Genomic DNA, 144,179 nt, shown 5'->3' with positions numbered 1-144,179 from the left:
ACCCTGAACACACCGTAAATTATATAACCCCATACAGGGTCAAGCCCCTTGGCCATATTTACATGAGGATGAGAACCACTGGAATGCTCCCTATATTATAGAACCTCAGTGGAAACGAAGGTTAAACCAGAAGATTAAGTTTTGACATCAAGATACCAGGCTATTGGATGAATTTGAGAAAAATCTTTTTAAGAGAAAACAGAAATGAACAACCCTGAAGATGAAATATCAGATGAATGAAATAGATGTGAGAGTCGTGAAGGAACAATGTAAGCAGAAGCAGATCTCACTGAGTCATAGGCTTGAAAAGATATTCAGCACAAAGCTGTCAGTATTAAGAGAACAGATTTGTCAGGAGAGACCCAAAGACAGGGGTGGGCAAATGTTTTGGCCCGAGGGCCACATCTGGGTGGGGAAATTGCATGCAGGGTCATGAATGTAGGGCTGGGGCAGGGGGTTGGGGTGCAGAAGGGAGTGCGGAGTGTGGGAGGGGGTTCTGGGCAGAGGGTTTGGATGCAGGAGGGGTGCAGGCTGCAGGAGGGGGCTCATAGCAGGGGGTTGGGGTGCAGGAGGGGTGTGGGGTACAGCAGGGGGCTCGGGGCAGGAGGTTGGGGTGCAGGGTGCAGGAGGGGTTTGGGGTGCAGGAGGGATTTGTCCCTGTGGCCCCTGGGGGAGGGGAGAGCAGAAGGCTCCATGCGCTGCCCTCACCTGCGGGTACCTCCCCCAAAGCTCCGATTGGCCGCAGTTCCCCATTCCCGGCCAATGGGAGCTGTGGGGGGTGGTGCCTGCAGGCAAGGGCAGTGCACGGATCCATCTGTCATCACCCCCACGACCAGAGGCTGCTGGGATGTGGTGCCGGCTGCTTCTGGGAGCAGAGTGGGGCCAGGGCAGAGCAGTAACTGTTTGAAGAATTGCTGTCCAAGGTGGATGGTGACAGGGAGAACCATCCTCAGACAAAAAAAGAAAGAAGGCTGCAATGATCCTAGGAATTATAGACCGATCACGTGTTTACCAAGTATGTGGAAACTTCTAACAGTAATTCTGGCAAAGAAGATCTGGATAGTGCTAGCTCACAATGGAATGCTGCCTCCTGAGTATAAATGTTGCACAGTAAATATGAAAGAGACAAAAGACCATCTCAGGCTGAATAGGAAGATCACAGGAGGTGAAAAACAAAGAAAGAAAAACTTAGAGGTGATGTGGATAAACTACCAAAAAGCATATGATAGAGTCCTACATTTGTGGATAATTGAGACACTGAAAATGCACAGGGTTCATCCAGAGATAATTTCCTTTCCGTAGCAATTTATGGTTAACTGGAACACTCAACTCTCTCTAGAAGGGACTCTCATGGATGAGGTCCAAATTAAAAGAGGAATTTTTTTGCTGTTCATGGTAGTGATGCTGCTGCTGCCCTGGATACTCCTTGAGATAAACTGTGGTTATCATATCAGCAAAGAGCAACAACCAGTCAACCATTTGTTATGTATGGATGATCTGAAACTATATGGATGATCATAAAAATCAGAGATTGATGATATATAGAAAAGTTTGGTGAAGATATAAAGCTATGGGTTGGGTTGGCTAAATGTGCATTGGATGTCTGTAAAGAAGGGCACATTGGTACACTCAGATCGCATACAAGTTAACGAAGGTACTATCTAAGGCATCTCTCAGGTTGGCCCTACATGTACCTTGGATTTAGGGAACTGTTGGAGTTACAACTTAAGGTAAATCAAAGACTGAGTGAAGAAAGAATATTACAGCTGAATAAGAACTACTCTAAGGATAAACCTCAGAAAATTTGATCCAAGCCATTAATACATGGGCAATACCAGCAATATGGGTACACTACCAGAGAGATCAAGTGGAATCAAGAGGCAAAGAAAAAAATCAACACCCAAACAAGAAGGCTCTAAGCAATGATAGAAGAATGAATATCAATCAAGACATGGACAGGCCATACATCTGATGGTATGATGGAGGAAAAGGTCTGCTATCTGTGGACAGCGCTATTGACAATGAAGACTATAATATCAATATATATAAGAAGTAAGCCAGAGTAAAAGATCATCTGGTCACGATAACTAGTGATGGATGAAATGCATCCCAGCCCAAGAAAGCATAAAAGAAAGGAAAAAGCAAATTGCCAAAGAAAGATTTGAAAGATTTACACAGATGTCAATGCACAGACAGTGGTGGGGAGAGATCAAACCTATTAGTGATCAAAGATTAACAATCCTCATGCCTGGAGGATATCTCAAAAGAGAGACAGAGAGCCTCATCATGAGTGCACAAGAACAGTCCTTAAGGCTTAATTACGTTTAAAACAAAACTGACCAATGGGACTGCTCCCCAAATGCAGAATGTTTTCAGAAAAGGAAGAGACTGTGGAACATGTGTTGAGCTCCAGCAGGAGTCTGGCTGGGAGAGAATATGTGAACAGACAAAATGTGTGTCTGCATTGGAGCCTCTGTGGCAAGTGTGGTATTATGACCACCAAATTAAGAGCTCTGTAGAAAATGAAAAGGCTAAGATTATATGGAATCTGGAAACTGTCACAGACTGAATGGTGCATACAAACTGGCTGGACATTGTGGTTGTAGAAAAAAAGACAGACAAGACCATGTTAATTGATATTGCCATATTAACAGACAGAAACAAAACAAAAAAAGAAGAGAAGATAGCAATGTATGAAGACCTCTACCACGAGATGGAACAATTATGGAAAACTAGAACAAAGATGATCCCAATGATTATTAAATTACATACTTCGAATGATCTTAAGGGTCTGAATGAGCAGCTGAAGAATATGTTAGGAGTGCAAGGCATCATGATTAGTGACCTCCAGAAGATACCATCCTAGGCATTGTGAGAATTTTAAGGAAATTCAAAGGAGAATGAATGCACTTGAGCACCTAAAATGCAAGAATTCTGCAGAGGGTTTAACAAAACCCCTGACTACCCAAAACTAAGGCGTTGACTTGTGGTCAGGATTTATTGGTGACTCATGCGGATAAACTTTAGACAGTAGCTTCCCCCTTTTTATGCTTAAAGACCTTGTATGCTGTTAACGCTGTTTAAAAAAATTCCCCTGATGTAATACTGAGGGATAATAATAATGTAATATATATTGCATATTTGGAAAATCTTACTCACTAAATGCAACCAGGAAGCTTCCCAGGCAAATGTGACCAATTCCTTAATATTCTGCAGAATCTAGGCTTAAAAATAAAAGCTTCTAGCCAGTATTGAAAAGAAATCTTTAAAAATGTGAACACATACTGCAGCCACTGGCTGGTCTGAAAGTAGATGCCATTATTACCCTTTTAGGTTGTAGGGGGAGCTCTGGAGGGGCAGCTACAATATCCCTATTGAATCCTCTCTGGATTCTCTGTACTTTGGGCCACACTGCCTAATTTCTTGCTTTTGGTTGGAGACTCTGGTTTACCTGGTCTGATACCTGACCTCCTTAGAATATGTCTCCAACTTCTGGCCAGTTGCCACGGAAGGTGGGGCCAGTATATGATACTCCATCATCTCTGTGGTATTGGGAACTGTACCTTTAAGTGACTTAGCTTTGGAAACAAGGAATCTGAGGAGGGGTGCTGCAGAAGCCCACGTTCTGTCATGCAGAGGCAGTTGGAACTGGTCAGGGAATAACCAGTATCTCTTTCAAACACCTTGGGCCTAGACCGATTCCCGAATATCATAACCCCCTTTTTCTGCTAACCAATTAGTGCCTTCCTTGTTCTCAGTGCAATGTGGAATATGTACTAGAAAATAGATTGCTAGAACTATATAGTAGACTGTACTACATTGACGACTATGTACTGCAGAAGAAGGATTGTTCATATTTTTTGGTTTTCTGTTACTATTGTCTCACTCAAAGCCAGAGAGATGTCTAAGTGGGAAGAGGGTAGAACAGTGTTTCCCAAACTTGTTCCGCCGCTTGTGCAGGGAAAGCCCCTGGCGGGCCAGATCGGTTTGTTTACCTGCTGTGTCCGCAGGTTCGGCAATCGCGGCTCCCAGTGGCCGTGGTTTGCTGCTCCAGGCCAATGGTAGGGTTACCATTCGTCCGGATTTACCCGGACATGTCCTCCTTTTGTGTGCTAAAAATAGCGTCCGGGGGGAATTTGTAAAGCACTCACAATGTCCGGGATCTCCCCCTCCCCCGGCAGAGCGAGCGGCTGGGAGGGCTGCAGGAAAGTCCCGGGCTGGACTCCGGAGCAGCTTCCTCCTCCCCCCCCCCCCTGCATTCTGAGCCGGCCGGCAGCTCCTCCTCCTGCAGCCCGCTCCGGCAGCCCTGTGCAGGGCCAGGGACCGGGTTTTGTGTTGTGCTGGGGAGCTCAGCCATGTGTCCGGCTGGCACAGAGCCCAACACCCTGTTCTGAGCAGCAGGGTAAGGGGGGGCAGGAGAAGGGACAGGGAGGTTCTGGATGGGGCAGTCAAGAAACGGGTGGGGGCTTTTGGAGGGGAGTGGAGAAAGTTTTGGGCAGTCAGGGTACAGGTAGGGGGTAGGGTCCTGGGGGGCAGTTGGGGGGGGTCTTAGGAGGGGGCAGTTAGGGGACAAGGAACAGGGAGTCTTAGGTAGGGGGTGGGGTTCTGGAGGGCAGTTAGGAGCAGGGGTCCCAGGAGGGGGCAGTCAGGGGACAAGGAGCGGGGGGTAGGGGGCTGGGAGTTCTGGGGGGGAGCTGTCAGGGGGCAGGAGTGGGGAGAGGGATCGGAGCAGTCAGGGGACAGGGAGCAGAGGGGTTTAGATGGGTTGGGCGTTCTGGGGGGGGCTGTCAGGGGGCAGGGGTGGGGAGAGGGATCGGAGCAGTCAGGGGACAGGGAGCAGAGGGGTTTAGATGGGTTGGGAGTTCTGGGGGGGCTGTCAGGGGGCAGGAGTGTGGAGAGGGATCGGAGCAGTCAGGGGACAGGGAGCAGAGGGGTTTAGATGGGTTGGGCGTTCTGGGGGGGGCTGTCAGGGGGCAGGGGTGGGGAGAGGGATCGGAGCAGTCAGGGGACAGGGAGCAGAGGGGTTTAGATGGGTTGGGAGTTCTGAGGGGGGCTGTCAGGGGGTGGGGAGTGGTTGGATGGGGCGTGGGAGTCCCAGGGGTCTGTCTGGGGGTGGGGGTGTGGATAAGGGTTGGGGCAGTCAGGGGACAAGAGGCAAGGAGGCTTAGATAGGGAGTGGAGTCCCGGGGGGCAGTTAGGGGCAGGGGTCCCAGGAGGGGGCAGTCAGGGGACAAGGAACGGGGGGAGGGATGGGGGTTCTGGGGGGGCGGGAAGTGGGAGGGGCAGGGGCGGGGCTAGGGCGGGGCTCCTCCCGTCCTCTTTTTTGCTTGTTGAAATATGGTAACCCTAGCCAATGGGAGCTGCTGGAAGTGGCGCGGGCCGAGGGACGTACTGGCCGCCGCTTCCAGCAGCTCCCATTGGCCTGGAGCAGCGAACCGCGGCCAGTGAGAGCCACAATCGGCCAAACCTGCGGACGCGGCAGGTAAACAAAGTGGCCCGGCCCACCAGGGGCTTTCCCTGCACAAGCGGCGGAACAAGTTTGGGAACCACTGGGGTAGAAAGTAAGAAACACTCTGGGTCACCTTTTGGGAAGTGGGACAGGAAGTTCCAAGAGGTAGTTGAGGAAATTAAAACAGTTGAGGCCTGCCCTGGGTGTGGAGTGATTGTGGCTATTGTCTTATGTCTCCAGTAGAGCCTGAGTTCTGTTCAAATGGATTTGACTGAGACTCACAGTTCTGTGGTTGATCCTACACAAGGAATGGAGAAGGGCAGAACCCATGAACTCCTCTTGAGGTATTGAAGAATTGGTGCTGTAAATGGAGCAGTGAAGTGAAGTAATGAGGTGCCTGCTGATAGAAGAGGATTTAAGGCCTCATTGGGGAGAAGAGTCTGTGATGGCTGCTGCATCTGAGAGGAAGACAGATCCTGGGAGAGGGCCTGAGACAGCTGTAGCAGGTTTGAAAATCCACTGTTCAGAATTAATAGATTTGGTGGGGCAGGGGAGAAAATGATTTGCAAAACAAGCAAGAAGTATGCATAGGAGAGATATTTAGATTGTAAGGTCTGTGGAAAGCAGGGACTGTTTTTTTGTTCTGCCTAGCACAGTGGGTTCCTGGTCTACTATTGGAGCTCCTAGATGCCATCACAATACAAATAATAAATAAATAACAATTCCAAGGATGTGTGAGTGTCCATGTGTGGGTGGGTGAATAGAAGGTCTGGCTGTGTGAGAAGGTGTTCAGGGATGACACAGAGAAAGTGTGTGAAGGAATACTGTGGAATGGGCAGTAGTGGATTTGTGCATATTGGTGTATAAACCATATGTATGGTATACAGTAATAGTTGTCTAGTAGATATTTATAGGAAATTTTGCAAGAGTGATGGAGTCATGCTCTCATGTCTGACTTTTTGTGATTATCTATATGGCCATTCAAATATTTTTGCCTGGCTATCTGACACGGCTAAGCATTAGGTGTGAAGTACAAATGCTTATGTCCCTGTGTAATGGTTTGAATGCATAGGTTACCATTTCATCGAGCCTCTGAGCCGGATGAGTTGAGTTCATGCAGTTTACTGTGAGGGGGTAAGGGAAGGACATGATGGTGGAATCTTTGAGGCAATATCTTAAAAAAGAAAGTCCAGTCTTCTCTGCATATTAAATTCCCCATAGTACTTTTTATAAGTTGGGGTTTGTTCACTGTCCTTGGTCACACATTTCTCTATTCTTAATGTTTTGCAGTGTATTTTGTGCCACTTTACTGCTCCTCTTCATCCCAGAAGCAGTTGCATTTCCATGCTGATGCATAAGTATTGTTTTTAAAGCACTTCAGCTGCCTTTCTGATAAAAGAGTTCATATAAATATAAAATATTAATGAATATTAACAAATATATTATCTTTAGGTAAGTTTAAAATTAATATTTACACATGATGATCATCCTTTAACAGGACCATCCAATATTTCAGTATTGTACTATTCCAGTTCAGTGCATTGCAGAGGATCTCTACTGCATATGTATTGACTGGCTTCCCTCTGTCATATTGTTTAGCAACAGCAAACAGCTTTTTGCCAGAGTGATGATACTGCATATAACTTGATCATTTTACCACTTGTCCAGTGTCATAAACTCTGTACCAGTAAAGGATACTTATGGGATATTCTTTATGGAAGTTGGCTTCTCTAGCACTGTGGCTTGTTTGTACTAAATTATCAGAAGTTTGGCAGGCCAAAAAAAGGTGGTAGTGTGATTCTCCTTCTTACATTATGATGGATATTCTGACTGTTGCAGGCAGAGGCACTCTGGTGGTGAATGGGTATACAAAGGGCTAGGAGCCAAGAGCTGGTGGCTGGATATATTTTGCTTAAGTAGTATTTAAGGAGAGCATGTTGATAAGGTATGGAACTACAAGAGAAATCATGAAACCCCTGGGGACAAGTAATGTTAAAGGTTTTCAGACCATGGGATAACAGAACATCCTACCTGTCATTGGGGCACTGTCTATTTATGTGTACTATGTTTTTATTTTATTTTATGATTTACATTTTCGTTATTTAGAGTGATTAAATTTATTTGACAGTCTAAATTTTCAAAGGTTGCATAGGGATGTAGTCATCCACCTTCAATTAAATGGTCTGATCCTACAATCCCTGCCCAGGGAACACTCACTCCCATTGTAAGGAATGGAAGTTTACCCTGGACAGTGACTGCAGGATGAAGCCACAAATCAATGTGACTCTTAAGTCCCTGTGCAATCTTTTGAATGTATACCCACCATTTCTGGCTAAGCCATATGCCATTCCATTTATAGTAATAAAAACATCCTCTGAAATAAGCCAAACACTTTTTTTTCCTAAAGGAAGAATTATTGCTTATTATTTTATAGAGAATGGGTAAAGGGAGACACCAAACATACAGACAGAAGAATAAGACAGAAGAATAAGTCAGAAGGAAGGAATGGTCCTACTTTCCTGCAGGAAACCAGGTAAAGTGCCAGGCTCTGTCATAGAATCATAGAAGATTAGAGTTGGAAGAGACCTCAGGAAATCATCTAGTCCAACCCCCTGCACAAAGCAGGACCAACCCCAACTAAATCATTCCAGCCAGGGCTTTGTCAAGCCAAGCCTTAAAAACCTCTAAGGATGGAGATTCCACCCCCTCCCTAGGTAACCAATTTCAGTGCTTCACCTCACTCCTAGTGAAATAAGTTTTCCTAATATCCAACCGAGACCTCCCCCACTGCAACTTGAGACCATTGCTCCTTGTTCTGTCATCTGCCACCACTGAGAACAGCCTAGTTCCATCCTCTTTGGAACCCCCCTTCAGGTAGTTGAAGGCTGCTATCAAATCCCCCCCACACTCTTCTCTTCTGCAGACTAAATAAGCCCAGTTCCCTCAGCCTCTCCTCATAAGTCATGTGCTCCAGCCCCCTAATAATGTTTATTGCCCTTCGCTGGACTCTCTCCAAATTGTCCACATCCTTTCTGTAGTGGGGGGCCCAAAACTGGACACAATACTACAGATGTGGCCTCACTAGTGCTGAATAAAGGGGAGTAATCTCTTTTCTCGATCTGCTGGCAATACTCATACTAATGCAGCCCATTATGCCGTTAGCCTTCTTGGCAACAAGGGCACACTGTTGACTCATCGCCAGCTTCTCATCCACTGTAATCCCCAGGTCCTATTCTGCAGAACTGCCGCTTAGTCAGTCGGTCCCCAGCCTGTAGCAGTGCATGGGATTCTTCCATCCTAAGTGCAGGACTCTGCACTTGTCCTTGTTGAACCTCCTCAGATTTCTTTTGGCCCAATCCTCCAATTTGTCTAGGTCACTCTGGACCCTATCCCTACCCTCCAACGTATCTACCTCTCCCCCCAGCTTAGTGTCATCTGCAAACTTGCTGAGGGTGTAATCCATCCCGTCATCCAGATCATTAATGAAGATGTTGAACAAAACCAGCCCCAGGATAGACCCCTGGGGCACTCCGCTTGTTACTGGCTGCCAACTAGACATCGAGCCATTGATCACTACCCGTTGAGCACAACGATCTAGCCAGCTTTCTATCCACCTTATAGTCCATTCATCCAATTCATACTTTTTTAACTTCGTGGCAAAAATACTGTGGGAAACCGTTGTGACGGGTTGGATCACAGAAACCCCCTTGGGAGCTGCCACCAGATGTGCAAAGACTACCCCTGCTTCTGCTTTCCCTGCCAGCTCAGGACTCCAGCACCCTGTCTTGCTGAGCCAGCCACTCCTGTCTGGCTCCAGACACAGATCCAGGGTCTGAATCACCTGTCCCAAAGCTGCAAGTTTACTTGAAAACAGCTCACAGTAGTGCGCTTGTCTTTAGCGCTCAGATGCCCAACTCCCAATGGGGTCTAAACCCAGATAAGTCCGTTTTACCCTGCATAAAGCTTATGCAGGGCAAACTCATAAATTGTTCGCCCTCTATAACACTGATAGAGAGATATGCACAGTTGTTTGCTCCCCCAGGTATTAATACATACTCTGAGTGAATTACTAAATAAAAAGTGATTTTATTAAATACAGACAGTAGGATTTAAGTGGTTCAAAGTAGTAACAGACAGAACAAAGTAAGTCACCAAGCAAAATAAAATAAAATGCGCAGATCTATGCCTAATCAAACTGAATACAGATAATTTCCTCACCAGTTCCAGAATGCTCCCTTTTACAGGCTAACCTCCTTTTAGCCTGGGTCCAGCAATCACTCACACCCCCTGTAGTTACTGTCCTTTGTTTCAGTCTCCTTCAAGTATCCTGGGGGGGGGGGGGGTGGAGAGGCTCCTTCTTTAGCCAGCTGAAGACAAAATGGAGGGGTCTCCCACAGGTTTAAGTAGACTCTCTCTTGTGGGTGGAGACCTCCCTCCTATGCAAAGCCCAGCTCCAAGATGGAGTTTTGGAGTCACCCGGGCAAGTCACATGCCCCTGCATGACTCAGTCTTTGCAGGCCGACGCCATTGTCCACATGGCATCTTGCATGTCTCCAGGAAGACTTCTCATGTGGATTGGAGCATTCCAAGATGCATTGTTCCCTAAGTGTCTCCTGATCAGGTACTTAACCTGGCAAATTCCTTCCTAAAGAAGCTGACCAAATGCCTCACAAAGCTTACTTAGAAATCAGGCAAGCATACAGCCCATATTCTTAACCTAGAGTAGAAAATGATATATATGTACAAATAGGATGAATAGATATAGTAGATCATAACCCTTACGGAGATATGTTACATGGCACAGGCAGCACAAAACATATTCCAGTTATGTCATACATACATTTATAAGCACCCCCTCCCCATAAAGCCTTATGGGGTACACTGTCACACCCTCCCCCTGAACTTACTGCCAGAGACTTGGACACTGTCCATGGCGGAGGCAGTACCTGTAAAATTTCTGTTTGTTTCTGGTCACACTTCCTTTCAGTACCTTGAAACCATATGATGTCACTCCTGGGGGTTCTAGCCCGTTTTGGGGTTCCTGGTCCCCAGATGCTTGCAAACAGGTAGGGATGTAGTATTGCTAACAGAATGCAGGCAGCAATACTCGTTAACGTGGAGGTATCTTGGCATTTAGCCACCAATGCCATGAGGCGGTGTGCCTCAGTTTCCCCTTCTACACAGCAGTATAGGCCTGTTATGCTTTTGCTGCTTTTTACAGGTATGGGCTGTAAAGTAACATGCTGGTGGGGCCGTCCTGTCACCATCCCAAGCATGTATAACAGCTTATTCCACAAATCAGATATGTTCCACATCTTTAAAGGGTTTACCACTAGTGTGAATTCTTTTGTTTTAACCCATAGGTGAATTAGCAAAAGACACAAGGTTAACAGCAAATCTACAGTGGACAGGCTTCGTTCACTCAATTTGACGTGTTTAGCATCTATTGCATTTTCCCAGTTCTCTGTGCCCTCTGGTAGACCCTCTGATGCAGATTCCTCTGCCTCTTTGGGGAAGACTTCTAGTTCGGGCATGTGCTTGGGTCTTTGGCCAGGACTGGGTGTACTACAACCATATTTGTCCTCGGCCCCTCCCCCTGGAGTTTCTCTGGGCTGGGCCCCCCTCCCTTGTGAAGTTCCTCCCATGAAGAGATTTCCCCCTCCCTGTCTTGGAGAGAGAGTTTTCTCTCTTGCAAGTGTAGCACGAACAGCAGCTTTCCCTGGGGTGCTCTGGACCCCTTTGGGCACCCCACTTTCTGTTTCCAATGGGTCAGCTGGATAGATCCCCTCATCCTGGAGACCTGACCCCCAGGTTTCCCTTAAAACCTGATCCACAGGAGAGGGGGCTGGCATTTCGAATGCAGACTTTTCACCCTCCTCCTGGGAAAGCCCCTCCCCACAAAAGGTGGGTGGACTCTCTGGCCCCCCCTGACCTTCCATTTGGGCTCCCCTCTTTGGGCTCCCCTCTGGGTCCGACACTCTTGCGTCCCCTGAAAGGGAAGGTGATCCTGCCCCAGCTGTGGACTCACAGCTACCAGCTACCACAGACCTCTCACTGGCCAGCAAAATCCCTCCCCTTCCACTCAGGTTGGGCTGGCACTCAGCTATAGAGTCCTTGGGGCCTGTTTTTACCACAGCGGTCCCCAGGACCCCAAGTTCCACCTTTGGGACACACGCCTCTGTGCACCCCAGGGCAGGCCCAGCCCCCTGCTGACCTGCAACTTCCTGGCAGTCAGCAGCTGTGGTGGCCTCCTTGCTACAAGGTGGTACATCCCCCTCCCCCGGGGAGATGATTACGGGACAGGAGCTGGCTTCATCCAGTTCCTCCCTCTGGAACTTCCCTTGAGCCCCGGGGCTACAGGAACTGTCTACAACCAGCCCTGCCCCCGAAGCTGCATCCTTTACTGCTGCAGAGGAATCTAAGAGACACTCTCCTATTCCCCCAGCAGTCCGTGTGACTTCGCCCCCCCCCCCGGGGCTTTTAGCACAATATTCCTTCTCACTGCTAACCAACCCTGGGACAGATTCTGCCACACTAAAGAAATCATTCCCCAGTAGAAACGGTGCAAAATTGTGTGCCACCGTTGCAACAGTCAGCTCAGCCTGCAAATCCCGAGTTTGCATGTGTACTTTAGCTAAAGGTGCAAGGACTTTGTAACCCCCGACCAGCTCTAATTCTGCCATTTTACCTGGCAACAGATCCTTCTCCTGGATTAGGTCCCTCCTGACCACAGAAATCTCAGCACCCGTGTCCCTTAATCCAAGAAGCATTTGACCATTCAATTTAACAGCATGCATATGCTCATTGCTTGGTTGTGTGGAAGCAAGCTTTACAAATCCTGTGTGGAAAGAGGCCACAGCCTGGCTCTGAGAAGCCGCAGCTTCACTCAGTAAGGGACACTTATTCCTCAGGTGCTCAGTGGACTTACAATGATAGCACCTCTTGGGCTCCTCTGCTTGCACAGGAAATTTGGGACGCGTACCAGGGGAATGGGGGGGTGACCGCCCAGCCTCTTTTTTCCCAGACCCAGGGGTAAAACGGTTATTCTGCTTTCCCCCAACCTTATACCCTTCTGCCAGTGGTTTGTGTTTGATTGCAGCTTGTGCTTGCTCATAAGAGTCTGCATACCCAGCTAATTCACCCACTGCATTTACCTTTTCGTCCCACAAATACTGTTTTACCTCATCACTGCACATATTCAGGAAATGTTCCTGAGTAACTAGATCACACATCCCTTCAAAGCTGGTAATGCCTCTCCCCCGCACCCATTCATCTACCAAATCTCTCATTTCATTGGCATAAGCCACATTACTTAATCCAGCTCCCCTCTTAAGGCTCCTGAATTTAACCCTGTAGGTTTCAGGTGTAACCTGAAACTGTTTCAAAACCAGTTCCTTAAATTTACCATAGTTTGAGGCATCATCAATAGGCATCTTATTGAATATGTCCAGAGCTCTGCCAGTCAATTTTGCTATCAATGTGGTCATCTTCTGATCTTCAGGGATGGCATGGAGGGTGCACAGTCTCTCAAAGGTGATGAAATATTCGGCGATATCGCTGGACTCATCATACTGTGGACATAGTCGCTCCCATTTGTGGATTTTTGGGGAAGTGGAGCCAGCAGGGGAAGGGTTTCGTCTCTTCGACTCCATAACAGCCAGTTCATGTTTCCGGGCCTCCCTCTGGGCCTCCATAGCCCTCTCGTGGGCAGCTGCCTCTGCCTCCGCCCTCGCTGCCGCTGCTCGCTCCCTCGCTGCCTCGACCTCCATAGCTCTCTTGTGGGCAGCCTCTTCCCTTGCATGTTCTGCCTCCATGGCACTAATTTCTAATTGTCTTAGTTCCAGCCGTCTCTTATGTTCATTTTCTCTCTCTTTTGCTTCCAGTCTGGCCAGCTTTAGTTTATTAGCAGCGTCACTAGTACTCATTGTCCTGCTTTCTTGTGCTGGGCTACAACCCCTCTGCAGTTCACTGGAACTGAGATCACTAGTACTCATTTTCCTGCCTTCTTGTGCTGGGCCACAACCCCTCTGCAGTTCACTGAAACTGAGATGCCCTCAGCTGAGGGGATTCTTAGTTAACAGAGAGCTTCCTTTTCTGTCCCTACTTCCCTTGCCCGAAATAAGCAAACAGAAAATAACAAACCAGTAACTACTTTGTCTGTTCTCCCGCCACCACACTTAAAACTCACTTAAAATCACTACCAGTATCTCAAAGCAATCAGCTGTGCACAGATCCTGCTCGACTACGCCACTGTGACGGGTTGGATCACAGAAACCCCCTTGGGAGCTGCCACCAGATGTGCAAAGACTACCCCTGCTTCTGCTTTCCCTGCCAGCTCAGGACTCCAGCACCCTGTCTTGCTGAGCCAGCCACTCCTGTCTGGCTCCAGACACAGATCCAGGGTCTGAATCACCTGTCCCAAAGCTGCAAGTTTACCTGAAAACAGCTCACAGTAGTGCGCTTGTCTTTAGCACTCAGATGCCCAACTCCCAATGGGGTCTAAACCCAAATAAATCCGTTTTACCCTGCATAAAGCTTATGCAGGGCAAACTCATAAATTGTTCGCCCTCTATAACACTGATAGAGAGATATGCACAGCTGTTTGCTCCCCCAGGTATTAATACATACTCTGAGTAAATTACTAAATAGAAAGTGATTTTATTAAATACAGACAGTAGGATTTAAGTGGTTCAAAGTAGTAACAGACAGAACAAAGTAAGTCACAAGCAAAATAAAATAAAATGCGCAAATCTATGCCTAATCAAACTGAATACAGATAATCTCACCCTCAGAGATGCTTCAGTAAGTTTTTCTCAGACTGGACACCTTCCAGGCCTGGGCACAATTCTTTCCCCTGGTGCAGCTCTTGTTGCAGCTCAGGTGATAGCTAGGGGATTCTTCATGATGGCTTCTCCTGTCTCTCTTCTCTTCCCCCCTTTATATATCTTTTGCATAAGGCGGGAACTCTTTGTCTCTCTGGGTTTCCACCCCCCCTCACTGGAAAAGCACCAGGTTAAAGATGGATTCCAGTTCAGGTGACATGATCACATGTCACTGCAAGACTTCATTACTCACTTGCCAGCACACACATATACAGGAAGACTCACAGGTAAATACAGCCATCTGCAGACAATGGGAGTCATCAAGATTCCAAACCATCATTAATGGTCCACACTTTACACAATTACAATAGGCCCTCAGAGTTACATTTTATATTTCTAGTTTTAGATACAAGAGTGGTACATTTATACAAATCAGATGATCATACTCAGTAGATTATAAGCTTTGTAATGATACCTTACAAGAGACCTTTTGCATGAAGCATATCCCAGTTACGTTACATTCACTTATTACCGTATTTTCTCTAAAACCAGCTCAGTTACATTATATTGACTTATTATCAAGTTTTTATCAAGTGATAATCACTTCAAAAGTTTTTTTTTTTTTTTCTCTTAATTAATTGGCCTCTCAGAGTTGGTAAGACAACTCCCACCTGTTTATGCTCTCTGTATGTGTGTATATATATCTCCTAATTATATGTTCCATTCTATATGCATCCGAAGAAGTGGGCTGTAGTCCACGAAAGCTTATGCTCTAATAAATTTGTTAGTCTCTAAGGTGCCACAAGTACTCCTATTGTCCACATGGCATCTTGCATGTCTCCAGGAAGACTTCTCATGTGGATTGGAGCATTCCAAGATGCATTGTTCCCTAAGTGTCTCCTGATCAGGTACTTAACCTGGCAAATTCCTTCCTAAAGAAGCTGACCAAATGCCTCACAAAGCTTACTTAGAAATCAGGCAAGCATACAGCCCATATTCTTAACCTAGAGTAGAAAATGATATATACGTACAAATAGGATGAATAGATATAGTAGATCATAACCCTTACGGAGATATGTTACATGGCACAGGCAGCACAAAACATATTCCAGTTATGTCATACATACATTTATAAGCACCCCCTCCCCATAAAGCCTTATGGGGTACACTGTCACAACCGTATCAAAAGCTTTGCTAAAGTCAAGGTATATCACATCCACAGCTTTCCCCATATCCCCAGAACCAGTTATCTCATGATAGAAGGCAATCAGGTTGGTTAGGCATGACTTGCCCTTGGTGAATCCATGTTGACTGTTCCTGTTCACCTTCCTCTCCTCCAAGTGCTTCAAAATGGATTCCTTGAGGACCTGCTCCATGATTCTTCCAGAGACTGATGTCCCTTTACATCAGTCCGTTGGATGGGAATTGTATCCACTTCTAGATACAATTAGAAGTGGATACAATAGTAGATCCTAGCTCCCATTAACTTTAAGGGGAGTTATGGCTGCTCAGCACTTTTAAAAATCAGGCCCAGTCCTGAAGTCTTCATTCAGCAAAACTCCCATGGAAAATTAATGGGAGTTGTATCAGAAAGAATACTGGAGGATTGAATCCATCTACTTTTCATTCTGTGCCTGATTTTGCTCCCTCTAAAGTCAACAGCAGAATTCCCATGAACTTCTATGGGAGAATTCCCATGAACTTCTATGGGAGCAGCCCCAAGCCCTCCATCTTTATGTATACAGTATAAATAAATATGGTTTGTTGACATGACTATGTTTGTAGATCTGAGATTTATATACCTTTCCATGAGATCTTCAGCCTAACAGGCCTATCCAGGGTATGGGCTTCTGAATGAAGGATTTTAGTGTTAATTTGTCCACTATTTCTGATTTTTATCTTTAAACATGTACACAAATTTCACACATGCACAGTGAACCTGACTGTTCAAGGCCAGCACTGCCATGTAGCTTGAAAATTCCAGTATTCTTCATGTATGCAATCACTCACTTACAGATCTCTTAAGATTCAGAATAGTGTGCATTAGTGTAACTGAATTGAGTCCTTTGTCTTTATTACGTTTCCACCATAAAAATATCTGCTACAGGTCATCTAACTGGCAAGTGTCTAATGCAGTACTGAATGAAGTTTTAGTATAATTGAAAATTTAATGGATAGCATCCAGGGCAGTAAATAAATCACAGGAATCGTTAATTCAAATAACTGAACGATAATTTATTGAATGCTCTAACAGCCTATATAAAATAATATTAGAACTGGGGTAGGAAGGGAAAGATTAATATTTTTTCTATTTATTTTCAGCTGCTTAGGGAAAAATGTTTTGCATTCCCATGACATATGCTTTAATGTGTTTGTTTTACTAATTTGTTTATTAAGCCACTGATTTTTTTATGTTTATAAAGTAAGAAAAATATTAAACATGCAACCTTGAGAAATAAGTAGTATAAAAGGGCTATTTAGACAAAATGAAAGTCTTCAATAAGCAATAATATATTACTTTTATACAGTGCCTTTCAAAATGTTTAAGAAATTATATACATAATAATTCATCTACCCTGGAATGCAGCTACTTCTGGGGTGAAACATGGTAACTGTTTAATCTCATAGCTGGATAGGGGACAATAATCTAGGATGGTAAATGTGTACATAATACAGTATATAACCACATTGTCCAAGGAGAATAACTGGAATTTGGTTATTACATGGGCTATCACCCTACTCTTAACAAATACTAAAAATACTGAGGATGCTTTCATGACCACAACTAGTCAGAAACTGGTTTGTCTCAGGCAAAAAGATTACGAAATGTAGTTGCTTCAGTTATATTCAAATCTATGGATAATCTCTTTAAATGATGGATTTAAAGCTATTAATCTTTTCATCAAACTATGTGCAGTTCTGATTTATCAAAATAGTCTTTTGGGGAAGTAAAAGCACAGTACTGCTCCTTTCTCTAGGAAGATGTCTTCTGGGGTTGTTTTTGCCAATAATTTGAAAATAGAAGATTCACATGTGCTGTGATAGTAGCTGAAAGGCTTCATGGAACAAGTGCCTTTGGGGAAAACCTTGCAGGCAAAGTCCATAAAAGACATTGAAAAGTACAAGGTAAGACTTTGCCTGCAAGGTTTTCCCCAAAGGCACTTGTTCCATGAAGCCTTTCAGCAACTATCACGGCGCTTGGTGTTTGCATACATGATTCTTGTTTGCATGAATGGAGAGAACAGCTAGGAAAAGTAGGCTGAGAGGTGAGCCATCAGAGAAGAGATTTGACTACCAGTCCAGAGCAGCAGCCACTGAGCACTGCTTCACCTCTTCCCCATAATGATTAAGGGCCTTGGGGAAAGGAGAAGGGGATATAGAGAAGCCTGGAAGAAAGGGAGTGACAAGAGGAGCTTTGGAAGGGAATAGGAGGAGCTTTGGTTGAAAGGGAAACACACTGGGTGGGGAGGCATGGGGAGCTGTGAGCGCTCCTGGACAACAGGCAGAGTTGGTAGAAGGAAGAACTCCAAGAGGAAAGGGTATGCTGGGACATAGAAGAAACTGAGGAATTTCACAGTGAGAGAAGCCTGAAAAGAGACAGGGGGAAATGTAGAGGGAGAGTGGAAACTTGGCATGTCTGAAGAATATTTCTAAGGGCTGGTGTACACACAGATTTTGTGCTAAATAATTATATCAATTAGGGGCTATGATTTTTTATGGAAATATTTAGACTATTACAACCCCTAGTGTGGACATAGTAATAACATTATAAAGGTGCCTTATATTGGTCAATCTTATTCCCCTTCCCATGCTGGAATAAGCTATATCAATATAAGCATTTTTTGCAGGTATAACTGCAATCACACTAGGATGATTGAACTTTGGGGTGTCGACAAGGCATCAGAAGGAGAACAGGATGGAAGCCTGCTGAACTTCCCCGAAGGAGAAGTGGCTGGGAGTAATGTTATTGGAGAGATGGAGAGAAGAAAAGAGAGAGGAACTTGTGTTATTGTGGGTTTTGCAGATCTCATGCAAGGGAGTGTATATAAATACACCCAACTATCCCCCCAGCTATGTGGGTAAAATTACTCCATTGAAGAAATGGAGTAATTTTATTCTCCCTGATACAGCTCCCAACTGTTGTGATTTTGTAGATTCTTACAATACATACATATCAGTAGGGAGTCACATGATTATCTGATTTCTGGCTTCTAAACTGTTAAATATTGCCTTTAATAAAAATGGTTGCCATCTTCCATTATTGTCAGACAGATGTAATGTTAACAAGTTCATTCCACAGAAATTTTAAGTAAGAGGCTACATAGCTTATTTGATTAACAAGAGGCAGACAGAAATACATTCACTCTATACATAGGTGTCATGAGGGATTTGATGACTTGCTAAAAATGAAACCATAACGAAAAGCTTACCTCCCTATGAAGCTGAAGGTGAAAGCAGTGCTAATATATATTACTCCTGAGTCTCTGAAATCTCAAAGGTTTGTATATCAACAGTTCCTGGGGGCAGATATAACTAAAGGGGAAATTAAAAATCCTACTCAGGCTCTTCCCGTAGTAGTTGGGAGGAGTGCTGAACCTGATGGGCTTTCTGAGAAAATTGATTTTGTCTTTTCAAACACCCTCTTATTAATGTAGGCCAAACCTGACATAAGTAACTTGACATAAGTAAGACCTCGTTTCTCAGGGGGCATGACTGAGAAGGGAATGGAAGATTAAGCTGTAAATAAGGGCGTAACAAGCATTAGGCTGGAGTCAGGCTAGCTAAGATAAGCAGGAACACCTTGTTACTAGGGACAATGGACAAGATAAATCTGGAATGCAGCGATCATGAACTGCACAAGGACAGAGCATACAGTACAGAGATTGGTTCCTGAACAGTAATCAAGTGAACCATGAATCCCATGGGAATGCAGATGTTAGTAAAGATGTATATATGGAAAAGTTTTGCTGTGTAACTTTGGATTTGCGCTGCACCCTGCATCATCCATGTGTTTGAGTCTGGCCAGCCTGGGTGCAGTGTTGCTGTATGCCAAATAAAGGTACCTAAGTGACAAATTCCAGAATCAAATTGAGAAACTGAGTTTTTGGGAACCGAGTGGAAGAGGGTCTTGAGGGATCCCAACAATTAAATTATCTAATAAATATGTATAACTTTCCTCTTAAGAAAGAGATATTCACTCTCTCTGTTTGTACAACTCTACTTACAGAACTAATGAAACCTAAAAAAGGCCCCACTAATTGGGAGTCTTATGGGATCACGTCATTACTGAATGTAGATGCTCAAATCCAAAAGAAAATTATTAGGATAGAATTGAAGTAATAATGCTTAGTATCATCCTTATAAATCAGTCAGGCTTTATTAAAATTAGCTGCTCCACTTCACTAAAGTTTCAGATTTTTTTTCAATATTAGGTATCAGACATCAAGAGATGCTTTTGTCAGTGGCTTTACTAAAGGCTGAGAAAAAGGTTGACTCGGTAGAGTAAAATATCTGTTCTGTAATATTTTACATTTATTCGGCATTTTTTGTTCCAGAGAGCTTAATAAACAATATTCATACAACTTTACTGAAATCTGTTTTGTAGGAAAATCGCAGCTATAGAAATACATGTTCTCTTGGGCTAAATGCATCCAATGGGTATTGCTCCATTGAAGTCAACAGAATTGCACCAGGGATGCATATCGTTCATGGCTAAGTTATGGTTTTAAAAAGCAGCTCGAGGAATGTCCAGAAAGGCTGTGGGAGCAACCAGAAAATCAAGAAAAAAATTATTTTACTCTAAAACTGATGTTCCAGGAATCAGAAATAGGAACTATTTGTGCAAATAAACACAAAGAATGATCTTGCATCAGTCTTCACCCAAGTTTAACTCCCACTTATGTTAAAGAAAGTTTGCCTGCACAAAGACAGAGTTAATGTTAAAAGGTCTTCCATCTTTTTATATTCCCCTCAGCTTTCTCCATTCTATTTATAGTAAAAACTTATAGCACTTAAGTATATCATCATTCCTATTGTGTAGGCTTTAGTATGCCTGAAATACCCCTATGCCCTGAATAATGGTTAATTTCCAGGGGGCACTACAGAAACCAGTATCCAGAATTTTTCTAAATTAATTACTTGGGTCATTTAACTCACTTTTAATGGCAACATTTTGTCCTCCTGTATTTTCTTTGATGTGACTGTTGGCTACTACCCTCAATTGAAAGATAATCTGAATAAGTGAAATTTAAACTCAGTAACCCGAAGGGCCTGCCCTGAAATGCATCTACATTGTCCCTCATTTAAGCCTTCCATTAACTTCAATGGGATTTGGATCAAGTTCTTAAGAGGAGATTGGGAGATAACTTTTGGGGGGTTCATTTTAAGTCCGTGTGTATAAAAGCTTTTCCTTCATTGAGGAAAAATGGATCCTAGTAATTTATATATAGTTTGACTTCTCTTTAGAATATAAATAAAATAATACCTTAAAAACAACAGAAGATCAGATAATACTCTTCAAATATAATTCTTTGTTATTATATAAATAAATACAAGTTACTCTAGATGCATTGGTAATTTGCCTATCGGTCTAGAACTCTTTTCTCCTATTTTGTTTATCCTATTTTAACAGATATGTATTGCATTTTCTGTATAATTGCTTTGGATTGGTTTCCCCATGTTTTGTTTTTGTTTTACTTTGAATTTTTGTACAGTATCAATACAAATTAACAACAAGATATCTAAGCCTCAATACCTGAGTATAAGTTATTTCTTAAACATAACACAAAAGAAATCTTCTACACCTTGCTGGGTGTGTGACATATTTACCTCCATCTGTATTATCCCGATTCTCTGTTAGGAGTCTGATTCTTGTGGTTTGTCTTGTTTTAACATTTTTGGGGGGTTGTTTTTATATATTTTTTCCCTTTAGAGTATTGTTGGAATTATTCACGCAGGGTGCCTATGTTCAAAGAAGGGGTTGAATACCAAGAATGTAATCAGGTGGCACGTAAGTGCATGAGGAGTTTAGGCCTTAATCTGCAAACACTTTATACACGTGCCTAACTTTAAGCATGTGAGCAATCCCATTGAATTCAATGGGAACATGTGCAGGATTGGATTTAGGTATAGAATGACCAGATGTCCCAATATTAAATGCTTGTCTTATATAGGCAACCTATTACCACCCCACATCAGTCCCCTCCTCTTCCCTCTCGATTTTTCACACTTGCTATCTGGTCATCCTATCTTGGTAACACCAAATAAATTGAGATGCAAGGAGAGGGTGTCCTTGCATAACTCATTGACTGAGACTCAGATCCAAAGAGAGACAGAGGTATGTTTGCAGTATAGTATTTTAAAATAATTTAAAAATATCTGATATTGCAAAAAATCCCTTTTTCAAAAACATTTGTCATTTGGATTCAGTGTGAGCTAAATTATAAAATGTACATTTTGATTTGTGCTGTTAAGATCTCTGTGCTGCTGGAATGTGTTTTTCATGGGACCAATTAAAAGAGCCATTGGGATCAGTTAGATTTGTAAGGATCTCAAGTAGTTATTTGGAAAAGATGAATTAGGCTTGACTAGAGGTATTTCCCCTCTATGAATGAGAGACCTAGGGCAGGACAGATCTGAATGGGCAGTCTTTTCCTCTCCCAATGAAACACTTGATGGCAGGTATGGATGAGAAAGCCCTACCCTCTTCCAAGGAGTAAAACACCATAAAAGAGGGTCAGACATAAATGGGGATGCCTTTCACTCAAACAGTGAGTTTGCCGGTCTCTCTCCCAATGAATGAGGAGACCTGTAGTGGATCATAACTAAATGGTTGGAAGTTGAAGCTAGACAAATTCAGACTGGAAATAAGATGTACCATTTTTAACAGTGAGAGTAATTACCCACTGGTTTATTTACCAAGGGGTAATGGATGGATTCTCCATCCCTGACAATTTTTAAATCAAGACTGGATGATTTTCTGAAAGATCTGCTCTAGGAATTATTTTGGGAAAGGTCTATGGCCTGTGTTATACAGGTCAGAGTAGATGATCACAATGGTCCCTTCTGGGCTTGGAATCTGTGAATGAGCAAGTCTTCTCCGTCCACTCCACAGAGAGGTGGTGGTGAAAGAGCTGAAGAAGAAAAAGAGTCATCTTCTCCTGCCCCACCAAATAAGTGAAAAGAAAACTGGAATGGGATGTCAGATCTCATCAGAACTGAATATTCTCCCTCTATCCCGTAAATAAGAGGCGATTGGGAGGGGGAACCACAGGTTGCATAGGGTTTGCTCTAGGGTTGCCAACTTTCTAGTTGTACAAAACCGAACACCCAAGCTCCGCCCCCTTCCCCAAGTCCTGCCCCAAGGCCCTGTCGCCTTCTCACTACATTCCCCCTCCCTTGGTGGCTCGCTCTCCCCCACCCTCACTCTCTTTCACTGGGCTGGGGCAGAGGGTTGAAGTGTGGGATGTGGTGAGGGCTTCAGCTGGGGGTGCGGGCTCTGGGGTGGAGCTGGGGATGAAGAGTTTGGGGTACAGGAGGGGGCTCTGGGTTTGGGGGGCTCAGGGCTGGGGCAGAGGGTTGGGTCCTAGGCAGGGGGGCCAGGAGGCTCCACACGCTGCTCTCGCCCACAGGCACCACCCCACCCCAGCTCCCATTGGCCAGTATGGAGCCGGTGCTCAGGGCAGCATATGGAGCCCCGTTGCCCCCCTAACTAGGAGCTTGACCTGCTGGCCATTTCCAGGGCACAGCTTGGTGCCAGCCAGGACAGGTAGGGACTAGCCTGCCTTAGCCCCGTAGACCAGACTTCTAATGGCCCGGTCAGCGGTGCTGACCGGAGACACCAGGGTCCCTTTTTGACTGGGTGTTCTGGTCAAAAACTGGACACCTGGTCACCCTAGTTTGCTCCCCCTCTGCACCTATGAGCCAGAGAAGAACTGTAGGAGAGGTGTCCCTTTCTGCTCAGGAAGGATGGGAAGCCTGTGTGTGGACACAGGCGCCAACTTTCCTTAGTGCTTGCGCCCCCCCCCCACTGACTCCGCCCCTTCCCTACCCCTATTGGACCCCTCCCCAAATCCCCGCCCTGGCCTCTTCCCTGAGAACGCCAAATTCCTCCTCCTCACCCCTCCCTCCCAGCGCTTGCCACACAAAACAGTTGTTTCGTGGTGCAAGCACTGGGAGGGAGGGGGGAGAAGCAGAATGCGGTGGCGCGCTCAGGGGAGGAGGTAGAGGCGAGCTGGGGTGGGGAGCTGCCAGTGGGTGCAGAGCACCCACTAATTTTTCCTAGGGTTACCATATTTTGTGCCTCCAAATGGAGGACACTCAATGGGGCCCCGCCCCCAGCCCTGCCCACGCCCCCTCCCCAACTCCGCCCCCTCCCCAAAGTCTCCGCCCCCTTCCCTGCTTCCCGCGAACATTTGATTCGCGGGAAGCCTGAAGCAGGTAAGGGGGAGGTGGGGGGAGGAGGAGCGGCCCAGGCTGGCCCCCCGGCGGCTCCAGCCTGGGTCGGCTCGGGCCCTGGGGTGCCGGCCCTGGCCCCCGGCCGACCACTCCCGGCCCGCCCAGCACTGCCGGCCCCCGGCGCACCCCCCGGCTCCCGGCCCCGCGACCCCGGCCTGGCTCCCGGCCCCCCGGCTCCGCGACCCCGGCCCGGCTCGGCCCCCTGGCTCCGCGACCGGCTCCTGGCTCCCCGGCCCCCTGGCCCTGCGACCCCGGCCCGGCTCCCGGCCCCGCGACCCCGGCTCCCCGCCCGGCCCCACGCCCAGCCCGGCCCGGCACTGCGACCCCAGCTCCTGGCCCGGCCTGGCCCCCGGCCCGGCACTGCGCCCCTGGACTCCGGCCCGGCTCCATGCCCGCGACCCCGGCCTAGCCCCGCACCGCCGACCCCGGCCGAGCCCTCCCTCCCTCCCGATTTTCCCAGACATGCCTGGCTTTTGGGGATTTCCCCCCGGACGGGGATTTGAGCCCCCAAAAGCCGGACATGTCCAGGAAAATCCGGACGTATGGTAACCCTATTTTTCCCCTTGGGTGCTCCAGCCCTGGAGTCAGCGCCTATGCGTGTGGAGGCTGCACATTCACATATCAAAACAGAGCTTTTCACCCATGGAAATCAAGGCACTTAAGTGGCTTTCCTAAGCAGCAGCACACCCCGGTGTGTGGAGGGGAGTCAGGGCTGCAGAGGGGAGCGTATCTCTCCAACACTGAGAGAGCCCCAAAGGGTGTCAGGCCTAAACTGTTGGGCAAAATCCGCCCTCTCCCATGAGTGAGAGAACTGGCGCGGGAAGCGATTGGATGATCGCGAGGAGGCTGCCGGGGCGTCTTCCTTTTGCTCCCTCCACGAGCGGGAGCATCCGCATGTCCAGACAGCCTTGGAGCTGTACAGCTGCCCAGTGACTTCCCCCCGACGCCATTTTGGGAGCAGGGGCAGGCAGGACTACATTTCCCAGCATGCTGGGGCAGCGAGCGGCGCCATCTTGCCTCGTTGGGTGGCCGGGGTCTCCTTGGGAAGCAAGAGGGGAGGAAGCTGTGGTTCAGCCCATGGCTCTTTTCCCGGCCTTTGCCGGCGCCGTTGAGCCCGGGGAGACGCCAGCGAGCGGTAGCGAGGGCTCCAGGAGAGGTAACATCCTCCTAGGGGGGTCGTCATCAGCGGCCTAGTGCTCTGTAGTGAGCCTGCCCCGGTCCCTCTGCTCACGCCCCCAGACCCCTGCTGGGTCTCCTGCTCCCCATAGAGACCCCTCCCCGCCCGGCGCTCCCCTCTCAGCAACCCCCCGGGGCCCGCCCTGCACACACGCTCCCTCCCAGGGGTGGCTCCGCTTCTGCTGCTCCGTGCGTGGAGGTGAGGGCCGGGGAAAGCGGCGGCATCACGTACACGAAAGTGCCTGCTGCCCACACGTGGGGGTGTTAGTTATGCCCGGCTGTCAAGGTGGCCCCCACTTTATGCCCTGCAGTTGGTACCCGGGAGCGCACTTACTGAGTTGTCATAATTAGGGTTACCATACGTCCGGATTTTCCCGGACATGTCCGGCTTTTGGGGGTTCAAATCCCCGTCCGGGGGGAAATCCCCAAAAGCCGGGCATGTCCGGGAAAATCGGGAGGGAGGGATGGAGGGCTCGGGCGGGGCCTCTTTGGCCGGGCCGGTGCGGGGCCGGGCCGGGGTCGCGGGGCCGGGGGCATGGTGCCGGGCCAGGCGCGGGGCCGGGCGGGGAGCCGGTCCGGGGTAGCGGGGGGGTGCGCCTGGCCGCGGGGCCGGGCGGGGAGCCGGTCCGGGGTAGCGGGGGGGTGCGCCGGGCCGCGGGGCTGGGCGGGGAGCCGGGGGTGCGCGGGGCCGCGGGCCGGTCCGGGGTCGCGGGGCCGGGCCGCCAGGGGGTGCGCTGGGCCGCGGGGCCGGGAGCCGGTCCGGGATAGCGGGGGGGGTGCGCTGGGCCGCCGGGGGCCGGCAGTGCTGGGCGGGCTGGGGGTGGTCGGCCGGGGCTGGCACCCCAGGGCCCGAGCCGACCCAGGCTGGCGCCGCCGGGGGGCCAGCCTGGGCCGCGCCTGCTCCCCCCACACCCCCCCTTACCAGCTTCAGGCTTCCCGCGAATTTAATATTCACGGGAAGCAGGGGAGGGGGCGGAGTTGGGGAGGGGGCGTGGGCGGGGCTGGGGGCGGGGCCGGGGCCCCGTGGAGTGTCCTCCATTTGGAGGCACAAAATATGGTAACCCTATCATACATGGGTTCAGTGAGGCTACTGCTGGGAAGTCAGTGGCGTGTGGGAAGGCTATCAATCCTCTGGCACACCTCCCCCTAACTTGTGACTGCGCTGGGGGTATGGCGATCTAAAAACACCATGAACTTTGCTGATTTTCAGGCCCTCCCCTCGGGGTACACATCTTTTCCCATGTATTCTTTGTCCAGGTTGGGCTAACTTTGGACAAAGTTGGTTTTTATTCCTTTTACCCAGGTCCACAGCACAAATATGGTTTCTGTAAATAAAACGATCATTTTTGTGTGAGACAGTAAGACGATTGCAGAGAAAACCTAAAATAGTGACACCTACAATTTTTTCCACGAGAGCCCACCCTCCTGTGTTATACAGCAGCGGTTCTCAACCTTTTTCTTTCTGGAGCCCACCCAACATGCTATAAAAACTCCATGTCCCTCTTGTGTCACAACAACTGTTTTTCTGCATATCCAGAAGATTAAAAGCCAAGCTGGCCTTGGGGTAGCAAGCAGGGTAATTGTCCGGGCACCATGGCGCAGGGGGCTTCGCGAAGCTAAGTTGCTCAGGCTTCACCCTGGGCGGTGGGGCTCTGCTTTCTGCCCTGGGGCTCCAGCAACTCTAACCCTGGCTCTGCGCTTTGGTTTTTTTGGTCTGACCCCCTGAAATGTGCTCGCTGCCCCCCAGGGGGCCTTGGACCTCTGGCTGAGAACTGCTGTTATACACCATGCTGTGCATCCGCTATATGGCTCTGTAACCTTTGGTATTGCCCTCACAATGAGGGGACCTTTTAGCCACTTTAGGGGACCCTGTTGGGTAGTGAAAACTGGACAGGATAGATGGTACTAGTTCAAGTCCCAATCCTGCAAATTACATTGAATGGGAAGACCTCTGTGCCTATATGGAGATCCAGTAGGTTTTTTTCATGGATGCAGGGCTCTGACCACACATTGTAACTTGCAGGATTGTGACCTTAGCTTAACCTTACTGTGTATGGACCTCATGTCCCCACAACAATCTTTCATCTTATAGACTTGAAGGCATATAGAACAAGAGCTTGAGACTGAAGTTCAGTTTTGGGTTCTGGTTTTTAGCACTATTTCTAGACCACATTTTGTCCACAAGTAATTTTTTAAAGAAATCATTCATTTTAGGAATATTGACACTTTAAGAGGGGCTCATTCAATTACATTGCACTTTCTGCTGTATTTTGTTCTGGTTTTTAACCTCCTAATTCTGAAACTGAGTACAAATATTTTAGATATATTTCAACCTCAGAGGCTCAGTGCTAGTTCACTTTTTGTGCCTGAGATTGGAGAGGTAGTGATAGAAAGTGATTAGCAAACTAACACATAATTACTTTTCCAGAATTTGTGGAAATATCTTCTATAAATGATCAACTTCCACTAATTAACAGATTAAGCATATTTTAGTAATGTTATAAAAATTAAATATTAAACAAAAATAACTCTTATACTACCATAAACTGTGATCCCATCAAATTTCACAAATTAAATAGAATAAAATGAATACTTGGCTGAGAACTAGGTACTGTAGAATGTGGTGTTGATGAAAGATGGCACTCTTTCCTTGGTGCCCTACCTGGGAGTAGGGGTCATTGTGTTGCTGAATGTGTCATCTTTTTTTTAGATGATACATAAAACTGAGGTGCTCTTTGGTGATCATTTAAGATTTCTGTGCATTTTTTTTGTAAGAGCTGGGGTATTAACTCTGATGCCCTGGCCAGATTTCATTTTGGGTAATTGCATTCTGCCTACCAATGCTTTCCCCTCCGTTTTATTTTATTTTATAGTTTGACTTCTTGTCTGAAACTTTTGCTCTGCCATTTTGTACTCTAGACATCACTGCAATTTAGTGGTGAGTGAAGTGAAGGGATGTTATGAAGTTTAATTAGGACCCAATTCTGCAGAAGGCTACTACTAAACATAGTACTTACTAATGTGAGCAGCCCCTTGATGGTAGTCTGTAGTACTTATAAGATTGGGCCTGTATTTTATAATGTGCCTTAAGATCCTCCAGTGAAAGGTGCTTTAAAAATGAAAAGTATCACTAGGTCCCACAATTTGTGCTAGAACCAGACTTTTAGAAGTTTGCAAAGCAAAAAAGCTTGTTTTGAGATTCTTGACACTGACTCTGCTGTCAGGTACTGTGAGTTTTTTTTTCAGGTGGGAAGGGCAGAAAGAGTCCCATGCATTATCTTTCTGGTGTTATGCCTATGACCATGGAAAATAATAGGAAAAATTAAATTTTAACACAAATTATATAGACCAACAATATGCCAGGTGTTTTTAAAAGTTGTATTAAAGTGAAGTTTCTTCCTTGAAAACTGTACAATTTTAGGTAAATGATGATGAGATATGAGGAATTAAAAGCAATTCAAATATTTCTTCCCAGCTTAGTATTTCACTGGAGATTATTTACAAGTAGGCTTTAACTAGGTACATGTTATGTAATGGAATAGTTGTTTAATTCTCCCCAAAGTATTAGGTTGGCATGGTTTGCCATTTTGTACAGAGTAGCAAGAGCATTTTTAACATCTGGCTGGTATAAATCATTTAGGGGGAATCTATGCAAGTACATTGATTGTACTGGGGGTGGAGTTGGAGTTTCTACCATGATTCTACAAGTTTAAAACACAATTCAGTCTTGTCTACGCAGGCAAAATTGGGCTATGGACATAGTCAAGGAATTAATGCGTTTATATAAATCATTTCTCAATGTCAAATTGCCTTTGTTTTACGGTTTTAAGACTCAGATTTTCAGTGGTACAGCGCACCTACAACTCCCAGTAAAGTCACAAGGAGCAGTGGTTCCTAAAAATTAGGCCCCATATAACAGAATGGAGGGATGGTGTCTGTAGCCTCCGTTTGCCAGAAGCTGGGAATGGGTGATAGGGGATGGATCACTTGATGATTACCTGTTGTGTTCATTTCCTCTGGGGCACTTGGCATTGGCCACTGTTGGAAGACAGGATACTGGGCTAGATGGACCTTTGGTCTGATCCTGTATAGCCGTTCTTATGTTCTAATAATAAGATTGGTAATGCAAAAATATTTTCCCCCTTATTGGGGTACTTTTACCATTTTATATCTCAAATGGTTTTATTGTCAATTAAAACTTAGCACCTATCCACGTTAATTGTTTAAGGGCCTGATTCTGTGCCTATTCTAGTCAGTGACACAGATTTCCTTCACTTAAGTGGTGCAAGATGCCTTATTTGTTTAGGAAGAATTTCTGAGGCACTGTTATCTAACAGATTGGGAATTGGAACTCCTGGTTTCAGAACATTGTACCAACAGTCTCTGTGACTTTGGACAAATCACTTAGCTTCACTATGCCATCTGTAAAATGAAGCTAGTTCTTTATATAATGCAAATAGTGAGAATACTTTCTACTAAGTACAAAGTATTATTGTCAATATTTAAAATTAAAATCAAAAATGAAATGTAAAAGTATTTACTGTGCAGTAATTACTTTTTATACAAACTTATGAAAAGTATTTCAGCCAAAATAAATAATTACTCAATAGTGAGTTATTACATATTTTATTATGTAGGTAAGCAATAATTTATTAATAAGGGAAGCTGTGTGGTTATACAGAATACCTGGAGTTCTCAAGTATATTGTTAGGCATATGGCCAAAAATATAAATGTGTTCAATATATCTTCTGGGATAGGTGTAATGATTTTAAGGAGGGCTAACTGACTTATTTCCAGTCCTGTGCTGTTATGCCACATATCTGCACAACTTGAATCTTTGCCAGTCAGTCAGTTTTGTCTTTCATTATGTTCATCTGGGTGATATTGCACAAGCTAAAATAGACACTTTACAACTTCTGCTGTGTTGTGTAAACAAATACATAATAAAAATGTCATATACACAAAGGACCAAATGCTGATCTAATTAAAATTCTGTAAATCTAGAATAATACCATTGAAGTCAGTGCAGTTATTCTGGATTACACAAGTATAAATTAGATCAGAGTATGACCAAGGGATCAAACAACTTTTTGTCTGGGTAGTTTTTGGTAGGGTAGTTCCTATCTCCCTCCCCACACTTGCCCAGAAAAAAAAGCACCCGGAAAGAACATTGATGTTATGGCAGAAGTTGATAAGAGCAATTCCTATTTATGAATATGTATTTCAGTGATAAAAATTAGGAAATAAGGCTGTCTTTTTTTCCAACACACTGTGTGGCATTGACTTAATTACTACTTTAGGTCCTCATTATGCAATTGTGATGAGTGTAAGTTGAAGTTCCATGGATCTTGAATGTAGAAAGACTGCAGGACTAGCCCAGAATCCACCACTCTTGATGTTTCCTGGAAAACATAGGGACTGCAGCCAGAGCCTGAACATGTAGACTGTAGTTTTGTAGCCCTGCAGTTCGAGCCCTGTGAGTCTGAGTCAGTTGACCAGGGCCAGCTGTGGCCGCGCTGCGTGTCTATTATCACAGCGTAGACATGCCCTAAGAAGCATTCTCTTTAGAATTAGTTCTTCCTATATATCAGTTCTGAAGTACTTCAGTTACAGGGACTGTGTAAGACAATACTTTAGCCTGTGAAATTCCTTGTTTCCTACCTGGCTTGAATAACATTGTTGATGGCTGAGTCAAATATCTTTAAAGGTCACTTACATGGAAATTTTCAGACATAAGTCCCACCAGAGTAGGTTGACTTAAATCAACTTTTGATTTAGAAAAAACTGAAATACAAAGAGAGATTCTTTCTTATTGGTTGATATAACCATTAAAACGTTGATTTTAACTAAATAGATCCTTTACGCTAGGTTTGGTGTATTTTTTGCTGCCTAGGAGGGTATGCTATAACTATGTGCATTTATTTAAGCAATTATATAGTGTAGTGTTATGATTGAGCTTTGGGGGCACTCCCAAATAATTAACTTTTATGGATAATATGGATATGGTATTTGTATTTGTAGTGTATATGGGCCTATAGGGTGTGTGTGTGTGTGTGTGTATATATATACACACACCCCCTATATATATGTATATATATATATATATGTATATATATATATATATGTATATATATATATATATGTATATATATATATATATGTATATATATAGTATGTATGTGTACATATGACACCACCTCATAACCAAGCATAACAATCCTTTTCCAACCTGGTGGTGTAGTCTGATCCTTTTAGTTTGGTACTGCAGATAGCAACACATTCCTATTCGGGCAGTTACAATTACCACCTATATCCTCAGTAGTAGTAGGCTGAGTGATTTGAAATACTGGGATAGTTATTATTACAGTGTGTCGCACAGTGCTATGTATATAAAAAGTAAAACAGAAATTTGGAGTAGTGACATTACAAATGAGGCCATTATACATAATTTCTTGTAATTAGCTACAGTACTGTCCATCCATGTTATAGGTTACCCTTACTGCTGGTTGTCACCCTCTAGGATAAGCTTCGCTGGGCAGGAAACCGGAGCGGCTAGCTTCTCTGTTCCATTGGTTGCATTCCTATGTGATTTACCAGTAGCTGACATAGGTCCAGTTGTTTCTTATAGCTGCTGTCTTCCAGATAACCTACTCAATGGACAGTAACCAATTTATCCAATATTGCTGTGTCAGGATTTAGTATTGGTACTCAAGACAGTGAACAAGATTGTTTTGAATAACATTTGCCTCAGTTAGGACCCAGATTATGACTGGTACTAACTGGGAATTTGTTTACACAATTTATAGTTTCTATATAACTTAATGATTATTTTATCAATTTGTTTTTTCCTTGCCTTCATGTTGTTTGCTGCCATTCATTTGTTAATTTTTACCAGTGTGTTGGTTAAACAGCTTTGCAAAGTTATGCACATTGTAAATGTACAGCAGTAATACAGCAATAATACAGTTGCTTTTACACAATAGCCAAATTCAAATTAAATGACAGTTTAACCTGGTCTATCTAGCTAGTGGTTTCTAGCTGATTGCCAACTTGATTGTTCATATATGGTAGACTGAGGTGTAGTTGACCAGTCTCTTATTTATAAAGCACTTCATTTTTCTTTTCTTGGTGCTTGGGGCTTCCTTCACTGTATACTGATATCTTCTGGTGTTTTTGTGGTGTGATATTTTCTGGTGTCTGTGGTCTGTGGGATGCAACCTTAAACAGCTAGTTAGTTAACATAATAAAAGTTTTTTGTTTGTTTTACATTTCTTCTTGTTTTCAGTAACCCAAATTTATTCATAGAATATCAGGGTTGGAAGGGACCTCAAGAGATCATCTAGTCCAACCCCCTGCTCAAAGCAGGACCAATTCCCAACTAAATCATCCCAGCCAGGGCTTTGTCAAGCCGGGCCTTAAAAACCTCCAAGGAAGGAGACTCCACCACCTCCCTAGGTAACGCATTCCAGTGTTTCACCACCCTCCTAGTGAAATAGTTTTTCCTAATATCCAACCTGGACCTCCCCCACTGCAACTTGAGACCATTGCTCCTTGTTCTGTCATCTGCCACCACTGAGAACAGCCGAGCTCCATCCTCTTTGGAACCCCCCTTCAGGTAGTTGAAGGCTGCTATCAAATCCCCCCTCATTCTTCTCTTCTGGAGACTAAAGAATCCCAGTTCCCTCAGCCTCTCCTCATAAGTCATGTGCTCCAGACCCCTAATCATTTTTGTTGCCCTCCGTTGGACTCTTTCCAATTTTTCCACATCCTTCTTGTAGTGTGGGGCCCAAAACTGGACACAGTATTCCAGATGAGGCCTCACCAATGTCGAATAAAGGGGAACGATCACGTTCCTCGATCTGCTGGCAATACCCCTACTTATACAGCCCAAAATGCCGTTAGCCTTCTTGGCAACAAGAGCACACTGTTGACTCATATCCAGCTTCTCGTCCACTGTGACCCCTAGGTCCTTTTCTGCAGAACTGCTACCTAGCCATTCGGTCCATAGTCTGTAGCAGTGCATGGGATTCTTCTGTCCTAAGTGCAGGACTCTGCACTTGTCCTTGTTGAACCTCATCAGTTGTTTTTTGGCTTAATCCTCTAATTTGTCTAGGTCCCTCTGTATCCGATCCCTACCCTCTAGTGTATCTACCACGCCTCCTAAGTTAGTGTCATCTGCAAACTTGCTGAGAGTGCAGTCCACACCATCTTCCAGATCATTAATAAAGATATTAAACAAAACCGGCCCCAGGACCGACCCTTGGGGCACTCCGCTTGAAACCGGCTGCCAACTAGACATGGAGCCATTGATCACTACCCGTTGAGCCCGACGATCTAGCCAGCTTTCTATCCACCTTACAGTCCATTCATCCAGCCCAAACTTCTTTAACTTGGCGGCAAGAATACTGTGGGAGACCATATCAAAAGCTTTGCTAAAGTCAAGGAATAACACATCCACTGCTTTCCCCTCATCCACAGAGCCAGTTATCTCATCATAGAAGGCAATTAGGTTAGTCAGGCACAATTTCCCCTTCGTGAATCCATGCTGACTGTTCCTGATCACTTTCCTCTCCTCTGAATGTTTCATAATTGATTCCTTGAGGACCTGCTCCATGATTTTTCCAGGGACTGAGGTGAGACTGACTGACCTGTAGTTCCCCGGATCCTCCGCCTTCCCTTTTTTAAAGATGGGCACTACATTAGCCTTTTTCCAGTCATCTGGGACCTCCCCCGATCGCCATGAGTTTTCAAAAATAATGGCTAATGGCTCTGCAGTCTCACCCGCCAACTCCTTTAGCACCCTTGGATGCAGCGCATCCGGTCCCATGGACTTGTGCACGTCCAGTTTTTCTAAATAGTCCCGAACCACTTCTTTCTCCACAGAGGGCTGGTCACCTTCTCCCCATGCTGTACTGCCCAGTGCAGCAGTCTGGGAGCTGACCTTGTTCGTGAAGACAGAGGCAAAAAAATCATTGAGTACATTAGCTTTTTCCACATCCTTGGTCACTAGGTTGCCTCCCTCATTCAGTAAGGGGCCCACACTTTCCTTGATTTTCTTCTTGTTGCTAACATACCTGAAGAAACCCTTCTTGTTACTCTTAACATCTCTTGCTAACTGCAACTCCAAGTGTGATTTGGCCTTCCTGATTTCACTCCTGCATGCCTGAGCAATATTTTTATACTCCTCCCTGGTCATTTGTCCAATCTTCCACTTCTTAATACTTATTAACTTAGTGTGTTTACAATGTAATAGATACCAAGTCTTTTATAACACAAACTATACTTCTGCAGTTGTTATATAGACATTCATTTTTCACTTGAGGTGCATTACTAATATTTTATACTAAATTTAATATTTAACTGCTAAAATAGATGCTCACAATTTCCCTGCTGAGCATTCCGTTTTACAAAAGGGTTAGTAACATAATTTTTACCAAACTTTTTAGAGTTAATTTGCTTGTGATACCAATTCCACTTTTAACTATTTAGAATCACAAACTTTAACAACCACTACATAACATAAAAGAAAAGTGTATAACACTTAAACTAAAATACGTTTTAAATGCAAGTTCATGCAAACACTTTGAGGGTATTAAATTTTTATGATACTTTATTGCAGGGGAGGGCAAACTTTTTGGCCCGAGGGCCACACCTGGGAATAGAAATTGTATGGCGGACCATGAATGCTCACAAAATTGGGGTTGGGGTGTGGGAGGGGGTGAGGGCTCTGGTTGGGGTGTGGGCTCCGGGGTGCGGCCAGAAATGAGTTCAGGGTGTAGGAGGGGGCTCGGGGTTGGGTGCAGGGGGGGTGAGGGCTCCGTCTGGGGGTGCGGGCTCTGGGGTGGGGCTGGAGATAGGAGTTTGGCGTGTAGGAGGGTGCTCTGGGCTGGGACCGAGGGGTTCGGAGGGTGGGAGGGAGATCAGGGCTGGGGCAAGGGGTGGGGGGTTGAGGGTTCCGGACAAGGGTGTGGGCTCTGTAGTGGGGCTGAGGATGAGTGGTTTGGGGTGCAGGCGGGTGCGCCGCGCTGGGATTGAGAGGTTTGGAGGGCGAGGTGAGCTCAGGTGCAGGCTCTGGGTGCAGCAGTATGTCCCTTCTCTAGCTCCTACGCGGAGGTGCGACCAGGCGGCTCTGCCCTGTCTGCAGTCACCACCCCTGCAGCTCCAATTGGCTGCGGTTCCCGGCAAATGGGAGCTGCGGGGGCGGCGCCTGGGGCAGGGGCAGCGTGCAGAGCGGAGCCCTCTGGCTGCCCCTTCACGTGGGAGCCGGAGGGGGGACATGCTGCTGCTTCCGGGAGCTGTGTGGAGAAGCCCCGACCCTACGCCCCGGCTGGAGTGCCAGAGGAGGGACATGACGCTGCTTCCGGGAGTCGCGTGGAGTGCCCCGCCCCCCCCCCCCCCGACCCTACTCTCTGGCTGGAGAGGGGAAGCCCCAGATCCCGCTCCCCAGCCAGAGCTTGAGGGCCGGATTTACCCACCCCTGCTTTATTGTGTTTGGGAGCCAAAGGTGGAAACCTGTTGTAATTGTTTGGTTAGCTTTATGCACAAATTGTTATTTTAAAACATTTTTGCTATGACATTCTTTTAACTGTATTTAAAAGTGCAAACAAGTTTATAAAAACCCAAACAAGAAATTAACATTTTGTTAATATTACCTTAATCTTAATGTTGAGGTTTCCCCTTACATTTTTTCTTTGAATAAAAACTAAAAACAAAACAAAACTGTGGTTAATAAAAGAGAATTCTTTTTGTTTGCAATTGCATTATTTGTTGAGACATATATTTATAACTGAGGCCTTTTTGAACTTTGGAAAAAATGGTAATATTAAAATAGTGTGGTACCACTTATATTTTTCAAAAAAAGGTTATAAAATTGACTTGTTGCAGCAAAATAAAAATAATTTAAAAAGTAGTCACATGACACACAACATACAACACAGGACAACATGCATGACATACAGGACAACCTTACAATTAAAAATAAATGGCGCCAGAATTCTATTTAAGGCATTAAGGCATTAATAAGGCATTAAGAATTTAGTTATTAAAACAATGCATTTAAAACAAAACCAAGCAGATAAAAGGGTTAAACATTTAAATAAGCAAGTTATAACCTTTTTATTTAAAACTTTTAATAAAAATTGATAATTCATATTATTTGCCAAATTTCTGTTGTTAATTTAGTAATTTAAGGCATTTTTCATTACTTTATATTAACTTTATTTTAGAACTCTATTTGGAAATAAGGAATGCCCATGTTTCAAATATTAGTCAGTGGTTAGGATTAGAAACAGAGTCTGCTTCTCTGTTGCTTTGCAACCGTATCTTCAAGAAAGGTAGGAGTAATTCCAGCTGTTGCATTCCTGAAGGGTTAAAATAATTAATTTACTAGATTAATTTAAAGTAAGGTTTTTACCTTGTTTTCTCTTCGTTTTGTTCTGGTTTCAGCTGCTTTATCTTTTGGAGGTTTCTTTAAAAACTTTAATTTTAAAATAAAGAGAGAAAGTAATAATGTGGAGAGGCGGAGGAAAAGGTTGGGAGCAACCTAGGAAAGTAGGGAGACCTGAGCCAAGAGAGATTAACTCTCTCAAGATATATTAAGGTACAGACAGCAGCAGCGAGTTTAGCAAACTGAGAAAGGATATAAAGGAAAACTTAACCAGTATGTAAAAATATTTGAGAAAGAAGGTTCATATTTTTAGATTTGAGCGGGGAGTGTGGTTCCGTAGGTTAAAGCAGTTGAGAACCTGCACCCCTGGTTTTTATCCTAGCTCTGAGGAGAGCGGGGGTCATTACTTGCTCTGGCAAAACCTTAATTTGTTCCTCCAATGTCTGTTGTTTTTGTTTGCATGCCAAATGGATTGCAGGAGTGCCCTTTTTGCTGCAATTCACTGTTTTTTGGGCAGCCCCGTGTGTTAATGCATCAAATCTAAGTGTTAACCCGCTTAATCTTGGTTTTCCTTTTGAAATTCTTTTTTATTCGCTCTCCTACAGGGTGGATATAAATAAATGATTTTTAAAAAATAAAAAAATCCGATTTTTTTATTTAAATCAATTTTTTTTTAGTTAAATCGTTTTTTTTGGATAAAATGCTTTTTGAGGGAAAAACCTGTCTAAAGATCGTTTTAATTAAGATGCATTATAGCTCAAAGATATCTCATCATAGAATAGGGATTATAAATTCTAATTCTATAGTATGAGACAATATATTCATGTAATGTTTAAGAAAAGTTGTGTAAATTAATGATCTAGAGGATGGTGTGGACTGCACCCTCAGCAAGTTTGCAGATGACACTAAACTGGGAGGAATGGTAGATACGCTGGAGGGTAGGGATCGGATACAGAGGGACCTAGACAAATTAGAGGATTGGGTCAAAAGAAATCTGATGAGGTTCAACAAGGACAAGTGCAGAGTCCTGCACTCGGGACAGAAGAGTCCCATGGACTGCTACAGACTAGGGACCGAATGGCTAGGCAGCAGTTCTGCAGAAAAGGACCTAGGGGTTACAGTGGGTAAGAGGCTGCATATGAGTTGACAGTGTGCCCTTGTTGCCAAGAAGGCTAATGGCATTTTGGGCTGTATAAGTAGGGGTATTGCCAGCAGATCGAGGGTCGTGCTCATTCCTTTCTATTTGACATTGGTGAGGCCTCATCTGGAGTACTGTATCCAGTTTGGGGCCCCACACTACAAGAAGGATGTGTCAAAATTGGAAAGAGTCCAGCGGAGGGCAACAAAAATGATTAGGGGGCTGGAGCACACGACTTACGAGGAGAGGCTGAGGGAACTGGGATTGTTTCTTCTGCAGAAGAGAAGACTGAGGGGGGATTTGATAGCCGCTTTCAACTACCTGAAAAGGGGTTCCAAAGAGGATGGATCTAGACTGTTCTCAGTGGTAACAGATGACAGAACAAGGAGTAATGGTCTCAAGTTGCAGTGGGGGAGGTTTAGGTTGGATATTAGAAAAAAACTTTTTCACTAGGAGGGTGGTGAAGCATCGGAATGGGTTACCTAGGGAGGTGGTGGAAAATTCTTCCTTAGAGGTTTTTAAGGTCAGGCTTGATGAAGCCCTGGCTGGGATGATTTAGTTGGGGAGTAGTCCTGCTTTGAGCAGGTGGTTGGACTAGATGACCTCTTGAGGTCCCTTCCAACTCTGATGTTCTATGATTCTATGAAATGAGTTCCAATAGGTCATGGATTAGGGACCCAATCTTATGGAGTACCAGAGGCTTCTGTATAGATTATTTAGGTTAATTTTTCTATCTACCCAATGGGACTCAGTTCTCAGTCTAGAAGATACCATCAGAGATGCTTAGTTTTTCGTTCTCAAACTGTTGAATTTGTGTCTCCAGAGAGAACATGCTTGTTAACAGCAAAAATGTTTTAAATAAATAATATATAGAGGTGAGAAATAACAGACCTCATCTCTATTGTCCCCATGCAAAGTTGTGTACACAGAGTCAATCCCTTACCTCTCTCTAAAAGTGCAAAGTTTCAAAAAGTTCAATGAATAGAAAATTTTGGGGGCCGAATAGATCTGGATAAGGAGAAGAAGTCTGGAGATAAATGTGAGAAGGGAGGGACAGGCAGTAGAAATAAAAGTGAAACTGTTTGAGCAGCGTATTCCAGAAGTCTTGAAGTCTTTCTGAGTGTAGCCTTCATTGATTTGAGACCTACCATACCATTCTCTCACTAGAAGGGAAAACCTATAATGGCAGCGGGCTGTAAAAGAGACCAAGTTTGGGAATAAGAACCATTCAAGAAATATATGTTTGCTGATGATGTTTTAAAGAAAGTCACACTGGTGAACTGGTGGAAGTCACTTCAGTACTTGGATTCAGAAACTGTTGAAGTGATAATCTCACTTTTAACAGCAGTAGCTTCTTCTGCTGGTTTAGAAAGACTATTTTCTTCCTTTGGACTAATTCATTCCAAATTGAGAAATCATTTGGGACCTGAGAAAGCAGGAAAGCTTGTTTTTCTTTTCCAGATTATGAACAAACAGGAAAATGAAGGTGAAGATAACTGAATTAAATTTCATGTGATTATTTTAGTTAAAAACAACCTGATTTTATGAAACTTGAATGTTTAACTAAATTCAAAAATTCATATGCTTGTTTTGTTAAAATATTATATGTTTGCTGTTGAAGAAAAAAATCCAGAATACATAACATTGTTGTTTTAGTTAAATAAAACAATTTAAATGTCTGTCTGGTGACGTTCTCCTCCTAATACAGCAAGTGTGGCCAACCTGTGTCTCCGGAGCTGCATGCGGCTTTTCATAGTTTAATATGCGGCTCCTTGCACAGGTGCTGACTCTGGGGCTGGAGCTACAGATGCTAACTTTCCAATGTGCTGAGGGGTGCTCAGTGCTCAATCCCCTGTTCTGCCCCAGGCCCTACCCCCACTCCACCCCTTCCCCCGAGCCAGCCATGCCCTCACTCTTCCCCCCCCACCGCCCACCAGAGCTTCCTGTGCACCGTGAAACAGCTGATCGCAGCAGGCGGGAGGTGTGGGGAGGGTGGGGGAGTCACTGATTGCCGGCACATCTTTTTTTTGTAGGTTTTTTACAGCTGTTTCCAATGTTATATTCTGTTCCTGTGCTTTCTATCTCTTGACTGTTTGCCACCCTGTTAGGAGAGTGGGAGAATTCCAGGACTCTGTGGCTTCTCCTGCTTTTTTTTAATTCTTTCTTTGTTTCTGTTACTTGTCCCGCCAATCTTGTGGCATGTTGTCTTAACCATTTAACAGCCATGACCATAGTTTGCAATATTTTATTTTTATTTTTTAAGGCTATACTGTAGTCTCTGCACTAGCCTTACAGATTCCATTACATGTTTTTTCCCCACCATATTTTTTAAATTCACATGGACCTCCTTTGCTGGCAACCCAGTGTGTCCATAACTTATCAAACTTTGTGGGGCTTTTTAGGGAGGGGCTAAGGGTTTAGCATGTAGCTTTCTGCCATGTTAGATTACGATTCTTACAGAGGACAGCTCACTTACTTACCAGATCAACAGTCGGGGTCACCAATGTTGTCAGATGTTTGACTCTGTGTGTGTGTGTGTGTGTGTGTGTGTGTGTGTGTGTGTGTGTGTGTGTGTTCGTTGTGTGCTGTCCCAGCTCTGCGCAGATAGTTGGCACAGCAGACCTTAATCAAACTACCCAATGACCACAACATCATTAAGGTACGAAGGCGCCCAACCAGGTTTATTGTCGACGAAGCATGGTAATAGCTAGACTATATGAGGATACCGAGATGTGTATGCCTGTGACAATGAACCACCTCAGTCAATGGTGGGACTTTCCACTGTCCCGTAGGCCAGCCGAAGGCTTAAAGCAAGTTATCCCAACATTTATAGACTGAGACAAACAATCTGGGATAAACAACTTGCATATCACCTTATGCGTTGCATGACATGTTTGTTACCTCTCCTTGTACTTTCCGCCTGATGTTTCAGACAAAACATTCCTATTCACCACCTGTCTTTGCACCTTTACTCCTGATGTTTCAGACAAAATATCTCTATTCATCACTTTTGTCAAACCATTTTATCATGTACTAGGTTAGGATGTTCTTGTGCTGGCCTGCTGGAATGTATTTACATATTCAGTGTTTTTTAAGCAATGCTAGCAATACTGGTGCCGAGTTTGAGTACTGGTCACTGATTTGCAGGCAAGCATCTGCTTTTGATATGGCCTGACTGTTGCTCATAGCATAACTCTTGCTGATTTTTGGTTCAGGCCTCAGGCCTTACACCAGACCCATGCTTCATGGCTCTCTCTTTCTACTACAAATAACTTAGTATATCAGGTTCTTGTTGATTGTACATTTTTAGTATGTTGGAAAATGGTGAATGATATATTGCTTATGGACTAGATAATTCACGTTTTTCTTATGATTAAGGATAAGATTGTCACAGAGGTCATGGAAGTCCTGGATTTCATGGCTTTCCGAGACCTCCCTGTTGTTTTCTGCTTCAGCCGCGGGCAGTGGGGGAACCCAGAGCTCCAAGCCGTTGTGGGGGGATCCGGAGCTCCTCCCCCTCCTGCAGTGGGACTTAGGCTCTCTTCTCCCCCCTCCCCTCCCCCGCAGGACTTGGGCTTTGGTCGGTCCCGGTCAGCCCCTCCCTCCATTATTTTTAGTAAAAGTCACAGACAGGTCATGGGCTTCTGTGAATTTTTGTTTATTGCCTGCAACTTGTCCATGACTTTTACTAAAAATAACCCTGACAAAAACTTAATCTTACTCATGATTTGTGTCAAAGTTTTAGGATTGTAACTGGAATTTAATTACACACACCCAACAGAATATAAAATGAATTATTAAACAAAATATCTTTAAATGTTTTGATAAGAGAAGTTTATGTATCTAAAACTTGTTTCACATTTATAACTAAATGATTTATTAACAGAGGGATTAACTGTAGTCAGTAAATTAGGCTGATTATTTCAGGTCACCATGGGAAAATTTTCAAATATGCCTGTGTGAAAGTGACTGGAATTTAAGTTCCTAATCTTGCCTAAGGCTGTTGAAAATGAGACAGTTTACTAAATTACTTAGGCTGACCTGTTGTGCCATATTTGTAAAGCTTGATCTCAAAAGTTAGATGTTTTCCTCCTAATTTTTTCTTTACATAGAAAAGTAGCTTTTAACTCAGTTTTTGATAAAGGCTCATGGATTCAGCATATCTGTTTTTTATTAAAATGTTTGAATAGATTATAATAAATTTAGGCTTTAACACATTTTGTAATAAAATCAAATTTCATTTTAAACAAGTTTATCCTAAAGAAAGAATTATTGTTATCAAAATCAAAGAAATCTGATTGTAATTAAAAATCAGATTTTTTTTTCTTTTTAAATCATTGAGTTTTATCCACCTTGAGTCCCACACATTGAGGGCTTCTGAGGAACTGTGTATGGTAGGCTTGCAGATTCAGGCCAACAAGGAAACCTTCACTTACAATCAAACCTTATTCGCTTCTGGCAAGTCTTACTTGAATGAGTGAACCTTGTTCATGTAAGGCCCTAAGATGGACAAGGTACAGGATAACAGTTCAGGGAAGTGAGACAGAAGAGAAGGTTTTGATGTGGAGTTGTAAGGAAGTACTCCTGGAATAATTGCATTTTGAAGGAGGAGAGAGTGGAGGAGGGAAGGAATCGGAAGTTTTTTTTTTTTTCGTTACTACCACCACCACCACAAGCATCATGGCAACAGATTTTATGCCTCCACTAGCTATTTTTCATGATTCTGAAACGCTGGAATAAATATTTTTTGTATTCTTCCTCATCTCTTTTACTATTCTGAATGTTTATGAAAATGGGTCTTTGTTTCTGAATAGTTCATTCCTTCTCTTTATTCTCCAAAAGAAGTCAATATCCACTCTCTTTTACCATTCTGTTGTTGTGGAGATAATTTTGATGGCACAAGTAAAAATTATGGCAATGATTAAGTAGCCTGAACAGATGAATTTTTAAACACAAAGAGATGGTATTCATGGAGAGATCTCCAGCAGTAAAATGCCTGGGAAGTGAACCCACTTCCATATCCTACCACCATCCAGGAAATGTGACATAAGCAAAATTTTGGAGAAGTAATCACTTAAAATTCATATTAGTATATCAGAATTAAATGTGAGTGTCTTTGCTTTCATTTAATAAAGGGGTAATGGTATGTTAGTGGTTAGAGGAGGGCGAGTCTAGGATTTGGGGTTCTAATTCTGGCTCTGCTATGTGAACTTGTATAACTTAAACTTGCTGAGTGTCCATATCTGTAAAATGAGTTTAAATTACTTTTCACACAGATAGTATTATGAGGCATAATTAGTTAGTATACATGAAGTGCTTTGATATACTTGAAGGAAATAAATACAAAGTGTTATTTATTTATTTATGTGTAGCACAATCTTACTGTTTTTCAGAATATTTTAAGATAAAATAATTTCTGTATAGGAATGGTGGTTGAGAATTTTGTATTGAAATATTGTCTCGGGAAAGCTCTATCTGAATAATACAGGTATTTATGCATTATAATAAACATTGTTCACATTGAGAGCAATACATTCCTTTTGAAGTCCTTTGGTATTTTTATTTTTTTATTTTAGTAATTACATGTCTTTTGTTTGGGGCATTAAAACCCACAGTCACTCTGGTTTTGACATTCACCATATAGGGAGTTCTAGAGTACGTGAAACTCTTTGCTTTTCAGTTTACACTTTTAAATATTGTTTTGTAGCATTTTACTTAAAATTTAGATTGATGTCATGGGAGGATTCCGGGTCCTAAAAATGTTTTACAATGTGCTAAAACTCAGTGCTCTGCTAAGTGAAAATTTCATGGATTGCTTTCAACTGTCCTTGCCTCTTATAAATTACTTTAGTGATGTTTGCTGTGAATTAATTAGGTTGTCTGCTGACTAGATGAATCTGCAACTTTAAAGAGCACAGCAGGCAAATTTTTGTAGATCTCACATTTTTCTCTACCTGCAGAATTGGACTGGCTTAGCAATCCAAGCTTCTGCACAGAAGATGCACTGAATCTGCACCAGCGCACTGCAAAGGCTGCAGATCTTACTCCTGAGAGATCACAACTTATAAGGTAGCAGGTTCTTTGCAACTTTTTAAATAGCCTTTTTCTAATGTCCTACTTCTATTTTGTTGTAAGTGTGGCCAAACTCAGGAGCTCACAGTGTAGCTTTTCGTTGCACGGTTTACTGTTTATATCACCAACAGAAGTTGTTCCAGTGAAAGATATTACCTCACCCACCTTGTCGCTCAGTTCACTGGTTAGAAAGCCAGAATGGTGTCATTTGTAAAACTTTGAATAATTATTGCATTTCCCTTCATTTAAAGCAGGGGTGTGCAAACTATAGCCTGCGGGCCACATGCAGCCCACGGGACCCTCCTGCCCGGCTCCATAGCTCCTGGCCCAGGAGGCTTGCCCCGGCCCCTCTCCTGCTGCTCCCTCTTCCCCGCAGCCTCAGCGCGCTGTGCCGGCGGCGCAATGCTCTGGGCGGCCGGGCAGCATGGTGCTCTGGGCGGCATGGCTATAGTGTCGCCAGCCACTGGTGCTTCAGGCAGCCCGGTAAGAGGGCAGGGGAGTTTGGAGTGGTGGTCGGGGGCAGTCAGGAAGGAGAGGGGGTTTGGATGGGGTGGCGGGGGGCAGTCAGGGGCAGGAGGTCTGGGAGTGGATAGGGGGCAGGGGGTGGTGGATGGGACAGGAGTCCTGAGGGGTTGTCGGGGACAGGGAACGGGGGGGGGGGAATGGTGTAGGGAGTCCCAGGGGGACTGTCGGGGCAAGATGCAGGGGGGGTTGGATAGGGGTCGGGGGTCGGGCCACGTCTGGCTGCTTGGGGAGGCACAGCCTCCCCTAACTGGCCCGCCATTCAATTTTGGAAACTCGATGTGGCCCTCAGGCCAAAAAGTGTGCCCGCCCCTGATTTAAAGTAATGATAAATTAGCCTTTTAAAATTACTTTTCCTTTAGCTTTTTCTCACTGATGCATTCAAATCACTGCTAATTTTGGTGATAGGAGGGAGCTGAGTGATCGTGATTAAGGCTATGTTTTAGTCACTGGTATTTTTAGTAAAAGTCATGGACAGATCACGGGCAAAATTCACAGCCTGTGACCTGTTCATGACTTGTACTACATACTAAATCTTGGGGTGGCGGCCAGAGGGTGCTGGGGGTGCTCGGGGTAATGGTGGTGGCCGGGGGGTGCCGCAGGTGCTGGGGGGTGAGGGTTGGTGGGGCTGGCAGGCTCCCTATCTGACTCCGCGCCTCCCCGGAAGCGGCAACATCCCACTCCCTGAGCTCCTAGGCGGAGGCACAGCCAGGCAGCTCTGCACGCTGCCTCTGCCCTGAGCGCTGGCTCCATAGCTCCCATTGGCCGCGACTCCCGGCCAATGGGAGCTGCGGAGGCTGTGCGCAGAGCCCCCAGGCTGTACTTCTGCCTAGGAGCTGAGGTATGTCGCCGCTTCCGGGGAGCCCCCCAAGGTAAGCGCTGCCCAGAGCCCTCACCCCCTCCTGCGCCCCATTGCCCAGTCCCCTTCCACACCCAAACTCCTGCTGCTGCGGGAGGGGTGCACAGCGGCCCGAGACTGCCCCAGCAGCAGCCGGGGTGGCTGGCCCAGGGGCTGCCTGAGCTGCTCAGGTGGTCCCTGGGTCAGCCGCCCCGGCCACTGCAGAAGTCACGGAAAGCCACAGAATCCGTGACCTCCATGACAAACTCACAGCCTTAATCATGATTTTTCATTAGCTTTTAAATATTCTAAGTAATCCTAGAAGGAATGCTAAGGCTTAGGTACCATCCTTGTGTTTTTTTCCCCCCCTTCTTTATGAAAACCAGTTCAAATAGCCACTTTCCCTACCATAGTTGAATATAGAAGATTGTCAGTTATAAACTGTGCAGAGATGTGAATTAATGAAATACTGTCCCATGTAAAGTTGTGGAGTTGCAATTCAATCTTATAGATCACTTAAATGGCTGATTAAAGCGCATTTCGATTAAAAAAAAAATGGATCCAGTTCTATAGAATACAGGGTTGTATTTTAAACACTTTGCCCAAGAGGGTGCAATACTAGACATATTGATTTAAGTCTTGGATGCATTCTGCAGTAGTTAATGGAGTGGGTGGGTGAGGTTCTGTGGCCGGCAATGTGCAGGAGGTCAGACTAGATGATCATGATGGTCCTTTCTTACCTTAAAGTCTGAGTCAAGTTGAAGCAGGAAAGTTCCGAACTTCGGTGATGTTTAATTTTGGACAAAGTCCTCTGTTTGATGCGTTGGCTGCTCTTTGTACTGACAGAAAATGTGTTCATTACAAAAATCAAAGTTGAATCCATCTCTATTCACCAATTTATGTTTGACTTGGGTTATCGCAATATAACTTCTACAGCTAAACTTGCCAAAACTTTGTGTATTTGTCATTTTTCTTCAAGTCTTTACAGGCTTATAATGTGATAAAGCAAAAGGAATTCTGAAAATTACCTTGCAGATGACATTATGTAAACAGCCAATATTTTAAATAAAAATATAATTTGAATTAAACTATCGAGAGAAAATATACAGAGGAATTATTTTATAAATTTGACTACTTAACTTCTGGTATATTTCTAGGGATTTTCCCCAAGGATTGGCAGTAGCCCCTTCCTGGATATTTTTAACACCTATTTGTTTTCCTGAAAGGTAATCTGTAAATAATTTTTAAAAGGCTGTGTTTGTGACTTTTTTTTTTTTTTTTTTTTGGCATCTTTATGAAGAAGGGTGCCAAGTGCTTTTTGTAGATTCCATGGCCAGAAGGGACCATTATGATGATCTAGTTTGACCTCCTGTATAACACAGGCCAGAGAACTTCCCCAAAATGATTCCTAGAGTGTATCTTTTAGAAAAAACATCCAATCTAATTTTAAAAAATTGTCTGTGATGGAGAATCCATCATGATTCCTAGAACGTAAGATTGGCCATATTGGGTTAGACCAAAGGTCCATCTAGCCCAATCCCGTCTTCTGACAGTGGCCAATGCCAGGTGCTTCAGAGGGAATGAACAGAACAGGTAATCATCTACGAATTCATCCCCTGTCGCCCATTCCCAGCTTCTGGGAAACAGATGCTAGGGACATATTGGTCCTGGTTAGTTACTCTCACCTTATTTCTCATCTGAATTTGTCTAGCTTCAACTTCTAGCCATTGGATCATGTTTTACCTTTCTCTACTAGATTGAAGAGCCCATTATTAAATATTTGTTCCCCATGTAGATACTTAGAAATTGTAATCAAGTCACCCCTTAATCTTCTTTTTGTTAGACTCAAAGAGCTCAATCTATACAGTTTATCACTATAAGGCATATTTTCTAAGCCTTTAATTCTTCTCATGGCTCTTCTCTGAACCCTCTCCAATTTATCAACATCATTGAATTGTGGGCACAGAACTGGACACAGTATTCTAGCAGTAGTCACACCAGTGCCAAATATTGAGGTAAAATAACTTCTCTACCCCTTCTCAAGATTCCCCTGCTTATGCATCCTAGAATCGCATTAGCTCTTTTGACCATAGCATCACACTGGAAGCTCGACCCCTAAGTCTTTTTCAGAGTCACTGCTTCCCAGAATAGACTCCCATTCTATAAATATCACCTACATTCTTCGTTTCTAGATGTGTATATATTTATATTTAGTCATGTTAAAATTAATGCTGTTTGGTTGAGTGCAGTTTACCAAGCTTCTTTTTTTGCCCCTGAAAGAGTGCTTTTTCTGATGGTTTTTGATCTTTGAAATATCAAGGTTAAGTCTGGTCTCTTTTGCTTTTTACTGAAAGATGTCTTGAAAGTATCAGATGTTTATTGTCAGCTTGTATCTTAGCTGAGAGGGTTCTGATTTCTTAACAAAGACATCCCTTCTTCCAACTGTTCATTAAGTACTGAAATTAACAGTGAGTATCCTCTCAATTGCTTTCTTTATACTCTTAATTACTCAGCTTTCAGTTGCTTGTACTGTAAAATTTTACTAATTTTCTAGTGATCATAGATTCTTCCAAGATCAGCAAGAAATGTATTTATAATATAAAAAGCATATAATATATATTTTACATTACAACACATCTTTCAGGTATTTCTTATGCATCAATAAAAAGCAAAAAAGAGCACTAGCCATCTCCTCCCCCTCCCCCCTTAAAGGCCCCTCCAATCATTTTAACTTGATTTAACGTGAAAGTGGCCTTGCAAAATTGTCTTGAAAATTTATCAGTCCAGGTACAAAAGCAACTCATTTGCTTTTACTCTGGGGGTGATAATAGAAAGGACTACTGATATTTATTCACTTATCAAAGTGTACTTACCATGGGCAAGTACAACTTTGTAAGATCTGTCTCAAGTAGTAATTAAAAAAAAAAATTCAGTAATTTTAAATGGTTGTGGCAACCATTGACGCAATTCACTGTCTAAGAGCTATCCTTTCCTATAATTTGGGGGATGAGGAGAAAACTGGTTGTGAACTTTCTCACTGATGAGATTTCTTTAAAATTGTTCTATGTAAGGAATTATTTGTTTCTTAGGAGTCCTTCAAGATCAGAGCACTCAGGAGGAAGTGATACCAATGAAGATCTAAAAAAATCAACTAAGAAAAGGAAAGGGAAAAAGAAAAAGCATCATCACCACAAGAAAAGAAAGAAGAAAACCAGAGAGGAATCAAGTAACAGTGAGTCAGACTCGGACAGTGAGTGTATGAAGGATAAACCTAGAGAAAGTGACACAAACCATGAAAGAGAAGCAGCAACATTGAAGTATGTGCATTTTACTAATATGCTTGGATATAAATGTAATCCTATTCTAGTTTGTGTTGCTTGAACTGGTTAGATGAGAATACTCACCAGTGGGTCAGTTCTAACTCTTATTCTCAAGTTTAAACTTCCATTGTAACTATCTTAGAACAGCACAAGAAACACTAAAACATTTTTTTTAATTCATTGTTGCACCTGAAAATTTATGACGAGGAATATTTTGAAGTATTTTTCTCCAGAGCTGAACAGAATAGCAGAGCAATGAAAATGTGATGCTTTTTTAATCTTAATGCTCCCTGTGAATTATTGTAAATCTTTGTTTCCTTATATTAATCCTTGAGTAACCTATTGTGCTTTGAGAGGAATTGTATTAAACGATGTTCTTAGATACTGCAGAAAATTGAAGTTGTTGAATAATGAAGCAAAATTTTTTTTTCCCCTAAGGGGAAGTGTTTCATTATACTATGCATTCATAATTTCCCCTCTCAACAGTGGGCAGTCATTATAAGATGTATATTGATGTTTGTATTAATTTAGTATTTTTAGTTTCATTTCTGGCCTTTAGCCATTCATTAGTATGCAGGATGCTTCATACACTTTATTTTTTGTATATGTGAATCAAGATTTGAAGGAGTGATGTTCTGTTATATCAGTGGTTCTCAACCAGGGGTACACATACTCCTGGGGGTACGCAGAGGTCTTCCAGGGAGTACATTCACTCATCTGGATGTTTGCCTAGTTTTACAACAGGCTACATAAAAAGCATTAGCAAAGTCAGTACAAACTACATTTTCATACAGACAATGATTTGTTTATACTGCTCTGTATATTGTACACTGAAATATAAATATATTATTTATATTCCAGTTGATTTATTTAGAATTATATGGTAAAAATGAGAAAGTAAGCAATTTTCCAGTAATAGTGTGCTGTGACACTTTTGTATTTTACGTCTAATTTTGTAAGCAAGTAGTTTTAAGTGAGGTGAATCTTGTGGTATGCAAGACAAATCAGACTCCTGAAAGGGGTACAGTAGTCTGGTAAGGTTGAGAGCCACTATATTATCTCACCTGTTGTCTTCCTGCTGCTTTGAGACACTAAAATAACTAGTAACTAGTCTGTATGTAACAAGAAAAATGTTTTAAAGTGACCAATATGATGATTTAAATAGGAAAAAGAGCTTGCATGGGCGCATTGGGTTCCCAGGCTCAAAAAGTGGGCCTTCCATTTTGCACTGACTACTCTCATTGGTCTTTGATCTCTTAAATGTAATTCAGGTGCCCAAACAAAAGGATTGATATTCTTGTACGTACCTGTACTGTGCATATGGATTGTTTATATAGTTTTTTTTTCCCTGAGAAAACTTAAAACACTCTTTAAATATAAAGTCTGTGTTAAATTTTATGTTTAAAACTCTCACTGATGTTAAAATGGGACTTATGCGCAGAATTATTCCTGTTCGCATTTCCATCTGAAACCCTCTTGAGCGCCTTGTCATAGGTGAATGTTGGAAACCTTTTCAGAGCACTGAAGCTCCTTTTTTCTGTAATACAAATGTGAAATCAGAATTCACCATATCTTGCAGTTCTTAGCTGCATCTTTAAAAAAAAAATCACTTATGTAACTAATTCATAAAATCTTTACGTTTTACTGAATTGCATTGGTATTGTTACAGAAAATCAGCACAATATACTAATAGATTGTTCCCTTTTTTATTTACTTTTTCTTATAGAGGAAGTTACAGTAAATAGCAATATTTTTTCTTGCAGGCTTTAGACTTAGTAAGAAACCCATTAAATCCTGTTAAGCACTTTCCATGCTCTTGGAAGTCCATTTTGGAAATGCGGTGAATGATTTTCTTTTGAAAGTTCACTGTATTGGTGGCTCCAGTGGTAAATTTCCACTTCCGTTTTCCCATCTCTTTCACCAGCGTGTGACTTATTTGTTAAATGGTACATGTATCATGGCCTTTTGAATGTGTATAATTTATTATGGGATCTAGAAATGTTAAATTTCCTGGTTTTGTAAATGTTTAACTCAGATGTTCAGAAAATGCTTCTTCCTCCCCTTCTTCAGTCTAGAAGACATAACATCAAATGGTGCCACCAGTCGCTTTGTTTGGCTTGAGGATATTCAGGCTTTGACAGCAGAAACCTTCAGAACAGACAAGAATCCAGACCCTGCAAACTGGGAATACAAGTCACTGTATCGAGGGGACATAGCAAGGTACAATGGGCTTTTTTGTTTTGATCTTAAAATGTCTCAAGACATGTTAATGGTGAGATTATATTAAAAGTTTGACACTAAAAATATTTATTTATAAAACATAAAACCATGCTCAGTAATGTCCCCAGCTTCTGTTTGCCAGGGAATGGATGATGGGATGGATCACTTGATGATTAACTATTCTGTTCATTCCCTCTGAAGCACCTGGCATTGGCCACTATCAGACTCAATATGGCCGTTCCTATGACCTGCGAGAGCCACGGTTGATGTATGTGAAGCTGTGGTTGTCTTTTTACTGTCCCCTTGTCTGGACTGGTAGGGGTAGGGATGCGGCCCCTGATGCCACGTGGAATGTTGGGATAGAGGGTGTATAAAGGCACTATGCTGCAGTACACCATGGACTGCAAAGGGAGGCGAGTCTGTGATTGTTGAACCTATAGGTCCACAAGAATCTGCAGCATCTGTGTTTGCTTTTGGAGACGACCCGTTATGTCCTGGTGCATCTCCTTCTTTTCCTGGTAGGCCCCCTGGGCCTTTTTCTTATCCGTTCTTTCCATCTCCACATAGTCTGTGATATTCATCCTCCAAGACATCTGTTCACAGACTGATGCAGCACTGGCTTGCAGGATCTCACAGAATATGTCCATCGTGAGTCATCTTTTTTTCTCCTCTTTATCTGGCTCAGGTGTTCTGTATGTGTGGAGGGGAAACTCTTCAAAGCTGCTATAGCGCAACTACAGATAAAACACAGAGGTGCCATAGACAGTATAGTCACAAAGGAAATCAGAAGTTAAGATTCAGAATTCCCTTCCCTTGCTCCCCTAAAGTTTTAAACAAGACTTGCTTATTGACACTTCTGCTTTGCAGTGATTGTGCAGAGTCCCACTCACAGCACCAACCATGGTGAGTATGGTCTGCTGTGATGAGGGAAATGAGGAGGGAATTGCTTGATTGCATGAAACTCTGTGGGAGTATAGGGCAATGACATTGAATACTGCCACCATTTTCCACAGGCAGTGGTGATTTTAGCTGGAATCTGACTCCTGAAGGTAATAAAGGCACAGAGAATATAGCTGTGCTGGTGTCCCAAAGCTGTTCAGGCCCATATGCTGCTAGCCTTTTTACTGCAATGGTGCCTGCCAAAGTTATTACTGACTGGCATGGGAAAGTGTCCTACTGTGGAGGAAGAAATAAGGCTGCCATCCCTAGAAACCTTCAGGAGAGGATTGCAGTGTATCTCCATGAAAATTTCATTGAGGATTCAAGGGACATCCCTGTGTACATAATCAAACTGCTTTGCATGGCCCCCTGCCTAACTCTAGAGGGAGAATGAAAAGTTGGTAATATTTCTACCTTTGTTGTACCTCTTCTGGTACAAGTAAATTAATGAAAAGTCAATAGCTGTGTCCTGAGAAGTTGAGGGCATCTTTACTGTACTGACAAATGTACACAAAAAGATTCCTTCCCCTGCATCAGGCTTGCCCATGGTTGACTGCTGGGACTGACTGTACTGTGGTGGAGTCTCAAACAGGTCCTGGTTCACAGCATAGCAGCCTCCCTCTCCCCTGGACTCATATTCCCAATTCTCCTCTTCCTCCTCCCTCACCTCCTTGTGCTCTGTGTTCACAGCAGGGGCCTGTGACTCAGCCTGCTTGGGGATATCCATGTGTGGAGGTGGTGGTGGGGTCTCTGCTAAGTATGGCATGCAGCTCTTTGTAAAAGTAGCAGATCTGTGACTTGGCACAGGATTGATTGTTGGCCTCCCTGGTCTTCTGAAATGCCTGCCACAGTTCCTTCGTTTTCACATGGCACTGCTGCTGATCCCTATCACACCCCTTTTTCTATGAGCAGATTGCACAGGGGATGCAGATGTCCACGTTTCTATGGCTGGTAGCTGTGTGTGCATAGCCTCTTCTCCACACAGGCCCGGGAGATCCATTATCTCCTGTTTACTCCTGGCCAGAGCACATCTGGAGCGTATAGCTGGCATGGTCAGCTGGGCAGTTGTACACAACAATGGTGAGCTGCTAGAGGTGTGCTCACCAAAATGCACAATCAGGAAAAGGCATTTCAAAAATTCACAAGGTTTTAAATGGGGGTATGTGACATTAAGCAGGGTACAAGCTGGATTGATGAGCAGCTGCATCCGTTGAATTCTCCAGTCCGGGGCGCCTTTTACACTGCTTCGCTATGAGAGCTACCACTCCGGGTCCGCTCACAGATAGCCTACAGCATGTAACTTACTCCCAGTTATACAATGAATGCTATAGCCAGCCACTCTTGAATTACACTGCAGAGCAACACCAGCAAATTCCCTTTCTCCCAGAAATGTACATCTTGTACTGCCCAGCTCTCTCCTGCACAATACAAGCTCATATAAAGTCCCTCATTTTATTAGAAAATGATATGCACAAATCCAGTTATCTCAAATGGTGTTTCCCAGACACTTCAGGCCAAACACATTGATTTAGATAAAACAGGTAAAACAGGTTTGTTAACTACAGAAAGATAGATTTGAAGTGACTACAAGTAATGAGGCATAAGTCAGAATTGGTTACAAGAAAATAAAAGTAAAACTCAGCTAAAGCCTAACTTAACAAGCTAAGTGAATTCAAAGCAAAGGTCTCTCACCACAGTCTTACTGGCTGAAACTCTTTCAGTCAGGATCTTTCCCCCAGTCCAATGCTTCTTCCTTTGTTCTTCAGGTGTTGTCAGTGCTATGAGTAGAGATGAAAGGAGAGAGAACTTGGGACCTCTCTCTTCTTTTCTTATAGTTCCTTCTCCTCTTTGTGGAGCTCCAGCTAAGGTTCACGAGACAAAGTCTGTGGGGAAACTGAGGTACAGAAAAGGTAACACAGCAAGTCAGTGGCAGAAATAAAACTCAATGCCTGACTCCTAGTCCAATGTATGGCACCCTAGAAACACTCCTTCATGATGTTATAAATCTAACGCTGGTACTTCATATGCTGAGCTAGAGCAATATGTATATAATTTGTTACACAATTCTGCTGCCAAAAATATTTAAAGCTCAGCACATTTGTATACCCTTTCCCTTGCATGTATCTTGTATACTTTGTATTTAAATTTCTATACGTATTTGTCATGTTTTCATGTAGCTCTGATTCCTGTGGTCTTGTCCATGTAGATTTGGTCTATTCCTTTTTGTGAAATTAATTAATAATACAAAAAGGAACAGAGACCTAGAGATGCAGAGAACTAGCACAGGACTAGGCTACTTATACTCTGTTTTTCCTATATAAAAATAATCCAATTTATATTAGGAGTCTTAAGTATGTAGCGATATCTTGATTGGCCCCCAGTTTGTCCACATGAGAAGAGTGGTTCATGCTACTAGAAGGAAGAGAAAAGTTGATCTTTCATGGAGTACTACAGATCTTGCTTAGGAAGTATTAATTAAGTGGCAGTTTAATGCTTGCTTCAGTTCTAACGCATATAGTAGAAGTTCTGACGGGAAAGAAAAGTTGAACTGGAATAAGAGGGAAAAAATAATAATAAGCACTTTGTATCTTTTTAAAGCTCTGTACAAATGTCTAATTCAATTAGGAAATACTGAAAAGTGAACTTCTGTCTTATAAAAGATAAAAATACATACTTGACTAATGTATATTTTAATGGTCACATTGTATTTTTTCTTTAAGATACAAGCGGAAAGGTGACTCATGCCTTGGTATTGACCTAAAGAAACAATGTATAACTTGGGAAAGTTCCATGGTAGAAAAAAAACAGTCCCACAAGCGACCTGAACGCTACTTCACGAAGAATAGTGTGCAGTTATTGAGCACAGATGGAATTCCTGTTTGCAGTAAAAGCCAAACTACTTCATCTGGTCTAAGCACTTTTATACCGCTTTCACAACTGGACAGTGATGCTCCTCCTACAACAACGTATGTGAACCCTCTTGGGATTTATGATCCATTGACCACACTCTGGTTGCAAGGAAAAGGTCCCTCAGAGCATGAGACTTTAAAGCAGCAGGCATCCCAAGAGACCAGTGAGAATGTTAACTCTGTTCTAATTGCAAAAGTGGAAGAATATAATAGGACGGTCAGAGAAAATCCAAGAGATGTTCACACTTGGATGGAATTTGTTTCTTTTCAGGTACACATTCTTGTACTTCTCGTTGCAATGCTTTGTGATATATTTATTTTATTTGTATCTGAGTAATAATTTTCTGCTTAACATCTTGTTTCTGAGTTAAATTATATATGTGTGTTTATGCTATTGTACATGAAATATTTTTGTATGATTTGTTTTTTTTAAAAAAAAGCTTGCACTAATAGAAAGAGATGCAGTCATTCGCTGTCACTTATGTCAACCTTCTCCTTAGTGCTTCTACAAAGCCTGAGACACTTCTGTATTTATAACTTTGAGTTGGTTTCCTTTTCTTTTAAGGATGAAATAATGAGAGGACCCAGCCCTTATGCCATCAAAGAGGGAGAGCAGGAAATAAGGAGAAAATCATTCAAGCTAATCCTAGAAAAGAAACTGGCCATTTTAGAGAGAGCTATTGAAAGCAACCCAAATGATGTTGATCTGAAACTTGCCAAGCTGAAGCTTTGTACAGAATTCTGGGAACCATCAACTTTGATCAAAGAATGGCAGAAACTGGTTTTTTTGCATCCCAATAATCCGGTCTTGTGGCAGAAATATCTCTTATTTTGTCAAAGTCAGTTCAGCACCTTTTCAGTTTCAAAAGTCCATAGTTTATATGGAAAATGTTTGAGCACTTTGGCAGCTGTACAGGATGGCAGCATGGTGTCACATCCTGTACTGCCTGGCACAGAGGAATCTATGTTAGGTAAGAAGATTATCTTTTTATATCTCATTTTATGGCCATTAAGATTTTCACACCGGCTGAATATATTTTAGGAAGAGATTCTCCTCTGTATTGTGCTAATTTTTTGTTTTGCAAAGAGCCTGCTGAAAATGTCTGGCATCTTGCCTCTTTAGGTGATAGTAAAAGTAAATATTCAAGCCCAATATGGATACAACAGATGCTTCCCTTCCCCAAGAGAGCTTGTAATATCACATCCAGTAATGCTCTGAAGAGTTTAAAGTACGAATTTCAAGGCAAGGGATTCGTAGCCAACATCAAATAAATGTGTTGTTTACCTTCACAAAATAAATTCCTTTGGTTTACGCAGCAAATAGCAGTTATATCATTTGTTACAGATGAAACTTTTGAAGTACTCTTAATTAGGGCTGTCAATCACAGTTCACTCACACGATTAACTCAAAAATTAATCGTGATTAAAAAAATTAATCGCGATTAATCACACTGCTAAACAATAGAATAGCAATTTAAATTTAATATTTTTGGATGTTTTTCTACATTTTCAAATATATCAATTTCAGTTACATCACAGAATACAAAGTGTACAGTGCTCACTTTATATTTTTATTACAAATATTTGCACTGTAAAAATGAAAAACAAAATAAATAGTATTTTTCAATTCACCTCATACAGGTACTGTCGTGCAATCTCTTTATCATGAAAGTGTAACTTACAAATGTAGATTTTTTTTTTTGTTACATAACTGCACTCAAAAACAAAACAACGCAAAACTTTAGAGCCTACAAGTCCACTCAGTCCTACTTCTTGTTCAGACAATGGCTAAGAGAAACAAGTTTGTTTACATTTTCGGGAGGTAATGCTGCTCGCTTCTTGTTTACGTCACCTGAAAGTGAGAACAGGCATTCACATGACACTGTTATAGCTGGCGTCGCAAGATATTTACGTGCCAGATGTGCTAAAGATTCATATGCCTCTTCATGCTTTGGCCATTGTTCCAGAGGACATACTTCCATGCTGATGACGCTTGTTAAAAAAAAAAATGCGTTAATTAAATTTGACTGAATCCTTGGGAGAGTATTGTATGTCTCCTGCTCTGTTTTACCCTTCTTCTGCCATATATTTCATATTCTAGCAGTCTTGGATGATGACCCAGCACATGTTGTTCGTTTTAAGAACACTTTCACTGCAAATTTGACAATATGCAGAGAAGATACCAACGTGAAATTTCTAAAGACAGCTACAGCACTCGACCCAAGATTTAAGAATCTGAAGTGCCTTTCAAAATCAGAGAGGGATGAGGTGTGGAGCATGCTTTCAGAAGTCTTAAAAGAGCAACACTCCAATCTGGAAACTACAGAACCCTAACCACCAAAAAAGAAAATCAACCGTCTGCAGGTGACATTTGATTCAGATTATGAAAATGAACATGTCGGTCTGCACTGCTTTGGATAGTTATTGAGCAGAATCCATCATCAGCATGGATGCATGTCCTCTGGAATGGTGGTTGAAACACCAAAGATCATAATCTTTAGCGCATCTGGCATGTAAATATCTTGTGGTGCCGTCTTCAACAGTGCCATGCGAATGCCTGTTCTCACTGTCAGGTGACAATGTAAACAAGAAGCAGGCAGCATTATCTTCTGCAAATGTAAACAAACCTGTTTGAGTGATTGGCTGAATAAGAAGTAGGGCTGATTGGACTTGTAGGCTCTAAAGTTTGATACTGTAGACAATGTAGATAACACCCCAAAATATTTAAATAAATAGTATTCTATTGTTTAACAGCACGATTAATTGCAAATAATTTTTGTAATCGGTTGATAGCCCTACTCTTAATGATTGGGGAAAGGATAATGGGAAGTCTGTATTTTTTTGTCCTGAGAATCCCCTCTAGAGAATTTGAATTCAAAACACTGACAGTATATGAATAAAATAATGTATACTGGGAGGAAGGGTGGTCATGTGGCTGAGAGACTGAACTGGTGGCAGGAGAGTTGGGTTCAGTTCCCAGCTCTGACACAGGTTTCCTTTGTGGCTGTATCCCAAGTCATGTAACTCTCATTCTTTCAGCTTCCCCATCTGTAAAATTGAGGTTGTAATACTTCCCTACCTCACAGGTTTATTGTGGTGACAAATTCATAAACACTTGAGAAACAGCATGTAGATAAAATATGGATCCTTTTGTATCACAACCAACACCATTTTTCTTTTTGATTCATAGACTTTTAAGGCCCGAAGAGACCATTTATGATCCTCTTGTCTGACCAGCATAACAGGCCACAAATTCTCACCTAATAATTTCTGCATCTAGCCCCTCACTTCTGGTTGAGCTATAGTATAGCTTCTAGAAAGATATCCAGTCTTGATTTAAAGACTTAAAGTGCTGGATTACCAATTGGTTTAGAGTGCTTCTACATTGCTTGTTCATTTAAACTGGGCTGGACACAGCACTGGGAAATATACTATAGGAACAAATCCTGCATTGGCAGATAGATGTTGGACCACATGATAGCTTCTTACATCTCCAATTTCTGACATTTTAACCACATCCTACAGCCATCACAGTAAGGGATGTTTCTCTGAGTATGTATATCCTTATTGATCCTCATTTCTTAATCTGTAAATTCTTTTTCTTACCAAACACCTTTAAATTATTCTCCATGTTTGCCACTTCCTTTGAGGAAAAAAGTTTGCAAATACCTTGTGTTAAATGGACAATGATCAGGGTTTTTTTTTTTTTTTTTTCCGAAGAAACAAACTTTTTCTTTGTTTATTTTTATCTCTCTGGTTGAAATGAAAATAGACTCTGTTTCACTTTTGTTTCTGGTCATTTTCTGGTTCCCATGCATTAGCATGATGCTGTTATAGTTGGGTTGCAAACACTTTAGGAGAATGGTTTTGAAGTCATAATTAAAATAATACTAATGGAAACATTTTTGAGAGTTTCAGGTTTTGTGAATGCTTCTTTTAACCAAACTTAAATCTTGGGTTAAATTTGACCTGACTGTGTCCCTTTACTTATTAGGAAAATTACCAAATTGTCAGTCATGATAAATGCACCAGGTTTTTTACAGGTGGCATATTCCTGTTCTGAAAATAGTGGGTACTACAGATGTATGCCAGTCTCCTATCTTCAGCCTTTAAAAAGTACTGATACATGAACGGATTAAAAAAACTGGTGAATTATGCCATCTAGTGTTTAATTGAATGTATTGCTAGCTGCATGAAAATAAACAAAAACAATGAGGAGTCTGGTGGCACCTTAAAGACTAACAGATTTATTTGGGCATGAGCTTTCCTGGGTAAAAACTATTTCTTCAGATGCATGGAATGAAAATTACAGATATAGGCATAAATATATAATTGGCACATGAAGAGAAGGGAGTTACCTTACAAGTGGAGAACCAATGTTGAAGGCCCATTTAGTCAGGGTGGATATGGTCCACTCCCAATAATTGATGAGGAAGTGTCAATGCCCCTCGGCCATGTACATTGGCCAAACCTGACAGTCTCTACGTAAGAGGATAAATGGACACAAATCAGACATCAGGAATGGTAACATATAAAAGCCAGTAGGAGAACATTTCAGTCTCCCTGGACGTTCAGTAACACATTTAAAAGTAGCCATTCTTCAACAAAAAAAACTTCAGAAACAGACTTCAAAGAGAAACAGCAGAGCTACAATTCATTTGCAAACTTAACACCATCAGTTTGGGTTTGAATAGGGACTGGGAGTGGCTGGCTCACTACAAAAGCAATTTTCCCTCTCTTGATATTGACACCTCCTCATCAGTTATTGGGAGTGGACCACATCCACCTGGACTAAATTGGTGAGGACTCCCCACAGCGTGCTCTCCCCGCAGCAGCACCTGGGATGAGGGGGAGAGGCGCCTCTCCCTGCCGCGGCAGCTCTGGGGCTGGGGGCCGTAGGCGCCATTCTCCCAGCCCCTGCAGGTCCGGCCAGGGCTAGGTTCAGGGAGGAGCACCCCGGTCGTGACAGGTCCAGGCCGGGGCTGGGTTCGGAGAGGGGTGCCCCCTGACAGGGCCAGGCCGCAGATCCGGGCTACTGCATAGCTGGGGCCGCCCTGGCCATGGTAGGTTGGGGGGGGGGGAAAGGGGTGCCCCTCCCCTGGCTGCGGCAGGTCCCTGGGCAGGTTCCCTGCGCGCTTGCGCAGTGCTAAATAGGCTGCTGTGCAGCCGCGCAGCTTACAGGGAACTTAGGTCTTGACATAAATCTTGGACATGCCAGTAACAATTTTAATTATTTTTTGGAAGGTCGTTTTATTGTTCCAACATAATGAGTCTCCACAGCACTGGGTAGTGGAGGAGATATGTCTCTTTATCTTTGTGTTGCAATCCAATATTTGGGAACTAAGTATTACTTTAAAGTATTATGATTTTGTCCCCTTTGCTTTCCAGCTGTCTTTCTTCAGCAGTGCCATTTTCTTAGACAGGCGGGCCATTCTGAGAAAGCTGTGTCTTTGTTCCAAGCCCTGGTTGATTTCACCTTCTTTAAACCTGACAGCGTAAAAGATCTGCCAACAAGAGGACAGGTAGCATTGTCTATTTAGAACTGTTTTTCACTCTGTCTCATTGCATGATCTGTTTACGTTGGAACTTCGCACTGACAGAAAAATATTAGCTGATTTAAAGATGTTAGTTAAAATTAAAAATTGATTCACTATTTGGCACTTCTTCAGGGTGGTCCGTGCATTCTCCCCTGGTTGGGAAAGGCAGCCATAGTGCTGTGAGCTTCTGGAACCTTCTGAAACGCATACCTAACAGGGAATGTGCACTCTTATGGCAATGAATATTGGTACTGTGGGTTATATAAAGAAGGTGCAGCCCCCTCCCCTGTCACCTCTTCTCTTCCTTTTGCCCAATTGCAAGTGGAAGAACTTTAACTGAGTGCCCAATGTCTGGTTTGCCCAACTTATAGTGAACGCTTTCCTTATCCCTTTTCTATCTTTTGTGTAAATAGGATTGTGTAGTGTAAATATTATTATGTACTTTTATTATTATAGGGAGACCGGGTAGTGACCCTATTATTTAGATTACTTAACAATTTCCATTCTAAAAGATTCTTGAAAGCTTTTCTTTGAGATGCTCTCACATTTCCATTGTTTGCAGCAGGCCTTTGACATTCAGGAGGAGGAATGTCCTCAGGCCATAGAATCCACACCTTTGAGTGACAGTTATATAGGCCTAACTGCCAGTGGAGACAGCGCTATGTCCATGGGAGGGCTTCTCCCGTCAACATAGATACTGCCTCTCAGGCAGGTGGACTACCTTCGCTGATGGGAGAAGCCCTCCTGTCAGCGTAGGTAGCATCTTCACTGAAGCACTATAGCGGTGCATCTGCATTTGTGTAGTAGCACCACTGCAGCCTTTTAAGGCCATGTCTACACTAGCAAGCTTACGGCGGCACAGCTATACCACTGCATCTGTGCCACTGTAAGATCGCTTGTGTAGCTGCTCTATGCCAACAGGAGAGAGCTCTCCTGTCGATATAATAAAACCACCTCCACAAGTGGTGGTAGCTGTGTCAGCAGGAGCAGCTGTCCTGCCAACATGGTGGTGTGCACACTACTATTTATGCCGGTGAAACTTATGACGCTCAAGGAATTTGGAAATGCTGAAAACGTGCATGACATGATCGCCGAGTCTGACAGTTGGGGTCACAGGGAGCGTAAAACCACCTCTTGGAGTCATTTTCCACCCACTTCTAATGGATTTTGGGTGCTCCACGACCCTTATTTCTCTTTCTCCTAAATTAACACAGTCTTAGCCTATAAAATTAGCTCTCTCCATCCTTTACGACTTCTGTGGTAAGTATCAGTGATGATCTTGCTGTGTCAGGAGGCGGTGGTGTGAAGGTAGAAGAATCTTCATCAGATATACAGATTGCTGTGTTAGCATCCATGGCACAAATGACCATATTGACTCTTCTGCTTTATTTCCACCAAAGATTACAAACTGTTCTGAGAGTTCCTAGAAACTATATTACAGTTGAACTTATCATAGTGCAGGAAAATAATCAGTGTGACTTCCTAACCAGTGTGAGTTTTTTGATTTATGAAGACCGTTGTAAGAGGAATGTCACTTCCTCTGTATCTATCCAAATGGATAAAATCATTTTTGCAAGTTCATCTAGGCCATAGAGCTCATTCCACCAGAGCAAAAACTAAATCCATGGTTTGTCTCAAATGTTTCTTTACTTGAGCTCTATAGAGCAGCTATGTGGTGTTCCATTCACAAAATACTACTCTTTTGATTTATGTATTGCACAGCTTGTTAATTTCCCAAGACTATGTAGAGGCAACCTGAAAGAAGGAAAAGAGTTTACTTTCTAGTTTTTATAGTTCTTTGAGTGTTACATCTGAATATTTACATTCCCTTTTCGCCTTCCCAGTGGAATTCTCTGTATGTCTTTGAAAGCTGATGTTCAGGTGAAGGAAAGGAAGGGGTCGGGGACTGCACCTCCTTATATAATCTCAGGCATCAAATGTTTGGTGCAATGAAAGGGCGCTTGTGCATTTCTCCATGGGCATAGCTTTGCTTTTTCTCAAGAATATGGATATGCAAAGATAGTTTTCCAAGACCTACATTTACTAATAAGTAACCTCTGTTTTCTTCCCACATCACTGTGTTACACTTCCTGATTGTTACTAGTAAATCTAGTTTCTGAATGTGGGTTTGGTGTATTTTAATTTCAAGTATATGTCAGGGTGGAACTCACTGGAAGTGTGTGCATGTGCCTCATGTAGACTAGATTGCCACTCAAATTGTTCAATGTCCACTGGGGTCATGCATGTGCTCTATGCCAACCACGAGTGATGACTACAGAACTCTATCATAGACACCATATTTCACGAATGGGGGGACCCTGAAATAGTCTTGTTTGCCACAGAGGGACATAATCAAATGCTAGAAATTCTACTCCAGAGGAGATGTAAGCTCAGGTTTGTTGCCTGAAGCCTTTCTTCTTCAGTGGTCTTGAAGACTTCATTCTGTCTTCCTGATTTCTCTTGATACTCAGGGTAGTGTCCAAGATCGGGAGGGAAAAGGCTAAGGTTATTCTGATAGCCTCTTGCTGGACAAGAGGGTTTTGGCTATTGGACCTGCTGTAAATGTTTCATGTGATCTCCCATTCATGCAAACATCATATCTCAGAACCAGCGTCAGATCTTGTACCCAGACTTGCAGATGTTTCACCTGACAGATTGGATGTTGGTTGGTTGAGCACTGCTGACAGAGATTGTTCCCTTCAGGTTAAACAAACTCTTATACAAAGTAGGAAGTCCTCCACCAGAAAATGGAAAAATTATCCTAAAAGTGGAAAAGATTTTGTATATGGGCAGCCAAAAAATTTGGGCCCAGTAAAGGCACCAGTACCAAAGATCTTAGATTATATACTACTCCTGGAATAGGTGGGTCCACGTACCAGCAATATCTGCATGTTGCACACCACTACAGTCACATTCAATCTTGTCACACCAAATGATATTGAAGTTTCTCAAGAACTTCCTTCACACTTATCCTCCAGTTAGAGACCTGAAACCCTTGTGGGACTTCAGTGTCATCCTCGTTAAGCTCATGGAGCCCCCTTTTGTACTACTGTCAAAATGTTCCACAACTTACCATCAAGACCCTTTCCTTCTGGTGGCCATCACCTGAGCTCAGAGAGCTCTGAACTCTTATGGATGGATCGCCTTACACTTCCTTTATTAAAGACAAGGTGGTGGTGAGACCAAACCTCAAGTTCATCCCTAAGATTTTCTCAGACTTCCACCTGAACCAGTAAATTACCAATTTTTTCCCTAAAGCTGCTCCCGATGCCAGGAGAGAAGAAACTGTATACCTTGGATGTATCCAGAGTTTTACTGTAGTTCCTTAATAGGATCAAGCCATTTTAGCTGTCTTCCTGCTTCTTTGTGGCTATTTGTGGCTCATCCAAAGGCCAAGCCATCTCATCACAAGTGCATTGTGTAATGCATTTTTCACCTGCTATCAGCTGGCTGGTGAGGGTTCCCCTTTGAACATTAAGGCACACTAAACCAGAGCCCAGACTATATCTATCACCTGCTTCAGAAACATTCTGAGATTTGTGAGACTACAACCTGGAGTAACCCACTAATTTTCATGAATCACTGTGCCCTTGACATGGGAGAGCAGTACTCCAGTCACAGTTTGATTCAGCCACTAGTCCACGCTCTCGCCATCCACGGAGGTTGCTGCTTGTCAGTTATTTACAGTGTGGGCCACACTGCCATTTGCTTGAAGAAGGAGGAGGAGAATGGTTACTTATCCTGCAGTAAATCTGTGCTGCTTTGAGATGATGTTGTTAGTGTGGGTCCTACAACCCACTCTGCATCCCTGCTTTTTGGAGTCCCCAGCTACCATGGGCTTCAACTTCTGAGGGAACTTAGAGTGAGTTGTTGCCATCTCACCCTTCATGGCCTCATATGAGAGCATGAGGAAGCATAGGGCACATGCGCAGCCACGATGGACATGGCTACTGAAATTTCTAGTCTCATGCACATAAGGCATACATACACCTACAGTGAGATCTACATTGACTACATCATCTCTAAGAACCACAGTTACTGTAGGGTAAGTAATGATTTTTGACAGAGGCAAAGATCTCAAGGGATACAAATGTGCATATATGTTAAGTGGAGGACGAGGAAAAAGATAAGCACAAAAATCAAATAAAACTTAGGGCAAGGATGTTCTTTTTATGCACATTAGGACTGATTTATTCCTTATAGTTGGAATTTTTATAGGGCTAAATTTAAAATATATTGGTAGTGACTGAATTTTTCTTCAAGTATGGCAATGAAACAGAGGCTTAAAAAGGAAATGTCACAAGGATACATATTTTTTGCTGTTCTTGTGTCTACCATTCCCTTGTTGCCTTTTTCACTAAAGGCTAGATTCTAATTGGATATTCAGCACGTATTGCCACATAACTTAAAACAAAAATCTATGATTGAGCTCCTATATCTGTGCAGCGGCAGAATCTTTGAAAGAGTCCCAGGTGTGACTTTACATTGATATTAGAATCTGGCCATAAACGTAATGGGGTGCACTCACCTCTTGCAAGTGCCCCCTGTCTCAGTGCATGTGCCTAGACACACACTCTCAGTTTATGGTGGGTCTTTGGTGACTCAGCCCTCCGGCCAAGTCACAGTCTGTATGTGAGATAAAAATCAAACCCCTTCAGGGATACAAGTCCAATGGGGGCTTATTGCAGCGCCCTCTGTAAGGTCCCTTTATCTGCAGCCCTATCTCCTATTGCAGCATCCTGGTTTGAAATGTGACTCATCCCCTTCTGGGCTCCTTTGAATTGTCCCTGCTCTTCAAGCAGTCCTGGCCCTGATGTGGGGCCACATCCCCCAGGGCTCCCTTCCTGGAGAGTCTTTGCCTCTCTAGGCCTTTCTGGCCCCAGCTCTTAGCTGGCCCACTAAGAGAGTTCTGTTCCCTTTCTGGGATGTATCAAAGTCCAGACCACTTTCCCAGTGGCTGGTAAAGGGCACCCGGGCCTGCCCTCAACTCCGCGTCCCAGCCCAGGGACCCTAAAGATAACAACCATCTGCCAGCTACAGTTCCCTGGGCCACTTCCCTGTGGCTCCAGCACATTCTTCACCTTTACCTCAGGGCCTTGTCCTGGTTGAGTGCTAGCAGCCCAGAACTCCTTGTGTTCCCCCTGGCCTCTGCCAGCACTGCTCTGTCTGGGTCCTGTAGCTCCCTCAGCCAGCCAGGCACACTATCCACACTCCACCAGCTCCACCAAGGAACTGATCTCACTCTGGCCCTGCAGCTCCTCTTAGACTAGCCTACTGGGTCCTCATTGGCTGCTTCCCACACAGCCACTCTAGGCTGCTTGGAGGACCCCTCTATTGCCCTTTTCTTGGGCAGGGTGTAGTGGGCTGCAAGGCCTCCAGCAGGGGGCCTCTGGACCTAGTCCACCCTGTCACAGTAAAACTTTCTCATCTCTGCTCACTTTTTCTTGTTTAACAAATGTATTGGCAGGTTGTATCAAGAACGTGCACAAACTATTACAAATTGTATATCTATTTTAAGAAGAAGCACTCTCTCACAAAGTTAGTATATGCACTGTTAGGAGCTGTATAGAAATAGATTCACTGCCACCAAAAGGAAATCATGTTTTTGGGAGGTTCACAAAAAAGAAATCACTTTTGGTTCTATTTTAATAATTAATTAATTAATAATTTTAAAAAAAACCTAAGCAAGAGGCAGTTTTCCCAGGTGAAAAATTTTATTGCTCTTTTGCAATTTTCACATTGAAAAGCTATTTGGTTTGGGTGATGAAATTTCACTCCAGAGTTTCCTCCATCTCTATTACCTAAATCATTTATGGCTTTCTGTGCCATGTAGTAAAGAAAAGCAACATCTATTGAGTTGTGAAATCATAAACTTAATTATTTTAAATTTATAAAATGCAGGCAGTTACACATCTCTGTATATAATACAAAAATACACAATGAAGACCTAAAACAAAACAAACTAACAACTTGCATACAACACTGTATATTCACATCCTGCTGTCAGACAAAAATCTGGGAAAGGATAGACTGCCTCATTTCTAAAGTTGTGTTGGTACCGGGCATCTTTTTTTTTTTTTTTTTTTTTTTAAGTTCCCACCTTTGCTAACACCAATTTAGCTCATATGGTGTTAGCACCTTAGGAGCCCTGGTTTAGGCAGACTGCCACTCATGTTTTAAGCACTGTCCTTTAATCCTGTCAGCTGACATGGTTTATTAAAACACCAACAGCTCATCTGTACTTGGATTTGCATCTTTACAGTAGTCTGTTCGCAGTGGTGGGAATTTCTTGTAAAATTTTTCCTAGTGTACATTAAGGTCTGACTGTCAATTCTAATACCTTGTTCAATTTCTTCTTCATCTTACCACGTCATATATTGTAGAACATAATCAGGCTTGTGATCTGCTATTTATATTTTTATATATTTATATATAATGTATAAATATGTATATTTTTATATATTTCTGCTTTAAGTATAGCTACATGGTGTTCTGGTGCCCATAACTATTTCTGTACTTATTGATTTGGTACCACAATAAGAACGTTGAGTTGTGATGCAGAATTATATAAAATTAGATGCACTATTTCTGATCAGTTTTCAGCATCCCATTCAACAATGTACTGAAATAGCTCAGTGATCCATTTAGTATTTATTTCTAGAGTAGTTATCCCCACACAAACGTCTCACAGGTGCTTGTATGGCCAGAGGTGGATGATGAGTAGCTACTGTCCTGCTTCCACTATTGACGTTTTTTCTGGGAGCCTCATTGCCTATGCTGTATGCAGCAGCGAGCCTGCTCATCCGTGTAAAAAGTATATCTTTAAAACTTTTTTTAAAACTTACCTATATGTCTGTGTTACTTTCTTTCTACTGTGTGCTAATTTAGTTATTCCTTTTTTTATTAGTGATAGCTTGACAGGATGGGACTGCTAAGTCATTTTTAAATGTGGCTACAATGTTGAAAATGATATGTAGTATGTTTCTTGCCACAACAATAGGTGGAGTTCTTTGAACCGTTTTGGGATAGTGGAGAGCCTCGGTTTGGAGAAAAAGGAGCAAAAGGCTGGAAATCATGGATGCATCAACAAGAAAAGGGAGGCTGGATTATCATCAATAAACCTGGTAAAACTGTACCCTTTCATACATTTTGTTTTTGACAAGCTTTTTCTTTGCTTTCTCCTATTTATTAACTCATAAAGGCTTCTGGTTTTACTCATAGCCTGAGAACACTGAGAGTTACCATAAAGATCTATATGTCAAAAATAAATTAAGCCACATGGGCTGAGGGAAATATACTGTAGTTTTCTTCATGTGCCTTTGCATGTTACAGGCTATTCCCAGACAAAAATCTTCACCAAGATAGAGGTAAAGTTGAAAATATATTGCCCTTTAAAAAAAAAAAATAGAGATTTATTTTAAATTAGAACAACCTAAAACTAGAAACTCCAGTTTATATTCCATTTCCAACCTCCACGTCATTCCTGCATCCTAATACACTTTCCATGATCTACCTATAAGTTGGAGAGCCTTACCAGTTACTGCACTCAAATTAAGTCTACTTTGGTGCACATATGAACTCCAACAATTTGCTCTTCAGTCTTATACTATGTGTAAGGTTAAGATTTTGTCAGTTTTTTTTAGTAAAAGTCAGACAGGTTGCAGACAATAAACAAAAATTCACGGGAGCTGTGACCTGTGCAAGACTCTTACTAAAAATAATGGGGTGGAGCGAGGGCTGCAGTGGGAAGGGGAAGGAATGACAGCTGGAGCCCTGGCCGAAGCCATGGGGCAGAAGCATACAGAAACAGCTCCAGCCCCAGCCCCGACAGAGCTGGGACTGAGGGTCAGCGGTACACAGCCCTGGCTCCCGCGCTGATGGGAAGCTGTGGGGCGCACAGCCCCAGCCGCAGCTGCGTGGGTGGGGGCACAGCCAAGGCTCCTGTTGTAGCTGCAAGACGCGTGTGCAGCCCTGACTCTGGCTGAAGCCACGGGTCTGGGGGGTGCACAACCCCAGCTTCTGCTGCAGTTGTGAGGGTGGAGCACCGCCCCAGCTCTAGCAAAGCTGTGGGTCAGGGTTGTACGTCCCCGGCTCCAGACGGAGTTGCCCGTCGGGGGTGCACAGACCCAGCTCCATCCCCGCTGCTGCCAGCTGAAGCAAAGCCATTGAGGTCCAGTAAAATCACAGAATCCATGACTTCCCTAACCTCTGTGACTAAATCATATCCTTAAATATGTGTAACATAACCTGCATTGCCCATCCCAGTCAGTATCGGGTATAGGGGTCTCATTCAGATATGGAGACAGTGGCAAGGTTTATCCTTAGAATTTGAGCATGTGGATTTGGTGCCTGGTAGTGTTTGATGTTTGAAAAATGGTTCTTTGGTGTTCATTTTAACTATGTTGTAAATCCCACTATTTCTTGACCATTTTTTATATGTTTGTTTGATATGGCAGGCCTAGCCCTGAAGAGGCAAGGAAGTCAGACATGCAATGTCCCTCCTGCCTTGAATTAGAAACCATCTCCTTGTCTTGGGCTGTGATGATTCATTGCTGCAGTAGCTGCCACCTCCATTTCATAGAATCATAAAAGATCAGGGTTGGAAGGGACCTCAGGAGGTCATCTAGTCCAACCCCTGCTCAAAGCAGGACCAATCCCCAGCTAAATCATCCCAGCCAGGGCTTTGTCAAGCCTGACCTTAAAAACCTCTAAGGAAGGAGATTCCACCACCTCCTTAGGTAACCCATTCTAGTACTTCACCATTCTCCTGGTGAAAAAGTTTTTCCTAATATCCAACCTAAACCTCCCCCACTGCAACTTGAGACCATTACTCCTTGTTTTGTCTTCTGGTACCACTGAGAACAGTCTAGATATATCCTCTTTGGAACCCCCTTTCAGGTAGTTGAAAGCAGCTATCAAATCCCCCCTCAGTCTTCTCTTCTGCAGAAGAAACAATCCCAGTTCCCTCAGCCTCTCCTCGTAAGTCGTGTGCTCCAGCCCCCTAATCATTTTTGTTGCCCTCCACTGGACTCTCCAATTTTTCCACGTCCTTCTTGTAGTGTGGGGCCCAAAACTGGATACAGTACTCCAGATGAGGCCTCGCCAATGTCGAATAGAGGGGAATGATCACGTTCCTCGATCTGCTGGCAATGCCCCAATTTATACAGCCCAAAATGCCGTTGGCTTTCTTGGCAACAAGGGCACGCTGTTGACTCATATCCAGCTTCTTGTCCACTGTAACCTGTAGGTCCTTTTCTGCAGAACTGCTGCCTAGCCATTCGGTCCCTAGGCTGTAGCAGTGCATGGGATTCTTCTGTCCTAAGTGCAGGACTCTGCACTTGTTCTTGTTGAACCTCATCAGATTTCTTTTGACCCAGTCCTCTAATTTGTCTGGGTCCCTTTGTATCCTATCCCTACCCTCCAGCATATCTACCACTCCTCCCAGTTTAGTGTTATCTACAAACTTGCTGAGGGTGCAGTCCACTCCATCCTCCAGATCATTAATGATGGTATTGAGCAAAACCAGCCCCAGGATCGACCCCTTGGGGCACTCCACATGATACCGGCTGCCAACTAGACATGGAGCTGTGATCACTACCCGTTGAGCCCGATGATCTAGCCAGCTTTCTGTCTACCTTATAGTCCATTCATCCAGCCCATACGTCTTTAACTTGCTGGCAAGAATACTGTAGGAGACCGTATCAAAAGCTTTGCTAAAGTCAAGGAATATCACATCCACTTCTTTCCCCTCGTCCACAGAGCCAGTTATTTTGTCATAGAAGGCAATTAGGTTAGTCAGGCATGACTTGCCCTTGGTGAATCCATGCTGACTGTTCCTGATCACTTTCCTCTCCTATAAGTGCTTCAGAATTGATTCCTTGAGGACCTGCTCCATGATTTTTCCAGGGACTGAGGTGAGGCTGACTGGCCTGTAGTTCCCCGGATCCTCCTCCTTCCCTTTTTTAAAGATGGGCACTACATTAGCCTTTTTCCAGTCATCTGGGACCTCCCCCGATCGCCATGATTTTTCAAAGATTATGGCCAATGGCTCTGCAATCACATCCGCCATCTCCTTTAGCACCCTCGGATGCAGTGCATCTGGCCCCATGGACTTGTGCATGTCCAGCTTTTCTAAATAGTCCTGAACCACCTCTTTCTCCACAGAGGACTGGTCACCTCCTCCCCATGCTGTGCTGCCCAGTGCAGTAGTCTGGGAGCTGACCTTGTTCGTGAAGACAGAGGCAAAAAAAGCAATGAGTACATAGCTTTTTCCACATCCTCTCACTAGGTTGCCTCCCTCATTCAGTAAGGGGCCCACACTTTCCTTGACTTTCTTCTTGTTGCTAACATACCTGAAGAAACCCTTCTTGTTACTCTTAACATCCCTTGCTAGCTGCAACTCCAAGTGTGATTTGGCCTTCCTGATTTCACTCCTGCATGCCTGAGCAATATTTTTATACTCCTCCCTGGTCATTTGTCCAGTCTTCCACTTCTTGTAAACTTCTTTTCTGTGTTTAAGATCAGCAAGTATTTCACTGTTAAGCCAAGCTGGTCGCCTGCCATATTTACTATTCTTTCTACACATTGGGATGGTTTGTTCCTGCAACCTCAATAAGGATTCTTTAAAATAGAGCCAGCTCTCCTGGATTCCTTTCCCCCTCATGACTAACAGAAGTATTGGGAGCATAAGCTTTCTTGGGTAAGAACCTCAATTCTTCAGATGCAAGTAATGGAAATTTCCAGAGGCAGGTATAAATCAGTATGGAGATAACGAGGTTAGTTCAATCAGGGAGGGTGAGGTGCTCTGCTAGCAGTTGAGGTGTGAACACCAAGGGAGGAGAAACTGCTTCTGTAGTTGGATAGCCATTCACAGTCTTTGTTTAATCCTGATCTGATGGTGTCAAATTTGCAAATGAACTGGAGCTCAGCAGTTTCTCTTTGGAGTCTGGTCCTGAAGTTTTTTTGCTGTAAGATGGCTACTTTTACATCTGCTAGTGTGTGGCCAGGGAGGTTGAAGTGTTCTCCTACAGGTTTTTGTATATTGTCATTCCTGATATCTGACTTGTGTCCATTTATCCTCTTGCGTAGTGACTGTCCAGTTTGGCCAATGTACATAGCAGAGGGGCATTGCTGGCACATGATGGCATATATAACATTGGTGGACGTGCCGTTGTCATCTTGTCCTGCTACAAGACAGGCCCAAAAAAGAAACCAACAGAACTCCACTGGCCATCACCTACAGTCCTCAGCTTAAACCTCTCCAACGCATCATCAGTGATCTACAACCCATCCTGGACAATGATCCCTTACTTTCACAGACCTTGGGAGGCAGGCCAGTCCTCGCCCACAGACAACCCCCCCAACCTTAAGCATATTCTCACCAGCAACCACGCACCGCACCATAACAACTCTAACTCAGGAACCAACCCATGCAACAAACCTCGATGCCAACTCTGCCCAGATATCTACACCAGCAACACCATCACAGGACCTAACCAGATCAGCTACAACATCACCAGCTCATTCACCTGCATGTCCACCAATGTTATATATGCCATCATGTGCCAGCAATGCCTCTCTATGTATATTGGCCAAACTGGACAGTCACTACGCAAGAGGATAAATGGACACAAGTCAGATATCAGGAATGGCAATATACAAAAACCTGTAGGAGAACACTTCATCCTCCCTGTCCCCTACACTTTACAAAAACTTCCTGGATTGTCTGTGCACCACTGTATTGCTCTCCCAGCAGATATCAGGGTGATTGAAGTCTCCCATGAGAACCAGGGCCTGTGATCTAGTAACTTCTGTTAGTTGCTGGAAGAAAGCCTCGTCCACCTCAGCTCCCTGGTCTGGTGGTCTATAGCAGACTCCCACCACGACATCAGCCTTGATGCTCGCACTTCTAAACTTAATCCAGAGACTCTGAGGTTTTTTTGCAGTTTCATACTGGAGCTCTGAATCAGTCATACTGCTTTCTTACATACAATGCAACTCCCCCACCTTTCTGTCCTGCCTGTCCTTCCTGAACAGTTTATATCCATCCATGACAGTACTCCAGTCATGTGAGTTATCCCACCAAGTCTCTGTTATTCCAATCTCATTATAATTTCCTTGACTGTGCCAGGACTTCCAGTTCTTCCTGCTTGTTTTCCAGGCTTCTTGCATTTGTGTATAGGCACTAAAGATAACTCGCTGATAGTCCTGCTTTCTCAGTATGAGGCAGGAGCCCTCCCCTGTTGTGCTCTCCTGCTTATGCTTCTTCCCGGTATCCCACTTCCCCACTTACCTCAGGGCTTTGGTGTCCTTCCTCCTTCATTTAGTTAAGTGCTGTAGGGATTTTAAATCCCAAAGCACTTGTCTCGTGTGTTTTTGTTATGTTGCTCATGGAAAAATGGATTCCATGATTGTCCATCTTTCCTTGAAAACGGCCCCTCCCCCATTTTTCCAGCCCATCGTTCAAGGGAGAGGGATGTGAATATTCAGCTGACACCCACCTGTATCTGCATGGGTTAAAGATACTATCCTTATGAGCCCCTTTGAATATATGTGAGCGAAATTTTCTTCTGGAGCAGAATCATAGTAGCACTGATCCTGGTAGTACTTTCCAGCTTAAATGTTACGATTCTGTTGGCTTCCCCTTGCCTCACTAGGGGTTATTGTCTGTGATGCTACTTCTGGAAGGAGGCATTGCCTCCACAGTCAAACATCTCTCACACAGCAGTATAGTAGAGCCTTGCCTCCCTCTTCATGTGGGGCAGAGAGATTGAAGCATTTTGCCCTGGGACGACCCCACCCCCTTTGTTCAGCAGTCCCTGCTGGAGACCTTTCACCTTGCTGTTGTCCAAGGTATGAAACAATGGTGACTAAGGCCTTGGCTACACTTGCAGCTGTACAGCGCTGTGAGTTAAACCTATCTTCGTACAGCTGAGTAGGGAAAGCGCTGCAGTCTGTCCACACTGCCAGCTGCCAGTGCACTGTCGTGGCCACATTTGCAGCATTTGCAGCGTTCAAGTGGCTGCTATGTGCTTTTCAAAAGGAGGGGGTGGGGTGGAGTGTGACAGGGAGCGTGTGTGGGGGGGAGAGTGGATTTTTGGAGTGCCGACACTGTCAGCACCCTGCCTTGCAAGTTCCGAACTCCCTTCCTCCTCCACCCCTCTCTCACTCACTGAAAGCAAACAGCAGCTGTTCATTTTTTTTTCTCACAGACCAGATAAGCAGCCGCTCGCGGAAACGGACCTCCCCCCTCCCCCCGCACCGCCTCTCTCTTCAAGCAAACGTTAGCTGTGGGTGTTCCAAAGGGAGCCCCCCTGCCTGCCTCTACTCATTCACCGCAAACAGTAGCTGTGTTTGTTTTTTCGATAAGCAGCTCCCGGAGCCACGGGAGTTCACAACAAAACAAAGAGAGGCATCACAACAAAACAAGGAGAGGAACCTTCACTTAAAAGGATTATGGGGAGTTTCCGGAGGTCAATCACTGCGTAATAAGGTTACTCCCCATTTACACTGGAGCACCAGCGTCTCAGCCACTCCACACCAGCTGTTAATCCTCTCGGGGAGATGGAGTACCTGCAGCGCTGTAGCCACGGAGATACAGCGCTGTAAGTGCCTTGCCAGTGTGGATGGGGAGAGAGTTACAGTGCTGTAGGCGGCTTTAGTGCGCTGTAACTCTCAAGTGTAGCCAAGGCCTAAGGGAGTGCTGCTGTTTCTCATGAAAGAGCTGGTTGAAGTGGAGAGTATAGGTTCAAGGAGAGAGTACAGGGACTGAAGGTCTCATCATTACCTGTTTTATCTGAAGTGTGGGGGAGAGAGTTGAGTTTCAGTCAATGCTAGATGACAGGAACAAGAGCTTAGAGTTGGTGCTACAGTAGTTTTGTGAGGTTGGGCTGGAGGAATGGCAATTTTCCTCTAAAAACTGCAGCTAACCCCATGGTTTTGAAAAATCTCCCCTGCAATCCTAGTGTTAGGTTACCAAACAGAATTGAAATCACAGGTTAAAAAAAAAAAAAAAAAAAAAGCTTTTAACCATCTAAAATCCTGCTGTACTTTATAAAACTAGTCTGATTCTAATACTTGGATTTTAGATTCAGTGAATATTTTTAATCTGAGAAGTATTTAATTGCATTGGCAAGATCTAATGCATGTAAAATTAAACAGTCATTGAACATATCAGTCAGTTTAAAACAATGATTCCAATTTTAATTTGTAATGTTTAATTCCATAGTAATACTTTGCATACAGCTAGTGCTTTTCATTTTTAAAACACTTTCTGTACATATGAAGTAAGTAAGCATGATACTCATTTTACATTGGGGTGACTAAGACAGAGCAAATTATTATTTTCTTTAGGCCACACATGGAGTTGGTGTCAGAACCAGAATGAGAACTCAGAATTTTTCAGTTTTCAGTCTTGTGCCCAGTCCACTAAGACTGCTTGTGTTTATATTTTAATGTATTTTCCATATATGAAGTTTAAGTTTTTGGATGAGTGACAAAATTTTAGTGTCTGGGTTTTTTGTTTGTTTATTTTGTAGATGAGGATGAGGAAGATGTAGATGAAGATCAAGAAATAAAGGATAAAACTGTACCTAAATGGCAAATTTGGCTGGACATTGAATGTTCCCGTGAAACAAGGCATTGGCTGCCTTGGCGACCTGACAAAACTAAAAAGCAGACTGAAGAAGATTGTGAAGACCCAGAGAGACAGGTCATTGTGATATATAAGAGAGTGTGTGTGTGTGTGTGTGTGTGTGTGTGTGTGTGCGCGCATGTGTGTGAGATTTCTTTACATTTAAGTTAATCTGTCAAGGACTCCATGCATAATTGTTTTAAACAACAAATAATTTTGGAAGGTCTTGGATATCTCTAGGGCAGTGGTTCTGAAAATTTTTTTTTTTTTTACTTGGGTGGGACTGAAAATTCACCAGTGGTTTATTGCTGGGAGCCATGAAGTCCCTCCCAAAACCGACTGATGGGCTTGAGGTAAGATTGTTCCAGGGAGTGAGGAGGTACTGGTTGGTGAGGGTAGGCTGATGGGGCTCATGGAGATCAGATATTATGTTGCGGGGAGAGAAGTTCCCGGAAGGAAGTGGAAGACTAGTGGAACTAGGAAACGGCATGGGGGTTGAGGTGATGCTTCTCCCTGTTATTGTTTAGCTCCAGAACTATGCTACTTCACAAAGCTGGAGCTATCTTGTTGGCACCAAAGCCTATTGGACATACTGCTTCACCTTCCCTGGAGCTGAGCATAGTGCAGGCATCGAGAAGGGAGGAGCTGCTGTGGGTTGGGGTGGGGGTGGAATGTGCTGCTCCTTCTCTCCTCAGACTGTCTCTGGGTCCTAGCTACTGCAAGGTTTGGCTGGATTTTTTTTTTTTTTTGATTGTGCCCTACAGTTTGAAAAACTCTGTCCTAGGGATTGGTAGTGGGAGCCTTTGACCTGTAGGTCATTGGTTTATATCCAACCTATGTCAGTGGTGAGTGATAGCTCTGTGGTGGCATTTCAGAAGTGTGGTGGTGTTCCCAGTCCAATCCTTTTGCAGACAAGTTCTTGTTCATAAAATCACGACCATGCCTGAACTGTCCCTACAGTTTTATAAGTTAGGCTTGAAAAATTTACCAGACCTCAAACCATAATCTGTATAATCAAGGTGTTGCCCTGGATTTGAGGGTTGTGTGTACCCCAGAATGTGATCAAGCTAATTGCTACCATATTATGTGCATTCAGCCACCATGAATTAATGAAATAGAACACCACATAGTTAAGGGTTAGTTTGTAGACTGGCTTTCAGAAGTAAGGTCAAAACTACTGGCAGTTTTGCTAATCCGAATGCGAGGAGGGGAGAGGAAAATAAACAACCGAGACTGAAAACCTTGGTGGAAGGAAGACCTTGAGTCTGGATGCCTCTGATATTAGAAAGTTTGTTGAAAGTTAGGAAAAGAAATGATCTAATACGGGTCATTATGACTTATGTGTTTTATAGAAGTTAGTTATAAAAGATAATAGAGTGTACTTTGGAGCAGTCCTCTGAAGCCATCTTGAGAGACGTTTTTCCGGACACCTTTTCTCCCCATTGGGTGAGCAACTGGCAACTGCGAACCTGCTGTTAATTACTCAATACTGTTCCAGATATTAAGTAAATATCTGGGATGTGCTAAACCTATTGCTTATGTCTGTGTGTGCTTAAATCTAATAAACTGCAGTTTTAGATAGCGCACGCTTACTTGCATTAATCTTATCAGATCAAATTCCTGTTGATCTATTCCTGACACCGCCTGGGGTGAAATAGTTAAGGTGCCCCTGCTGTGGGTTCTGAAAACTTCCTAACCAAGGAAGTTGCAAAAGACAAGGATGGGGGGGGGGGGGGGGACGCGCTTCTCAGCAAGATCTAGAGGCCATACTCTGCTTATGAGCCCAGTACCCTTGTCATTTCATGTGCTTGAAAGGAAGAAGGTGCTGAGACTTCTACTCCTGCTTGAAGGCTTCCACCTTTGTAGTAACCTCTCATTAGTAGGTGTCATACAAATTTTAAACTTCTACTGCTGTAGCTGCTCTAAGGGAAAAGGAATTTCTTCAAATTATCCTCACTATTGTTTCTTCATGTCAGGAGATTTTTGTCAGCAGTGTCTGTGGTTCCATGCCTGCTCCCTACATATCCTCTTGCTCTGATATGAGAGTATATAGGAAGGGGCGGATGCTCTGCCACTGCAGTTCCTTCTCAACCACCTGTGGCTTGAGATGGAGCGTCATTGTGTCTGCTAGCCTGCTGACCTCTTTTTTTCTTTATTTCATCATTTTCTTGTTTTAATTTAGCACAGCTTTGTGCTTTTTTGGGAGCGTGGGGGGTGTCTTTGTCTCTCAGTATTCTTTTGCCTGTTCCACTCAGCTCCTCTCCTTCCATGGCCTTTCTTCATGGATTATGCCAAAGATCCTTGGCTTCAAACCTTGCCAGACCTGCCACAGGCCCTTCCCTGTCAGCAAGGGGCATTCCAGCTGCCTTGAAGAGGCGCATGTCCTCTCCAAGTGTAGCATCTGATCAGCAGCATATCCAGAAAGCTGAAGGCGAATTGATTGAAACAACTTCTTATAGAATATTACCTGAGACTTGCAGGGTCTGAGTCCCTCCTATTGTTCAACTGCCTCAACTGCTCAGAATGCTCCAGTGGCTGCCCAAGCCTCTGCTCGATAACCAAAGACCTGGGAGGGGAGCCTTCAGAGTCTTCAAGAACATCTGAAAAGAAGAGACCCCATTTCCCTGAGAAAGATACCAAGATAAGGGAGAAAGTCACCCTCTAACTAGGGAACAAGGAGACTTCATGTCCCAGTATAGGTACCATTAAGGCTTTTCCCTCCTTTTCCCTCCTCCTCTGAAATCCCAGTACAGTTTCATAATGCGTACTGAGAACCTTGTGCAGTACCAGTGTTGGTACCAGAATAGGAGGCTTCTAAACAAAAGGATTCCTCGAAGACTCAGGATGATGACTGAGTCCTGAGTCTTGGTGTCAGTGTGCTCAGGCCACGAGAGAGAGCACATGGACCGTACTTCGCTCCCATTCCAGGTATCTCTCTCGACATGATGACTCCCGAAACACAGTACCCAGATTCTCTGGTACCATCCAGGATCCTCTTTCATGAAGACCTTTGAATCCTGGAAGAACCCAAATCACCTCTGCTGAGGGCTACTAAGAGGATTTTCCCACGCGTATTGACATTACCATCTGGTACTATACCACCGCACCCTTCTATGAAGGCTCGGCTGTCATTACTGATGCGGTTGCCTGTCCTTCCTTGACTCAAAGTACTGACACCTGTTGCTCATACACTTGGACTGAGATTGAGATGAAAATAGGAGACAGACTTGTTGAAAGTTTCTGGGTAAAGATAAAAGGAGTAAAAACAAGTGTCATGTCATGGTAGGGATCTACTACAGACCACTTAACCAGGAAGAGAAGGTGAATGAGGCTTAGTTTATTTAAAAAAAAAAAAAAAAAATCATCCAAAGCACAGGACTTGGTGGTGATGGCGGACTTCAGCTACCCAAACATCTGTTGGGAAAATAACACAGCAAAGAACAGATTTCCAACAAGTTCTTGGAATGTATTTGTCATAACTATAAAGGGAAGGGTAACAGCCCTCCTGTGTACAATACTATAAAATCCCTCCTGGCCAGAGACACCAAAATCCTTTTACCTGTAAAGGGTTAAGAAGCTCAGGTAACCTGTCTGACACCTGACCCAAAGGACCAATAAGGGGACAAGATACTTTAAAATCTTGGTGGGGGGAAGGCTTTTGTTTGTGCTCTGTGTTTTGGGGGTTGTTCACTCTAGGAACTAAGAGGGACTGGACATTAATCCATGCTCTCCAAATCTTTCTGAACAAGTCTCTCATATTTCAAACTTGTAAGTAAAAGCCAGGCAAGGCGTGTTAGGTTTATCTTTGTTTTCTCAACTTGTAAATGTTCCTTTTTGCTAGAGGGTTTACCTCTGTTTGCTGTAACTTTGAACCTAAGGTTAGAGGGGGTTCCTCTGGGCTCTTTAAATCTAATTACCCTGTAAAGTTATTTTCCTTCCTGATTTTACAAAGATGATTTTTTACCTTTCTTCCCTTAATTAAAAGCCTTCTTTTTAAGAACCTGATTGATTTTTCCTTGTTTTAAGATCCAAGGGTTTGGATCGGTGTTCACCAGGAAATTGGTGGAGAAGTCTCTCAAGGCTACCCAGGGAAGGGAGTTAGTACTTGGGAGTGGTGGCAGCAAAACTAGATCTAAGCTGGTAATTCAGTTTGGAGGTTCACATGCAGGTCCCCATATCTGTACTCTAAAGTTCAGAGTGGGGAAGGAACCTTGACAGTATTGGAGACCATTTTTTATTCTGGAAGGTGGAGAAAGCCACTAGGGGAGAGGCTCTTCTAGATTTGATTTTGACAAATAGGGAAGAGCTGGTTGAGAATTTGGAAGTGGAAGGCAGCGTGGATGAAAGTGATCATGAAATGATACAGTTCATGATTCTAAGGAATGGTAGGAGGGAAGACAGCACAATAAAGACCATGTTCCTGTGTTAGTGTAGGGAGTGTCCTGAGTAGATGGTGCAGTTTCTTAGTGTATTCCTCAGTGGGATCTGAGGAAAGTGGCCTGTAGAATTTGGTATTGGAGAGTTGTCTGGCAGCCTCCTTCTAGTAGTCAGACCTGTCCATGATGACAACAGCACCTCCTTTATCAGACTCTTTGATGATAATGTCAGGGTGGTTTCTGAGGCTGTGGATGGCATTGCGTTCTGCACGACTTAGGTTATGAGGCAAGCGATGTTGTCTTTCCACAATTTCTGCCTGTGCATGTCGGCGGAAGCATTCTGTGTATAGGTCCAGACTGTCATTTCGACCCTCAGGAGGAGTCCATGTGGAGTTCTTCTTCCTGTGTTGTTGGTGGGAGGGTATCTGTGTATCAGTGCACTGTTCAGTGTTATCCTGAAAGTATTCTTTGAGTCGGAGGCGGCGAAAGTAGGCTTCCAGATCACTGCAGAACTGTATCATGTTCGTGGGGGTGCTGGGGCAAAAAGAGAGTCCCGGTTTACAGATTCAGACTAACACGGCTACCCCTCTGATACTTAATAAAGACCATGTATTTCAAGAAGGCAGACTTTAGCAAATTCAGGGAGTTGGTAGGTAAGTTCCCTTGGGAAGCAAGTCTAAAGGAAAAACAGTTAGAGAAAGTTGTCTCTTTGAAAAACTGCCATTACTATCCCACTACATAGGAAAGATAGGAAGTATGGGTGCTCCACTACCCACTCTCCTTCCCCTCTGCTTTGGACTTTATGGTTGAAAAGGAACTGGAGTGGTGGTGGGTCCACCCCTTCTTGTGCCCTTATATAAGAGCATGAGAATGTGTAGGGTGCAAGCGTGGCCCCATGGACTGATGACAAAAATCTCTGATCAAGAGTGCATAGGCACATGCAAATCCTCACATGTAGCACCCATAGGGATGAAACACCTTGAAGAACTCCAGTTACTGTATAGGTAAGTAATCTTTCTGTCTCTCCTCTCCTTTCCAGACCTCTCTAACTGCTGTAAGAAATGGGGAGGGTGTCCGTTACTCTGCCTCTCCCACAGCCTCTTTACCATTCTTCCAGTTGTGTTCTCATTCCTTGTGAATAGCTGAGTACCTGCCTCTGTCATGCATTGCTTTTTCAAGCAGCATGAAACTGATGTGATTTTGGCAATTTTACTGTTGCCCAAAGGGTTCTAAATAGTGAACTTGGCCATTGCCTTGTTAATACCATTCTTCTGCTCCTTGGGGTGCAGGTATGCAGAAACAAAGCACTAAGCAATAGTGGCTGGGAGGCCCTTTGCCTGCCTAGGGAAGAAGGCATAATAGCTCCATGAGTGCTGGAAGGAGTTTGCTCACTAGTAGCAATCATAATACCATACATTTTTCTTTAAAGGGTGTAGCACTCACCTCCCTTGGTACTTGCCTCCTGGTACTAGCGACACTCCATGTCCCCAGTCCCCTTGGTCATGTGCATATGTTGAGGAGCGTAGAGCTGCTATCATTGCTAGTCAGCCCCTGTTCTCAAAGAGAGCTGCATGGAGCTTTGTGGCTGCTTTTGGAGTTGTACCAGGTGAGGGAAGGAGCTCAAGCTGTTTGTGCTCTCTGTTTCTCCCCTCCCACATCCCACTCCCACTTCCACATACATCCCACCTCATTGCTTGCCATTGCATTTCTACAGAGGAACAGACACATAGACAGTAACTCAATCACTTATGTTTCAGTAAAGTTCAAGTGTCGGACTGGTTCTGTGTTGTATTTGCATATCTGTCCTGTGGGCTCTTTTGTCTGACTTTGGGCAAGTCATTTGACCTCTCTGTTCCTTTTTTTTTTGCTCATCTGTAAAATGGAAGTCTTGTGAGATTTAATCTTTATAAACGTTCTGAGATGCACTGTACAGTGGTTAATAAAATCTGCATTTAGAAAAAAAGACTTCCTTATTAAATGAGCAAACTGAAAGACCATTTTGCTGCCTGAAAGTTGACCACTTATAAAATAAGCATCTGACTTGAGAACATGGGGAAAAAACAAACTAACAAAAAGTAAATAATCACCCAGAGTAGTTAGTTATTTTATATAAGATACTATATTCTTACACTTAGATTGCAAGCTCTTTGGGGCAGTGACAGTCTGTTATATGTTTGTTCAATGACTAACACAATGGGGTCTTGGGCTCTACGCACTACTGGGATACATGTAATCAATTATAATTTTATTATAGAACCAGGAGAAATAAGTAAAACTGAAACCCATGCAAATAGAGAGAGGAAAGTTAGATTTTTAGACAAAGAAAATATAGTTAGAATAAGTGATCAGACATCAGCATCAAGGTAAAGACAAGTAAAACAATATAAGGAATAATTTAAAAATTATTCCTTTTGGACCCCTGTATATAAGTTTCTTGAAGAGGTCATTGGAGATCCTGCAATCCTTTCAGTAATCCAGAACTGTAGAAGTCTATTATCTGCAGATTGGGCCCGCAGCCTTCTCTGGAAGGGGGCTATTACTCGTCTAATTTGCCTTGTTTTTCTTAATTCGAATCAAGTTCCATCACCATTTCATATTCATTTTTGAAAATATTTAACTCAGAAAGCTGCTTGATAAATTATAGACTTATTTGGTTGAATTATAATTAAATTAACTATTTTATTCCTTTTTCTAGGTATTGTTTGATGATCTTGGGCCATCTTTAATCAGACTTTCTAGTCCAGATCTTCAGTTTCAGCTGCTATACTCATTTCTGCAATTTGTGGGAGTCCCATGTGGGTGTAGTCTCTTTCCTTCAAATCTCTATATCGCTATGGATGAGAACAATATTTTTGACACTGGGCAGTCTGAAAAGCCACTGACTTCTTTTGACTCACTGCTTTCTGGAGTCAATAGTATTGGCCATATGGACACAATGACCAGAGGGAGACAGCGCATGGGACACTGTAAGGAAGGAGAGGAGTTCATACAGAATGTCTTTCATTTAATATTGCCGTTGTTTTCAGGAAAGGAAAAGTCACACCTTTCTGTCTGTTGGCTACAATATGAAATCTCAAAGGTAATTAAGTATTTGTGCACTGTCTCTCAGTGTGGCTTATAGTTTTATTGTGTACATTTTTTATACCATTAAAATAAGCAACATTAAGATAAAGTGGAGGTTGAGCACTCAAACGTCAGGAAAAGCTATAGTTAAGGTGGTGTACTCAGCTTTAACTCTGTTCACTTATGCATATATATCACAATAGTCTATAATTACACAATAACATGTTATTCTTTGAAAAATAGTATATTTTTTCTACATTCTTAGATACATTACATTGTCTATTACTGTGTAATACTTTGTGTATGCTAGAGAGAGTCCATAAGCGGTGGTTATACAAGATGCATAGTTAGTGAGGCAAGAGCTCCTATGAAATCTAATCTACCAAGGCATTTTGTATAATACTTAGCTGGGTGCCTGAATGATATGGTACCCGAGTACTTAACAAGGAAACTCGCTACTCACATTACATTGTTGAAAAAATAGTATAGTATCATTTGGAAAGTAGAATCTGATCATGTAATTCAGTTTTAATTCTACTAGCCCATGATTGTGTCTGATTGTATAGAGCAATGTTTTCTCAACCATTTCAGGTTGGTGACCCCTTATTCAAAGTAAAAAAAAAAAAAAAAAAAAATTTTTTTTTTACAATCCCCTTTAAATTTATTATAAGAATAAAAAATGTATCAATAAGAATGATGAACCTGTATATAATTGAAGTGGGCATTCACCCACGAAAATTATGCTCCAATACATCTGTTAGTCTTTAAGGTGCCACAGGACTCTTTGTTGCTTTATATAAATCGGGTATATTTTTGGGTGGTTGACAAATACTGGGACAGAGGAAAGAGTTTCTTTGCTTTAAATGGTAATAACATTTTCAGCACTTTGCAAAGTCTTCCCAAATTGCCTGTCATGAAATACTAATGTGGGTGGAATGCATGTGAAGGCAGCTTGATAGGGAGTGGTATTCACCTGCAGTAAACAGATCTGACACTTGGCAAAGGATTCAGTCTTTTTTAGGCCTACAAAGGGGTTTTTAGCCTCTGGTGTAGCTTCACCAGTGAAGGAACTACTGCAGATCCCTAGTTGTAGGTAGGATGCATTGGTATATCTTATCGCAGTTTTAAACCATAGTAAAGCACATTGGTAAGTAATGGGTTTACACTCTCACTCTGAGTCTACGATAGAGGCTTGCAGCAGTGTAGCTGCACTGGTGGCTAAAAATCCTGGTGTGGAGAAGGCCTCAGTTTGTTTTTGCTGATTCTCTGTTCCATACAACCACTCCCTGCAGTATAAGTGACATGTGACATGAGCTGGCTGGTGGCCCAGCACGGGGAGGGAAACGGATTAATTTTTTTGTCATGAGAGCGAAGCTAAGGTGGTGAGGGTATTTTTTTCCTCTCGTCCTCCCAGTGGTTGTGCCTATGGGGAATGCTGTTGATGCAGTAATCTTTAATGGGCTAGTGATGCTGAAGAATACAGAAATAGAACAATGAACCCAAATACAACTGTGGGTTGGGTGGTTTTTTTTTTTTTTTTCCCCCTCCAAATTTTATTCTGTCAATTTTACATGCAGGTTGTTCAGTGTCTCCAAGCAAAAAACAAGAAGAAACTGAAGTCACAGGGAAAGAAAAGCAAAAAACTAGCCAAGAATCTCCTTAAGGCATCTGAAAACCGAAACAACCTTTCCCTCTGGAAACTGTATGCTTACTTGGAATGGTTACTTGGCAACACTGAAGATGCTAGAAAAGTGTTTGATACAGCTCTTTGCTTGGCAGGCACTGAAGGAATGAGAAATACCCAACTCTGTAATCTAAGCCTGCTTTATGCTTCACTGGAAGTGGAGCTACTAGAGAGTTTGGAGGAAACCGTTATGTCACGTGCTTTACATATATTGACCAAACTGGCTGAAAGTGGGCCATATGTACCTTATACTGGGCAAGTGCTATCTGTGAATATCTTGAAAGCTCGGAAGGCATATGAGCATGCGTTGCAAGATTATTTAAATGAAAGTCCAGTCTCTAACTGGGATCAGGCCAGCAGTTCTAGCCAGCTGGTTAGTTTAGTTGGTTGTTATGCACTTTTCCAGTATTTGACTGTTGGGATTGATGCTGCTGTATTAATATGTAGACGTATTTCTGAAAAGCTTAAAGGTTCTACTTCACAGAAGTTTGAAAGCATTGGAGAAAATCTTGGCATTCATAATTTCCCCACTGCTCTTGAAGCTGTCACACTCATGCACACAAATTTACTCAGGTACCATATGAAAGTTAGCATTTACCCTTTAAATCCACTGCGAGAGGCACTAACGGAGGCTTTGAAGCTGTATCCTAGCAACCAGTCTCTTTGGAGGTCATATATCCAGATCCAAAGCAAGTCTCACAATGCTAGCAAAGCACGAAGATTTTTTGATAGTGTCACAAGGTCTACTAAGTCCCTAGAGCCGTGGCTGTTTGCAATCCAAGCAGAGGAGATGAGAAAGAAGCTTGTCGAGAATGTTCAGAGGTAATAGAACTCCGGACAGTAATACTGTCCACTTCACTCTTCATCTGTAGCTATCAAATCACTTTACTAAGGAGAGTGGGTACTGTCATTATCTTCAAACCTCAGTTTCCTCATCTGTAAAAGTGGAGAGGGTATTTGTTCAAGATCTCACAGTGAATCAGTGGCAGAATCATGAATAAAATGTAAATCTCCTGACTCTTGTCCCATATTCTTTCTGCTGGATCACACTGCCCTCAAACATTTCTCAAACCACACAAGTGACAGTCTTGTTCTTGAGCTCTCAGTATAGTGAAGTCATAAATTGTAATAGTTTGTGATAAAATGTAAAGGAAGACAGCATGTTGCAATTTAGAACTTGCTGTTGGTTGCAGTCTGGATACTGTATGTTGACTATTGTAACGAGAAGTCTCTTTAAATCAGCAGATGACTAATTATCATAAATATCAGATTAATCTTTGCTCATTGGTGGAAATTTGAGAATAGCCCATGCCTTCTTCCTTCAGACATTAAAAGAGGACAGGGGCAATTCTCAGGTCTTTGATAGTGAGCAAAGAATTGCCTAGTATGCTAGCTGGACTGTTTTAATAAATGAAAAGCCCACAATGCTCATTTTACAGCATCTGAACGCATTAAGTGATTTAATTGGTATCACTGCAGCGCAGAGAGAGATCAAGGAGACCTGGTGCTGTAATGGAGAAGAGATCAAAATATTACAAGCTTTTAAAAAATGGATGATTGCAGCTCTGTGCTGTTGGTGTTTGCCTTTGGTCAGATTACTTTCCCTGCAGTATTTCATTCTTTCCTGGATTAAGTCATCTTTAACCCAGACACCTTTGTGCAGATTGTATTATCCATTTGTATAAATTCCTATTACAGGACAAAGATACAAATGATTAATTATGCATAAAATATGTTGAATGCCCCCACTAATGAGGAATAAGAGGAATTCAATAAATAAAATCTCTGCTCTTTTTAAAGATTCTTTTTAGCCTCTACAAACTCTATTTGCACTTTCAGGTTTGCTAAAGATGTATTTTGGGAAATTTCTAGAGAATAGAAGGAGCTAGCAAAATTGAAGGTCATTAACTTTTTTTTATAGGCTAGTTATAGTTTGTTTATGTGCTAAATGCACCCCCCAGCCTAGTTAGTTGAATGCAAACTTATTCTTAATTTACGTTTTTGTTTTGGCTTTTTAATTCAACCCCCCCCCCCCCCCCCAGACTCCTTTGTGATTCGTTATGGAAACTTGCACCTACAAGTGATTGAGCCTGACTACAGTATTCTTAAATGGTGTCAAAAATATTTAATCTCCGATCATTGATGTTTTTGTGCTGTTTTCAGCATTCTGTGTTAATTACACTATTTTTATTAGTTATTTAAACTATTGTTATTCATACTTCAGTATGTTTCTGAATGCAGAACAGAATGTGCAGAACACATTAGACAATTTAAATATGTTGCGTAATCTTGAGAGCATATGTTGATTTTTTTTTTTTTAAGTGTTACAGTTGTTGATGTTGCTAAAAGCTTTGTTTTATTTACTTCTAACATATAGGCTAAAATGTCTGAAGAATAGTAATGTGTCATGCTGGGTAAAAACTAGAATCCATAGGTGCCCTCAGGTTACATTGAATTAGGATATTATAACCTAGAAAAAATGATAATTTTTCTCAACTCTGAGTTTAGAGTGATAATTATTTTGATATGCCGGACGTCCTTTCCACAAAGAAAAATAAATACCTCATTTTTTTTGTTGGTTTATATATTAAAATGCCAGTTGGACCAGCATATATTCCAATTCAGTTTAATATGAGAGCACTAAATGTTAACAGAGAAAGCAGCATGAGGTTCCTAATACATTTGTGCAATTTTCTGTGGAATGGAAGCAGTAAAATTACTCTCGCCTTCTTGTATAAGGATACAGTTGTTTACCTCATGTATATATTGTTTGCTTTTCTGTTTCAGAGTAGATGTTGGAGAAATACATTCAACAATTCCTGAAACTGGGTTAACAAATCGGATCAAAGCTCTATTTGAACATGCAATTCAGAGTGAAAATGGTGCCCATTGTCCATTGCTGTGGAGAATGTATTTGAACTTTCTGGTGAGATTAGAACAGTGTTTGGGCTTAATTTTATTATATTTACCATATTTGGAATTTCTGGTTAACAGTGGGCACTATATGGTATGGGTGGGTTGAAAGATGCTTACATTTATCATTTTGAAGTTTGGTGCACATGTTAGTCATATCAGTTCCTACAGAAGGGAATATTTGAGGAAATGCAGGGATTCTCAACCTTTTTCTTACTGAAGCTCACCCCAACATGCTATAAAAACTCCACTGCCCACCTGTGTCACAACTGTTTTTCTGCATGTAAAAGCTGGGGCCTGTAGCAAGCAGGGCAATTGTCCAGACCCCTGCAAAGCTCAGTTGCTCAGGCTTTTATATGCAGAAAAACAGTTGTTTTCTGCAGCTTTGGTGTTTTTCAACTTCAGCCCCAGGCAGTGGGAAAGTGGGGCTCCGTGCTTCAGCTCCAGGCAGCGGGGCTCGGGACTCTGGCCCCTGTGGGGCAGTGGGTCTTGGCAGACCCCCTAAGACCTGTTTGCAGCCCCCCCAGTTGAGAACTGCTGATTTAAACTGTGTTGGTTTAGTGAAGAGTTGTAATGTCCTTGCAACATAGTTTTAGCAAGTAAGAGATACTAAGTAGTATTACTGTTTGCTTATGGCAGTGGCCACAATGTGGTAGGCATTTTTCAGACATTCAGGAATGGACTGTCCCTGTTATGGAGCTTGCAGTTTAAAGATAGGTTGACAGAAGTTAAGGAAAGAGGAAGAACAAATAGGAAAATTATAGAAGTCAACTCCGTTTATTTTAGATAGCACAGCGGATAAGGATCTTTAAGGTCTTGAAGATTAAGCTGTAGCTGCTTTACTAGCTATATGCGATAATTATGGTTATGTCTCCATTAGATTTTGTTTTTGTTGGTAAAGTCAAAATGGAAATGTCTGCTGAGGTGGCCATTGTGGGCTGGGCACTTCTTTATAAAAAGTTTCATCCCGTTTTCTATTTTGAAAGTGATCAGATCTCTGAGCCCCTCTTGTATCATTTCTCTAAATCAGGGTATCTCAAACTGGGTTCCACGAGGGTATTCCAAGGGGTCTGCGAGTCATGTCCAGGGCCACCGGCTACGCTGGTCAATTCCTCCCCCTCCCTCCCAGTGCCTCCTGCATGCCAGAGAACAGCTGTTCAGCGGTGTGCAGGAGATGCTGGGAGGGAGGGGGAGGAGCGGAGATGGGGCGCGCTCATGGGAGGTGGCAGGAAGAGGGGCAGGGGTGGAACAGGGACTGGAAGAGGTGGGGCAGGGATTGGGCCTAGGGGGAAAGGATGGATTGGGGGCAGGGCCTGGGGCTGAGCAGGGAGCTTGGGGGTCCGTGAAAAATTTAAAATCAAAATGAGGGTCCACAGTTGCTAAAGTTTGAGAACCGCTGCTCTAAATGTTCCATTCCCCAGCTTTTTGGATCAAGTTTTTCAGAAAAGGAAGATAAAGGGGGGCTTTTTTATTCTGAACTTAACCCATGGGTAAGCTGGACTGGTTTCCAGCTAAACATTTGTCAGTGCTCAATGAGGCCCTGGGCTTTGGCATGAGCTGGCACCTGGTCTGCCAGTGTCACATCCCCAACGCTAAACAAAAATTGGTTTGACATTTGTACCATGTGTGTCTGAATGATAAAAATGCTACCTATGATAAAATGTAATCCTTACACTTTCACTTGTGGAAGAGTTATTGGTGTCAGATGAGAATAAGACGCAATAATAATTCTTCACCTAACATCGATGGCACCAAAAAGCTTCTTGAGGGGTAAAACCAATTATTTAGTAATGTTCAGCTCTGCAGATATTACCACTTAAAAGTAAATGTTATGTCTGTCCAATGTCACCAGAAAGTCCTGTAGATCTTATCAGATCTTGAGATTTGTTTAGTTCATTCAGTCTTAAGTATTTTCGACAAGGTCTTTCTCCATCTTTAACAGAATCAGTAATTCAGTTGGATTTTGAATCAGTATTCCCCTTCCCCTAAAATCCCATTTATTCTTTAAGAAAGAATTAGAGGCAGAATGATATTTTGAGAGCTGTTTGCAGAACAACAGCAGATGTAAATTTTAGTGCTCAGTTGTGACAACTAAATGAAGTGTGTTGCTATCTAGCATTTGTAAATCTCACCATGCAGTATAAAAGGTTTAGTGACCCAAAAGAACCCAATCGGTATCTACAAATAATATTTCATCTATGTGAAATAGAAATCCTACACTTCAGCATGAAACCTGTTGATCTTAATAGAATCATTAATGTATTGAAACCAAGTGAAAATGTTAAATCACTTACAGTTGAAAAATCTCTTGCTCCTTGAAGACCCCAAGGAACTTTGTAAATTGTTGGTGTAGGAAGGCATTGTTTAGATCTAGATTTACCACAGAGTTTCCTTTACATAAAGTTATTTTCAAACCTGGTCAATTCAAACTATTCCCTTTGTAAGAAACTATTAAAATCTTTACATATAAATGATGACCAAATAATGAGACCAGCCATCTAATGCACTCAAAACTGTTTTAAAGCTCTGTGCTGCTGGTGTGTTCTGTACTTTCCCCATCAGATATCCAAGCTGGCATTTCTAGGAAGAGGATTTACCTTCCTTTACCTAGGTGCCGTCAGAGGTTCTGATGAGCAGCCCCCTCTTGGCCACTCATCAGACTGCTGTGAGGGGATTCAGCTGCTAGATCCTGTTTGTTCAGACTCCGGAGGCTTAAAACAGAGCCCAGGCATAGTGAACAGGGACAGTCTTACAGCCTCTGAGCATGCTCTCAGGGTGCAGATCTTCTGTCATCCCCACTGAGATCACACAGCCCACTGCCCCATCATTGGAACCGGTGCTTAGCTATCAATCTCCCCTTGTAGTTTGAACCTACCCTTTCCCAGAACGCCACTCAGAAGTGTGAGCCTTCTGGTTTACTACTTCCAGAGGGGCTCGTGGTAGATGTAACTGTTAAATGCACAGAATTCTAAAGCATTCTTTACTAAAGCACAAGATATACACAAAGTACAGATCATCTAGAAAACAACAAACAACCTGAAAATAATGCTCACTTTAGTTCATCCTTCCTTTGGGAGTTCTTGGGGACCCATCTGTGTTCAGATAGGCAGGGCTTCCCCTTCCTACTCAGGTTCCTGCAGCAACTTTTCATATCTTGTGCTGGTGGTGATTGTTGAAATTGCATTTACATAGACGTTCCAGTGTACGCAACTTAACCATTTAATAACTGAGGGAAAGGCATTGTGCAAGTCCATGAGGAAACCAGGCAGCCCTTGCTGATGGATGCAGCCTGCAAGTATATGATCTACATCTTCTTGGCCACAGTGCCAATGGGGGGAGTCATGAAGGCCCTACTTATAGTCACTAGAAGTATATCTTATCACTCAATCTGAAGCAATTGAGCTTTGCCCACAGATGGTGCGGAAAGTCAAAACCAGGGGACTGGACTGTTGGATCTGTCATGAGATAGGCACTAGCTATGTTGGAAGCTTGTTCTTCGCCACCTAGTATGTTGCTTGCAGGTGACATCGAGGTTCCTTAAAAGGAATTGTCCAAATTGGGTGCCTTGAGCTAAAATGGTAGATTGGTGGATCACTCTGTAAACAGTGATGGACCCAGATTCTGTAAGGTGACTTGTCAACTGATGTCAGAAGGGGCAGGACCGGCAGCCAAGCCAGGTTGGTTGGTCTCATGGTACCAGTTATATACATAGTTTAATTCAGCTGCATATCCACTAGTCCTATGTGAGAGGGGCTAAGCCACATTGGGTAGCAATATTCTTCTACAGAATAGCACAAGGAAAGCCCAGAACTTTTTAGTGACTTCGCATTGGCTCCCTTGTTTGAACCAGATAACTGGCTGATCAGGATGTTTCTTGTCTTTATTTGCAGTGAGGTCTTGGTAAGGTGTTCCTTGCATGTCCAGGTGTGGCCCAGTGTGACATCTAGATACACAGACATTAGGTCGTTGTCCAGTCTGAGTCCATTCAGGAAGATGTTGAGCTGTTCGTTGGCCTTATGTATGGTTTAGATGCAAACAGCTGGAAACGGTCTTTGACACTTACTTTGAGTCTCCATTTTTTTACAGTAGTGGGCCAATTTTCTCATCTCTGCATGGAAGACTTTGTCTAGGTGACTGAAATCCTGGTCCTGCACTGCCAGACAGATGTTGTCTGCATAGATAAAAGGCCTGGCTGTGGTGTAGGGAAGGTCATTTGTGAAGAGGCTGAAAAGTGTCAATGCTAGAACTGAGCCTGAGGTATACCATTGTTTTGGTGGTCTCTCAGCAGCAGTTCCACACCTCTGACAGCCCGTCATGGTAGGGCCAATAACATTTTGCACCTTAAGACTATATGGCAGATCGTGTTATATGCAGCAGCAAGGTCTAGGAATACTGCACCTGTCTTCTGCCTGGTCTGGAAGCCATTCTTGATGTAGGCAGTGAGTGCCAGCACTTGACCACAGGTACTGTGGTTTGGTCTGAAACCTGCTTGATCTACACTCAGGATAAGGGGTGGGAGCAATTCTCTGAATGATAAGCCTTTCAGGTAATTTGTACACAAATCTTAACAAAGAGATTGGGTTGTGGTAATATGCTGCAACTCAATTGCCTTTCTCAGGTTTTGGCAAGACTGTTTATTACCTTTGGTCCTGTGCAAGATCTTAAGCTTTTTATTCTTCTAGATGACTCTTGCATCTAATTCTAGATGTCTCTTCTAGATGACTCTTGATAGCAAAATGGTTACTCAGTGTTTGCTAGTTTTTCCCAGGCTCTTCAGGAATTCAGCTGAGATATTACCAAGCCCGTAGCTTCATGTGTTTTCAGTGTTCTGATCGCCCTTTCTGTTTCATCTGTGGCAAAAGGCTGAAGTCTTCAGTTTTAGGTATACACTGTTTCTAGTGCCATCACTATTTCTTCATCTCTCCTTCAAACTTTTTGTCCTTATCTGCCTTTGCAACATTTATCAGGTGGGTAGCAATGTTGTTTGGAGAGAGTGGGTGTTGGCACTATCCTGGAGGTTGCTGAGCAGCACCAAGTTTTCTGATTAATGCCCTGGCTTTGGCTGGATCTCAGGGTGTTTAGTTCTATGTTAACCTGCTCTCCTCTCTTCTAGAAATATTCAAGCTGTCTCAACATGTGTGGTGATGTCTGGATCACGACTTTCTTCATACTGATTGAGGCGTTCTCCATGCTCCTTATCTAGATAGAGAATGTAGACATTATAACAACCTCTTGGAATTGACGTGATGAAAGCTTTAGAAATGGCTCTTGTAAATAGCACATAAGATTCTTCAGTAAAGATAATGTGCTATAAAACTGGGCCAATTTGCTCTTAAGTTCCAGCAAGGTTTTTTGTTGGCGCTTACAGTAGGTGTGGATACTTGGTGAAAGTGGCTAAAGATCTCAAATCACTCAACTCCTGTCCTTTTAATCACTGTCTAGTCTCTGTCAGGTCACCTCAAATCCTTATCAGGTGACTTTGTCGCCAGGTGCCCTCTTCAGGCTCCCACCCAGAAGTGGTTTGTCAATCTGTTGTCAGTTATATTTATATTTGAATAGAGGATCATCCCGAGTTAATGAACCTTTATTGTCAGCCCTGTATCACTCCCCCGTGGGATTTTTGTCCATTATGGAGGCAAAAGTACAACAGAGGAAACATCTACCCCCAGATATTCAAAATAGAATTTGCAGTCTGCTAAACATAGAGAGCTCATAATCTCACACAGAATTTATAAATTGTATAGCTAGACCTGCCAAATTTTTCACAGATGCGAAGTTAATTTTTGCAAACAAAAGGGTCTACATTTTCAAGAAGACCTCAACCCTTTCTCCTGCTGTGTGTGAGAAACTATGTGCACTATCATTCCTATGCACATTTTTGTGGGCTTATCGCTTTTGTAGGCAGGTGATAGAATTTGCCCTTTATAAAATGCAAATATTGTTGTGCATGTAAATATTATTACTTGCGTACAAATTGCAGTATACTAACATTGTATGGACAAATGGAGGGCACTTCTTAGCAAATTTAGAATTGAGGAAACTCTGGAAATGGAACAATTAGATATTCTAGTTTTTTAAGGAAAGAGAAAAGTTAAGATGACAGAGTATTTAGAAATTAGCAGGAAAAGATAGTATAGCTCAGTTGCTAATGTACTTGCCTTGGAGCCCTGGTCTTCCATGCTAGGAGTTGCTTAATGCTAACATCTGACTGCGGTATTAGAGTAGTGCTGTCCTGCAAATGAAGTCAAACAGGTTCTTTCTGTCATTCTTTGATGTGTTTCTGTTTCACTCTGCCACTTGTGAGTTATGAAGGGCCAACTCCTAACTCATAAAGGCATTGCTCATATCATAGTCCATTAATATAATATACCATATTACATATATGCCTATTATACAATCTGTTTGTAAAGGACTCCTCACCAGGGAAACTCTGTCTGAACTTTTGCGTGGTAGTTTCTCTGCTTCTAAGAAGACACAAAATATCACTTCAGCAGCCACAATTTATTTGAAATATGGATTTTTCCCCCCCTCACAGTTTTCTCTAGGAAATAAAGAAAGGAGCAAAGGACTGTTTTATAAAGCCCTTCAGAACTGTCCCTGGGCAAAGGTAAGTTTGTTTTTTTTTTTTTTTTAATTTAAGTTGGTCATCAAGAAATGAAGATTTTTATATTTAGAAATAAATTTGAAAAGTTTAGGATGTAATTAGCCATGATACATATGTGGAAAAAGAATGAAATCTGAGGGAACTCTTACTAAAGATTGTAAGTAGATTACAAAAGATACTAAAGATTGACTACAAATGAGAGGTGAATTTGCAGGGCAAACAATAAATAAATAAAGTGGCCAGTGGAGTTTTCAGTTTCATAAGTTGAGGAATCGTATTGTATAAATCATGGAGACGATCCCCCTCCCTGTGACCCTGGAGAGATGGTGTTTTGAGTTCCGTGTTTAATTCTGAGCACTTCAGTAGCAGAAATATGTAGAAGACAAATTAGAAGGAATTCAGAGATAGCAGAAAATAAATAAATTGGTGAGTACCTATGACTCCCATTGAAATTAAAAGGAGCTTCAAGAACTTCAGCACATTTCAGACCCTACATTTGGTTGCTAATAAAAGAAATATAGTTTTAGAAACAGAAGAGACCTAGTCATTTATAGTCCATACCCCTGACTACAGGATTGCCACCCTATCTTGATTTTTTTTTCTATGTATGCTGAAATGCTGGTTGCATCTGCTAGTTGTATGTACTCCTTTCTGTCTAGTCCCTCTTTCTTGAACAGAAAGATGGCTGAGTAAATGTTTTTTTTTTTTTTTTTTAATTGTATTCATAGGTGCTGTATATGGATGCAATAGAGTATTTTCCAGATCAACTGCAAGAGACCCTAGATCTAATGACTGAAAAAGAATTGAGAGTAAGGGTACCTATAGAAGAACTGGAATTGCTACTGGAAGATTAAAAGAAGATGGTGAAAGAACATCATCAACAAAAAAGAAAAAGAAAAAACAAGCAAAAAAGGGAATGTTGATGTCCAAAAGTCTGTCTTCAACTATTATCTTTGACTGGGACTTCAATGGACTATGCACATATTTTTCTTACTAAGAATAATGTGTTAAAAACTTTACTATTACTATGCCACAGTACTAGCTGTAAATATCCTAGAATTTGTTCCTCATCTTGTAGTGGGCTGCTTTACACATGTAAATACATCTGTTTTTCTGGAAAGTACAGCAAAATCCACAAAATGATACTTACCGATAATTAATTGGCTATTGGACCCCACCTACAACTCATATGCTACAGTTTAATACAGCCATTCCCTTGAATTCAGTGGAATGTCAAGACATGCCTACTACAATTTGCTAGGCAGCACAGGAAGTAAACATCTGCCAAATGTACCCTTTACAATCTGCTGCTGTCAACAGGCTATATACATGCACACTAAGCAAGACATATTTATAAATATCCACATATGTTCCAGTATCTTGCTCTCTGTACAAAACAAGAAGATAAGTAAAACTCTTGAAAAAATACCCAAACAGTTAGCTCAATTGATAAACTGTTAAATGCCAAAACTTGTTTGACAAGGTATCAGTTTTGTCTTTGCATGTGTAATGATATGGCAATTCTAATGTAAATATTTATTAAAACATACTTAAATATTTTAATCTAGTGGAACTTGGATTTTTTATTTTTTAAATGTTAATTTTGGTGAGGAAAATGTATTCATCTTTATTTTTAATATCTAGATCTTTTCTAGCAGCAAGTTTTTGTTTTGTTTTAAATATGCAAGCTATTATAATTAACTTCCCTGTACTCCCAACATACACTGGGTAATTGTCATGAGAGAAATAAATGGTAATTCTGTTTTGAGGTGCTCCTTCCTAAGGTGAATACTCAGGATATTAAACTGTTTATAGCAATTCTGTACTTTACAGACTACTCGCCACTGATATAAGATGGAATATGGCAACTGTTTAACAGTACATTGCATGTTTTTTCCACTTCCCACCATAAACAAATGTGCAGTGTTACTATGTTCAGGTGAAAATAAATAGGGAATTTAGTTATATAGAAAGTGCTAAAATATGAACAAGACACTGGATTTCGCATCCTTGTTGTTAAGACTGGAAGTGATGAGGATCTCAGTTTTCATCTGTGAAAGAAACTACCTCCAACAGCAGAGCCCTTCAATATCATATGGGGTATTGGTTTTGTATTAACTCTGAAGGAAGAATGCGAGCTTCTCAAAAGTAGTAACGGACTTATTAGATAAGGGAAATGCGGTGGACCTAATATACCTTGATTTCAGTAAAGCGTTTGATACTGTACCACACGAGGAATTATTGGTTAAACTGGAAAAGATGGGGATCGATATGAAAATCCAGAGGTGGATAAGGAACTGGTTAATGGGGAGACTGCAGCGGGTCGTATTGAAGGGTGAACTGTCAGGTTGGAGGGAGGTCACCAGTGGAGTTCCTCAAGGTTCGGTTTTGGGACCCATTTTATTTAATCTATTTATTACTGACCTCAGAACCAATTGTAGGAGTGGGCTGATAAAGTTTGCGGATGACACAAAGCTGGGAGGTATTGCCAATTCGGAGGAGGATCGGGACATTCTGCAGGGAGACTTGAATGACCTTGTGAATTGGAGTATCAGAAATAGGATGAAATTTAATAGTGAAAAGTGTAAGGTGATGCATTTAGGGATGACTAACAACAATTTTAGTTACAAGCTGGGGACGCATCGGTTAGAAGTAACGGAGGAGGAGAAAGACCTCGGGGTCCTTGTAGACCGCAGGATGACTGAGTCGACAATGTGATGTAGCGGTGAAAAAAGCCAATGCGGTCTTGGGATGCATTAGGCGAAGTATATCTAGTAGGGATAAGGAGGTGCTGCTTCCGTTGTACAAGGCACTGGTGAGACCTCATTTGGAGTAGTGTGTGCAGTTCTGGTCTCCCATGTTTAAAAAAGATGAACTCAAACTGGAACGGGTACAGAGAAGGGCCACTAGGATGATCAGAGGAATGGAAAACCTGTCGTATGAAAGGAGACTCGAGGAGCTCGGGTTGTTTAGCCTGACCAAACGAAGGCTGAGGGGGGATATGATTGCTCTCTTTAAATATATCAGAGGGATAAATACCAGGGAGGGAGAGGAATTATTCCAGCTCAGTACTAATGTGGACACGAGAACAAATGGATATAAACTGGCCGTGGGGAAGTTTAGGCTTGAAATTAGACGAAGGTTTCTGACCGTCAGAGGGGTGAAATATTGGAATAGCCTTCCGAGGGAAACGGTGGGGGCGAAGGACCTGTCTGGTTTTAAGATTAAGCTAGGTAAGTTTATGGAGGGAATGGTTTAATGGGATAACATGATTTTAGTCAAAGGAACAGCATGCCATGGCAGGTAAATAATATAATGGCTAATGAGGGTCAGGCTGGAGAATCTTGCCTACGTGTTCGGGGTTTTACTGATCGCCGTATTTGGGGTCAGGAAGGAATTTTCCTCCAGGGTGGATTGGCAGAGGCCCTGGAGGTTTTTCGCCTTCCTCCGCAGCATGGGGCAGGGATTGCTAGCTGGAGGATTCTCTGCTAATTGAAGTCTCTAAACCACAGGATTTGGGGACTTCAACAGCAGAGTCGAGGGAAAGGTTAGGGACGGCTTTGTGGCCTGCATCATGCGGGAGGTCAGACCAGATGATCATAATGGTCCCTTCTGACCTTAAATTCTATGAGTCTATGAGTCTAATCACTTATACTTATCTCTGCAGCAATAAGATATACCACAGAGGGCTCCTGTCCAGCTCAACCCTGCTCAGCTGATGAGATCTGTTAGCATTGCAGCACAGGCTGTTAAGTCCATTTTAGTTTGCATTGTAATTCATTTATCCATCGTGTGTACTTATTTTGAATATAGTAGGGCATTTGCAGATGTTTGACCATGTTCTTAAATTTTATAATACTTCTGTAGCAGTTTTTACTGAAGATCTAAAATTGCTTTACGTAGTAAATTTAGTCTCATCGCTCTGATTAAGTGTAAGTATGGCCACCTTTTTGTTTCAAAATTAATGGATTCAATGATATTTTTCTTTTTAAAAAACCCATTACTTCTAAAACCCCAGTTTCATGTGAGTCTGAGAGATGGCAGGAACACTCAAATTAGAGCTAGCAGCTTGTTGCTGGGTGGTAGGTGAAGAAAGAGAGGTCAGACTTAACTTCTTTGTTTCTTTGATGGGTCAAAAATTGAATCACTCATTCTCTGTTCCCCTTTGAGATGTGGCCAATGGTAGGGGTGTAGAAGAGGATCTGGCCATGCCTAGGCTCTGCCCACCCTTGGAGGTCTGTTTTTGCTTTGCCACATTGCTTTGCTTTTTCTCCCACGGGATGGGGAAGTCCATGGAGCTCCTGCTCTATATTATTCTCCACCTCTCTCCCTACATTGATCCTCTTGCTCACGCTTGTCCATTTTCTCTCCTCCTAGCTCACTTTACTGTGCCCCCTCCTCTCCCAGCACCAGAGCTAGAACGTTTGTGTGGTTTCATGGGTCTCATTTCTCATGCATAAGAGCAAGTCATTGACTCCACTCCCCCCTCAGAGAAGTGTAAGCAGGTTGGGGGTGGTGGGTGCAGGCCCATTTCCCCAGACCCTTTTCTCCGCACCTGAAGAATAAGAGCAGCAGTAGTGGCTGGCTGGCCCCCAATTCCATGAACTTTCTGTACAATGCTGTATGCAAATGTAATGCCATTCCTTATTCATACATGATATTTCCCCTGTTTATATATCTGAGTTAGCCCTCTTAACCCAGTTTCAACCTGGTAGCTCATGTTCAGTTGGTTAGGCACCATGACCCTAAATCTATTTTAGAGTCACTGCTTTCCAAGATACAGTTCCCCATTCTGTAAGTGTGACCTACGTTCTGTGTCCCTTTTAGTTTGGCTGTATTAAAACACATGTTCAAGTGAGCCCATCTTATTATGTGATTCAGATTGCTTTGTAAAACTCCCCTGTCCTTTGTTACCATTTCACCAATTTTAGTGTCGTCTTTAGCAGCAATGGTTTTATATTTCCTTTGAGATTACTGATAAAGATATTGGGTGGCATTGGGCCAAGAACAGATTCCTGCAGAATCCCACTTGAAAAAGCCTCTTGGATGATGGTTTCCCATTTACAATTTACTTTTTGAGATTTGTCCGTATGTGTCAAGGCTGTATCCCCACTTTGAACTTTAGGGTACAAATGTAGGGGTCTGCATGAAAACTTTTAAGCTTACTACCAGCTTAGCTCTGGTCCGCTGCCACCATCCCAAGGCTAGTTCCCTTCCCTGGGAAGCCTTGAGAGACCTTCACCAATTCCCTGGTGAATACAGATCCAAACCCCTTGGATCTAAAACAAGGAGAAATTAACCATTCCCCCTCCTTCCTTTCACCACCTCCTGGTGAATCAAGATCCAACCCCCTTGGATCTTAAAACAAGGAAAAAATCAGGTTCTTAAAAAGAAGGTTTTTAATTAAAGAAAAAGGTAAAAATCATCTCTGTAAAATCAGTATGGAAAATAACTTTACAGGGTAATCAAACTTAAAGAGCCCAGAGGACTCCCCTCTAGTCTTAGGTTCAAAGTACAGCAAACAAAGATAAACACTCTAGTAAAAGGTACATTTACAAGTTGAGAAAACAAAGTAAAACTAAGACGCCTTGCCTGGCTATTTACTTACAAGTTTGAAATAGGAGAGACTTGTTTAGAAAGATGTGGAGAACCTGGATTGATGTCTGGTCCCTCTCAGTCCCAAGAACGAACGCACTCCCAAACAAAGAGCACAAACAAAAGCCCCCCCCCCCCCCGATTTGAAAGTATCTTGTCCCCTTATTCGTCCTTTGGGTCAGGTGTCAGCCGCCAGGTTACCTGAGCTTCTTAACCCTTTACAGGGAAAAGGCTTTTGGAGTCTCTGGCCAGGAGGGATTTTATAGTACTGTACACAGGAGAGCTGTTACCCTTCCCTTTATAGTTATGACAGTATGTAATCCATTTTATGGATTACGTTCCATTGGTATTCCATTGCTATTCTTTATATTGTTAATTTTTTAATCAGAATGCTGTGCAGTTCTAAGTCAACTACCTTACAGAAGTCTTAAGCATACCATGTTCAGAATTACCTTTTATTATTCAGCCTTGTAATTTCAGCAAGAAAAATCAGCTTTGTGTCACAAGACTTATTTTTCCATAAAACCATGCTAATTGTCATCAACTACACTACCATCCTTTAATTTGTTACCAATTGCACCCCGTATAAATCTTTCCATGATTTTGCCTGGGATCAATGTCAGCCTAGCCGGAGGAAAAAAGATATGGGTCACAGAAATATTACATGTCTACTCAGTTTCTGGAAGTGTCCTTTTTCCATATCCCTGACCCTTTGAGTAAGGGGTTAGAGCATCTCTGAGACACCCAACAAGTTCTGCAGCAAAAGCAGGAGAATTGGACTGTATATTCCTGACATTACTAAGATTTTTTTTTTTTAAGCAGATTTTTTATTTTTAAATCTTTCAGCTCATCTTTATCCATCATAAAGCAGCAAGAGAGCGCACAAGCCCAATGTTTACAAATTCCTCTGAGGGACCTCTGTAAGACAAGTCACTCCTCAGGCATATAAAAGGAAAGTTTGGCATCACCCTTGTATTGGCCCCTGCTCCTTCGCCATGCAGAACCCATTGTTCTCATACCTCATTGTCTTGATCTGTATCAGTGAGCCAGGCCCTGCTCCTCCCCTTGTCGTACTGGAGGGTGCCCTAGGCTTGCTGAAGAACTGGAGTAGCAGCAATGGAGTATTAAGCCAGATTCCTCATCTTCCCTCAGCCCATCAGCAGACAGGGAGCAGTGGTAATAGTACGTCTGACAGGACGGAGACCCCAGCTGGAAAAACCAGGAGCAGGGTGAGGAAACCTTTGTCCCACCTCCCAGTCTGAAGAATGGGAGCAGCAGCAATGGCAGCAGGCTGGACCCTTCATGCAGGTACTGACCCCAGCCCTATGGGGGAGGAACTTGGAGGTGGGGGAGGGGGGGGCTGAGCAGTCTCCTTTCTATGCAGCCTCACAGCTGCACCTGGTTCCTCTTTGATTTCTCCCTTTTCTGGAGCAGAGGTGCCTGGTGCAGCAGACTAGATTCTTCTGCATTTTAAGCATGCTCCCATACTGCTCACTCAGCCAGGTTCCTAGGGCATGGACCTACAGAGCCTAGTGCTTATTCAGCCGTGTTTGCAGTATCGGGAGGCTTTAAGTGCCTGAAGCTAAAAGAAGTGGGGGTGGGGGGAACCATCATCCTACAGCACCTCTACTACAAATCGCTCCTCTGCAATCCTGAAACCACAGTAAAAGAAAGAGGCTGTGATAGGAGGGGAAAGGAGGGTCTAGAAATTTGGCAGGGGGGTTCCCCTGGTCTTGGTAACCTGCCCAAATTATGAGCCATTGAAAATCAGGAGCCTGGATAGATAACTGCAAGAAGTTCAAGAGCTGTAGGGAACAGGAGGAAGTTTGAGGAGGACTGCTTAGGGGAAAAGACTGAAGGGAAATGAGATCTGATTCTGTGACTGTCATTTAGTTAATTTAGTAAGATTCATTGCAGTAGTCCAGTTTAAAATCCACCCCTCTCTATTGGGTATAAGCCTGAAGATACAGGATCAGATTCTCAGCTGGTGTGAATTGGTGTAGCTCTATTAGCAACACTGATTTACACCAGCTGAGAATCCAGCCTACTGTGTGAAATACATCCTGAGCCAAATTTTCACCTTCCTTCCATGGAATTGGATATACTGTCAAGTTAATTTTAGTCCCACAACACGACTGTACTTTCCTCTTCAAATAGGCCCTTTCACTGAGAAAAGTGCTTGTGAGCTAGAGCAGTGGTCTCCAAAGTGGGGTGCGCAAGAGGATCCTTGGGGGTGTGCGGCAGAAGCCTTCTCCCCCCCGCCCAGCAGTTTGGGCGGCGCATTTTTTTTTTTTTTTACTTCAGCGCGGCAGGGGTTCGTGCTCAAAATTTTTTTACTGATGGGGTGCGCGACCAAAAAAGTTTGGAGACCATTGAGCTAGAGCATGCAGTGCTTTCTTTTCAGTACCATAAATGTTCCACATTGCTTTGGATTTAAAATACGTAGCTCCACATCTGTGTGATGAACTGTGCCTGGAAGACATAATGGCAAACTGGAGCTTTAATGAACTGGAACTGACTGCTGGAGATTAAGCTGCCCACCATGTAGTGGGTAAATGGGAAAAACCTTTTCAGAACTACTATGTCACTGTTTCTATTGCATAGGCCTAAGGGAAAAAGATGTTTCCACAGTGTTTTCTTCCGTGTAGTCATTTTAGAAGTCATCTGCCCTGTATCTCCTATTCCTAGGTAAGCGAAAAGGTACTTGGACCAGTGGTTCTTAGTAACAGTGAATGATCATTTTTCTCTCATTACTAAGAAGGGAACCTAGCAGAACTTTCCTGGGTGAAGTTTGCTTTGCCATCTGTGATTCTGGATTGTGTGGATTTCATATCAAGGTCTCATCAACACTGATTGTTTGTTTGTTTGTTTTTTTCTTCTTACCAAAATATCTGTTTCTCTAAATCTTTGCCTGAGACTAGATGAACCCAAACCAGTTATATTCTATAGAGTGGGAATTCAGAGGCTGGGCTTTGAACTTTCAGCTAACAAGATCTGGGAGGCAGTGTATCCTAAGAGATAGTGCACTGGACTGGGAATCAGGAGCACACAGTTCAATTATTAGCTCTGCCGCTGGTTTTCTGTGACCTAGGGGAAGTGACTTCCCTGACTGAGCCTCACAGGGATAATGATCCTGACCTTCTTTGTAAAGCACTTTGAGATCTATGGTGTTATTACTGTATATTTTTGTTTGCTGTCTTTTGAATTTTAATCATATTCTATAGTACCTGGCCTGTAAATACAAAGATATCAGTCTCCAAGGCTGTCAGTATGACTGAGATTCTCCAATTATATATTTGGGGTAGTTAATTAGGAAATGGCAGTGACCAAGAAAGTCAAAGATAGTGTTTAATGAAAGCAAACCCCTCTTTTAGATGATTGCCCAGATGCATTGCCTGCCATGGAAACTGTGACTGATGTGTACGAAGATGCCTCCTGCCATACAATGAGTATGTGACTTGTCACTTGAACAGTTGTAGGACATGTGGAGCTGTCTTTCTGGGCTATGACAACCTCACTGTAAATTGCAACCACTGTAAGTCATTTTGGGGGAGGAGGGAATTCCTGTCACTTACATATACATTGTACATTGCAATGTTGTAAGTCGTTTTGGTCCCAGAATATGAGAGAGAGAAGATGGGTGAGATCATATCTTTTATGGAACAGTTTCTGTTGGTGAAAGAGACAAGCTTTCGAGCTACACAGAAGAAGAGCTCTGTGTAGCTCAAAAGCTTGTCTCTTTCACCAACAGAAACTGTTCCATAAAAGATATTACCTCACACACCTTGTATCACATATATACTGTACAGTTAACTAGTCTGTGATCTCAGTGTGGTAATACAAATACATATGAGATCTGCTAAACTAGTGACCTGGTTGTTTTGGTTCTTCAATTGTGTAGTGGGGCTTTTCTTCCTTCCATGTGAAAAGACTCAGTTTGCTGCTTCTTTAGTCCCCATTAGGACTTTTCCTGGCTATTCCTGCAATGCTACATGGTGATCCTTTTGGGTGTGTCATACTGCAGCCCTCCTTTAGCCATACTTGTGGAAGCCATGCCTGCTTGGTGTGGCACTCTATCCTCCTCTAGTCGTGGCTAGGCCAGCTAGAGATTGAGCCTGCTACAGCCTCTGCTGACAGACATGTCTTGTAGCTCAGGAAGTAGAGGCTCCTCCATTAAGATCAGGCAATGCTCAGTTTGATCCCTGCTGCAGACGAATCACTGGGCGTGTTAGTGTTACACTTGGATTGTCGTTCCTTTTGTTGAACACCTGAAGTGGGAGAGCTTCATTCCTGTGCAGGAGGAACCACCTTCTGCAGAAGCTATTTAAAAGTATCAGCTACATACAGTTTAAGTGTCATCAACTGGTTATGGGCTAATTGAGCTGTTTAATAACAGAAGAATATACGAAGATACTGGCAGTGCAGTGATTTATATAGGCAAATGGAACAATTATACTGCTATTTTCACAGTCAGTGGCACTGTCTAAATAGTTATACCGCTCTCATTACCATCGTATCTGGGCACCAGCTATGCAGGTTGAGAGAGGAGAGACTAGTCCATGATGATTTTGTTCTTCAAAGCTTCCAGTTATGCACTACACCACTCTCTCTCCTTGTGGCTTTTCTCATATTTTTTTTAGTAACTCCAAAGTGTTGCCTGATGCACCTAGAGCTACTCTACAAGAGCAGAAATGGTCTGAGTCGTCCCAGTGGCCAACTAGATGTGGACAATGTGTATGACCCTGAATGTGAGGAAGATGGCACCTTTAAAACTACTCAGTGTGACACAGACTCGTGTTGGTGTGTGCACAGTGCTGGAGCCAGGGTCACAGATAAAACTGGAGATGATCCTAAATGCAACCACCTGGTTCGAGTGCAGTGAGTAAATGGCAGATGAACCCTGCCCCAATGTGAGCAGAGAATAGCTAGCTGGTGTCTGGGGAAGACTCCCATAACAATGGCATTTACTTTCTCCTCTTTATCAGCGCTGCAGACTATTGGTATAATCTATCTAGGTTTTTATGCCATGCTTATCACTATGATACAGCTGCTGAGTCATTACATACTGTAGGAGTTGTGACAGTAACTTTATATATGAGGCACTCATAATCTGGTGTTGAGCTTGACATAAATATTTGAAAAAGTAATGAGATTGACACCTCCCCAAACACAGGCATCATTCTTGGATCATAAGTTAGTATAAACACCAAGGAGGGAGAAATATCATTTAGGTGTGTATATATATCTTTGTGTGTGTATTTAGATTTGTACCCCATCTATAGATTATGCCATGCATTTACAAGATGACAGTCAGCAGGAGGTCTGGCATATTGAACCTAGTTTAAATTGGGTTATTTGCATTGCTAAAAAGTGGAGTAAGCACAATTTGCTCCCCCACCACTTGATGCTATGAGCAGAGAACATGGAAAGAGACCCGAATGAATTATTCAATGAATTCAGCCCCTTTTCCTGTTTGTGAATCATTGTGAATAATGCAGAAATCAGGAACAGTTTGTCAAGTATTTGCCAAATAGTTCATGCCAACCAATATGCTGTATGTGGTCACAAACTGTTCACTTTGTGCTCTTCACTGTTCATTAATTGTGGTGTGTAATTTATCACCTAAGTCACATGGCATCATTTTTGCTTCCTGTTTGGATGAGTGACGTTTTTTAAACAGGAAAATATGAAATATCAAATTCTGAATAATAAATTGAAAATCCTCTTGTTCTCGCACTCAAATCCTCTTGTCCATGTGTAAGTACGGAGATTAATTCATACGAAGAACAGCCAGTCCCCAAATGTTAGTGCGAACAAAACCCTTTTTGTGCAAATCCCTGCAAGCTGAGAGTAAAGGTACAAACATGGTTAAAGCAAACAGCCATTCAATATTCAAGTGAATGTTTGCAGACCTTGTTGCTACCATATTCATCCAACTCTAGTGGCAAGGTTTCATGAAGCATTCTCCTTGACTCTGTGTATGCTCCATATTGTATGTTCCATAGTAGTCTCTTCTCCATTGGAAAGGCCACTTGCTTACTCCAGCCCTTTTTTGTTTCAACTCCACCTTTAATGACCTATTTCTGACAGTTTACATTGTTGAGCTTGAGATAATACATAAGCAGTTTGCTTTTTACATTGCTTAACTTGCTCATTGGAGCCATCAGAGATCCCTCTAAGGCTTCCAAAACATACTTTATAATTCACAAGTAGAGGGAATCTGTTGCAGTTTAATGGTGGTTTTCCTAGTGCAGGAGAGAGGTAAAAATAGACCTCCAAATTGTTTGTTTGAATAAAACATTTAGAGTTTTATGTTTAGCTCACAGGCTACTTCTGATGTTATTGCTTTCCAGTTTAATCCAAATAGATTTCAGTTTCAAGGCTGAGTTTGTTTCTCCAGGGAAAAGAAGAGGCACTTCGCAGGTTTGGTACTCGTGGACACTTTAGAGGTCATTAAAAATCCCTTTGCCTAAAATAGTTTTACTGTATTTTACTAGCAAGAGGATTTGAACTCTTGAGATCTCTAGCAAAGAATCTTCCCTATTGTTGTAGGATGATCTGCAAAGGCACTGTGGGGGGGCTGGAGGGTGAGGAAAGGTTCATCACTGGTGCTAACCCTGGAAGCAGGGAGGTAACTCATTGTCTGATCCTCCTCTGTGGTACTTCAGTCTTCTGAGGAAGACAATGGAGAAACCATTCTGAATCTCTTGAAAAATATAACGAGGGCCATTACAATTGCAGTGCTAATAGAGCCATTGGTAATACGTTTGGTATCAGGGGCTTAGGATAGGTGGATAACAGTTCATAGACACCTCTTATGTGACAGCTGGTTAGTCACAAAGTTGAATAATCAAGATGGGTTTCACCTTGGAAAGATGCACTTGTAACTAAATGGCTCTTTGTTGAATGCAGGTAAAAGAACTCACTCAAGAAATCTCTAGAACACTCAGCAATAACAGTACAAAGGAGACTGTTGATATTGCTATAGTGGCCTATTACATAGACTGGGAGGTAGGTGTTATGCTATCACTTTGAAGCAACACATTTCTGAGTTCACCTTTTCTTTGTGTTCACAGAACAATTACAACCCCTCTGGGTACAATACAGGCATCTCAGTCAGCCTCTGTTATTCCTTTTTATTCTCTCCAAATCCAGCCAACTAGTACCTTGTTATTTAGAATCATAGAAGATTAGGGTTGGAAGAGACCTCAGGAGGTCATCTCGTCCAACCCCCTGCTCAAAGCAGGACCAACCCCTATTAAATCATCCCAGTGAGGGCTTTTTCAAGCCAGGCCTTAAAAACCTCTAAGGATGGAGATTCCACCACCTCTCTAGGTAACCCATTCCAGGGCTTCACCACCCTCCTAGTGAAATAGTTTTTCCTACTATCCAACGTTGACCTCCCCCACTGCAACTTGAGACCATTGCTTCTTGTTCTGTCATCTGCCACCACTGAGAACAGTCTAGCTCCATCCTCTTTGGAACCCGCCCATCAGGTAGTTGAAGGCTGCTATCAAATCCCCCCTCACTCTTCTCTTCTGCAGACTAAATAAACCCAGTTCCCTCAGCCTTTCCTTATAAGTCATGTGCCCCAACCCCCTAATAATTTTCATTGCCCTCCACTGGACTGTCTCCAGTTTGTCCACATCCTTTCTGTAGTGGGGGGACCAAAATTGGACGCAATACTCCAGATGTGGCCTCAGTAGTGCCGAATAGAGGGGAATAATCACTTCCCTCGATCTGCTGGCAATGCTCCTACTAATGCAGCCCATTATGCTGTTAGCCTTCTTGGCAACAAGGGCACACTATTGACCCATATCCAATTTCTTGTCCACTGTAATCCCCCGGTCCTATTCTGCAGAACTGCCGCTTAGTCAGTCGGTCCCCAGCCTGTAGCAGTGCCCGGGATTCTTCCATCCTAAGTGCAGGACTCTGCACTTGTCCTTGTTGAACCTCCTCAGATTTCTTTTGGCCCCATCCTCCAATTTGTCTAGGTCACTCTGGACCCTATCCCTACCCTCCAATGTATCTACCTCTCCCCCCAGCTTAGTGTCATCTGCAAACTTGCTGAGGGTGTAATCCATCCCATCATCCAGATCATTAATGAAGATGTTGAACAAAACCGACCCCTGGAGCACTCTGCTTGATACCGGCTGCCAACTAGACATTGAGCCGTTGATCCCTACCTGTTCAGCCTGATGATCTAGCCAGCTTTCTATCCACTTTATAGTCCATTCTTCCAGTCCATACTACTTCAACTTGCTGGCAAGAATGCTGTGGGAGACCATATCAAAAGCTTTGCTAAAGTCAAAGTATATCAAGTCCACCGCTTTCTCCATATCCACAGAGCCAGTTCTCATCATAGAAGGCAAACAGGTTGCTCAGGCATGACTTTCCCTTCGTGAATCCATGTTTACTGTTCCTGATCACCTTCCTCTCCTCCAAGTGCTTCAAAATGGATTCCTTGAGGACCTGCTCCATGATTTTTCTGGGGACTGAGGTGAGGCTGACGGGTCTGTAGTTCCCCGGGTTCTCCTTCTTCCCTTTTATAAATATATATTTGCCTTTTTCCAATTGTCCGGGACCTCCCCCGATCATCACAAGTTTTCAAAGATAACGGTCATTGGGTCTGCAATCACATCAGCCATCTTTCTCAGCACCCTCGGATGCATTGCATCCAGCCCCATGGACTTGTGCGTGTCCAGCTTTTCTAAATAGTCTTTAACCTGTTCTTTTACACTGAGGGCTGCTCCCCACCTCCCCATACTGTGTTGCCCCGTGCAGCAGTCTGGGAGCTGACCTTGTCTGTGAAGACCAAGGCAAAAAAAAGCATTGAGTACTTCAGCTTTTTCTCCTGGACTCCTTTCGCCCTCATATTAGCCTCCAGAGGATCCTGCCCATCAGTTCCCTGAGGGAGTCCAGGGTCCGTATTCTGCTGCTCTCCTTTCTTCCTTTTGTCAGGATCCTGAACTCGACCATCTCATTTCCATCCATAGTGTGCCCTTTGCTCAGACAATTGCACTGTGCCTTTTAAACCTTTACTTATGACATATTTAATAATTATGAAAAAACAAATGGCTACAATTGGGATTAATCAGAGATTTATGTAGCAGTAGCCAGAGCAAAAGATTTTATAGGTGGGTATTTCAGCATTTTTAAGCAGAGCTTTAAGTGTTCTGGTTAGAGATTCACAATGAATAAATTAACTGACAAATTTAGCCTCTCTTTCTGCTTGAAGAACATCTTCAGGAAGCATCTGAGGATATTCAGATACATTTGATGATATTCAAAGGTAACTGTTTTTTAAAAATGTTTGGCAGATCTGCTGATGCAAGATTTTTACTTCTGTGGACTAATCACTAACTTGTCTTTGTGAATATTCAGTGTTGATCTTTGGTGCTTAGTTTTGTTGTCTCAGGTAAGCCTTTAGTGGTGGTTCTATTCTCAGATTGGGTTACTGAATAAGCACTTCTGGCACAAATGCCTGGGTATGTGAATCCAAAGTTAAGAACGTAAGAGATGCCATACTGGGTCAGACCATGGTCCATCTTGCCCAGTATCCTGCCTCTGACAGTGGCCTGCAGCAGAGCTTCAGGAGGAGTGTACAAACGGGGCAATTATGGAGTGAACCAACCCTGTCCTTCACTCCCAGCCTCTGGTAGTCAAAGGTTTAGAGTTGCGCTGAGTATGGGGTTGTGTCCCTGACCATTTACACTAATAGCTATTGATCTCTTCCAGGAACTTACTCAGTTCTTTTTTTCTTTTTTTTTTTTAACCCAGTTATACTTTTGGCCTCCCCCACAAGGCAGAGTAATGAGTTCCACAGGTTGACCGTGCATTGTGTGAAGAAGTATTGTATTAAATCTGTTTTGTATTAAATCTGCTGCCCATTAATTTAATACAGTGACTCCTGGTTTGTGTATTGTGTGGAAAGATAAATAACACATCTCTGTTCACTTGTTCCACACCATTCATGATTTTTCTATCATTTCCCCTTTATCTGTTTTCTAAAATGAACAGCCCTAATCTTTTTAGTCTCTCCTATGGAAGCTGTTCCATTCCCTTTATCATCTTTGTTGCTCTTCTCTGAACCTTTTCCAGTTCACTAGCCCCTTTTAGAGATGGGGCAACCAGAATTGCATGCAGTGTTCAAGCTGTGAGCATTCCATGGATTTGTATAGTGGCATTATGCTATTTTCTGTCTTATCCTTTTCCTAATAGTTCCTAACGAACTGTTAACCTTTGCAGCTACTGCTGCGCACTGAGTGGAAGTTTTCACAGAACGATCCATGGTGACTCCAAGATTTATCTTGGGTGATTACAGCTAATTTGGAACCCATCATTTTGTGTGTATAGTTGGGATTATGTTTTCCAATATTCATTACTTTGCATTTATCAACATTGAATTTCATCTGCCATTTTCTTGCCCAGTCACCCAGTTTTGAGAGATCCTTTTGTAGCTCTTCGCAGTCTGCCTGGGACTTAATTATCTTGAGTAGTTTTGTATCATCTGCAAATTTTGCCACCTCTATTTTTCCACCCCTTTTTCCAGATCTTTTATGAATACGTTGAATAGGACAGGGCCCAGTACAGACCCCCGTGGAACGCCACTATTTACTTCTCTCCATTCTGAAAACTGACCATTTATTCCTACCCTTTGTTTCCTATCTTTTAACCAGTTACCAATCCATGAGAGGACCTTCCCTCTTATCCCATGACAGCTTACTTTGCTTAAGAGCCTTTGGTGAGGGACCTTGTCAAAGGCTTTCTGAAAATCTAAATACACTATATCCACTGGATCACCCTTGTCCATGTGCTTGTTGACCCCCTCAAAGAATTCTAGTAGATTGGTGATTTCCCTTTACAAAAATCATGTTGACTATTCCCCATCAAAATATATTCATCTATGTGTCTGACAATTTTGTTCTTTACTATAGTTTCAACCAGTTTGCCCGGTACTGCAGTCCGGCTTGCTGGCGTGTAATTGCCGGGGTCATCTCTGGAGCCCTTTTTAAAAATTGGCGTCACATTAGCTATCCTCCAGTCATTTGGTACAGAAGCTGATTTAAATGATAGGTTACCGATTACAGTTAGTAGTCCTGCAATTTCACATTTGAGAGAATACCAACTGGTCCTGGTGACTTACTACTGTTTAGTTTATCAATTTGTTCCAAACCGCCTCTAATGACACCTCAAACTGGGACAGTTCCTCAGATTTGTCACCTAAAAAGAATGGCTCAGGTTTGGGAATCTCCCTCACATCCTCAGCCGTGAAGACCTATGCAAAGAATTCATTTAGTTTCTCTGCAATGGACTTATCGTCCTTGAATGCTCCTTTAGCATCTCAATCGTCCAGTTGGCCCCACTGTTTGTTTAGCAGGCTTCCTGCATCTGATGTACTTAAAAAATGTTTGCTGTTACTTTTTGAGTCTTTGGGTAGCTGTTCTTCAAATTCTTTTTTGGCCTTCCTAATTGTATTTTTACACTTCATTTGCCAGAGTTTATGCTCCTTTCCATTTTCCTCTGTAGGATTTAACCTCCACTTTTTAAAAGATGCCTTTTTGCCTCTCACTGCTTCTTTTACTTTGTTGTTTAACCATGGTGGCTCTTTTTTGGTTCTCTTACTATGTTTTTTTATTTGGGGTATACATTTAAGTTGAGCTTCTATTACGGTGTCTTTAAAAAGTTTCCATGCAGCTTGCAGGGATTTTACTTTTGGTACTGTACCTTTTAATTTCTGTTTCACTAACCTCCTCACTTTTGTGTAGTTCACCTTTCTGAAATTAAATGCTACAGTGTTGGGCTGCTGTGGTGTTTCCCCTGCCACAGGGATGTTAAATTTAATTATATTATGGTCACTATTACCAAGCGGTCCAGCTATATTCACCTCTTGGACCTGATCCTGTGCTCCACTTGGGACTAAATCAAGAATTACCTCTCCTCTGGTGGGTTCCAGGATTAGCTGCTCCAAGAAGCAGTCCTTTAAGGTGTCAAGAAACTTTATCTCTGCATCCCGTCCTAAGGTGACATGTACTCAGTCAATATGGGGATAGTTGAAATTACCCATTATTATTGAGTTTTTTATTTTAATAGCCTCTCTAATCTTCCTGAGCATTTATTTCCCTTGCTTCCTATCTTTTAACTAGATAGTGATCCATGACAGGACTTTCCTTCTTATCCCATGACTACTTACTTTAAGAGCCTTTGGTGAGGGACCTTGTCAACAGGGACGGCTCTATGTATTTTGCCGCCACAAGCACGGCAGTCAGGAGGCTTTCGGCGGCGTGCCTGCGGAAGGTCCGCTGGTAACACAGATTCGGCAGTGCACCTGCGGGAGGTCCACCAGTCCTGCGGCTTTGGCGTACCCGCTGCCAAATTGCCGCCGAAGCTGTGGGACTGGCGGACCTCCCGCAGGCATGCCACCGAAGGCTCCCTGACTGCCGCCCCCACAGCGACCAGCAGGCCACCCCCCATGGCTTGCTGCCCCAGGCACATGCTTGGTGCGCTGGTGCCTGGAGCTGCCCCTGCTTGTCAAAGGCTTTCTGAAAGTCCAAATACACTATATCCACTGGATCACCCTTGTCCACATGCTTGTTGACCCCCTCAAAGAATTCTATTAGATTGGCTAGGCATGATTTCTATTTACAAAAAGCCATTTTGACTCTTCCCCAACAAATTGAGTTAATCTATGTGTCAGATAATTCTGTTCTTTACTATATTTTTAGCCAGTTTGCCTGGTACTGAAGTTAGGCTTACTGGCCTGGAATTGCCAGGATTGCCTTTGGAGTCTTTTTAAAAAATTGGTGTCACATTAGTTATCCTCCAGTCATCTGGTACAGAGGCTGATTTAAGTGACCAGTTACATACCACAGTTAGTAGTTCTTCAATTTCTTATTTGAGTTCCTTCAGAGCTAAGGGTGAATACCATCTGATTCTGGTAACTTACTACTGTTAATCAATTTGTTCCAAGACCTCCTCTATTGACAGCTCAATCTGGGACAGTTCCTCAGATTTTTCACCTAAAAAGAGCGTCTCAAGTGTGGGAATCTCCCACACATTCTCTGTGAAGACTGATTCAAAGAGTTCATTTAGCTTCTTTTGTTATGTTACATACTACAGTTAGTAGTTCTGCAATTGCATGTTTGAGTTCCGTCAGAACTCTTGGGTGAGTACCATCTGGTCCTGGTGACTTATTACTTTTTAGTTCATCAGTTTGTACTAAAACCTCTTCTACTGGCACATCAATTTGGGACAGTACTTCACATTTGTCTCGTAAAAAGAATAGCTCTGATGTGGGTATCTCCGTCATGTTCTCTGTAGTGAACACCGATGCAAAGAATTGATATAACTACTTTGCAATGTCCTTGTCTTCCCTGAGTGCTCCTTTAACACCTCTGTCATCTGGTAGCCCGCTGCCTGTTTGGTAGGCTTCCTGCTTCTGATGTACTTTAAAAAAAAAAATAATAATAATAATGTACTGCCACTTTTTGCATCTTTAGAAAGTTGCTTCTCAAATTCTTTCTTGGCCTCCCTTATTGTACTTTTAGATTTTGCTTGCCAGAGTTTATGCCCCTTCCTATTTTCCTCATTAGGATTTGCCTTAATTTTAGAAGATGGCTTTTTGCCTCTAATAGCCTCCATTACTCTGCTATTTAGCTATGGTGGCATTATTTTGGACTGCTGACTTTTTTTTTTAATTGGGGTATACATTTAGTCTGAGCTTCTATTATGGTGTTTTTAAATAGTCTATGTGCTGCTTGCAGGCATTTTACCCTTGTGACTGCTTTTTAATTTCTGTCTAACATCCTCATTCATGTGTCATTCCCCTTTTTTAAGTCAAATGTTACTGTGGTGTTTTTTTGTTGTTGGTATTCCCACCTCCCCCATGAGGATGCTAAGTTTAATTACATTATGGGTAGGGCTCTGCGTCTGTCACCGAGGTTGTGGAAGTCACGGATACCATGACTCTCTGCAACCTCAGTGACTTCTGCAGCAGCTGCTCAGGTGGCCCTGGGGACAGCCACACAGGCCACTGTTCAAGCGGCCTTGGGCAGTTGGCCCTGGGGACTGCCTGATCAGTGGAGTGCCCCTTCCCCCCTGCAGCAGCCCCCAGCTCCCCCCAAGATTTAGTCAAGGGTATTTATAGTATAAGTCATGGACAGGTCACAGGCCGTGAATTTTTGTTTATTGCCGTCATCTGTCCATGATTTTTACTAAAAATACCCATGACTAAATCGTAGCCTTAATTACGCTCACTATTACCGAGTGGTTCAGGTATATGCACCTCTTGGACCAGATCCTGTGCTCCACTTAGGACTAAATCAAGAATTGCCTCTCCCCTTGTGGGTTCCAGGACTAACTGCTACAAGCAGTCATCAGTGGCATCTAGAAATTTTATTTTTGCATCCTGTCCTGAGGTGACATGTTCCCAGTCAATATGAGGGTAGTTTAAATTACTAATTATTATTGCGTTTTCTGGATTTGTATCTTCTCTAGCCTCCCGAAGCATTTCACAATCACTGTAACCATCCTGGTCGGGTGTTTGATGGTATATTCCTGCTGCTATATTTTTAGTCAAGCATGGAATTTCTAGCTGTAGAGATTGTGGCACAGTTTGATTCATTTAAGATTTTCACCTTATTTGATTCCATGATTTTTTTTTAAACTTATAGTACCACTCCCCTACCAGCATGGCCTACTCTGTCATTCCTATATATTTTGTATCCTGGTATTCAGTGAACACTCAAGCACTTGACTTTAAAGTACACTTTTCAGAAACATCCTTTCAGTAAAACTTGGCTCCCTGGGAAGTTAACACACAAGGAGCACAAAGTGGCTACATTTAAAAATCTGAGCAAATATTCACAGTAACTATTTTGTTAGGTGATCTATTTTTCTAGTTCCTGGTCATTTCCATCCCCTGGGGAGTAGAAAAGAGAATGTAGATGCTTACATGTTAGAGATGTTCATGAAGTCCAGTAGTTTTCAACTGGTGGGAGGTGATTTGGAAGTGGTTCAAGAATGGGTACCTGGCAGGTCACACCATACCAGATGAGAGCAGCAAAATCTCTGGGGTGGAAAAGGGAAAAAGCAACTTGCTTCTCTGTACTCTTTCTTTTTCAGCCTTCTTTCTGCAGCATCCACACAGTGCTCTGCTTCAGGACAGGGGATATTTCATGCTTCAAGGAGCTGTAGAACTGGTTTCACAGCCTCTCAGAATGGTGTTGCCCTGGAGCTGAGTGGAATGTGAAGGAGGAGAGGAAGAAAGACCCCACCCCTATTCACAGCACCAGCCCAGCCCCCATGTCAGCAGCCCCCTTCACCTCGTTGGATTCAAGTTCAGCTCCCGGCCAATACAAAATTGTTCCCTACAGTCCACTTTCCAGTGTTCTATCCCGGCTAATTTGAAATGTGCCAAGTGATGGGCTTTCACCACTTCCCTTGGGAGACTACCAGATCTCCACCTAATTGTTAACATTTCATGCAATTACTGTATTCCCCATCCCACTGCACAAAATAACTTTTCTCCCTTTTTGAAGTTTGTCCTACGGTGCCATTTAAACCTGATACATAGAAGTTGCAGCAAGATTACTCTATTTGCAACATTCTATATTCTAAGGATCGAAATGTTGCAAAAAGTGCAGAAAGTTTAATTCTACCTGCAAATGGTAATTGGCAGGTTGTTAGTATGGACCAAAAATGACATCTCATCTCCTCAGTTATTGTTGAGTCGAACTGTCTGCATTTACAACTTTTTAGCTTTCCTTGCAAGCCGGTTAATCCAGCCTCTTCATTTTTGTTGCTCATCTCCAAAACTACTCTTAAGATTTCTACATATTTCTGGTGTAGAGATCACACGTGGCAAGCAGGACTTTTAATTATTGTTTGCTGCAGCATCCTGCATTTTCATTATGCCCATTTTTGTTAAAGCAACTGTGCCCTAACTTTGAAGCTGTAGTGAATCCAGTTACCTCAAGAGAACATAAAGGTTAGCACAAAATATTTATTCTTCCTGAACATTGTACAGGATTAGGCATGCATCACATTGACAGGAGCAGGAAATAACACTCTAAGTTTTGCTCTTTACAGCTGAAGAACAAGTTTTACCTTTGGCTAGATGGCAAGATCCTTGAGATAGATCAATTCAATTCGTGTTCTGATTTTTGACAATGAACCACCTTGTTTTAACATGAACACCAGTTCTCTGGTTTTGCTGCCATCATTGTTTTAGCACTGGATATTTTCATAGGGATTGCTGTTTGTGAGTAATTTGCGAATTTCTGTTGCTTTCCATTGTCAAGTATATCTTTAAAATTATCAGATCAAAGTTACTGTGCTTTCCATTGCTGTGCAACGGCCTTAACTGGACAGGTAAGTACATACATTTTCACTGCAATTTTGATTGGATACAGTATTCATCTCTTAAGTTGTTGGGTAGTGTTGCTTTGCATGGTTTCATTTTTGTAGTAAGTGATGACTATGGTTTGTGTCTAGAATGAAAAGTGCTATATCAACTAAGTTAACTATTGTATAGAAGAGTGAAAATTTAACCTGTGTTAAATTTGAGCTCTGTCACTAATTCACATAGTGCCATAGTTTGCACTAGTTTTTAATCTTTTTGCTGCCAAACTGGTGTTTTCTGAGAGTGATTACTGGGGTATGTTTCTGATTTGTATTTTTAAGTCTGTCGAGAGCTCATTTACCATAGTATACATTTAAATAAATAATGGAAAAGATCAATGACATGAGACCCTTGGAAGATTAGACACCCTAATTTGTACATCAATGCTCAGGGGATTTTAACAACAAATTTTCAATATTACAGGGAAGTACCTCCCTGGTTGTGTGTTAGGATATAGATATTCAGGCCTGTCTGAAAAGGCCTCTACTTTAAGAATTTAGGTGTATTCTTATCACTTAGCTAGTTATAGAGGTATAAAAGAGAGAACCAAAATCACCGTCTGCTGGTGTAACGGTTTTCTCTTACTGTGACAGTCTGAGGCCCTGTTCTTAGGCTAAGCAGCAGAGGCAGCCATAAGTTAGGGAGTGAACGGTCACATCCTCACATTCCAAACTAGTCACATTGAAATAAGGTGCTATTGGGCTGTTAGGAATATCAGGACAGGATTGTATTCCTATCACCTCCAGAGAAAGCGAAGAGCCTAGAAGACGTAAAAGGAAGCTTAGTTTGACAGCATCCTGTCCGGCAAGAACTCACTTATCAATAACAGGGGTGTGAAATCTTCATTTCTTTGTTGTTCTATCACTGTAGTCCCCATTTCCCTATTGTTTGTCTGTATAATCTGTGATTGTTTCTGTCTACTGTATAATTAATTTTGTTGGTGTAAACCAATTAAGGTGGTGGGATATAATTGGTTTAATCATGTTACAATATGTTAGGATTGGTTGGTTAAATTTCAGTAAGATGATTGGTTAAGGTATAGCTAAGCAGAACTCAAGTTTTACTATATAGTCTGCAGTCAATCAGGAAGTAAGGGGGGGAATTGGAATCATGTTTCGCTAAGGGGGGGAATGGGAACAGGGACACAGGCAAGGCTCTGTGGTGTCAGAGCTGGGAAGGGGGACACTGAGGAAGGAAACTAGACTCATGCTTGCTGGAAGTTCACCCCAATAAACATTGGGACTTCGGGTATTGTTACAGTCTGTTCATGTGAGAAGGACCAGGGAAGTGAGAGGGTGAAGGAATGAGCCCCCTAACACTATAAGAACTAATTATCAGAATGTGATTGCAGGGAGAGTAGACCAAATATGGCAGAAATACAGAGTCCCCAGCTCTTTCTGGGTTTTCTTGTGGCTACATGTTAGGAAGCTCTCAGTACTTTTGGGAAAATATATACAGAACTTAATATACTACAATGCTTATGGAATGCAGCAATATCCAGATAATCAGGATATTATAAATCATTGCATTTCACTCAGGTTGTGGTCAGAGGATGAGAGGAACAATTTGAAGTAAGTGATGAGATTCTTTGTGACTAAAATAAAGTGGAAATGAAATTTGTTCTCATAGGGGCAGGAGCTGGGAGATTGCAATGTGAGTGCTTTGAACAAATTCGTAAAACTTCAGAAGTCACAATTGTTCAGCAGATGTCAGGATTTATAAAATGTATACTTAACCACTTTTTTAAAATTAGAACAGTATAGTCTTAAATGCAGAATCTTCTATATGTATTTCACCATATAAGTCTTGACTTTACAAGATCTCAAACTGAAAACACACCACTTGTATGTCTAGGAAAATAACAATTGTGTTATCTTAGCAACACTTGTATTTAAAACTCTGTTTTAAATATGAACACCAGCTTTTAAAACTTATCCAAAACATCAGCGTATGGACTAATTTTATTATTTTGTTGCGTTTAACTTCATGAATGTGACCTTTTCAAAAGGCTGTTTTAACTGACATAACCTAGAGACTGTCTTTTTCTAAGGTGTCCTTAATGAAAAGTTTTGGTCAGCTGTGATTCTGACAAACAGGGTCTGAATTATTAAAAAAAAACAAAAACAGAACTCCTAACCATTTTTATAACTGCCTGGGTACTATTATTGAAATATCCTATAAAAAATACCATCGTTACTGGACTAGGTGTAATTGTTAATCTTGTAGTAAGCCTAAATCTAGTTAACACAAAAGTATAGGAGATTCATTTAGGATGTATAGACAGAAGAGGTACTATATAACTGACAAATCCAATTCAGAGAAATTTTATAATGAAGTTGCTCACAGTAGTTAGTAAGTTATGAGACTGAACAGTGGCTGCAGGTCTTATTTTCTGAAATGGCTATATAAGCCAATAGCTTGATGAAAAAATTCATCAAGCCACTAATAGGTAACTAGGCAATTTAATACATATGGCTGAAGTGTTGATAAAGACATTCAATTAAAAAAATCTTTCTGAAACAAATGTTTTATTTAGAAATAAGTATTTTATAGACTTACAACTAAACACAGTCCATCCATCATGCTTGGAGAGGCTAAGACATTATGCTCTATTGATGAGGCCTGTGAAACATCTGTTGCCATTTCGTGTATTTTGAAAATGAGAAGAGTCCCTCTGTGGACATAGTTAATCTAAAGATAAAGCCCCTCTGGGGTGCCTTCTTGTTTCTTATAGAGAACATTCTCTTTTGATTTTTTGAAGTCTTCATTAGTTACTTTCATTCTGCGTTCTCTCAAAGCCATCAAACCAGCTTCTGTGCAAATTGCCTACGAAAGAGAAAAGCTGATATTAATTGCTAGCTATAGACAACTCAAACCACACATGCATTACTGTGACACACAGTTTTCAAATATTTTCTAGATGCCAGTGCAAACAGAACAGTGGCAAAACCATGCTAATCATTATGTGCCATATTAAGTAATGAAGCTAACAAGACTGGAACTCAAGTGTCTACACCTGTATTTAACAAATAATTCTGTTTCCGATCCACGCAGTGCTTGCAGGCCAACAGGAAATCAACAGATACATTTAGCACAGTCCATAACTGTACCTCTTTGATCTACAACAATCTAGTAAAGTGAGGCTGCCAGTGTGTGAACTTATCAGCTAAGCAGAACTTTAAAATGGGTCTCTCTAGAGGTGAAATTACAAGGAGCCAGAACTCCTAGTCTCAGCTCTACAACTGACCTTCTGTATGGCTTTAGACAAGTTACACTATCTCCATGTAAAATTTCTCTCATCTACAACTTGGGTACAGCAGCTTCACCAAGCCTGTAACTGTGACCTCCTTCAAAAGCCTTAGATGAATAGTATTGTAGCTAAGGACTACTAACCAACCCCAAGACAGTGGCTCCTCCAGATAGGATATGAAATATTGGGTTAGATTCACAAAGCCAGCATGCTGCCCACCTAGTTATCCCCTGCGTTAGCCAATGGGAGATGCTATGTACTAAGCTTCCCTACCCTCAGAGTTCAGTGTCTCCAATGATTTTGCGAGAAGAGGCACTCCTTGAAAACTTTCAGCCCAGTAGTTAGGGTACTCACCTGTAATGTAAGAGACTCTGCTTCAAGTACCCCCTCTGCCTGAGGGGGAAAAAGAGTGCCCTAACCACTGAGCTATGAGAAGTCTGATGTGGGGCACACTCAATCACTCCTGTTGAAGTTGTTCCACTGGATAAATTATCTAAAAATAATCATTGAAGGAAGAGGACTGGTCCAATGACTCATTTATCCATATTGGAACAGCTTCAACAGGAGAGACGGAAGAAGCCCTACATCAGAATATGCTTTGGGCTAAGAGTTATGAAGGATGGTCCCCAGAAAGCTCTTGTGGGAGCTTGTCTAAGGTGACCTAATCCACTAGGCAAGCTCTGAGCATGCCTACTGGCATGTGCCCACAGACAAGTTAGGTGGAGGAATGCCTATTTTCCCACAGTTAGTACATCACATAAAATGAGGCTGCACTGTGGATACACAGAGGCAGAAACTGAGCAGGGGTTTTGTGACTCCATTAGGTCCTGATTCTGGGATTTAGGGAACTATGTCCCTTTGTGACTCTAGCCCCTTAGACTTTAATTTCTACTCAACCAATGCTAACATTTGCATTTTCAGCATTTAGAAAAACATGCTCCTCAGCCATTAGAAATGGTGTGGTAAGTAGAGTTTTGGTAAATGAAGAGGTTTTTATGGCACTAGGGTATTTGTTGACACCCAAATGCAGGAGATTGTTGATGTTTAAAAAAAAAAAAAAAAAATGGAGACGCTAGAGAGTGGCACTGATGGTCCCCGCTCATGCAGTGATACTCAGACGGAGGCTTGGCAGCTGCAAGTGACTCTTTCATGTGTCTCCTGCAGCTCTTTGTAGCACATAGTGTTTTAATATGATTTTAGTTACAGTAACTCCTCACTTAACGTTGTAATTAGGTTCCTGAAAAATGCAACTTTAAGCAAAACAATGTTAAGCAAATCCAATTTCCCCATAAGAATGAATGTTAGGGTCCAGGGAAATTTTTTTTCACCAGACAAGACTATATACACACACACACACACAAAGTTTTAAACAAACAACTTAATAGTGGTAAACAGTGATGATGATGGTGAAACTTGGTTGAGGTGGAGGAGTCAGAGGGTGGGATATTTCCCAGGGAATGCCTTACTGCTAAATGATGAACTAGCAATTGGCTGAGCCCTCAAGGGTTAACTCTCACACTCTACAAGGCAGCAGGAATGGAGGAGGGGAGACAGCATCACAAACATAGACACGCACCGTGTGTGAGAGAGAGAGAGATGCGTATTTCCCCTTTAAGTACACTGACCCTACTCTTAAGTACACTGCCTTGTTAATTAGATCAGCTTGCTGAGACCGCAGCTGCTGCCAACAAGCTCCTTCCATCGTGTGTCCCCCCGCTCTATGGAAGATGGGGTGCAGCAGGGGGAGGGACACATCCTGACAGCCTCCCTCTTCCTCCCCGCACAGCAAGCAGGAGTCTCAGGGAGCAGCTCCAAGGCAGAGGGCAGGAGCAGCACATGGCAGTGAGGGGAGGAACTGCCAGCAACTGATAACCTGCTGGGCAGCTGCTGTGCAGGGAAGCTGATAGGAAGGCTGCTGGTCCACCCTGGTTCCAAGCCTGCAATGGGCTGCTCTTCCTGCAAGCGGTGGACAAAGCAGGAGACTGCCAAACGACATTAGAAGGGAGCATTACAGAACTTTAAACGAGCATGTTCCCTAATTAATCAGCAATGTAACAACATTAACCAGGACAACTTTAAGTGAGGAGTTACTGTACTAACCAATCAGGATGCTTTTACTATGTTGTTATAGTTGCTAAAATCAATATTTGGTCAGTCATTTTGCTGTAAGAATACATACATATAGTAAATGAACAATGAATTCACACTATTGTGGCTCTTTTGGGTGATGGTGATTGCCAATTTGCCTTCTGCACCACTGAGGCCTGAGTATCACTGCTCTAATCAATGCTAAAGGAGAGAAAACAGTAAAAGCTTTGAAGGTCAGTTTGACTGTCTTACAGTAGTAGAGGAAGGGGACTGCTTATTTGGATCATAGCATAAGGTCTTAATTCACCCCAGATATTACACATTTATCATAACTGATGTTTACAAACTTAGTCAGCACTAGTGCACCTTACCTTAATATCTGCGCCAGACAGATCATCTTTAGCCATAATAAGCTCATCTAAAGTTACATCATCTGCCAAAGTCATCCTGCTTGTGTGGATCTGAAAGATGCGCTTCTTGGTCTTTTCATCTGGTAAGGGGAACTCAATTTTCCTATCAATACGCCCTGTGTGTAGGAAAGACATTTAAGTGATTCTCGATTGAAAGCAGTGGAGTTTGAAGTGCTCTGTCCCCTGAAGAAGTACAGAATGAGCTGTCACTGTTTCCCCCACATTGGCAGAGGTGTGGAGGCAATGTCCCACAGCCATATTCTGGAAGAAAAACTGAGGTCAGAAGGTAGGTGAGGCTCCATGCTCATGAGAATATGAACAAGCTGTGACCGTTTTATTAATGTTTATGCAGTGTTGCACTGTAGGGTCTGTGTGCAAGACAAAATAGACAGTCACTGTCCCATAATGTTTAAATGAAATAGGGAGAGAACTACTACTGGCCTAGTCATATTTAAATAGAGGAACATAAGAATTGACAAACTGGATCAGAGGGAAGTCCATCTAGTCCATTATCTTGTCTCAAATAGTGACCAGCTTCAGTGGAAAAGTGTAAACCTCACAGATGTGGGGTAGCTTCCTTCTTACTTCCCAAACACTTAGAATCTCTTGTTGGCTGTTTTTACAACTTTACAGTATAGTATCTGTGCCCAGCTCAAGTTTTGTTGCTGCTCAGCTTTTATATCTGATTTTTAATATTTTTCCAGGCAAGAAACCCACCTAAGGACTGAACCCTATAGATCTTTAAAAATAAACATCATCATCCAGCCCAATCTTCTCCATTCCCTATTAAATTCCAACCAAACAGGACACTCCTGCATTATAGCCTGAAGGTTGCCACATCCAGGCTCTGGCAAAGGAAGGAAAGCAAGTTCAATAAGTAAAAACTTGTCACAGAGAACATCCTGGCACTCGCCCTTTCCTATTTAAAACAGGTACCTGCTAACATGAGTGAGGCTTAAAGCTTTTAATGCTTAGACTTCTATTTTTCAAACTGGAGTTCCTTTGTATACAAGTATTCTAAGTAACCTTAAAGTTCACCAGCTTTATCTGTGAATTAAATACAAGTGATCAAAAACAAGCACTTCACATTGTGTTTGCACTGAATTAAGTGCTTGGATAGTTTTACCTTTATTAAAGAGCAGCATACTCCAGAGCAGACAGAATGGTAGGTGCCAGGTTTATACTCAGAGGAAAAAAATAAAATCAGCCCAGAAATTCTGGTACTGGTATTTAATACTGGTGTTCTGTTTTTCGATAGTCTAGAAGCACATTTTCCATTCAGCTAAGAGGAAGGATAGCAATTAGGACAGACATCCTGCATGAACGTGGGCTAGATTTACAAAGGAATTTAGGTGTGGTGAGGTTAAGCATCATCACACCTACCCTTTCAGCACCTAGAAAAATCACTGGGATTCTCAAAGTCTGAAATAGGTGCCTTAGAATGGGATTCACAAAAGCCAACATGCTAGGCTGCTCCTCATCAATGGGTGATGCCAAGGCAAGTGGTCTGTCCTCATCCCCACCCCTCTGAGTTCAGCACCTAAATCTGGGCCGCAGGGAGGCACCTCCCACTGCTTGAGACTCTCAGTGCAAATCTTCTCTTAGCAGTGGGTGCCTATGCCATTTTGCAAGGAGCTGGGGGTGCCAGGACCTCTCTTATAACTTTTAGCCCAGTGGATACTCGCATGGGCTGTGGAAGACCCCTGGTTCAAGTCCCCACTTTGCCTGAGGGGAAGAAAGGATTCAAACAGGGATCTGCCACCTCGCAGGTGAGTGCCCAACCATTGGACTATGAGAGAATCTGATGTGGGCCTCCCTCATTCGCTCCTACTGTAGCTGTTGCACTGTGGATAAATAAACAAGAAAAAGTCATTAGAGCAGGGGGACTGTATACTGGGTCTCCCATGGCCCAAATGAGTGCTTGAACACCCATTATAGAGTCATTCTTATGCTTGTTCTCTCTCTAGACTAGTGACTAATCATTTATTCATGGTGGAACAACCTCAAGAGGTGAGACAGAGGGAACCGCACAGACTATTTCATAACCTACTGGTGGCAGATCCCTGTTTGAATCCCTTCACACTTACTTGGAGGAGCAACTTGAAGTGGGGGGTGAGGGGGGTCTCCTGCATAAGTAGCCTAGCCCCTGGGCTAAAAGGTAAGAGGGACGTCTTCCTCTCTCCAGCACTTCCCCAGTACTTTGGGTGGGCTCACCTATGGAAGCCTGATCTGGTAGGTGAGCTCTGAGCCGCGCACCAGATCAGGTCCCACAGGCAAGTTAGGCAGAGGAACACCTCTCTTTCTATTTTATACATTGCTCTGGGGGCTTAGGCATCTGGACGTCTAGAGGAAGGCTACTGCATTGCACATGAGTACATGCAAAAATATAGGCATGTAGGGAACTTTTACTGTGAAAACTTAGGTGCCTACAGCATTCTGGGGCAGCTGAACAAGGCTTTTGTTAACCCCATTGTGACCTGATTTGGGGATTTAGGTACCTGAAATGTCAGTTAAGCACCTAAGTCCTTTTGTGAATGACTAGTCCTTAGTCATTCTGCGTCAGCTCCCCATCTGTAAAATGGGGATGATATCACTTCCCTGCCTCACAGCAGGATACATTTAAAATAATTTTCATATTCTTCCTTGGGATTAACTATACATAATGCATTTATAATGCTATTTCTCCTGTAACTGAAAACTATCCTTTTTCTCCATGCACATACATCATGATTCATATTTTACATCCTGTTCAGAAGGACTGACTTTTTATACTCCTAAATCAATATTCCTTCTAAGCCATAAAACGATTATGGAGAGTCTCAAACAATGTTCTATAAAGAAAGGCAGAAATGAAATTCAGTACCTGGCACAAGAAGCTTTTTGGAGTAAATGTGACTTAATAAAAAGTCTCTTACCTGGCCTGATTAATGCTGGATCCAATGTTTCTATTCTGTTTGTGGCCATGATAACTTTCACATCCCCACGGGAATCAAACCCATCTAATTGGTTCAGCAACTCCAGCATCGTACGCTGGATCTCTCTTTCACCACCAGAATTTGAGTCATATCTTTGAGAATGGGCAAGAGAAAGAAATATAACTAAACTAAACCCTGTACAAAAAATACTTTTCTTTACCAATAATAAAATGATCAGCATATCAGAAATAAATGCTCTGACACTCTACCAATGATTATAAACAGCTTTTTTCGTCAGAGCTTAAAACACCCAGGTTATATAGGAATGTAAATATGCCCTCAAATACAAAAGCTTTCACAATAGGTCAGTTTATATACCACCTGGGTCCAATAAGGTAAGCAGAAGACAGAGAAACAGCCTTCAAAAGAGACACCCAACTTTAAAGTCACATTTCTGACTGAAAATGTTGGCTCTTCTGCAGTTACAAGTATACCTCTACCCCCATATAACGCTGTCCCTGGGAGCCAAAAAATCTTACCACGCTATAGGTGAAACCGTGTTATATCGAACTTGCTTTGATCTGCTGGAGTGCGCGCAACCCCCGCATTATATCCGAATTCGTGTTATATCGGGGTAGAGGTGTAACACTAAACTGAAAGATGAGCAAATATTCTTTTATTTTTCCAGTGTTTACTTTGTGCATCAGTGTGCATAGTTAGTTTGTCCCTTAATGAAAAGGCCCTTATAAATAGGGAAGCAGAAAAATCCTCAATTTTTTTAACAGGAATTTTTAAAAAATTGTAAACATACTATTTAGAAGGGTGCGTTCTCAGAAACTGATTAATTAATTCATTTCCAGTTTTTCATATATGCACAGATTTTATGGTCAGAAAGTATTACAATAATCTAGTCTGACCTTTGCATAGAAAAAGCCACAGAATTTCACATGATTCCAATATCTAGTCCAGTAATTTCAGGTTGAACCAGAGCCCTATATTTATCTAATCCCCTCCTAACAAATCCCTCCCTATTTTTTTAAATCTAAGAACTAACATGACATTTACAAACAATCATTCTGCTGGTATATAATGCCCCTTACATTTTCCAGTCTTGTCTATTTACACTGTAAAATTTTGGGGGCAGAGACTGGGACTAGCACAATGGGGCCTGATGCTTGATTGGTCCCCTAGGTAGTACCATAATAAAAAATTAGAACATACAGTTTAGAAACACATCCAGTCTTGATGTAAAGATTGAGTGATGAATGTATCACATTCCTTGGTAAGCTATTCCAATGATTAATTACCCTCAATGTTAAAAATGTGTGTCACTTCCAATTTGACCATTGCTGACTTTAGCTTCCAGCTGTTAGGACTTGACAGCATCCCTCTAACAATCTCTTTGCCTGTGCTGATTCAAGTCAGACCTGCAGTGTGTTTTACTGAAACAGTTTGGTTTTTGTTTTTTTTTAAACCGAAGTATGAAAATGGCACCTCCAGACATCCCAAAATGTGCAAATATATACTGCTATTTCCAACACTTTGATTTTTAGGGTGATAATGGGCTGCTTTAAGGACACCTTAAGCTGTGAAGTGCGTCAGTCCCAATTAAACCTTGCTCCATCTTTAAAACAGCACAGCCTGGATGCAAGCTGACATTAGTTCAGAGTGACATAATGGCTCACTCACATGGATCAATTTTATTAACTTCTGCTGTGGACAGCATAACAATTAAATGCTATAAAAGTTATGGAAAGTTATTGAGCATGGATTTTTACCATGCTACACCCAAACAATGTTATTTTAAACTTATCTACAGCCCTACATACCTACATAGCAGAATGTATAGACAAGCATCTACAGATTTATATAAATAATAACAATAGAAAAATAAGTTAAAGTAATCAAATGTCGTACTCAGCTAATGTTAGAGGCATGAAGAATTTATTTGTTAAACAAGCCATCTCTTTCTGCCTAAAGCAATCCATCATTACTCTAGCTATACTGTTAGGTTCTACTACACTAGCAGCTAACTTTTGGCATATCTTATAACAAAAAATGTCTTGAGATAATTTTTTTGAGAATTTTGTAGTAACTACTTCAAATTTTACTTGTCAACAAATGGAAGTGTTGTTCACATTAAAAATCATTTAAGCCAGTGGTTCTCAAACTTTTGTACTGGTGACCCCTTTCACATAGCAAGCCTCTGAGTGCGACCCCCCCCTTACCATTAAATACACTTTTAAATATATTTAATACCATTATAAATGCTGGCGGTAAAGCAGGGTTTGGGGCTGGAGGCTGAGAGCTCATGACCCCCATGTAATAAACTCGCGACCCCTGGAGGGGTCCCGACTGCCAGTTTGAGAGCCCCTGATTTAACCTACCAAAATGGCAATGACGAAAGGAGAAATTCAACACAAACGGAAATGTTTCAGATAACTTCCCTATTGTTCTTGACAAAATTATTATTATATTCAGTGTGGAAGTGTGAATGCAATACACTACCTCTTTGTACCAATGGCATCTATTTCATCAATAAAGACGATTGATGGAGCATGCTCCTCAGCTACGCGGAACAATTCACGGACAAGTTTTGGACCATCACCTAGGTACTTCTGTATAAGCTCGGAGCCAACAACTCTCAGAAAGGTTGCTGAGGTCTGGTTTGCCACTGCTTTGGCTAGTAAGGTTTTACCTATTATCAATTGTAAAGAAACACTGCAGTGAGTTTGCAGTAACAATTATTAACTTTAAGAAAAAAGATGCATGAAATACAGAACAGTGCTGATATACCAAGTCTAATTATATTAAAATTACAACTCAATGACTAAGACATTGCAATGCTGAGCATCACAGCGCTAAACTTTTAGGTGCCTAGAAAAATCACAGAAACAACACTGCGATCCTCAATGATTGAGGTAGGCACACAGGCTTCCTATACAATGAATGGGGAGGGTTAGGAGCCTTAGAACATGATCCACAAAAGTCAACGTTCTAGGCAGCTCTCCACCTAAGCTAGACAATGATGGGTGTATCCTGGAGATAGGCACCTACCTCTGCTTAATGATCCATGAAAGAAGACCCGCCTCTTTGTGTCAAAAGGCTTAGGTGGCTTAAGGCATTTCTTGCGGGACATGACAGGTGCAAAGCTACCATACCCGAGCCTCCCACATCCCAGGGGAGCGTTGTAACCATTGCAATGCAGAGTCAGTCTCTCTCTCTGGCCCAATGACTATTTAAGTATTTATCAACAGTGGATTAGTCATTGGGCCAGTGAGAAACAGAGTGAGAATGACTCTGAGCCCAGGGGTTAAGGCATCCACCTGGGAGATGGGAGATCAAGGGTCCAGTCCCCATGCTCTAATGACTCAAGTATTTATCCACAACTTCAACCAGAGAAACTGAGGAAGCCCCACATCAGAATATTCCACAGCTCAGTGATTGGAGCACTCTCCTGAGAAGTGGGAGACCCCTATTCAAATCCTTTCTCCAGCAGATGGGGAAATTGAACCTGGGTCTCTGACACCCCAGGTGAGTGCTCTAACCACTGGCTAAAGTTATAAGGTGGGCACCTCCTCCTCCTCCGGGAAGACTCTGAACAGGGCCTAATCCAGGAGGTGGCCTCTGAACATGCCCACCAGAATGGTCTGGCTACACATGTGACTTAGGTGGATGACACCTATCTTCCCCCAGTTTGTGAACTGCTCTAGGGCTTATGCAGGAGATAAGCTTCGGAACACCGTTAGGGAGGCAGTAGCGTGCACGCCCAGAGGCAAAAACTCAAGCGCTGAGGGAACTTTTACCCTGAAGACTCAGGCCCTAACCTCATCCAGCAGCTATGGGGTGCAGCAGGAGTTTTGTGAATCGCAGTGGAGCCAGAATTGGGACTTAGGTGCCTAAGTATCTTTGTGGATCTGCACTTAATACTTTAAATGAGATTAATTGAGCATACTTAAAGTTACTGTTATGTAGGATACCTGTGCCAGGTGGGCCATAAAGAATTACTCCTTTGGGAGGCTTTATACCCATCTCTTCATAATACTCAGGATGGGTGAGAGGAAGCTCCACAGACTCCTATAACATAAGAACAAGTATTAAAGTATTTTACAAATATTGACTAATTAATCCGCACAACAGTCACATGAAGTAATTGAGTATTACTGTCTCCATTTTAGAAATGAAAACATTAAGGCTGAATGAGTGCACAGCCAAAGGCCACATAGCAAGTCAATGTCAGAGCTTAATTTAGAATTCAGGAATTCATGGCTCCTAATCCTGTGTACAGAGCACTAGAGGACGCCTCTATAATCTGAGGATTATTCAACAAGAGAAATCTGGTTTCCTCAATGTGTTAATTATCAATTATTAAGGCCAACATTTTCACTAGTGTTTAAGGGTGACTCAAGGTGGGCACCCAAAAAGGTACCTATTTCAGAGGGAAGGAAATCAGCACTTTCTGAAAATCACGTCTCTTTAAAGTGAGGCAAAATAGGACTCCCAAAATCACTAGTCACTTTTGAAAATCTTGATATAATTGTAAAAGACTGCTAAGGCTGAGGATTTAAAATGTACAAAATCCCAGAAAGCTCAGTGCTGTCTTGGGTTCCACAGCAATTGTGACAATTCATGCACAAGTTTTGGACCATCATCTAGGTAACTTCCTGATAACAGATGCTTAAAAGTTTTCTTATTAATTAGATAAATTACTAAATATAAATACCTTAATTTCTTGAATCTGGTTGTCAAGGCCACCAATGTCAGCGTAAGTCTCCTGAGGGGCCTTCTCCACTTTCATCACTGTAACTAAAGGATCTGTGTCATCCATCAGGACTCCTATCACAGCATGAACCTAGTCCAAGTGGTATACCAATACCAAACATAAGTAAAATAGCATGCATTTTACTGAAGAATGATCCTAAAGATAAAACACAAAACTACCCAGGAATCCAAGATTAAATGTACTGTACATTCACACAGCGACATGAAACACACAAAGCACTTATTCTTGGATCTTGCACTATGGTACTCTTATAACAGATCCAAAAACAAAGGCTAGTTCAAAAGGATATTGGAACTTGCACACCACTCCATCTTCATATTGTGAAACAACTTACCTTATGATTGAGCAAAACAGAGCAGCCTGGTTCTAGAAGATCTTTGTCCACAAAAGACAAAATACTGACATAGTGCTCAGATCCCACTGATGTAGACACTATAGCGTGATTATCATCAATAATCTCCTCCAGGGTACCTACAGACATTGGGGTTCCTCTCAGATCATCGACCTTTGATCTCTCTTCCTGCAAGAAACAAACAAGCAAAAGCAAAGAACTAAACACAGAAAAAAAAAAAAAATAGCTTCGGCAAAACATGTATTGTACTGCTTTAAACATATATACTAAAGTAAGAACTACTGCCCGTGTGAGGAAAAAAATGGAAATTCATTACCCAGTTCTTTTGACAACTATTTGGAAAAAAAAAAAAAAAAAAAGTCCTTTCTACTTCTTGTGATGCGGTATAGATCCCACAGTCCCTGAGGAATGTAGCTTCCACAGCAGAGGAGGATAGGAGCTCTCTTTTTGGGGCAGCTAAGAAGCTAAATCACTTGTTTAATCTCATGTTGCTTTATGCCTCTGTAGCTTACCCTATAAGAATGTGTATGTGTCTAGTGCATTCCTTCCCTTCTCTGCTGGCTGGCCACCTTGGAGAGTTCCACCTTCAGAGACCCACTAAACAAAAACACATGCCCCACCTATAATAAACTGTATTGAAACTCAACCCACTAGTCCAGTCCCCAATATTCCTGAAAGTAGACTCCTCCACCTTCTGTTCTTCAACTAGGGAGCCGCTCGGTAAGGAGACTGTACCATCTATGCTTTATTAAATACAATTAAAATAAATATTAAATATTTAATCTGTTTTTATAAATTTCAGTCACTTTATTTCCAGGTCTTGTGCATTAACTAGTTTACATTGTTTACAATTTTACTTCTAAAGATCTAGGTTAGTAGTATCTCAGTTTTAATAAGAGTGTAATAATTTCCTCAGACTTACCTCTTGCTTTTCTTCTAAAGGTTTCATCTGTTCCTGATTTCTGATAAATTCTTCCTCCATAAGTAGGTAATCTTTAATTCTCTCTAATTTCAGCAATTTGAGTCTGCATTGTGTGTGAGGTGTCACTGTAATGAAAGAAGTCGAATCACTGTATATCTGACTCCCATTTAGATACGGTATAAGCTATTCAATAATTCATTGCAAGAAACTGCTGGCCTAATCCTTATTAACAGGCCAGTCTGAATCATTACCCAAAGGCCTGTAAACTAAGAAATCCACCAGCAAATCTTTTCAAGATACTAGTTATTTAAATGAAAGTTTCTAATCGGATTTTCTTCCAAATGTCATAATTACCTTCTACCACAACAGTCTCTGGGGTGATGGCTTTAGGTGTGTTTCTCTATAAATCTACCCAACCACTACCAGGGTTTTCAATGGCACATTAGTAGATGAGTCAATACTTCCAGAATCTAACAAGGTAAGAGTGCATCAAGCAGAGGTAGGCACTGCAAACTAAGATTATGCTCTGGCAGCCATAGCCACTACCATGCTAATACCTCACCACAAAAAAGCTCCAGTGGCCTAGAATATGGATGTAATTTCCCAGTGGGGTTTCCAGCCATCAGGCAGCATAGTAAAGCAATACTTTATTCAACTTTAAAGACAGTGGAGCATAAGAACGGCCATACTGGGCCAGACCAATGGTCCATCTAGCCCAGTATCCTGTCTTTTGACAGTGGCCAATGTCAGGTGCTTCAGAGGGAATGAACAGAACAGGCAATCATAGAGAGATCCATCCCCTATTGTCTATTCCCAGCTTCTGGAATTCAGACACTAAGGACACCCAGAGCATTGGGTTGTATCCCTGACCATCTTGGCTAATAGATTCCATGAACTTATTTCTTTTTTAAACCCTGTTATAGTTTTGACCTTCACAACCTCTCCTGGCAATGAATTCCACAGCTTGACTGTGTGTTGTGTGAAGTAGTAGCTTCTTTTGTTTGTGTTAAACCTGCTGCCTAATAATTTCATTGGGTGATACCTGGTTCTTATGTTATATGAAGGAATACGTAATACTTCCTTATTAATTTTCTCTACACCACTCACATTTTTACAGACCTTTATCATACCCCACTTAGTCATCTCTTTTCCAAGATGAAAAGTCCCAGGCTTTTTAATCTCTTCTCATATGGAAGTTGTTTCCTACCCCTAATCATTTTTGCTGCCCTTCTCTGTACCTTTTCCAATTTTAATATATATATTTTTGAGATGAGGCAACCAGAACTTCATGCAGTATTTAAGGTGTGAGCGTACCATGGATTTATATAGTGTCATGATGATATTTTCTGTCTTCTTATCTATCCCTTTCTTAATGGTTCCTAACATTCTGACAGCTTTTTTGATTGCCGTTGCATATTGAGCAGAAGAGCAAAAGGAGAAAAATGTTCACAGAAGAATCACTAAGACACCCCGGAACAAAAACCACAGTGGTAGAAATAAATTAACCACAGTAAAGAAAAGGTTACTTTAAACTAACAAAGCAACTGACTATTAGCTAATCAAAAAGTACAGCCCTTAAACAGAGCAAGTTCAATAGAACAGCTGCAATACATCTTAAACGCCCAAACCCTGGAAAACCCAATTCTAGAGAGTTTAATGTTTTTCTCCTTTCTCCTCCTTCCCCTTTTACTAAAAGTCAGCTGGAATAGCATTACTAAATGCACAATTTCACCATTGTTTATAAACAAAATCAGGAACCACAGTTTCCTTTTTCCCTTGTCCTGCCTCATATGTTAGACATATCTACAGTATTCAGTCCGGATTCTGAATGATCCTTCCAGACCCCCAGTGCTTCACCTGATGGAGAACTTAAAGAAAACAAAAATGCCAGCCACAATCTCACAGCAAAAGGCTCAGTTCAGGAGGAATTTTTTACAGGTCTTCCTTGAACTGATGTTTTATCCACTGTCATAGATACACCTGTGCAAAGCACAGTATACACATGAGTTATAGAAGTACTGCACAATTTATACCAGTGCAGCTTATTCCAGCTACAACAAATTGCGTGGAATCAGAGTAAATCCTGTTTGCTCTATTGCTTGCACCAGCATGCTACACCAGTGGTTGAAAACTTAGTATAGAAAAGGCCATAGATACAAAGCAAATTCACATGTCCTACTCACAGCTAAAGTTTCACACAATAAGTGCTAAAACAAGAGCTCTCCCCCTTAACAGCCTTCTAAATCCAGAAAGGGCCTCTGGAAAAAAAAATAAAAAATAGCCTCATAGCCCACAACCACCTCATTCCACTCCTCAATTTCATTTAGTTTCATTCTGCAAGTTTCATTTGGGAATGTGAAGAGAATTACAACAGCAGCAAACATACTCATAGACTTTAAGGTCAGAAGGGACCATTATGATCATCTAGTCTGACCTCCTGCACAACGCAGGCCACAGAATCTCACCTACCCACTCCTGTAACAAACCCCTAACCTATAACAAACTCCTAACCTCACGTAACAGAGCAAATCTAATTGCAAAAATCTAATTGTTAATGACTGTGAGCAAGCACCTTAACCACAACATTGCATAATTTAATACTGTATCCCTGTTCAGATCCTCTGCAACAGTTAAAAAAACACCTGATAGACAAATGGACAGTAGTATACCATGTATCTGTGTCACTGTTCTACTACTGGACAGAATACGTAACCCATTCAAACATATGTGTGCATTTTACAGAGAATAAATCCTACTGGTCCTGCACAAGGACAATGTTTCACAGTTTACGGATAATTCAGGTGAATAAAAGACTTATTTTTGTTGTTTATACAGACAGAAGAGACTCTCAACATCACTTCTCCCAGCTCCTAAATGCACAGGAGGGTCAGTCACTCTTTTGCTTATTCCAATCCTACTCCAACTATATTATTCACAGGATCTTCCCCACTTTTGACCTCATTAAGAAAAAAAATTGGGTGCCCTATAGAGCATTCGTCAGAAAAAATATTAAGAATTACTGAGATAATCTCTAATAACCTTAACCAAGCAATAGGGAAATTATTTCTAATAAAATCTTTACAGTGTTACCTTTGGTTTTACAATTTAGTCATTTGAGATTTAGGCCTAATCCTGCAGTATGATCTGTGGAAGCAGACCGCTATATGCCCTTGTGGAGCTTGTTGCAGGATCAGAACCCTAGATCCCACAATATTATAAGAGCCTTGTGAGATTGTAGGAGAAATAAACATACTTACCCAGTGGGAGTTTGCTGGCTGCATCTGGTCCCTTTGTTTTCTTCTTCTTTTTCCCCACTCTAGTTGGAACTGGAGGTTCATATTTCTTCTTCTTATCCTTTTAAACCAAATCAGACAAGCACAAAACAAAAATCAGAATAGATATCACAAGAACAAGCCACAGAAATCCATCACAGTGCCAAGCTGAAAAATAACTCAATTTGAAAGTGAATTACAATGCAAAGATGTACTGGGTTTGTGCCTTTTACTCCTCCTTGATGATGTATAATATATAAAGAGGGAGGCTTTAAAAAAAACTAATTATTTTCCTGCTTACTTTATACATTAGATATATCAGATCTTGAGTTGCCTCTTTCAGATGAAGGACTTTGCCAGTTTTTGGAAAACTAGGAATCTGATGTCACAGGAGGCTGAAACCTGAACTGTAAATCTTCGAGGCCTCTAAAGTGAGGCTTAAGGGAGAGAGGAGGTTGACTCTCAAGCCTAGTCTACACTAGAGAATCACACTACTGCTCTCTGCACTGGTGTGATGGTGTAAGTTGCAGCAAGGCAAAGTGTTTACACTAGCCATCCTATGTCACACAGCGCACAGCTTCCACACGCAGAACAGAACACTTTGCTCTGTTGCAGCAGCACTGCACTGTGGAGACTTATCCCAGTGTTATTTTACAACATAAAGGAGCAGTCAGGTTTTGCAGTTTGTTTACTTTGCAGTTTAATCTACATCCAAATATATTAAATTCGGTTGTTAATTTGTATATTTATAAGATTGCCTGCATAAACAGAATTCTAGCTCAGAAGGACTCATTTTTCTTCCTAAGCCACAAGAAAGAAAGCCATATTAGTTGGATTTTTAAAAATGCACTTGCAGCTGATGTGCACAGGTGCTGACTCGGTACTCACAAATCAGGTATCTGCCTGCAGATTTTGAAAAGTCAACTCCTTTGTGACCAAGAGCTATTTTTATTTCACTTTTTGTAAGTAGGATATTACTGCCATGTAATTTTTAGTGCCTCTTGTACAGTTTACAGAGCAAGCCATTTTCTGAGTAAACCATGTGAGTTCTTCTACAACATGCATATGAAAGAGATATTTGGGGAGGCTAGGCAATATAAGCAATGGGCAAATTTTAGGCAGTTTTGAGTACATGGAACAAAAGATTATTTAAAAATCCATTGCTGAAAACTTTGGAATTAGTCATGCAGTTTACCCTATTAAAAAAGGGCAATTGATTTTTCATTATTTACCTTGTCATCCTTCTTGCCACCCCCAGGACCATGTCCACCACTTTGACTTTGACCCTAAAGGAAAACAAAGATGACACCCAAATGAAAGCAAGCAAGCTATTTGTATCTGGAATATTAAGAATCTTGCAAGAATCTTGCAAAAAGAATATGCAATTAGATACATTTTAATAAGGCTAAACAAACTGCTGGTAAATCCTAGAATAAATCAATCTTCTCAAGCAGGAGAGTTAGTGAAGGGATTTGAAGAGTGGAGCAATATGGACTGACCAAAGGGCTATGTTTTGGACTGATACAGCATTGCACTAGCTTGGTGCATAATGGTTAAATCTCCTTCCTTTGAAGCATAAAGTATTGGCCACAGTTGAACTAGATATGCCAGGAAGATGGCAATCCCTGTTTCCAAGGCCTGTAAATTATTTCCTTGTCAATAATACAACTCATCACATAAAGCTAGTGTACTCATCTGTACTAAATCAAGGATTGGTATTAAAGCTAGTGAAAAGAATGTACTATCAATAAGGTTAAGATTTTGTCACATGTATTTTTGGTAAAACTCAGGCACAGGTTTAAATTGCCTGTGACCTGTCCCTGACTTTTACTAAAAATAACTGTAACAAAATGGGGCTGACTGGGGGAGGACTGAAGCCCAAACTCAGGGGGAGGTGCATGAGATCCCGAGCCCCAGCCCCACTGCCACGGTGGGGGAATCCAGCACCTGCTGCTCATGGCAGCTGAGAGCTGCAAGGGTCCCCCCAGTGCCCATGGCTCCTGCAAACCGCTGCCCGTGGCAGCTCAGAGCTGCAGGGCTCCATGGCGGCTGCCAGCTCCAGCCCACCATCCCAGGGCTGGAAAACATCACAGAGGTCTCAGAAAGTCACAGAATCCATGACATAATCTTACCCTTCACTATCAGACATGGGTGTTCACTGGGCAAACTGTGTTATTAAGTCCACAGGTTTTTATATGACTTTTCACATTGTTAATGAGTTAGACTATAAAATGGGTTAGCTTTTGCTAATCAGTTAAGGCAATGAAACAATAAAGCTGTGTATTTTAATTGTAGGCTTAATACACTATTGTCAGCTCTTGAGATTCTAGGTGTTTTTACTCAAAGCGCTAGCTACTAGAGTCGTGTGATTATGTGAGCATCTCAGCTGCCATTACGAAAAAACCAAACAGGTTTCTCAACCTTGTGGTTGTGAAAACTGAAAATGTGACCCAAGTATTGTCCAAACACTCAAACATTAAAAAGGAGATAAAACGACCCAAAATTGTATTTTAAAAATCTCAAGAATGTTAAGGTACTTGTGGTTTTTGAACACTTCGTGTTGGCAATACCCTACACAGCACCCCACGATGTGAGCACTTTGAGATCTACTGATGAAAAACATTATGTCAAAATTAGGTATTTTTATTATTTAAACGAAGATTAACAAACCAATTGTGGGTGTGGGAAAGGGGACAGGACCCGGCCCCAGCCCCAGTTTGTTTTTTTCCCCGTTTTGCTAAATACCAGACAGGCAGGCCTACAGAAGAGAAATCTTTTCAGTCTCCTCATGGGGTACCGGATAAGACGTGAGACTGTTAACATGGGTGGCAGCTTTGCCATTTCCACCCTCCTTTGTTTCGCCTGTGCCTTGTAGCAGCGGGGATCTGCCCCCTTCGCTGGCCGGCGGCGCAGGACGAGGGGCTGTGCCTGAGGGGGACCGGCCCCTTCTGGACAGGGCTCGGGGGGACGCTCCCTTCCGGGAGATGATTTTACGGCTTAGAAATAAATTGCCTCCCGAAATCGGTAAATACCCCCCCCACGTCGTTCCTCCTCCCCCCACTCCTGCCCGCTCCCCTCGCTCCGGGGCCGGCGGGGCACAGGCCTCAGCGGGGGATGGGCGATGACTCCGCATAAGCCGGGCCGGCGGGGGAAGGAGCCGGGCCCTACAAGCAGGGAGCCCAGCCCCTCTCCATATCCCCCCGTCCCTCGGTCTCCTGACTGCAGCCCCCCGGTTACCGGTGACGGAGACACGGGCCCGGTGCTCACTCACCATCCTGCACCCACCAACGGGAGCTCCGCGGCGTATGGGGGCCGAGAAGGCACAGACAGAGACAAGAGGCGGGGCCGCTACGGAGCCCAGGAAGGGCCAAGCGCGGCCGCGAAGAGAGCGAGGGGGCGGAGCCTGAGCGTGGGGAGGAAGGAAGGAAATGGATGGGGCGTGGAGAGCAAGAAGCCGCTGCCCAACCCTGGGGACGGGGGACGGGTTGGGGCAGCGCGCGGGGTCACGTGACGCTGGACGGGTGGCGGGTTGGGGAGCGGAGAGCTGCTGGGCGCGCGGCGGGGGCTGTTCTGAGCTCGTGGGGGGGCGTAAGGCAGGTTCGCGGAGCTGGCAGCGGCAGCAGGGGCTGTGTCAGTGGGGAGACGCTTCGAGGCTAGTGCCCATGGCAGAGCAGTCCCTGCTGTCACGTGGGGCCTCTTCCTGCAGCTGCTTCTTGTCTGAGTGAAACTCCCTGTTCTTTCCTGAAGGGATGTTCCTGACCTATTTGGGTCCCTTTGCATTAGGCCTGCTTTCCGTGGTATTTCCCACTTCCACCCAGTTTACTATCATCTTCTTTGGATTTCACGGACATCCATAGAATTAAAAATCACTCACCCGGATTCCCACTCTGAAAGTGCTGCTTGTCTTGTCTCACCCACACCCGAGTCTAAGAAAAATGTCGAACCAACCTAAAAAAACACTAATTCTTGATATGATTAAATATTGTAATAATACACCCCATTCTCTTCTAAGAAACTAGGCAGAAGCTAAAGTTTAACCAGCTGTTCTAAAAAACCTTTATAGATTGTTCTCCTTTATCTCATCTCTAAGTATTTCAGATCATTCCATGCTGGGAAGAACAAATTTTTATTCCTGTTAGAATTCTGCAACAGTACTATGGCTCCAAATGCAACAGTGTCAAATGGATGGATCTTGGATCTTTCTGATGACAGCTATACACAAGGAAAACTGTAGAGGGCTCTGTATAATTAAAGTTCACCATGATAAAGAGCTAGTAGGAACCAAATTCAGGCTTGGCGCAAACAGGCATAATTCTTTTGACCATGATAGAGTTTGGTTTGGTTACAGCAGGGCTAATTCACCATAACTTGGGGGAGAGGGATAGCTCAGTGGTTTGAGCATTGGCCTGCTAAACCCAGGGTTGTAAATTCAGTCCTTGAGGAGGCCACTAAGGGATCTGGGGCAAAATCAGTACTTGGTCCTGCTAGTGAAGGCAGGGGGCTGGACTCAATGACCTTTCAAGGTCCCTTCCAGTTCTAGGAGATGGGATATCTCCGTTAATTTAATTTAAATTTAACTTTCAAAAACAACAAACTCCTCAAACCCCTGTTGTAATAATTGGGCCTACAAATTTACCCTAATTGAGTTTTATTGTAAGAAGTGAGTAGAGTGACTAGACAGTAAGTGTGAAAAATCAGGATGGGGGCGGATGGGGGATAATAGGTGAAAAATCAGGATGGGGGATAATAGGTGCCTATATAAGACAAAGCCCTGAATATCGGGACTGTCCCAATAAAATCGGGACATCTGGTCACCCTAGAAGTGAGTGAAAGTTCATAAAGTGTTACAATAACCTATAACAATAAATTTTAATAGGAAAAAGTGCAAAAGGGAGACAGACTAAATTAATCCAAACAAAAAGGCCTACTAATATAGTTCAAAGACTTTTAAAACCATGCCTGGTAAACTAGAAAAGTTTGGGACTGGAACTCAATGAATCAAAATGTATGTGTTGGAAATGAGGCCTGATTGATTAACAAAATAATGAGGGGATGGGCTATTCTGCCCATCACTTCCTTTTAGGTGCTTTTTAAAAAAAACGGGGGTGGGAGGTGACCTGACAACAGCAGCTATCTGCGAGGTGGATCAGAAAGCACAAACTTCATCATCATAGCTGCTATCCACAGTGTCTCCTGGGACCTGGGATCCACAATTATAACATTGGGCCTGCATTGTCCTGATCCTGAAAGATGTCCTGATGAAGCTGGGCCAAGAGAGAGACCCAGATGACATCACCACCTCCACTGGCTCCAGCTGAATCCTAAACTCCACCTGGGATGTGAGACTTTAGTGCCTGCTATACCTCCCTCCCCCATCTGTCCTTTTTCTTCCCCAGCTTATTTCTTCTCCTTCTTATCCCTCTCCTTTTGCCTTCTGTCTAATAAAAGGCTGGCTTAGCTGGCCAAGACTGTACATTTTGCAACACTGGTGAAAGCCTATAACCCAGTGGTTCTCAAACTTTTTTACTGGTGACCCCTTTCACATAGCAAGCCTCTGAGTGTGACCTCCCTCCCCTATAAATTAAAAACACTTTTTAATATATTTAACATCATTTTAAATGCTGGAGGCAAAGCGGGGTTGGGGGTGGAGGTTGACAGCTCATGACCCCCCATGTAATAACCTTGTGACCCCTGAGGGATCCTGACCCCCAGCTTGAGAACCCCTGCTATAACCAAAGAGGCAGTTAAAAATAATGCCGTAAACAGCCTGATGCTGGTACAGTTTGCCAAGTCTCAAAGTGGCCAGCTGTGGGTTGTGCTTGTGTCTCTCCAGCAGTGAGATTACAAGTGAAAGTTAACTCTAGAGATAGAAGCTTCATTTTCTATCTTTGCTGTTCTTTTCTCTCACCTCTTGTGTGTGTCTGTCTTGTCCTAGAAAAAAGGATTGGACTTTAAATGCAAGGAGTATGGGAAATAAAAAGGAAGAACTGGAAGTATTAGTCTGTAAACTAAATTATGTCATATTTGGCATGACATAGATGTGGTGGGATAAATCTCAGATCTCGAATATTGGTATAGAGAAGTATAACTTGTTCAGGAAGGACAGGCAAGATAAAACAGGTTGAGGTTTTGCATTATACATCAAGAATATATGCATTTGTTCGGAGATCAAGAAGGAGCTGAGAGGCAGACCAGTTGAAAGTCTGTAGGGTAAAGATAAAAGGGGTAAAAAATAGGGATGTCATGGTAGGCATCTACTGCAGACAACTAAATCAGGACAAGGAGGTGGCTGAGGCATTTCTAGAACAAATAGAAGTATTCAAAACATAAGCCCTGCTAGTAATGGGGGATTTTAAATACCCAGACATCTGTTGGAAAAGTAATATGGCAAAATACAAAATTTCCATTAAGTTCTTGGAATATATTAGGGACAACTTTTTGTTTCAGAAAGTGGAGGAGGTAACCAAGGGCACAGCCATTTTAGACTTTATTCTGACCATCAGGAGGAATTGATAGTAATTCTCAAGGTGGAAGGCAATTTAGGCGAAAGTGATCATGAAATGATAGATTTCATGATTGTAAGTGACAGTAACAGAATAAGGTCAATGGACTTAAAAAAAGCAGACTTTAACAAACACAGAGAACTGGTAGGCAGGTTCCATGGAGAGAAAATCTAAGGGGAAAAGGAGTTCAGGCAATTTCTCAAGGAAACAATATTAAAGGCACAACTTCAACCTATCTTGGTGCAAAGGAAAGAATAGGAAGAGGCCAACATGGCTCCATTAGAAGTTCTTTAATGACCCAAAAATCAAAAGGAATCCTACAAAAAGTGGAAACATGGACAAATTGCTAAGTATGAGTACAAAGGACTAATACAAGCATGTAGGGACAAAATCAGAAATACTAAGGTACACCTAGCAAGGACATTAAAGGCAATAACAAGAGGTTTTTTAAACATAGGAGCAAGAAAAAGACAAAGGAAAGTGTAGATCCTCTAATTAGCAAGGAAGGATAGCTAACCGATGACATCAAGAAGGCTGAGTCATTTAATGCCTATTTTGCTAATCTTTACTAAAAAGGTTAATGGTGAGCAGGTACTCAAGCCCATTAACAACAAAGGGGAAGGATCACAAGCCAAAATAGGGAAAGAACTGGTTAAACTAGAATATTTAGATAAATTGGATGTATTCCAAGTTGGCAGGGCCTGATTCATCCTAGGATACTTAAGGTACTAACTGAAGCAATCTCAGAACTGTTAGCAATTATCTTTGACAACTCATGGAGGATGGGTGACGTCCCAGAGGACTGGAGAAGGAGAAACGTACTACCTATCTTTAGAACAGGGGAACAAGGAGGACCCAGGGAATTATAGACCAGTCAGCCTAACTTCAAAACCTGGGAGGATACTTGAACAAATTATTAAACAATCAATTAGTAAGCACTGGTCCTAGAGGATTATAAGGTAATAAGTAATATCCAGCATGGATTTTTCAAGAACAAATCATGCCAAGCCAACCTAATTTCCTTCATTGACAGGTTTACTGGCCTGGTGAATAGCAGGGAAGCAGTAAACATGAGATATCTTGATTTGACACAGTCCCGCATGACATTCTCATAAGCAAACTAGAGAAATAGATAAAATTACAGTAGTATAAGGTAGATGTGCAGCTGATTGAAAGACCATACTCCAAGAGTAGTCATCAATGGTTCATTGTTAAACTGGGAAGGTGTATTTAGTGGGGTTCCACAAGGGTCTGTCCTAGGTCTAGCACCATTCTATATTTTCATTAATGACTTGGATAATGGAATTTGCAGATGACACCAACCTGGTGGAATGGAGTGGTTGCAAGCACTTTGGAAAGCAGGATTAGAATTCAAAATGACCTCGACAAATTGGAGAATTGGTCTGAATTCAACAAGATTAAATTCAATAAAGACAAGTGCAAAGTACTTCACTTAGGAATGAAAAATCAAATGCACAGCTACAAAATGGGGAATAAGTGGCTAGGTGATAGCATTGCTGAACAAGATCTGGGGGGTATAGTGGATTACAAATTGAATATGAGTCAACAATGTGATGCAGTTGCTAAAAAGGCTTATAACGTTCTGGGGTGTATTAACAGGAATGTTGTACAGTAACTCCTTGCTTAACATTGTAGTTATGTTCCTGAAAAATGCGACTTTAAGTGAAACGATGTTAAGCGAATCCAATTTCCCCCATAAGAATTAATGTAAATAGGAGGGGTTAGGTTCCAGGGACATTTTTTTCACCAGACAAAAAACTATATTATACATATATTTATACACACAGTATACGTTTTAAACAAACAATTTAATACTGTACACAGCAATGATGATTGTGAAGCTTGGTTGAGGTGGTGAAGTCAGAGCGTGGGATATTTTCCGGGGAATGCCTTACTGCTAAATGATCAAGTAGCATTCGGCTGAGCCTTCAAGGGTTAACACGTTGTTAATGTAGCCTCACACTCTACAAGGCAGCATGAATGGAGGGAGGGGAGACAGCATGGCAGACAGCAACAGAGAGACACACCCTGTGCATGGGAGAGAGAGATGCGCATTGCCCCTTTAAGGATGCTGACACCATTCTAAGTACATTGCCTTTAAAAAGATCAGGAAGTTGAGATAGCAGCTGCAGCCAGCAAGCTCTCTCCCTCCTGAGCCCTGTCCTGTCCACCCTGCTCTATATGGAGAAGGGGTAAGTGGGAAGGGGGGAGGGGGACACCCTGACATTAGCCTCCCACTTCCCCCCTCCCCTGCACAGCAAGCAGGAGGCTCCTGGGAGCAGCTCCGAGGCAGAGGGCCGGAGCTGCACATGACAGTTGCGGGAGGGACAGCTGAACTTCTGGCAATTGGTAGCCTGCTGGGCAGCTGCCGCACAAGGAACTTAGGGGAACGGGGAGCTGATAAGGGAGCTGATGGGGGGCTGCCGGTCAGGAGCGCCGCTAGCTTTTTTGCTGTCCTAGGTGACGGAAGGTCCCGCCCCCAAAATACCGACGACGACCGGGGTGGCCAAAGACCCAGCCGCCGCGGTCTCTGCCCCCCAAATGTTAGCGCCCTAGGCGACCACCTAGGTCGCCTAATGGGTTGCGCCGGCCCTGCTGCCGGTCCACCCTGGTTCCAAGCCCCCTCGTTGCTAGCTGCAACGAGCTGCTCTTCGTGCAAGCAGTGGACAAAGCAGGCGGCTGCCAAACAATGTTATAAGGGAGCATTGGGCAACTTTAAACGAGCATGTTCCCTAATTGATCAGGAAGGTAACAACAAAAACTGGGACGACTTTAAGTGAGGAGTTACTGTATATAAGACAAGGGAGGTAATTGTCCCACTCTGTTCGACACTGGTGAGACCTCAGCTGTGCCCAATTCTGGGCACCACACTTCAGGAATGATGTGGATAAACTGGAGGGAGTCCAGAGGAGGGCAACAAAAATGATAAAAGGTTTAGTCTGGGCATGTTTAGTCTTGAGAAAAGAAGACTGAGGGGCACCTGATAACAGTCCTCAAATATATTAAAGGCTGTTATAAAGAGGACTGTGATCAATTGTTCTTCATGTCCATTGAAAGTAGAAGAAGAAGTAATGGACTTAATCTGCAGCAAAGGAGATTTAGGTTAGCTATTAGGAAAAATTTTCTAACCATAAGAGCAGTTAAGCACTGGAATAGGCTTCCAAGGGAGGTTGTGGAATCCCCATTACTGGAGATTTTTAAGGGCAGGTTGGACAAACACCTGTCAGGGATGGTCTTGTTAGCCAGGCTATACTTGTGGTGAACAAACAACTGGCATTCCATTTGCCAGCAAATTGGTAACAGTGATTATTGTTTAAGAAATGTCAAACAACCTACTAAGCCCCATAGAAATCATGTAAGCATGCCAGAAATACTTTTGTTATTCGGTATACATAGTGTTGCACCACTTACAAAACTAACAGTCCGTAATATCAATGCCCAATGATAAAAACAAAAACAAGCAAACAAAAATGCTTCCAAATGAACTGAAAAAAATAATTCTCCAACCCTCTTAATTCAACCCTCCTCCTCTAAAAAAACCTGAATAAATAGATGAGCCTTGAAAGGAGAACATATTCAGTTCTGTTGGACCATGGGAAAATCAAACTTCAGAATTAGGGAATTATCATTGGAGGGCAACCATCTCCCACATACATGTCAATCTAGGGACTGTTAACTCGAAAATCTGAGCTGAACGCCGGTGTTAAAGCAAAGCACCAAGATAAGCAGGGTCTTTAAAATACCCAGGACCCAAATAAAAAAAAAAATTTATAGGTGAAAACCAACATCTTTACCTGAGCCTAGAACAGAAGCAAATGCTGATGTGAGGATCCTTGCTGAGATTGCAAAGTCATTTAGCTTTAATATGGAGATTAGCATTGTGAAAGGAGTCCAAATTCCTTCTGAAAGATATGTGAGCAGTGTACAAGGAGGCAGGAAGAAGCTAATCAGCTGTCTGGAGGAAGATGACAAAAATATCTTTAACTCGTATCATGTAGAGCACTGTGAATTGAAGAATCACCTACTGAGGGACCATGTTTGGGCTAGTCTACTGAGCACTACCTGTACCAATAATAGGTACTAAAGCACTTTTACTGCTGGTCGTTTTCCAACTGTGTTTTGAGATGGAGACCAACAAATATACTCATACGCTTTTATCTGTTCCAACAATACGAACAGTAGTACCTTATGAGTAAAACAGCTTTTCCCCCAATGATTAATTAAGATATTCATGCTGTAACATTCTTTTCATTTGTGTTTTCAAAATAAATGATGGCATGAGACCCTTGTTTTTAATTCATTTGTGCAGAGGGTAACCAGAAAAGCTGCTAAACAAGGAAAGAGCAAACACATGAATCAAAGAAACATGAGCACTTGATTTCATCTCTCTCTCTCCTCTCTCTAATCTACTCCAAGAAAGAAATATAACCTTTAAAAGTTTAACATTTTCTTAGAGCTATAAATGGAATGTGTTTAAGCTGCCAGGTAAAAAGAGACACTCTGCTGACCTTTCAGTTGCAACCTCTTACTGTGAGCTGAGCTGTGAGGGGTTGTAGCTGCAGCAGGAGGAAGAGTGGAAATTATTCTTGTTACTGCAATTAAAAAGTTA

The 144,179-nt window shown here is 42.5% G+C and overlaps 2 protein-coding genes across 3 annotated transcripts; one reads left to right on the top strand and one right to left on the bottom strand.

Annotated features, from left to right (window-relative positions):
- Positions 1-24,714: 24,714 nt before the first annotated feature.
- NRDE2 (NRDE-2, necessary for RNA interference, domain containing) lies at positions 24,715-94,823 on the top strand. 2 transcript variants are annotated; one of them, XM_054026194.1, is made up of 14 exons: positions 24,715-24,883; positions 43,389-43,497; positions 47,950-48,177; positions 50,251-50,400; positions 54,060-54,519; positions 54,814-55,219; positions 59,637-59,770; positions 66,786-66,909; positions 74,323-74,495; positions 81,489-81,872; positions 83,434-84,362; positions 86,328-86,466; positions 92,989-93,060; positions 93,786-94,823. In XM_054026194.1, the coding sequence occupies exons 1-14, from the start codon at positions 24,715-24,717 to the stop codon at positions 93,909-93,911; spliced, it is 3,603 nt and encodes a 1,200-aa protein (XP_053882169.1). In that variant the 3' UTR covers positions 93,912-94,823. The 2 variants fall into 2 exon arrangements, with proteins under 2 accessions (XP_053882169.1, XP_053882170.1); XM_054026195.1 differs by lacking the exons at positions 92,989-93,060; positions 93,786-94,823 and having other exon boundaries at positions 24,746-24,883; positions 86,333-86,451.
- Positions 94,824-117,563: 22,740 nt separating this feature from the next.
- Positions 117,564-136,417, bottom strand: PSMC1 (proteasome 26S subunit, ATPase 1). The gene is made up of 11 exons (XM_054026377.1): positions 136,318-136,417; positions 134,279-134,332; positions 133,032-133,128; positions 129,775-129,899; positions 128,835-129,020; positions 128,441-128,569; positions 127,698-127,794; positions 126,226-126,415; positions 123,718-123,869; positions 120,764-120,918; positions 117,564-117,880 (listed from the first exon to the last, which is right to left on the bottom strand). The coding sequence occupies exons 1-11, from the start codon at positions 136,318-136,320 to the stop codon at positions 117,746-117,748; spliced, it is 1,323 nt and encodes a 440-aa protein (XP_053882352.1). The 5' UTR covers positions 136,321-136,417; the 3' UTR covers positions 117,564-117,745.
- Positions 136,418-144,179: the final 7,762 nt, after the last annotated feature.

The sequence above is a fragment of the Malaclemys terrapin genome, chromosome 4, assembly GCF_027887155.1.
Source record: "Malaclemys terrapin pileata isolate rMalTer1 chromosome 4, rMalTer1.hap1, whole genome shotgun sequence".
In the NCBI taxonomy this organism is placed as follows: Eukaryota; Metazoa; Chordata; order Testudines; family Emydidae; genus Malaclemys; species Malaclemys terrapin.
Note: the sequence above shows the minus strand (reverse complement) of the source record. Positions and strands in the feature narration are given on the sequence as shown.

What these genes read in the sequence shown, in the direction of transcription:
- NRDE2 (XM_054026194.1), top strand. Translation starts at nt 24,715, where the DNA reads ATGCTGGGGCAGCGAGCGGCGCCATCTTGCCTCGTTGGGTGGCCGGGG. An exon ending in TATCGAGGGGACATAGCAAG is followed by an intron (nt 50,401 to 54,059) that starts GTACAATGGGCT and finishes TTTTTCTTTAAG; the next exon opens with ATACAAGCGGAAAGGTGACT. An exon ending in GATTATCATCAATAAACCTG is followed by an intron (nt 66,910 to 74,322) that starts GTAAAACTGTAC and finishes TTTATTTTGTAG; the next exon opens with ATGAGGATGAGGAAGATGTA.
- PSMC1 (XM_054026377.1), bottom strand. An exon ending in ACCAGATTCAAGAAATTAAG is followed by an intron (nt 127,795 to 128,440) that starts GTATTTATATTT and finishes CTTATGTTATAG; the next exon opens with GAGTCTGTGGAGCTTCCTCT. An exon ending in TGTCTGGCGCAGATATTAAG is followed by an intron (nt 117,881 to 120,763) that starts GTAAGGTGCACT and finishes TCTCTTTCGTAG; the next exon opens with GCAATTTGCACAGAAGCTGG.